The sequence below is a fragment of the Bufo gargarizans genome, chromosome 2 (genome assembly GCF_014858855.1).
Source record: "Bufo gargarizans isolate SCDJY-AF-19 chromosome 2, ASM1485885v1, whole genome shotgun sequence".
Classification (NCBI taxonomy): domain Eukaryota; kingdom Metazoa; phylum Chordata; class Amphibia; order Anura; family Bufonidae; genus Bufo; species Bufo gargarizans.
In genome coordinates, this window is record NC_058081.1 from 644,693,256 (window position 1) to 644,837,434 (window position 144,179).

A 144,179-nucleotide genomic window follows, 5' to 3' on the forward strand; every position below is an offset into this window, starting at 1 on the left:
GCCCTGTATGCCTTGGAGGTGCTGGCCTGCCCTGCAGCCAGTGTACTCTCTGAACGTGTATTTAGCACGGCAGGAGGCGTCATTACAGACAGACGCAGCCGCCTGTCCACAGCCAACGTGGACAAGCTCACGTTCATTAAAATGAACCAGGCTTGGATCCCACAAGACTTGTCTGTACCTTGTGCAGAATAGACATTTATACCACCATCAAACATACATTCTTGTACTCAAGTCAAGTGCCATGATTCTTTGTTTTCTTTTTTTTTCTTTTTCCCAATATTTTGGGGGCTACCTACCCCAATAAAAAATAAAAAAAAACATTGTTGGCTACCTCCTCCTCCTCCATTGCTGCCTCCACCTACAACACCACATTCACCGCCTCCTCAACCTCTGACTCCATATCCACCTCCTTCTCTGAGTTGCAGGTTAATAATTTTAAATTTTTAGTTATTTTATTTCATTTTAAGTTATTTCCCTATCCACATTTGTTTGCAGAGCAGTTGCCATGCTCTTAAGCACATTTTACTGCCTTTTACATCCCTCTAGCCTTTTTAAGGACTATTTTAGAGCCATTTTAATGCTGGGTGACATGGGCCTACATCTCTCAAAATCCTCTGTTCTATTGCTGGGTGACATGAACCCCCTTTTGCCGTGAATAAACCCCTGCTGTGCCTGGGTGACAGGGGCCTACATCTCTCAAAATCCTCTGTTCTATTGCTGGGTGACATGAACCCCCTTTTGCCGTGAATAAACCCCTGCTGTGCCTGGGTGACAGGGTCCTAAATCTCTCAAAATCCTCTGTTCTATTGCTGGGTGACATGAACCCCCTTATGCCGTGAATGAACCCCTGCTGTGCCTGGGTGACATGGGCCTACATCTCTCAAAATCCTCTGTTCTATTGCTGGGTGACATGAACCCGCTTTTGTCGTGAATGAACCCCTGCTGTGCCTGGGTGACATGGGCCTACATCTCTCAAAATCCTCTGTTCTATTGCTGGGTGACATGAACCCACTTTTGCCGTGAATGAACCCCTGCTGTGCCTGGGTGACAGGGGCCTAAATCTCTCAAAATCCTCTGTTCTATTGCTGGGTGACATGCACCCCCTTTTGCCGTAAATGAACCCCTACTGTGCCTGGGTGACAGGGGCCTAAATCTCTCAAAATCCTCTGTTCTATTGCTGGGTGACATGAACCCCCTTTTGCCGTGAATGAACCCCTGCTGTGCCTGGGTGACAGGGGCCTAAATCTCTCAAAATCCTCTGTTCTATTGCTGGGTGACATGAACACCCTTTTGCCGTAAATGAACCCCTGCTCTGCATTGCTGACAGGGAACTAAATTTAGTGAAATCATCTGTTACTGATCGGAAGATACGCGACTACAAGCGCATGCTGATGATGGCATTCCCACCTGACAGCGGGGGCACAGTGGAAGCACAAGGCGAAGGCAGAGGAGGAGGAAGAGGTCGCCAACGCAGCTGGGGCACTGCCAGCACCTGAGAAGGCAGTGTTAGCATGGCCCAAATGTGGAAAAGCTTTGTCAGCCTTGGAGGTGCTGACCTGCCCTGCAGCCAGTGTATAGTGTGAACTTGTGTTTAGCACGGCAGAGAGCATTGCCACAGGCCGCAGCCAATGTGGACAAGCTTACGTTTATTAAAATGAACCAGGCATGGATCCCACAGGACTTATCCGTACCTTGTGCAGAATAGACATTTATACCAGCCTCAACCATCCATTCTTGTACTCAAGTGCACTTATTCTTTGTTTTATTTTGTTATATGTCCCAATATTTTGGGGGATACCCCAATTTAAAAACAAAAAATAACACAAATCAGAGTTGGCTACCTATTCCTCCTTCACCGCCGCTTCCACCTACACCGCCACATCAACCTGCACTGCCACATCCACCCATCCACCGCCTCCTCAACCTCCTACTCCTAGATCCAGATTGTTATTTTAAATTCTTCTGTATTTTATGTTATTTTAAGTCATTTCCCTATCCACATTTGTTTGCAGAACAGTTGCCATGCTCTTAACCACATTTTGATGCATTTTGCAGCCCTCTAGCCCTTTCCAGGACTATTTTAGAGCCATTTTAGTGCCCAAAAGTTTTTGGGGCCTGTACTGGACGACAGTTAATTTTTTATCTCTAGCCACATAATCACACCCGTCTCACTCCTCTGCCTCTCATTATGGTGGCCTTTGAACCGCATTCACCATAAGGACCTTCTAATGTCACAGGGTCATGTGACTGTGCCCCCCCACCCCGTACTGTGCCCCTCACCCCGTACTATGCCCCCTTATACCCTGCATTGTGCCCTCTTACCACACCCTGTGCAGTGCCCCTAGTCATTCCCCTTACTGTGCCCTCTTATACCCTTTTATCCGGTCACGGTATGGCGGTGTTATCCCTTCACTGCACAGAGGTGTTATCCAGTCAATGTATGGCGGTGGTATCCAATAACTGAATGACCATAACTGTATCCCTTTCCCTGGCCACGCCATCTTTTTTTAGACCTGGCATGAGCGGGAAAAATATACTGATTGCGGTGCTAAGGACCTTTGCGGCACAATCTGTGTCAGAAATATGCCTAACATAGACGTATTTCTATATAATAAATGACCACCTAATTGTATTATTATTCAGGGGTAGGGCTATTATCTTTATATTATATCGATTCTAGTGTATTATACTGTGCCCCGTATTTCCCAGTAGAAAATGATCCTTGGGAAGCACAGTCCTAATCCCTGACCACCAGGACTTGGCAGCGCTCTGTCAGTACATTGTGGCCTCCCCTCTCCGCCATGCTGCTCCACTGTGTACTGCTGCTTATTCTGACACTAGGGCTGGGTTCACATCCCATTTGTGCCATCCATTTAATGCATACCAAAAATGTATGCGTTAACAGATACCTCAGACTGATGCCGTACAGTGGGGTCTGTTCACCATACAGTTCCATGGTAGAAAATTTTTTTACGTTAACGTATGCATTTTTTTGCTGGACTCTACAAAAGGATGGAGTGCTGCACATTTGTATACATCAAAGCGATAGGAAATAAACATTTTCTAGGCTCCAGCGGGGTACATTTTTGAGAGTTTCCCTTTAAAGCACACGGCCGTTGTTTTGGTCCGCATCCGAGCCGCCGTTTTGGCGGCTTGGATGCGGACTCATTCACTTCAATGCAATGGGGCCACCAAAGATGCGGACAGCACTCCGTGTGCTGTCCGCATCCGTTGCTCCGTTCCGTGGCCCCGCTAAAAAAATATAACATGTCCTATTCTTGTCCGCGCTTTGCGGACAAGAATAGGCATTTATATTGAAGGCTGTCCGTGCTGTTCCACAAATTGAAGAACGCGCATGGACGCCATCCGTGTTTAGCGGATCTGCGATTTGTGCATGAGGCCTAAGGCGCATAAAAATGGCCCCTGAGTAAAATAATTTTTTGGGGTGGGAATTTTTGCCAATGATCCCCCTCTGGTATATCACTGTCCATGTTGTGGGACTATTAGTGCACTTCTAGTAAGTGTTTGCTGGCTGCAAATATGACCTGAAGGTTTACAGGTTCGCCTGCCATTAAAGGGAATGGGGCCCGCCGCGAACGCGCGGTTCGCGAACATTTGAATCGCCCGGCCCATGTTCGTCCGTCACTAACCTGGATAACTTTGTAAATTTTGATCAGGTGACATTCTTTGTCAAGCAGTCATTGCATGGGCTAGATAAGCCTTCCTACATCACGCACCTGAAAACACGGGATTGTTTTACCCATTTATCTTCATAACTCAAACACATTCTGGAACATTTCCTTGTACAAATCCCCATCTCTGTTAATGATCTGGCAGCCTCATTCATTAGACAATTGAATGTTTGAAAATGGTATTACCTTCAGATTCCTGAATGTACACAGGCCTATCAATCACTGCACAGCTGCCCGTGTCCTGGCTTATTTTAGCCATCACAGAGGTTAATGACAACCACTTTTTATAGTTACATGCACCAGCATATTTCATGTTCGGCTTTAATGATCTGCTGGGATGTCATCGTTTTCCCGTTGAGTGGGGGTCTTCTACAAACGTATAAAATGCAACTTAAAATGATCACGTCTTTTTTATGTCATTATTGCATTTGCATTACACCTGGTCAGCAACAAGGTCAATATATGAGAATACTGTAGGTGACTACGTTCTCTGGAGACAACAGGGTTCTCCATCAATCTGATGTATCTATAAAGTCATAACTGCTTCCTGGGTGACAGCAGATATGACTTCACAGAAAACACATGTATGATCATCCTTCTTTTATTACAGTAGCATGAAAACAGAGTGCTGGGCTGGAGGACAAGTAGTTCAAGGAGAATCCTTCGCCGTGCCTCCTACATCTCCAGTGGTTGCCTGTGCAGTAAAAACACAGGGTTAAAGCAACCCTCAGGTTCACAATAAACATGCCACAATAAATTTACACAATATACAGTATGCTGTGGTTAAGATACTTGATGCCCTCCTTTTCAGTATTGCTGTGGTTCATGAAGGTCTCAGTCCCATCTTCATGTATGTAAAATGTCCACCATATTCTCAGAGTACCTTTTGCACACTAGGCTACTGTAGCCTGAGACAATGCGAACTAGCTCTGATGACACCAGCACTGTGTCCATCCTCTATCTTACCTGGTCCACCCGAGAGAAGGAGAAGTATCTCACAAAGGACATTAAAGTTATACACTACACTAAAGTGGTTGAGCGGAAAATTTTATACAGCACAACCTATTTCCCTATGGGAAACAAAGTTGCAGGCTGACACAAAAAAATACAACATGGTCAGATTTTTCCCAAAGTTTATGGAAAGTTGATTTTTCTACATGGAAACATTGCTGTTGGTTCACAGCCATTGTAATCACATGATTTTAATGGATTCTCACACAACCAAATGTTGAAGTAACATCACACGATTACCATAATGCAACCTCAATGTTTCCATAGGCAAAACAAAGTTGTAGGCTGACGCAAAAAGTACAATAAGAATGTTATGATGTTTACGTCCTCCCATAGAGGGGCTGCGTTGAAATTGCTGTAATCTCATGACCTTACTGTGACTCATATGACCAATCGGGGAGGACTGGCCATAGACCCTACAGGGAACTTCCTGGTGGGCTGATGTCCCATGGGCCACCTGAGCCTTCCTCACGGCCGGCCAGTGGCAGTTTTGGGGATATATTTTGTGATGCACTGTGGTATTTGGCTCTGTTGGGATGGTATAATGTGCCATAACATAGTATTGTTGGACCGTCTACTTGTTTTGGCCCTTGTTAGGGCCACTTTTATTCCAGGGCCACTTTAAGTTCCCACTCCACCCCTGTGACCAATATAAACCACAACATCTTTTCCTACTTGGGCCCCCTAGCCAGAACTGCCTACCCAGCTGTGCCTCACCAACAACTAGGGGGCGCCTCACCAATGAAGCCTGTATTTCTGTTCAAGAAGCAGTGATAGAGATACAAGGGTGCAGATATATCAATGTCACTGCAGCTGGAAAGGGTTTTATTCTTGTGCCAGAATTTCTGGTATGCCAATTATTTGAAGTGTATGGGCGAAATCTAGTTTTATTTATGACATGCTAGACAAGAATGTTTTTTTAGACAACTGATGCACCAAATATTTGTCCAGTCCAAGTTTAGAAAAACTATACAGCTCCAAGTTGGCATAAAAAGTGGTATTAAATTCTGATATTCTAAAGCTCTAGGGCGCATTGTGTATCTTGTGAATATTTGTGGTGCGTTGTGTCGCATCTTCCCTTCAGACTATGTTAAGACAAAAATCACAGATTTAGACACATTTAACAATATTAGTCATAACATTGACACCAAATAAAAATGGCACAGGCACAATATTCTTGTCAAAATCAACCAATCTTAATATATCTGCCCCAGGGATGCCTCTTAATTACCTTGATTTCCATTTGCAAACATGTCTATAATTCCATGGAGGCATTAACGTTACCTCCCCCTCCTTCATCCACCTCCTTTATTTAGAGCATGTGATTAATGGATTTTGGGGAAAGGGGGGCAGGGCTTCCGATGTTTTGTTTCTGGCTGTAATGGAGAACAAGCAGGAGACAACACTACAGACACATTTGCATAGACAGCAGGAACAGAATACTCCATGTTATTATGCCGTAGGGCTCATGCACATGACCGTGTGCCCCCGTGGCCAATTGCAGGACGCATACAGGGGGTCTGCAATACACAGGCACCAGCCGTGTGCATTCTGCATCACGGATTGTGGACCCATTCACTTGAATAGTTCTGCAATCATGGAGAAGAACAGAGGTGCGGATCGGAACCCCACAGAAGCACTACGGAGTGCGGAAAAATGAAAATACGGAAGAATGCATACAGGACTAAATTCTATTATTTATTTTTTTGCTGAACCATTGAAATGAATGATTCCGTATACGGACCGTATACGGAACACAAAAAACGTTTGTGTGAACGAGCCATTAATCTCAACGCTCTACAGGATTAAAGAGCTGCTGGACCCTTTATATACATGCTATCTGCACGTTGTGTGTGCAGATAAGATGTATATAGTCAGTGGGCAGTCGTCAAGGGGTTAAAGGGCTTCTGTCACACCACTAAACCGTTTTTTTTTTTTTTTTGTTTACTTATAATCCCTATACTGCGATTTATGGCTACATAATCTAATTAATCATTTCGGTTCAGTAGATTGTGTTAAAAACGTGCTTTTAAAATATGCAAATTATCTTGCTACCAGCAAGTAGGGCGGCTACTTGTTGGTAGCAGCCGCATCCTCCGATCCTAAAGACGCCCCCTCCGCATGTTGATTGACAGGGCCAGGGAACGGGATCGTTCTCTGCTGGCCCTGTTTGCATTCAAAATCTCGCACCTGAGCCGTACCTGTCTTCAATCGGCGCAGGTGCACTGAGAGGTGGACGCATCCTCAATGCGCCTGCGCCGGGTGTAGATGTGACGGCATCGGCGCAGGCGCATTGAGTATGAAGCGGCCGAGCGAGCGGCGCGAGATCTTGATAGCAGACAGGGCCAGCAGAGGACGATCCCGTTCACCGGCCCTGTCAATCAACATGCGGAGGGGGCGTCTTTAGGATCGGAGGATGTGGCTGCTACCAACAAGTAGCCGCCCTACTTGCTGGTAGCAAGATAATTTGCATATTTTAAAAGCACGTTTTTAACACAATCTACTGAACCGAAATGATTAATTAGATTATGTAGGCATAAATCGCAGTATAGGGATTATAAGTAAAAAAAAACAAAAAAACGGTTTAGTGGGGTGGCCCTTTAACATACTGAGATCCAGATGTGGAGGTAGCGATCCTCGTGTCATAGTTGTTCACAGTCCTGAATTTGCTGGCATTGTGCTGACTATTCAGAGACAATTGCTGCAAAATCGTTTTCTCAAGGCCCAAAAATAGACAGGACTTAAGTAAACCCCAACCAGAAGCAGGCGTTCCTGAGCGGGCCCTAAATGCCTCAAATTTTCCAACACAAATGTTGGTAAGTATGCCATTCAGTTCCCCATCGACTCGCTATTAATCAGCAATCGCTGTTAAGGGTTCATTCACACGAACGTGTGCTGCACGTTGCCGGATTGCGGTACGCATTTGCGGATCCGCAATACACGGACACCATTCCGTGTGCATTCTGCATCACGGATGCGGCCCCATTCACTTCAATGGATCCGCAAATCCGGAGATGAAGAACGGTGCGGAATGGAACACTAATGAAGCACTACGGAGAGCTTCCTGGGGTTCCGTTTCGTGCCTCCGCACCGCAAAAAAGATAGAACTTGCTCTATCTTTTTGCGGAACGGACGGATCCCCATGTGGCTGAGCCACAGTCGGTGCCTGTGCATTGCGGACCGCAATTTGCGGTCCACAGCACGGACACGGGCTTCACACGGCCGTGTGAACAAGCCCTAATACATATACTGCCCTACATTATGCTAAATTACGCTTTAATAAATCTACAGATGGAGTAGAGTTAACACTCCTGTTTTCTGAGATTTCTGAGTTGTGTTATCTAATCTAAGCAAACACCTTCAATGGCTTTTCAATGGCTTTTGTCTCAAGATAACACGATGAGTTAAGAAATTTGAGTTAACAGCTGCTGACCCTGCTACATCTGTAGTATCTCAAAATTTTAGAAAAACCATTAAGCATATATTTGCCCTCCAAAAAAACTAAAATCTACATGAACTGGTCCTGTTTTCTTAGGCCCCTTTCACACTGGCGAGTTTTCCGCGCGGGTGCAATGCGTTCACCTCACGCATTGCACCCGCACTGAATCCGGACCCACTCATTTCTATGGGGCTGTGCACATGAGCGGTGATTTTCACGCATCACTTGTGCGTTGCGTGAAAATCGCAGCATGTTGTATATTGTGCGTTTTTCACGCAACGCAGGCCCCATAGAAGTGAATGGGGCTGCGTGAAAATCGCAAGCATCCGCAAGCAAGTGTGGATGCTGTGCGATTTTCACGCACGGTTTCTAGGAGACGATCGGGTAGGGGACCCGATCATTATTATTTTCCCTTGCAACATAATAGCATTCCTAATAGAGAATGCATAGTACAATAGGGCTGGAGGGGTTAAATTTTTTTTAATAATAATTCAACTCACCTTAATCCACTTGCTCACGCAGCCCGTCTTCTCTTCTGTCTTTATCTTTGCTGTGCACAGGAAAAGGACCTGTGGCGACGTCACTACGCTCGTCACATGGTCTGTCACATGATCCATCACCATGGTAAAAGATCATGTGATGGACCATGTGATGAGCGCAGTGACGTCATCAAAGGTCCTAGTCCTCAAAGAAGAAGACAGAAGAGATGCCGGCTGCGCGAACAAGTGGATTAAGGTGAGTTAAAAAAATATATTTTTTTTTAACCCCTCCAGCCCTATTGTACTATGCATTCTGTATTCAGAAACATGTTATAAGGGGGAAATAATACAATATACACAACCTTGAACCCAAACCTGAACTTGACTGAAGAAGTTCGGGTCTGGGTACCACATTCAGTTTTTTATCACGCGTGTGCAAAACGCATTGCACCCGCGCGATAAAAACTGAACAACGGAACGCAATCACAGTCAAAACTAACTGCAATTGGGTACCTACTCGCGCGGGTTTGCCGCAATGCACCCGCAACGCATCCGGACCCTATCCGGACACGCTCGTCTGCAAGGGGCCTTAGGCCTCTTTTACACGAACGATAGAGGTTAGGTCCAGATGCGTTCAGGGTGCGTTCAGTGAAACTCGCACCATTTTGCAAGCAAGTTCAGTCACAAGCAACACAGAACTGATGCGTGAAAAAAACGCTCATGTACACAGAACCATTTAAATGAATGGGTCGGGATTCAGTGCGGGTGCTATGCGTACACGTCACGCATTGTACCCGTGCAGAAAACTGGTTTGTGTGAAAGGGTCCTTAGTCTGCACAGTATTTCCCTTGTTACAGCCACAGTTTGTGCTTCGGATCCTCTATTCCTACAGCCATTTTGGAGGGATTTGAGACTGTACTTAGTCATCTAGTCACATAACCTGCATAGACATACAGTCTATAAAGCACTTTCTTTACATACATAAAGAAAGTGCTCAACAACCGACACCTAGGCAAGAAGCTGGGTTCTCTCTTTCTATTGAACACCTAGGCTAGAAATGCTAACTCCTCCTCGTGTTTCCTTTCAATGAAAATTGAGACAGCTGTCGACTCTACTAGCTGTAGGTTCGCAAGAAAAGAATGAAGAGGGAGCGGAGTAACACATGCCCACAGGAAGAGTGTGGTCATTTATCAAACTGGTGTAAAGTAGAACTGGCTTAGTTGCCCATAGCAACCAATCAGATTTCACCTTTCATTTTTGACAGCTCCTTTGGAAAATGTAAGGTGGAATCTGATTGGTTGCTATGGGCAACTAAGTCACTTCTACTTTGCACCAGTTTGATAAAACTCCCGCATAGAGCTTCTTTGATGTCTGTACCCATGGGGACGCGCGAACCTGAACAAGAGCTGTACACATATGGAGGTTTTAAATCAAGACAATTTGCTATGTTGAGTTGCTAAATTTGCAAAGTTGAGTAGTAGGCTGAACTTTTTTTAGTAGATGCTGAAAACATTATTATGGTAGAACTAGTAGAACCACTAGCACTGCAAATGCGGTCAGTGTATTCGGCTGTCCGCTCGTGAGCTCCGTTTGAAGGGGCTCACGAGCGGACCCGAACGCTTCCGTCCAGCCCTGATGCAGTCTGAATGGAGCGGATCCGCTCAGACTGCATCAGTCTGGCGGCGTTCAGCCTCCGCTCCGCTCGCCTCCGCACGGACAGGCGGACAGCTGAACGCTGCTTGCAGCGTTCGGGTGTCCGCCTGGCCGTGCGGAGGCGTGCGGATCCGTCCAGACTTACAATGTAAGGCTACTTTCACACTAGCGTTCGGGCGGATCCGTTCTGAACGGATCCGCTCATAATAATGCAGACGGAGGCTCCGTTCAGAACGGATCCGTCTGCATTATATTAGCAAAAAAAAGCTAAGTGTGAAAATAGCCTGGGACGGATCCGTCCAGACTTTCAATGTAAAGTCAATGGGGGACGGATCCGCTTGAAGATTGAGCCACATTGTGGCATCTTCAAACGGATCCGTCCCCATTGACTTACATTGAAAGTCTGGACGGATCCGCACGGATCCGCACGCCTCCGAACGGCCAGGCGGACACCCGAACGCTGCAAGCAGCGTTCAGCTGTCCGCCTGTCCGTGCGGAGGCGAGCGGAGCGGAGGCTGAACGCCGCCAGACTGATGCAGTCTGAGCGGATCCGCCTCCATTCAGACTGCATCAGGGCTGGACGGCTGCGTTCGGGTCCGCTCGTGAGCTCCTTCAAACGGAGCTCACGAACGGAAACCCGAACGCTAGTGTGAAAGTAGCCTAAGTCAATGGGGACGGATCCGTTTGAAGATGCCACAATATGGCTCAATCTTCAGGCGGATCCGTCCCCCATTGACTTTACATTGAAAGTCTGGACGGATCCGTACGAGGCTATTTTCACACTTAGCTGTTATATGCTAAAATAATGCAGACGGATCCGTCCTGAACGGAGCCTCCGTCTGCATTATTATGATCGGATCCGTTCAGAACGGATCCGATCGAACGCTAGTGTGAAAGTAGCCTAACAGCAAGTTATGTTTGTGTCCTACTGGTGACAGGACTTCAAAACTGCACATCAAAAAGAGCGCTAGGCCTGTGGATCCCAACCCTGCCGCTGTGCCTGGGGCACTACTGTCCTCAAAAAACGAGCAAAGACAAAATGGCTTAAAATGCCATGATAGTGATGATCATAATCACATCTAATTAATTTTCCATACCCATCATAAATGATCACTTTGTAAACCTTGAGGGCAGCAGGTTTGTTATCAGTCGCATGTAATGAATTTTTACGTCATCTCAATGTGATTATTTTTTTTTATTCTACTTATCTACTTTAAATGCTTTGTACAAAACACACTGTCACCATGGATGTCACCACAGGTGATCAAATGATGCGAGCAAATGTGGATTTGTAACGAGAAGAAAAGGATCCTTGGAACCTGAGGAGAAGCTAGTGAGGAGGAGCTGGTCAGCAGCGAAGCACAGACTCAGGCTGCTTTTCACAATAGTGGAGATACATTTTCCATGCATAGAACATTCCCACTGTTTGTTTCCCCTCCCCCAAGTCTGCTGCTATCTGATCTATGATGATATGTGATCTCTAGGATACCCTCACACACAAGTACCAGGCATTGCTGCTCAGCTATGCACCATGTCTCTGTCTTAGTACCACTCTCTGCTTTAAATCCTTTACAATGCTGCCATGCTTCCATTTCTGTATTTCACCTCTTTTTTGCTTCTGCTGTTTGCTCATTTTACCTCTAGGTCTCCTTTGCCCTTCCGTTTGTATATGTTTGGACTATCACACAATAGATTGCAGGGACCAAGGACTTCCAAGACTCCCCAACCTCTTCCCCTTGGATATAAGGAAACTGCTTGCAGCCAACAACCACATACAATCGATCCCGGCGGATCTGTTTTTATTTTGCGTGGATCTGGTCTATCTGGATCTCAGGAACAACTCCTTGACCTCTCTGGAAGAGGGCACCTTCAGCAGTTCTACCAGGTTGGTGTTTCTGGATTTAAGTTACAATAATCTGACGCAGCTCGATGCTGGGATTTTTAAATCGGCAGGGAAGCTGATAAAGTTAAGCCTGGGGAACAACAATCTTTCGGAGGTGCATGAAGATGCCTTTGAGAACTTGGAATCTCTTCAGGTCTTGGAACTGAATGACAATAACTTCCAAAGTTTAAGTGTCAGTGTACTAGAATCCTTGCCATCGCTTCGGACTATCCGCTTAGAGGGTAATCCCTGGGTATGTGACTGTGAATTTGCCAACCTCTTTTTTTGGATTGATGAAAATTCTAATAAACTGCAAAAAGGTGGGTGAAAAAAATATCTGCATCATTTGCAAAAACCATCATCATGAAAGGCACTGCTGCTCAGTGGTTAGCACTGTTGTTTTGTAGCACTGGGGTCCTGGGTTCAAATCCAACCAAGGAGAACATTTACAAAGAGTTTGTATGTTCTCCTTGTGTTTTGGGGGATTATCTCTCACGCACCAACACATACTGACTTAGATTTCAATGAAATTCATCCTAATGTGAGTCTGAATTAGAGGAAATAGATTGTGAGCTTCTTTGGAGACAGGGACCTATGTGAATGATGACGACCTCTCTACAGCACTGCAGGATGTACTGGCATTATATAAGCAATGAAATATACAGTAATAATAGTTGTAGCTAGTTGAGTATTAGATCATCTACTAGTATTACTAAAATGACATGGCCCTGTTTTCACAGGAAAGTCCCTTCTACAGAACTGCTTGAGGCCTCCACTGAATTAACCTTTGATAATAATTTGTAAATCTCAAATGTTGGGAAAAACTCAGAAATTTGTCTCATAAATCACAAATCTGGGAAGTATGGGGAAAGTACTTCGTAATCCTGGGGGTTACAGAGGTCAGCCCCCACCTATAATACTTTATGATCTAATCAACCATGATTATAAGCATAATGAGACAAAGCCCACTTTAAAGGTAAATATAAAATCACTGATCCTAAAAATACTGCAAAATAATCTCTCCTGTTCTGCTGGTCAAAATAGTTCGTGCCATAGGAGCTGGACTACAGGAACCATCTCTCTAGGTAATGCCATATTTGTAAGAGGGTAACTACCCTTTGGACCTACAAAGCCGGATTTTTTTGTCTGGACAAACCCCCATCTCCCCCGCCTGCACCTTGAGCGGGACAAAAGAGGTCTATTTCTTCCTCTTGGGGACCGGCAAAAAACGTATCGTGGTTTTGATATCTGGTCGCAAAGCTAAGTACCACAAATTGTATCACACAGTATCCATCTATTATGTTACCCCCTGATGAACCTGATAAATATTAGGCGAAACGCGTCGGGGATTATTAGTGATTATCTGTTTTGGTTTAAGAGAATAAGAGTGACATTTATCCATAAAGGGCACCATTTATTCTTTACCATATCATCCTGGAGCATTTATTATGTAGGGATTTTTAGGGACCGGATAGCACTAGGTTCGGGGACAGGGAACCTCCACCATCAGGGGGCCGCCCTGGGCACAGCAGACCTCTAGGGCTTCTAGGGGTAGCTGGTTCCTGTTTCTAACCCTGTAATTTATCGGGTTAGAATTATCTCCCCGTACCCATCTAATTAAGTGTTTACCCGGTCACTATGTGTGTCTTTCGTTTTGGGGGTCACTACTTCCCCACTGAGTAACCTCAGTAAGTGTAGTCTTTTCACTGTCGGTATATACATAACTATACCCACTTAAATATTTAATAAAGGTAATTTTAAAAGTCACTCTTTTTTCATATATGCCCTTTACCTTAAAAACTATTGTGACAAAACATCTCCTTAGAAAACTTTCAATACGGATAGTAACTTCCCTTTGAGCCTTGCCACTTATCTGTAGTATAAGTGTTGCAGGGTAGAATCCAACAGAGGAGGCGTGATGGTTGTTTTTTTCATTACACATAGATGGGTGAATTAAAATTCTAATCACTGCTGTTTTATTCCATTGTTAGAATCCTAAAACATCTCTGGGTGCTTCATTTACATTATAAAGACACGTAGCACACAAATTGCTTGTCACATGGGTTCTGTAGATGTCCTTGTACTTTGAAAGTAGCTTGAAAAAAGGACTATGTGTTGCTATGATAGATGAAGTACTAAGGTCGATCAGTATGTACACTATCTTCCTGTTGTCAATTTAAAATAGATTTACACATTGCTGTGCCATAACTTTTACCTAAGGTCACCATCTTTGGCCACCTTTTGCTTGAACATACAAATTATATACAATATTATATACAATAGTCATGGTACACTTTCTCTAGAGTCTTACCTTATCCATTCACTGTAGACTCCTGGTTCTGGAGGACTTTGGCTACTCAACAGCTAGCTGGATTATTGATAGAGTCAATTATTTAATGTGATTATCTTCAAATATGATGACCTTGTGGTTAACAAATATTTGTATCCCATAAATAAAAGAACTACTGAGCTAGCTCAGTGAAAATTTTGTAATGGAGATATGATGCTAAGTACAGTGTGATTAGATGTTTCTACTCATCAGCAAAGTTTCTTGGAAACCCATATTATCTCAGGGACACTGAGCTGTATCTATAACCTTCACTAGCATATGTGTCATATCTTTATTACAAACTTTCTATTGAATATACTATTATAAAACTTGAGCCCACATTAGCTACTCTACCCCGGGTGTAAGAAGAAGACCACTGAGAACTTCAGCAAATCTTTTTTATTATGTGTTCAACTGATCTTAGGAGGATCACTAATAAAAGACCAAGGGAGCTTTAAGCAGCTCCATTAGTTGATTTAAATGGAATTTATGCTGCACATCTTAACAATGGGGAATCCCAAGCAGGGGCCATTCCTATAAGATAGGAATAGCCCAAAATGGCCTTTAAAAGAGGTTCTCCATCAGGAGAGGGCATCAATCTTTGATTGTTTCGGCACTTTCAAAGGCCATAGCAAGCCCTGTAGAAATAGATTTTCTGACCCAAGACATTTCCTCTCATTCTGACATTAAAAACAAATTTACAATTAAAGGAGGACTCCTCAAATAGTGGACCCTTATAGGAGTGTTGAGATCAATATGCGTAACCCTCTTATTTTGCAAGGCCTGTTAAAGGTTCAAACATTGACTATACGGTAGCCAACTTCACTACAGAGTTAGCTTCTTTCTCTTGGAAGAGAGCTAATCTGCATACTATTTTTCCCAGGTAGCACTGCCTGGCCTGTTTGACTTTGTATGCCTGTCCTGGCTGTCTCCACGAGGGGTAACAGGTCACTCTCAGACCTACTGTACATTAAAGGCCTCTCACCTAGCCAACCAAGAACCTAGAAATATCTGTCTGCATATGGGTCTCTTTATATGGGTACTTTTTAGAGAAGGCTCTTGGTAAGGCTAATATTCTCAGTCCTGTTCCAAGGCCTCTTAAAGGGGTTGTCGGAAATAATTAAAAATTGCATGTCTTTAAAAAAAAAAATCATCTTATACACAACCTTTTCTCCAGGGTACGGTCAATGCAATGAGAAATGGTTGCATATAAGATGTATTCTATTATGTTACTATCAATTATTACCCTCAATCAGCTGACTCTCCAGACTCTCCAGCGGAAAACTACAACTCCCATGGCCTGAGTCGTAGTTGCATTACAGCTGGAGAGCCCCTGGTTGAAGACAAATGCAAAAGACAGTGATAGATATTATAGGTAGCAACAGTACTCACATACTATGGTATGTGCAATGATATGATTTCAGACTGTGGCTCACACTATAGCCTACGCTAGACAAAGACACATATACATGCTAGGAACATCTTTATAGGAATGTCAGCTGGTCTGTGGCTCGCACATTATTGTGAATGGAGGTTTATATCAACATGAATTCCCTATGAAAAAATTGACTTGCTGAAACTAAGAAAAGACTAAAGCACATTACGTTTCATGCACACAACCATATTTATAATCTACGCGCAATCTGTATTTTTTTGCAGATAGCACAATGGCTCATTCACTTCTACGAGGTCATGCACACATCCGTATTGGGGTCGGATCCGTGTAGCCACTCCACAAAGTAAAGAACATTTCCTATTCTGGTCCGATTCGCGGATAAGAATAGTCCCCTCTATTAATGAGAGTCAGAAAAATGTGGAATGCGCATAGATCCGTTTTTCTGATCCATTGTTTGAGGACCAACATATGTACATGGCTATGTGCATGAAATCCTAGATTAATGGCAGTTGGTGGTATTGGATGACCATCTAATGTTTATGAGAGCCTACTTTTTCGGATTACAACCTGCCTGATCCTTTTGTTCTTGAGGAGATAAGCCGCCAGCGGGAGAGATAGCTTTTGGCCAACAGCTATCTTAAATGTATGACCAGCTTAATTCTATTTTAGACCTCACCTTCTTCAGACCAGAGAGGGAGTACACATTAGGAGGGAGTACACATGTGGTGCATACAACATCAATATGCCACCTGGATACTTAGATGGCTTAGCTTAGCGGTTAACATCAATTATTTCCTAGTTAGTACTGACTATTGCTGCTAATAATATATAGATATAGGGCGGTGATAAATTATTTTGTCTGGTTCAGGGCATTGAAAGAGTTTATGCCAACATCCCTGGTGGTCTAGGTAGTAAAGGCATTAATAACAGCATCCCTGGTAATCAAGGGTAGTGAAGGCATTACTGATAACTCCATAGGATGAGTACGTCATAAATAGTGATGAGCGGCAGGGGCAATATTCTAATTCACAATATTTTGCGAATATTTGGTAGAATATTCGTCATATATTCGCAAATTCACAAATTCGAGATTATTTTCTTGATCGCGAAAAATCTGCAATATTTGCGTAATGCGCACGAAATACGCGCGTGGGTCACTATAGCTACATTTTTCAAGCTGCTAGAAGTTTCCTGAGACTGGGGAAAATGGTTGGCACGAGAATTACAATAGCTTTATATGCAGATAGAGTGCTCCAATATATACGCAATTGCGAAATCGGCACTAATGATGCGAATATTTTGGAGCACTACGTGCAACTTCACATTTTTACAGGTATGACTACTTATTAGTGATTGGTGTACTAAGTATTGTTGTGAACTTGTCACATCACAGCATTATGTATGTATGTATGTATGTATGTATGTAGCATGTATGTATGGACAGCAGAACCTATCAGCTACACTATATCAGGATATAACCTACACTGACTATCTCCCACTAACTATCTGTATTATATATATAAACTAACTAACTATAAAAATTAAGAATATTCAAAATTACGAATATATATCACTATATTCTAAATATTTAAGAAGTCTGCAATATTCGCACTTTATATTTGCTATTCGAGTATTGGCGCCCAACACTAGTCATAAACTACCCAGAGTACTTAACTCTTTGTGCTGTCTGTGGATACAGAAGAGCTAAGTTTATCACTTGACAAAACTTGTGATATTGCAATGTGTTATCATTAGTTTTCTAAAGGGCTGCTTGTAAACCTTAAAGGGGTTGTCCAGCAGTATTCATTGTTTTTTAATATATTGCTCACAGTGGATTAAAACTGAAACATACTGGCCCTCACCGATCCTCCCACCGCTGCTTTGCTTTGGGCTTGACACACAGGAAAGCCAGTAGATTCCTGCTCAGTCAAGCAATGATTGGCTGAGAAGGCCTTCCTTAGCATTTCCTGCGTGCCAAGCCAGGATGAGGAAACGGAGATCTGTCGGAACCAAAACAACATGGTAATGGCAAAGGCCAGGGATTGGTGAGGGTATGCATGGCAGCTTTTATTTTTAACCCACTGTCAGTCCTATATACAAAAAAATAATAACGTTGGACAACCTCTTTAGTGCGATATCACAGTGCAGACAGAAAACAGCTCAATTACAAATTCGGCTTTGCTACCTATATACCGTAAGTGCAGATTTTCCACTTTTGCAGCTGGCTGTCTAAAATCTGCTAACAACTGTCTGATAATTACTTTTGTGCTTGTAGCCATCTGTCCAAGCCATAGATATATAAATCAGAAAATCCAAGGGCTGTGAGACAGAAAATCATTATTTTCACAACGCTCTATTTCGCCTTTAAATAACTGCCGGCTTTGTATATGGATCCCAATTATATTATCCAATTACTATATTTGCAAGAAGCTCCTAAGATTCAATGCCCAATAGTAACAGGCTGTATAAATCCCAAATCCCGATGTCAGCTCACCAACCCTCACACAGCCCCGGTGATTGATGGCTATTCACTGACACACTGGACATAGTCATTAAAGCTGTGCTAATTGCTTCCTTTAATTGCCTGCATTCACAGGATTTAGTATTTTTACTGTTCTGTTACTTAAAGGGAATGTGTTATCAGAAAATGGCCTATTTGTTTAAATCATATTATTCTGTTAAACATATCATTTTAGAATTTTTGGCAATTTGTGTTTTAGTTTTCCATGTCACTAACAATATATTAGGCCACTAGGCCTAATAATATTATGTGATTTTCTGTTCTGTATAGGTAACGTTTCAGCAGTCATCACATCATCATCACAGGCAGGATTACAATAACAGATAACACCTGTGTATAGATAACACAGGATCCAACATTCACAATAGCTCTACTTCCTCCTGACCTCTGTACAGGTCACAGAGTGTGCCTAGAAAAATCTCCCACAGACCTTAATGAGGTCCCCTCCTGTCTACTGTGTCAATGGCGCATGTAGCTGCTCTCAAAGAACAGGAAGTCGTAACATATTTTAGGCCTAGTGGTCAGTGTGAAAATTTGCATGATTTTAGTATCACTTTTTAAAATATAGATAGTGACAAAAAAGATAAATGCAAATTGCCACATTCCCTTTAAAGAAAATACCTGTCGACCTTTATTTAGTTTTTTTTCTAAATAGGTCCAATATTCTGTGGCGATTCCTATGCCAATATAATATATATCTTTATAGTGGTCAGCGCTCAAGTGTGCTTGGCCATTATTAGAACTCCCATAGAAGTTAATGGAAAGAGCTGTACATGCACAACCTCTTCTCCATTCAGAGTGGTTGTGGCCCCTGGAAGGATGGGGGAATCAGGGAGCCCTGTTTTGGAGATAAGTACAGGGTCCAGAGATGAGACTATCCTGTGTATATGCTATAAATATCTAAAATGAGAATATCCCTTCAACCATACCTGCCAACTTAAAGGGCTTGTGTTTGATGACCTATCCTCAGGATAGGTCATCAATTTCACCGAGCACCTGTCATTATGATCAACCCTATTAAACCAGGCATTCCACCTGGAAGTGGAGGCACTGGTGGCTTCAGAGAAAGAACGCTTCTGGGTGGAATGATATCACCGGTACCTGCACACTGTGAATCTGTGCTACTTGGCAAGCAGCTGCAGATCTAGAGGACAAGTGCCAAGTTTGTAAGATACGGCGTAGGCACCAAAAGACTGGGTAAGGTTAGATGTCTTGCCCTGTCAATCAACCAGGAGGGGGTAGGGTACTAAGCGCCGGGGTATAGCTGTAATCGTGCTCCTAGCGCTACAGCCAGCCCCTTGGTTCTCCAACTAACTAATTTGCATAAATGTAATAGTAATGATATCAAGCTACAAGCTAAAAATTAGATATCGTTTTAATCAGCATGATCAACCTTACCAGGCAGTAGGCCTGGTTTAATAGGGTTGATCATGTTAACAGGTGCTATTTAACTGCATGCTGTCTAGCTTGTGGCTGTGGTCCAATGTAACAACTGCTTGCCCCCTTCACGTGAATCAAACAGCTGACCGGCTGGGAATGCCGAGAGTAAGACCCCCGCCCATCTGATATTGTTGACCTATCCTGAAGAACCCCTCTAGATTGTTCTCCGGGAGGTCCCAGCTTGCAGTGCCTAGCCATGCCTCTTTATAACTGACCACACCCCCATTTACAGCCCTTTATAACTGGCTATGCACCCCTTTCATGCTGAAGAGCTGACCTCTCAATGCACGTTTGGAGTCAGATTTGCAGGCAGAACACATCCAAAATACTGTACAGCCACAAGGTCCACACAAGGAACTCCATCCTCCAGCTGGTGATGGAAATTGAGCCCAACATCTTCTTGGCCTCCTCCCCCACCATGCAGTGCTTCGGGGGACTCTTGCCCCTTACTCATGCGTTGCGTGACAGGGGAGATGAGCTTGAGCTTGTGCTTTACAAATTGGAATTAAGTCATTTCACTAGAGATTTTGTATGAAATAGATGAAACATCTGCATGTCTTTTTATGAGTCGTGAGTATGACATAATGACTCACTCAACACCAGTATCAATTTTATTGATCAGATTTTGGGGCGTGAAATCTGACAACAATCCATATCCCATACATGATTGGGTTTTCCATAATCCTCTTATGCCACAGAAATTTTCTGGGCAAATTTTTTGTGCCCTCACAAAAAAAAAAAATCCCCCATGACAATGAAGTAGCACACTGCCTGTTTCAGATGGAAACCCTAAGGATTATCCCCATTAGATGAGGATAATCCTTGCGCAGAGCTCCTCTGCAAGCCTCACATTTCTGCCATAGATCTTGTAGCAAAATATGTGTTGGATTTGCATTAGTTAAGCTTGACACATGTGAATGTAGCCTTAATGTTCACCATTCCATTATTATGTTCAAAATTCTGTACTAATTATTTCTTCAAAAAGTTCTGCAAACCATACATATTGATGTCATCAATATCTGATCGGCAGATATCCGACACCTGGCACCCCCGCTGATCAGTTGTCTGATATTGTTGTCAGATATTGTTGACCTATCCTTATGATAGGTCATCATTATGTATGGCCTGCACAACCCCTTTAATACATCTGCATAGAGGAGCTCTGTTTATCTGACTTTTAGTGTTGATCGAGCACAAAAGTGCTCTGGTGCTCGAGTAGAACACTTTGGGATGCTCGGGTGCTCTACCGAGCACCAGAGCACAATGGAAGTCAATGGGAGAACCAGAGCATTAAACCAGGCACCCCCTGCTCTGAAGAGAGGAGGGTGTCTGGTTCACAGGTCAGAAATTGATGGAAACACCACTGAAATATTTCAGGAACAGCATGGGGTGGATGTCTGGATGCATCTTGGACTCCCAGGTCACTGCTGGGAAAGATGTTGTCCGAGTATTACGCCACTTTTACAGACTGACAATAATACGCACAAAACCGAAGATAAAATCAATTTTAGAGGAAAAGTTGTTAGGAAACATTCTTTGCTGTATATTTACTTGTATATAAAGTGCAAGTGCTGCCAAAATTACAAGGAAGAGGCACTCCGATACAACCTGTATATCACATAAAGGAGGGCCTCATTCATATTGTGGTACAATTGTTCAGGTAGTAGGACTCCTACACTCATAAAGCCTATGCACTAAGTGAAAGTTTTGCCAAAAATTACAAGGAACCGCACTCTAATACACCCTTTATTACACATAAAGGAGGGCATCCTACACACCCTTGAAAAATTATGATTGATGGCCTGCTGGTGACCCTCAAAAACATTAGGGGCGAGGGTCTGCTGCTGATCTGACCATCTAAAACATTAGGGGTGAGTGTCTGCTTGCTGATCTGACCCTCTAAAACATTAGGGCGAGTGCCTGCTGCTTATCTGACCATATAAAACATTAGGGGCGAGGGCCTGCTGCTGATCTGACCATCTAAAACATTAGGAACGAGGGCAGCCTAATAAGCATGTTGATATGATGGAAGAGGAGGAGGACGAGAAAAGGAAGATTGAACCATATACCGTTTTTTGTGGTGGAAGGGGTGCATGGGAATACAGTCTATTCAATACACCATAAAAGCCACATTTAAAGTGCCTTTATGTTGAGCCGCTTTCCTCTGGCGGAGTAGAGAAGTCAGGAGCAATCCAGACCTTGTTCATTTTGTTAAGAGTCAACCTGTCAGCATTTTCAGTTGACAAGCAGATGCGCTTATCAGTTGTTATGCCCCCAGCAGCACTAAATACCCGTTCTGACAAAACGCTGGTGGCAGGGCAGGCCAGCAACTCAAAGGCGTAGCGCGCCAGTTTGTGCCACGTGTCCAGCTTGGACACCCAATAGTTGTAAGGCACAGATGCTATATACTGGTTCACCATCTTCCAAATCTATTCCCTCCTTGTGACAGTAGGCCGCGCATCAGGGTGAGTGTGCTGGCGGTGTCATGAATCTGTCCCAGGCCTTGGAGAGTGTTGCTTTGCCTCTGTTGGAACTGATGTGTATTCCCTTTTGTCTCCCCTCCTCGGTTGCCCAAGGAACTACGTACTCTCCAGCGTTGTCAGCTGGAAATTTATGGAGCAATTTTTCCACAAGGACCTTCTGATAATGCACCATTTTGCTTGTCCTCTCCACCACAGGAATGAGAGATGAGAAGTTCTTTTTATAGCGGGGTCGAGAAGGGTGAACAACCAGTAATCAGTGTTGGCCATAATGTGTATAACGCAAGGGTCATGGGAAAGGCAGCATAACATAAAGTCAGCCATGTGTGCCAGAGTCCCAACAGACAAGACTTTGCTATCCTCATCAGGAGGATGACTCTCAAAGTTGCGTAAAACCTCACAGAGGTGAGGCATCCATGCCCACTCGTCGCTTGTGAAGAGCGAAAGCTGACTGGAAAGGCAACGACCATGTTGCAGCTGGTATGCCGCTGCTGCAGCGTTGCCAGACCGGCAGCATCTGTAGATGACTTTTGGAAATGGGCACACAAGCGGCGCACCTTCACCAGTAGCTCAGGCAAATTGGGGTAGGTTTTGAGAAACCGCTAAACCACTAAGTTGAACACGTGGGCTAGGTATGATGTGTGTGAGCTTGCCGAGCTCCAAAGCCGCCACCAAGTTACGGCTATTATAAGACACAGCTCTGCGGCAGTGTTCTGTTTGTCACCTAAACATATTAGTTTCAGCTCGGCCTGTTGCTTCTTCCCCACTGCAGTGCTACACTGCTTCCAGCTACTGACTGATGCCTGACTGGTGCTGCAAGATGAGAATTCAGAGGTGGAAGTTGAGGAGGAGGTGGAGGAAGAGAAGGGGGGGTTGCAGCCACTAATGTAGGTGTTGGCAGAAATCCTGATGGAAGTAGGGCCCTCAATCCTTGGCGTCGGTAGCACCTGTGCCATCCCAGGTTACGACTAGCTCCCGGCCTCCACAACTTTCACTCAGTGTGCAGTCAGGGAAATGTAGCGTTCCTAGCCAAAAGCACTTCCCAATAACTGTGTTGGTCAGGGCACGGGTGATGTTATGGGATACATGCTGGTGTAAGTCGGGGAAGGCACACCGGGAAAAATAGTGGCGGTTGGGGACTGAGAAATGAGGGATGGCTGCCGCCATCAGGCTGCCGCCATCAGGCTGCCGCCATCAGGCTGCCGCCATCAGGCTGTGGAAAGTCTTAGTGTCCACAAGCCTAAATGGAAACATTTCCAGGGCCAGAAATTTGGAAAGGTGCGCATTTAGTACTATAGCCTGTGGGTGGGTGGCTGGGTATTTGTGCTTTCGTTCAAAGGCCTAGGGTATGGACATCTGTACGCTGTGCTGGAACAAAGAAGTGGATGTGTTAGCTGAGGGTGCTTGCAAAGGTCCAGGTGCAGGGCGGGTGGCATCTGGGCCTGCGTCTTGGACAGGGGATTGGCCAGCATGTAACACAGGGAAAAAGGAGGCAGTGGTGTGACCCGCAGACACTGATTGTGGACCCAGGTGTTCGGCCTACCTATTAGGGTGCTTTGATGCTATGCTGGCGGATCATGCTGGTGGTGTTGAAGTTGCTAGTGTTCACGCCCCTGCTTATTTTGGTACGGCACAGGTTGCAAATGACAATTCTTTTATTGTCCGCACTTTCCTCAAAAAAGCGCCAGACTGCGGAACACCTACCCCTTGGCAAGGGAGATTGCCGCAAGGGGGGTGCCCTGGGGAACAGTTGTGGGCCTGTTTGGTGTGGGCCGCCTTCTCCCTTTTGCCACCCCACTGCCCCTTCCAGCCTGTTGCGGTGCTGCAGATCCCTACCCCTTTGTATTGCTGTCCTCACTCAGCTTTCCACCTTCCCAGTTTGGGTTAGTGATTTCATCATCCACCACCTCCTCCTCCACTTTCTCACTCTGGGCATCCTCCTGACTTGTTGACCTAACAAGAACCTCACACAACTGTGTCTCATCCTCATCATCAACCTCTTGAGACACTAATTGCCATTGACTTTTTGGCAACTGTGTCTCATCATCACCATCCACCGCTTAAAACACTAATCGCCGTTCCCCACAGTCATCTTCTTCTGACTGTGGATGCTCAAGAGTTTGGGAATCAGTGCACAAGATCTCCTCATATCCCTCTTCAAGCGGGCTTGCGAGAGGCCCAAATCAAGTAATGGCGATGAAAAGAGTTCCTCGGAATATCTGAGTGTGGGATCACTTGTTTGCCAAGATTCTCCATGGTGGGAGGAAGGAGGATCAGGGTGAGGATCCTGATGACCAGACTCTTGGCTACTGAGACTGGACTTTGTGGAAGACAGGGTGGTGCTTAACCGACTGGAAGCATTATCTGCTGCAATCCAACCTACCACCTGGTCGCACTGGTGTGACTTTGATAGTGGTGTCCTGCGCCGCCCTGCAAACTGGGACATGAAGCTTGGTATCGTGGATGATTGTTTTTTTTGTGCTCTGGCAGCAGACACAGTTTCACCGCACCCAGGGCCATGGCAACTACTCTCCTGCACGTTTATTGGCTGCGTAGCAGCCAACAAACGTGCGGGGAGGAGACTCGAGCAACGCGAGTCAAAATGGTGTTCGGCCGAGCATGCTCGCCCAACACTACTGACTTCACAAATGATAAAATTCTGACTGCATAAAGTCACCACTAGAGGGAGCACACAGCACTTGGATTTTAACAGCTAGTGGAGCCACAAAAGTGTTACAGTAAGCAAAAAAGCCAGTTCAGTGTCAGGCCCGATCCCCCCATCATGTGCCTCATTGTAGTAGTAATTTTACCTTGCTTCTATGGTAGGTACCATAGACCTTTATCTGTAGTTCCTTAGGCATCCAGTCATTCTCTGAGCTAGAATGCTAAGCAGTGCATTGACCAGAAGACTCCGATGATGCTGATACTAAATATTTCGGAATCTTCTTTCCTGGTAACTATCCTTGATTCCAAAAGACCATTTATAGTAAAATGCTAGCGTTAAGCCGTCATTTAACTACACAAAAACATTCTGCACATTGCCTTGGGTATGGCGAGCGCTCTGTGCTTCATATTCAGCTAGTGCAGACTTAAGACCCCTGTGAGAGATCAATTGCATGCAAAGTTCGACTGAACTGCAGTTGCCGTGGAAACTGTCAAGGAGATGTGACAAGTTTTATGTTGCTAAATCTTTTGATACATTGTTATTGCATGGGCCGTGATCAAGAGCAGACTACAGAGGGAAAACAGATCATCCAATCCCAGGAACCATTTTAGCTTATGAAATATTTAATTATATTTTTTTCCTATAAAATATTTATCGGAGATACATGTAGCCATCTGGAAAGCTGCGTAGAACTGGCAGCGGCTTAAAGGACTTGTTCATTTTACATGCTGTAATCTTTACTATGAGGATGATATATACATTTTCCCATCACGTTATACACTGCTCGTTTCCATGGTTACGGCCACCCTGCAATCCGGCAGTCGTGGACTATGGAACAAAGCATCGGCCTCTCTGGTGGCCGGGACCAAAGGAGTGCATATAGGTTGGCGCTTTTCCTAATTTCCTAATGTGATGGAAAAATGAATCCAGCCAGTAAAAGAAGCAATATGGACAATCACAATACATTAGGAAGTGCCTTGTATTAACTTTCTCTACATGATAAATGCCATTTGCTGAAGTGAGACAACCCCTTTAATTACTGTCTCTTGTGATATAATATTTCAAAGTGTTAACTATTTATATTGCAATGATAATGTTCCCTCCACACGTAAATGATGGCGTCCAGTCTGGAATGATAGTTTATACGTCAATTATTTGAACTGACCAATTAGTCCAATTTCTATTGCCCATCAATAATTTTTTACCTCTGATGACGACTTACGCATCCACAATTTTACATTTTTGGATAGACCATGATATAAATGATGTGTATACCAAATCTTGTACTCTTTTTATGATATGATGGGGCACTATCTCAGAAGGTTTAGTCACCTTTGATGTATTTGATTTGAAGAATATTATATCACAGAGGTCACCTGTCATTGTATTGTGAGGACTCCATCAAGCACTAATACTGTATCTCAGCTTCCTTCAACCATATGAAGGAGATTGGTGGGGAAGAAGAATAGTAGAGTGAATTGCAGTCAACCATTAAAGGAGTTTTCCAGCAAGATTCAATATTTTAGAAAAGTTGCAGGATGGGTTAGAAAAGTAAAAGAATCTTCACTCACCTCACCAACCCTACTTCCAACTGGTAGATTTGGTCAACCCTGCTTGTGTTAAACTTCAGTATTAATCTTGTATCAGGAATGGCCATATACTGAATTATACTGATGGGGACATAAGACCAAAGAGCCTCCTAAACAGCCTCTTCTTATATGACATCTAGTATTAGAATCATAGGCCCACCAGAGAACATTATTCTGGGAGCCACCCTCCAACCATCCAGAACATGTCCACATCCATCTTCACTATTATCATTATACACAATGTACATTCTGATTGCCTGATTGGAGTCGGGAAGGAATTTTTTTATTACCCTAAAGTGGGGAAAATTGGCTTCTACCTCAGTTTTTTGTTTTTTTGCCTTCCTCCGGATCAACTTGCAGGATGACAGGCCGAACTGGATGGACAAATGTCTTTTTTCGGCCTTATGTACTATGTTACATATAATAACTCCTTAGTAACAAGCTTGTTTTGGGCCTTACTGACCAAGCGTTTTTCTTCCTTTTTTCATCGTCGCGTTCCAAGAGCTATAACTTTTTTATTTTTCCGTCTATATAGCTTTATGAGGGCTTATGTTTTGCGGGACAAGTTGTAGTTTTTAATGGCGCCATTTTGGGGTACACAACTTTTTTATTAACTTTTATTAACTCTTTCTGGGAGGGATATGTGAAAAACAGCAATACTGCCACTGCTTTTTTACGTTATAAATTTTACGGCGTTCATTTTTCAGCATAAATAACATAATATCTTTATTCTTTGGGTCAGTATGATTACAGTGATACCAAATACATAGTTTTTTGGGGGGTTTTAATACTTTTTTGCAATAAAACCCTTTTTAAAAAAAAATTTTTTTTGCATTGCCGCTTCCCAAGACCAATAACTTTTTTATTTTTCTTTCTATGGAGTTGTGTGAGGGCTTGATTTTTGTGGGATGACTTGTATTTTTCATTGGAATCATTTTGGAGTAAATGGTGCTTTTTGATCGCTTGTTATTAAGTTTTTTCAGTGGTAACTAAGAATTAGCAATTCTGTTTTATTTAATTTTTTACGGCGTTCACCGTAGGGTATAATTTATGTGATATTTATGTAGTCTGAGTTGTTACGGACGCGGCAATACCAAACATATGGAGGAGTTTTTTTGCAATTTTTTTCGTTGAAAAGCTTAATTATTTTATGGAATTTTTTATATTTAATAAATGTGTTTTTTTTTTTACATTTTTTTACCACTTAATAGTCCCACAAGGGGACTATAACAGACAGTATTTTGATTGCTTTTAAAATAAAATTTCGAGATTAGCCAACATATCCTACTGTAGAGGACATGTCTGAGCCCGAGCACCGCGCCAAGGTTTCTCAAGTAACTCGGGACCTAATGCTAAACTTACCTGTGCCATATGGGCAATACCAGGAGCCAGTTAGCAAATTACAGGTGCGCAAGGTCCGACTCACAGCAAACTCCCAGTTACCTCCAGCATGCAGCCATTCTTACAATAGGAGGAGGGAGAAAGCTCTGAGTCCCACCCAAGACTGGCTGATATAGCCTAGGACTCACATGTGCACCAGAATGCTGCTTGTAGATGGAAATAAAGGCACATTCAGACTAGGAGTTTTTACACCTCCAAACAATTCTATATATAAACTACAAATTGGTGTGGTAATGAAAAGCAGGAAGTGCTCAACCCCATATGTAGTGGCGCATCTATACCGGGGGGGCAGATACTGCACTTGTGGTCCGCTGCTAAAGGTAATCCCCAGCAAAAATGCATAGAATGGAGGATGCCCACAGCGGACCACAAGTACCACAATAGACATCCTACACAGGATAGCAAATGTGTGGATGTGATAAACAATCAAAGAAAATAACAATAACTTTTACAAAGACAGGTGCACTCTGTGGTCTTACTAAACCCTTAAAGAAATAAAGACCCATAACTTTTTTATTTTTATTTCTATAGAGTTGTGTAAGGGGTTGATTTTTGCGGGATGACTTGTATTTTTTAGTGGTATAATTTTGGAGTAAATGGTGCTTTTTTATCGGTTGTTATTAAGTTGTTTTTTTTTGCGGCAACTAAGAATTAGCAATTCTGTCTTTACAGACGCGGCAATACCAAACATATGGGGAGATTTTTTTTTTGCTATTTTTTCATTGAAAAGCATATTTTCAATAGAAAAAAAGCAAAAAAAATTTAATGGAATTTTCTTTATTTAATAAATGTTTTTTTTTACCATTTCATAGTCCCACAAGGGGACTATAACAAACAGTTTTTTGATTATTTTTAAAATGCAATGCACTATCCCTATAGTGCATTGAATTTTAATGGCAATGCTATTCTAACAATGACCAGCAGGCTGTGCCAGAGAGGCGCAGCCTGCTGGAAATTACTGAACGCTGGTCTGGGGCCTACATCAGACCCCTGCCAGCCTTCACACACATCGAAATGTGATCGTGGGGTGCCGATGTGAGACAGAGGGAGTCCACTCCCTCTGTCAGCACTTTACATGCGGCGGGTGCCATTGCCCACGGCATGTAAAATGTTAAACAGCCCAGATCGGCACTCCTGCCGGTCCGGGCTCTTAGAGCAGGTCAGATTTAGACCCTGTAGAGTCAGGATCAGGGACTGGTGGATCCTCTTGTATTCAGTTGGACCAGTCAGCTCTGATGACGTGATCATAGAAAGTTGTACTAAATCCCACAAGGGCTGTATTTCAAGTTCCACATCCTAAAACACATTATAAGGGACAGTAATCGGCTTTCAAACTTGAAAACAAATCCAGGAAAAGATTCAGAACCAATATTGAAGCCATTATCGCATATCCTCATGTACATCCAGATTTCTAAATTATCTCTTATAATCTGATGTCTCTAATAGGATTGTAGCTCACAATTAAATTACATCTACTTTATGACATTGACAAATTTAGAAGCTATAAAAGAGAAATTTAGGGAAATATTTTTTTAGGAATATAATTTTCAGGAAATTATTTTTTATTATAATATTTACTGGCAAATTTAAAAAAGGATGACTATGCTTATTAGGACAATGCAAAACTGTAATAGAGATACAGTGTGACAACTCAGGGGTCACTTAGCTCTCTGGGATCTTCACACATCAAGAAGCCACTCCAACACAATGGATTTAGGTGTAAACTGGCTGTAACCTTTGTCCACGTGGCATAACGGTGTACAGTTCACACACAGGAAACAACGTAAATTCTAGGTAAATTCTAGGCTACTGACTACGCAGTAGTTACCCCTCACAAGTTAACCAGGACCTGTGTCTACCACCCAGAGTTCATGTCAAAACACATGGTCCTCCAGCTCCCACACATCTCAGCACTGCATGTCTCTTCTCCAGACTAGAAGCCCTGTTGGAAGATATCAGCATCTATAAATGACCTCTTGAGCCTCAATAACAGGCCATTTATCTGAAGATTGGAGGGAAAAAGACTCAACTTTCCTAGACTTTTCTTCACCTATATATAACGGGTAGCTCATACACCTTCAACAGAAAGGTTGATTAGCCAACAGATCTCTCCCTACTCCCCATACACGTTTGGCTCGGGTGAGCGCATATGTGTTCTCTGTGGGCAGAGGACAAAGCTGCTGCCAAACACTTTTGGTGGCAGCTTATCTGCAGGGAAAACAAAAGGATCAGACATTGAAACTGAAAGCGGCCAATCCTTTTCATCATCTGTTGGGGGAGAATTGGGAGTTCCCCGTACTCATTAAATTGTTGGCTGGTCTGAAAATTGTGGGTTCAGCTGGAAACCACCTAATGTGTATGAATCGATGTCCGACACATTAAAGTGATGATACCATCAAACATGTTTTATCACATATTAACAACCTGTATGTGAATATTGTAGGGATCTGCTCTGGTAGGCAGGGTAAGCAGACGCAGTACAGAGGCAAGACCACGGTTGAAAAGCAAAAGTTCAGTGTTTATTCACACAAAAAGGCAAAAAAGAAAAACAATACTTTGCAGGGTCCTGGTGTTAGTTGACACAGCAAGAGTACACAGAACAAAACATGTCACCTGACAATTCACAGCAGGCTTTAGGGTCGCCTGACTCCTAGCAGGCGGCTCTCATGCGGCTCTCAGCCTTGCAGCATGGCGGAACTCCCCAGCTTCCAGACACAGAGCTTCCACAGCTCCACTGTCACATGGAGGATCATTCCACACCCAGCTGAGCTGCTGGCTGGATTTTTAAATCCCAGCCCAAAACCTGGCCTTGACCGTGGGGAACAGCCACCCACCCTGCTCTTTGGCTGCTCCCAATAAGAAACGGCCCGGATCGGCTTTACAGACACACTAAGTTCCACAGTGGGAGAAAAATAAAAAGCATCTGTAATGACCTGCTCTATAAAATATCACATAATCTACTCTCTAAGGTGAATGCAGTTAAAAAAAAAAAAAAAAACCTGTGCCAAAATAGCCATTTTTGGTCACCTTGTCACAAAAAAGTGCAATATTTAATGATCAAAAAATCACATATACCCAAAAATGATACCAATAAAAACGTCAGCTCTTCCTTGAAAAAAATTAGTCCCTGCACAGACGATCAGCGAAAAGTAAGAGAATATGTTTTGTTTTGAAATATGCTTTATTACAGTATGTAAAACTGTAACAAAAAAATGTAAATACACATATTTGCTCTATAAAAACAACACATGATCTATCCTGTCAGGAGATGTCTGTAAAAAACTAAAAAATAAAAATGGCGCCACAACAGCTATTTTGTGGTTACCTTGCCTCACAAAAAAGTGTAATATCGAGAGATCAAAAATCATATGTACCCAAAAATAGTACCAATAAAACTGTCACCTTATCCCGCAGTTTCCAAAATAGGGTCACTTAAAATTATCCCAGTGAAATCTGCCATCCAAAATCCATATGGCGCTCATTCCCTTCTGCGCCCCGCTGTGTGCCAATGCAGCAGTTTGTGATCACATATGGGATGTTTTTGTAAACTGCAGAACCAGTGTAATAAATATAGAGTTTGTTTGGCTGTTAACCCTTGCTGTGTTACCTTTAATCAGTTTTGAAGAATTTCAGGGGAGTAGGTTCCTAAATGGAGTCATTTATGGGTGATTTCTACTATGTAAGCCCCACAAAGTGACTTCATAACTGAATTAGTACTTAAAAAAGTGGGTTTGGAAATTGCTTCTAAAATTCAAAGGGTAATTGTGCCGCAATCTGCTACTTTCCCTCACTCACGCCAGGTTTAAAAAAAGGGATAGTGGCACGGGCAGGAAAGGGGCCGGCTGGCAGGCTTGTCTCATTTTTTATTTTATAGGCGTAGAAAATGGTCTAAATCTATGACAGCAAGGGAGCTGGCATACATTTAGAAGCAGCGGTGGACATAGTAACATAGTAACATAGTACATAAGGCCGAAAAAAGACATTTGTCCATCCAGTTTGGCCTGTCATCCTGCAAGTTGATCCAGAGGAAGGCAAAAAAAAAAAAGGTAGAAGCCAATTTTCCTCACTTTAGGGGAATAAAAAATTCCTTCCCGACTCCAATCAGGCAATCAGAATAACTCCCTGGATCAACGATCTCTCTCTAGTAGCTATAGCCTATAATATTATTACGCTCCAGAAATACATCCAGGCCCCTCTTGAATTCCTTTATTGTACTCACCATCACCACCTCCTCAGGCAGAGAGTTCCATAGTCTCACTTACCGTAAAGAATCCTCTTCTATGTTTGTCTACAAACCTTCTTTCCTCCAGACGCAGAGGATGTCCCCTCGTCACCATCACAGTCCTGGGGATAAATAGATGATGGGATAGATTTCTGTACTGACCCCTGATATATTTATACATAGTAATTAGATCTCCCCTCAGTCGTCTTTTTTCTAAAGTGAATAACACTAATTTTGATAATCTTTCAGGGTACTGTAGTTGCCCCATTCCAGTTATTACTTTAGTTGCCCTCCTCTGGACTGTTTCCAGTTCTGCTATGTCTGCCTTGTTCACAAGAGCCCAGAACTGTACACAGTACTCCATGTGTGGTCTGACTAATGATTTGTAAAGTGGTAGGACTATGTTCTCATCACGGGCATCTATGCCCCTTTTGATGCAACCCATTATCTTATTGGCCTTGGCAGCAGCTGACTGACACTGGTTTTTGCTGTTTATTTAAATTCCTAGATCCTTTTCTATGTCAGTGTTACCGAGTGTTTTACCATTTAGTATGTACAGGTGACTTGCATTATTCCTTCCCATGTGCATAACTTTACATTTTTCAGTGTTAAACCTCATCTGCCACTTATCTGCCCAAGCCTGCAATCTATCCAGATCCCTCTGTAGTAGTATACTGTCCTCTTCAGTGTTAATTACTTTACACAGTTTAGTGTCATCTGGGAAAAAATGATATTTTACTATGCAAGCCTTCTACAAGATCATTAATAAATATATTGAACAGAATAGGGCACAATACTGACCCCTGAGGTACTCCACTAGTGACAGTGACCCAATCTGAGTGTGTACCACTAATAACCACCCACTGTTTTCTATCATTGAGCCAGTTACTTACCCACGTACAGATGTTTTCTCCCAGTCCGAGCATTCTCATTTTATATACTAACCTTTTATGTGGTACAATGTCAAATGCTTTGGAGAAGTCCAGATATACGACATCCATTGATTCGCCGCTGTCAAGTCTAGAACTTACCTCCTTATAGAAACTGATTAAATTAGTTTGGCATGACCGATCCCTCATGAAGCCATGCTGATATGGCGTTATTTGCTTATTTCCGTTGAGATGCTGTAACATAGCATCTCTCAGAAAACCTTCAGTTTACCCACAACAGATGTTAAACTTACCGGCCAATAGTTACCAGGCTCTGTTTTTGGACCCTTTTTGAATATTGGCACCACATTTGCTATGCGCCAATCCTGTGGGACATTCCCTGTCAGTATAGAGTCTGCAAATATCAGAAATAAGGGTCTGGCTATGACATTACTTAATTCCCTTAGGATACGGGGGTGTATGCCATGCGGTCCTGGCGATTTGTCTATTTTATTCTTTTTAAGTCGCTGCTGTACTTCTTCCTGGGACAGGACACTTTTAATGGGATATTTATTTTTACATTCAGCATTTCATCTGACAGTTTATTTTCCTCAGTGAATACATTGGAGAAAAAAATATTTAACAGCTTTGCTTTCTCCTCGTCGCTCTCTGCGACTTCCCCCTCATTACTCTTTAAAGGGCCGACACCTTCAGATACTTTTTAATATTGATATAATTGAAGAACATTTTAGGTTTACTTTTACTCTCTTTGGCAATTAATCTCTCGGTCTCTAGTTTGGCCGCTTTTATTTGTTTTTTACATGTTCAATTTTTTTTCCTTATAGTTTTTCAGTGCTTCCGTGCTACCCTCCTGTTTCAGTGAATTATATGCTTTCTTTTTGTCATTTATTGCTTTCTTTACAGTTCTGTTTATCCACATTGGTTTATTTTTGTTCCTTAACCTTTTATTCCCATACGGTATGTACCTCTCACAATGAGATTTTAGGATGCTTTTAAGGATATCACATTTTGTGGCTGTATTTTTATTTTTGAGGACTTTGTCCCAGTTAGTTAGGCTTATCGCCTCTTTTAGTTGGCTATATTTAGCTTTTTTGAAGTTTTGGTATTTTTGTTCCTCCCTGTAGAAACGCGCTTTTGAATGATAATTGGAAGGTTATTACTTTATGGTCACTATTTCCCAGATGTCCCCCAACCTGCACGTCTGTTGTTCTGTCAGGCCCATTTGTTAATACTCCCTGAACCAGTTGGGAGAGGTAATTGTCTTTGGTTATTGCCAAGAACCTGTTTCCTTTATGAGATGTACAAGTTCAGTTTCCCAGTCTATATCTGGGTAGTTGAAGTTCCCATAATAACCACCTCAGGCTCATTATGATTTGCCGTGCCGACATACCAAACTTATGTAAAGGCCGGCACCTATACATAACTTAGTTGCAGCCATCGCCAGCACAACAGTTTATATGTGAGTGTGTGTGTATATATATATATACACCACTGTGTATAGGGTAGGAAAAATGTGATGAGTAGGACGGTGGAATATTTATTTCAGTACTATATGACAATATTTTGAGCACTGCTTGGTGGTATTATTTGGGTTAAAGTGACATATTAGTATTATAGTGTTATATATACAGGGTTATTTTGGCATTGCATCACTATTCTAGATCAGCATCTTTTATTACTGCTATTTGAGCAGGAGCACTATATATTAATATTATTTGAGCACTACATGGTGCTATCCTTTCAACCCTTTATGATGCTATGAGTGCACAGTATAGCAGTATTTTTAGAGCGTTATTTCATCAATCATGGCGATGGTTGTTGAAGTGCCTATAACCTTAGATGCTGAGCTGTAAGATCTGTTAGTTTATGGACTGTGGGCAGCTCCTATATACAGGCATTTAATGTCACATCGAAACATTGTGCGTTTTTTTAAGTTCTGCTTCAAGGTTAAACCTTGAAGAAATTGTGTCTGTGCATGATATAGAGCGGAACACAATCTGGTCATCAGTTAGTGTGACCCTTCCTGGCATTAGATGTGATCCTGCTGACATTGCAAGACCTTTAAAAAAGGACATAAGACCATGCAAACTGCTTAAAGGTGAAGATAAGTGCTATATCTATCTATCTATCTATCTATCTATCTATCTATCTATCTATCGTAGACCCCTAGAGCCCCGGAATTACACCCTGTATTTGTAGTGACTGTGCTGCTGTTTCTTCTTATCTATCATCTCTCCTATCTGTCTCCTATCATCTATCTGCCTATTGTTGAATAATTATTTGGAAATTATATTTTTATTACTATTTTTGCAATTTTTTTGCAGAACACTACATCATAGTCTTCTATACTTATTTTCTTTTATGATTTTTAAATATCTGAATTGTTTCAGACTCGTATATGAATATGAATTTATGAATATTTTATAGCAAATCTCCCTTTATTTTTTATGTGCTGTTTTTAGGACTATGCCACATAAACTTGTTGGATTAACTTTTTTTTACATTTGTGTTCCTTGAATAAACAAATACTTAAAGGGGAAGTTGTTGACTTAACACAATTGTTTGTCCCCACACAGTTACAGTAAAGTGTAAAGCTGAACAGTGCGGCTGTCCACATGCGCGAGGTCACGCCCATCCACTTCCGGGTGTAATGACGTCAACAGTGTGTGCACTTGGCAAGCAGAACAAGACTTGCTGCGCATGCGCCATGTTGGCGAACGAGTGCACAGGAGAAAGAACTCAGTGCCTGATGTATAGTCTAGCACTGGCAATCTAAGGGGAGGTGGGGGGGCATGTTTGGAGCACCAAGAGTGTTGCTGGAGCGGTGCTCAAACCACATAAGCTCGCCTCTTGGTGCTCTAATGGCTCATTTGTATCAAAATAAAAGTCTAAATTTCTCCACAACGTCGGGACCTAGAATGACAATACAGGTATCGTTTATTCAGGTAGATCAACCCTACAAGGCTATATGCCTGGTTTAATAGGGTTAATCCTGGTGACAGACCCTCTATAGGGGTCAAATAAGCTGTCAACCAGCTTTCTAAAAAATGATAGACCCTGCACTAGGCATAACACAGTGTATCAGATGTTCCTGGAGTAAATAGGATTTAAAGTAACCTGACAGGAAATGACAAGTTAAATGGGTTGCCCAGGATTAGCTAAATTGCTGTTTTCCTCCCAAAATTGCGCCATACTTGTCCACAGGTTGTGTGAGGTATTGCAGCTCAGCCCCATTCACTTCAATAAAGCCAGGGTTCAACACCAGACACAGATTTGGTGCTATTTCTGGAATAAAGCAGTCATGTTTTTTAACCTATACCCTCCTTACAATGACTTTTTAAATAAAATGTGATATTCCCATACCCAGGCCCAGGGAGAGCAGATTTAGGCCCCATTCACACTACTGTATTTTTGGTCCGTATCTGATCCGCATTTTTTGCAGGTTGGATGAGGACTCATTCATTTCAATGGGGATCTAAAAAATGCCAACAGCGCACCAAGTGCTGTCCGCATCTGTATGTCAGTTCCGCAGTCCTGCAAAAAGACTGAACATGTCCTATTCTTTTCCGTTTTGCAGACAAGAACAGACATTGTTAGAAACGGTCTGAAAAAAAACAAAAAAGGATGCAACACGGACGTCACACGGATGTCATCCGTATTTTTTGTGGATCCGCATTTTGCAGACCACAAAATACATACAGTCGTGTGGACCCTCTACCGCCATATAGTAGTGCGGACACATGGGCTCTGCCAGAAAACAGCAGTCAGCCGTGGTCAGATCTGCAGGTCTGGAAATTGCTGCTGGGAATAGAGGCCAGGCTGGTGAATTATTAATGCTGAACATGGCAGCTCTATCACATCTCAGGGACCTTTGACTTCTTTCATGTAATTACATGGCTGCTCTCACAGCATCAGGGAGCGCAATATATATAGAAATTACTCCTCGACTCTACGTCCTACATCATAGTGTTGAAATATGTGATACTATAGTATGTCTAGCATCAGGGGCGTAACTAATGGCTCATGGGCCCTGGTGCAAGAGTTCAGATTGGGGCCCCCCTTCCCTCAGTGCTTTGTGGCCAGGGGCAGGAAGCACAAGGCCTCCGTGCTGCCCGATGCAAAAATTTAAACGGCACCCCCATGAGCCAGAGGTGTAACTTTTTTTTTTTTTTTTTTATTCTTTATTTATATGTTTCAAAAGTATTACAAAGCTTGCGACATGTTACATCACATATCACAAATATGCATAGCCGAAACCCGTCCAGCATACTAATACAGGTGACACACAGGTATCCTGACAATATAGTCTTAATATACATTGCCGACGGCTATCATGAAAGCAACCAAACAAAATAATAAAGGACCTGGCGGACAAATAGAGACTATACTCCAAAAGTAGCTAATCTTGAAGAACCCCTATCAAGACCTGAGAACAGTAATCAGACCGACAAAAAGGAAAAGACACACCACATACGGAAAAAAGGGGGGGGGAGGGGAACACACCAACGAAGGGAGACTGCATAGACCAAACAAGCATAAAGGACAGCTCAGGTAAGTAACGACTTGTACTCCGCTGAATCCTGGAAGGTGAACCAAGGGGTCCAAGACGTAACAAAGGTCTTATTGTTGCACCTCAAGGATGCCGTGAGTTCCTCCATTCTCCGGATCTCCTCCACTTTTTGAATCCACATTCCAACGGAAGGTGGAACAGGGGATTTCCACTTCACCGGGACGCAAGACCTAGCCGCAATGACCGTATGTCGCAAACAGGAGCGTCTGAGTAAGCTCATGGGCAAATCCGAATGGAGCAGTAAGAAAAAAACAGGCGAATTCGGAATGTTGAAAGGGAAAATGGAGGATAAAGCCCTATGAATTGAGTCCCAGAAGGGCCTAATTTTGTCACATTGCCAGAAAATATGTAGAAGCGAACCCTGAGACGATGCACAATGCCAGCACAGAGGGGACGCTGTCGGAAACATCCTTTGGAGACGTGTCGGAACATAGTACCACCGTGACAGAATTTTGTAACTAGCCTCTTGATATTTACTGGCAATGGAAGACTTATGAGCTAATTGGAAGATTCTAAGCCATTGATCAGAGGAGATATCCAGCTGCAGATCCTGAGTCCACTTGTGTACGTAAGAAGGGCAGAAATCCTTGTCAGGCAGTACCAGTGTCTTGTATACCTCAGCGAGAGAGTGGCGATAGACACCTGAACCTATGCATATTTTTTCAAAGGGAGTGAGGGCTCTATCAAAATCCGGAGAAGATGGAATAGAAGAAAGGAAATGATGCAGTTGCATAGCTCTCCATGGACCGAAAGAACATGGCTCGGATTGCTCCAGCAGTTCGGTGTGAGTAAGCCACCGTCCCGTTTTCCTAAAGAAAGGCGCCCGACACCTCCCACTCCGTCTCCACTGCACAAAAGGGCCTCCCGAAATACTTGCCGGAAAGTCCGGGTGCCCCAAAATTGGGAACAATGGGGATGGCGTAGGCGATATCGCAGGAATGCTTCGGTATTTACTAAATTGGAGTAGAGTAGGGCCTATGATAGGGTGTGAGGAAATTTCAGTCGGGGTCTTCCTGTCCACCCATGGTAGTAAAGCCAACGGGGTACGGGAAGAGAGTTGCTCAATAGAGATCCATTGTTTAAAAGGGACGTGTCGGCACCAGTCTAATACACGCTGAAACATGGAGGCAGCATAATATTTCCTTAAGTCCGGTATCCCCAAACCCCCCCTGTCCTTCGGGACATGCAGCAAGGATCTAGACATCCTTGGACGTCTTCCCGCCCAAATAAATTTGAAGAGGTCACGGTGAACAGAATTGAAAAAACTAGCTGGTAACTGGATAGGAAGGGTTTGGAATAAGTATAACAGGCGTGGGAGGATATTCATTTTGAATATAGCGCACCTACCAAACCAGGTATACAGGCCTTTGGACCATCTCTTTAGGTCCACCCTAATCCGACTCAGTAGGGGAATATAGTTCCTAGAAAACACTTCCTTCAGATCCTTGGGGATCATCGTGCCCAGGTACTTGATGGCATCTTTCGTCCACCTGAAAGGTAAGGAGCCCGCCAGATCCGCCTCAAGGGAATTTGGGATGGAAACATTAAGGGCCTCAGATTTTTGTAAGTTAATTTTCAAATTTGACAAGTTATGGAACTTCTGAAATTCCGTTATAAGGTTGGGGAGGGTGATCCTGGGGTTTGTAATCATAAACAACAAATCATCAGCGTAGGCTGCTATCTTAAACTCCTGATTCCCCACCACCAGACCCGAAATGTCAGGGTTTTTCCTTATCGATCTCAGAAGGGGCTCCAAAGTCAGGATGAAAATTAAGGGTGATAAAGGGCAACCCTGACGGGTGCCATTCCTAATTTCAAAGGGAGGCGAGAGCACTCCATTCACTTTCGTGGACGCTGAGGGGAAGGAGTAGAGAGAACTTATCCATGATAACAGAGGACCTTCGATACCCACATGGCTAAGTACTGCAAATAACCAAGGCCAACCCACCCTGTCAAACGCCTTTTCGGCGTCAGTAGATAAAAGACACAGGGGGGAGCGTTGTAGTTTGGCACAATGAATCAAGTTCAGCACTTTCGTGGTATTGTCTCTCGCCTCCCTTGAAGGGACAAATCCAACTTGATCAGTATGTATGAGATCAGATAGGAAGGGGGATAAACGTGTGGCCAAAATTTTTGCAAACAACTTAATGTCCACGTTAAGCAGAGATATGGGACGGTAACTAGCACAGGCGGTCGGGTCCTTACCTTCCTTGTGGATCACAGTAATGTGAGCGTGTAACATATCCCTAGGGAGGGGAGTACCAGAACTCACACAGTTCAGGGCGTTAGCAAGAGGTGTTTGAAGAAGGGAGAGATATCTCTTATAGTATGAGGCCGGAAGCCCGTCAGGACCCGGCGCCTTACTAGGTTGCATCGACTTTAGGGCTACACCTATCTCCTCAGTAGTAATTTGGCCATTCAGACCCTCAAGGGCCTCACTCGGTAGTTTAGGTAAACCTGAAGCTGACAGGTATGTACTCATGACTGAGTCCAATGACAAACCAGCTTGGGTAGACTGCGGTAAGTTATAAAGGTCTCGATAGAAGTGGGCAAAAGCCTCCGTTATGGAATCGGGGTTACCCAGAGCGTGACCTCTAGGAGGAGTGATACGGGGAATGTAATTCCTAGCTCTCTGTTCCCTCAATGATCTGGCCAGTAGCCTGCCACATTTATTACCATACTCGAAGAAATGCCTCCTACCCTTGGATAAAAGAAAATTTGTACGGGTGTCTAACTTATCCTTGAGTTTACACCTAGCTAGTACAAGAGCTGAACGAGCCGATTGCGCATGAGAGCGTTTATGCAACTGCTCCAAATCTGAAATCTCCTTCAGGATTTGAGAGATTTCCAGTGCCCTTTCCTTCTTACGCCGAGCTCCATGTCTGATGAACTCCCCTCTAATCACACACTTATGGGCAGCCCACACCGTCAAAGGAGAGGTATCATTAACCTGGTTTTCCTCAAAATAGCGTGAGAGAGCTAGGTCAATGTCTTGCGAGATTACCAGATCCTGCATTAACGACTCATTAAGACGCCACTGCCAAGATCTAGCCGTAGGAAGAGGAGATTTCAAGGAGACATGCAGCATGGCGTGGTCAGAGAAAGTAATAGGGTCAATGGAGGAGGAAGCTACTAGTGGAACAGCCGAGTGTCTAATTAGAAAGTAATCCAATCTAGAATACACATCTCTAGGGGCTGAGTAGAACGTATAATTCTAGTTAGGGCTCTCAGTTGTTTTGTGTTAGGAAGGTAGATGTTAGCCAAAGTGTACACCTGGCCACCTAGTTTACCTTTGACAAACAGAAACCTACCGGTATCATCCGAGCTCGAATCTAGAAATTCCCAAGGAGTAGATCTGGCAATAAGGATACTCACACCCCTAGATTTGGATAAGTCGTAGCAGCTGTGGTAGGCATCCGGGTATCTGGGGGAACCAAATTTCGGCATAGAGTCCTTGCGAAAGTGGGTCTCCTGAATGAAGGCAATCTGCACCTTTTTACACCATAAGAGCCGGAGAATGGAGGAACGCTTCTCAGGCGTATTCAGCCCATTGGCATTGATGGATGCGAAGGTGAGTTCAGACATGACCAAAGACTGTGGAAAAAAAAAAAAAATAAATAAGGGAGAAAACAATCGGGAGGGGGGGGGGGGGGGGAGAAAAAGACGAGACAGGAAACAAAAGGCCAGACAAACCACACTAACAGACCAGTTCAACAGATATCAATACGCCCAAAAAAAAAAAAAAAAGGAAGGCGAGCAATCAGAACTGGCTAGCCCAGTTCAGACCAAACTAATAAGAACCAATACAGTGGAAAGTGGTATCCACTATGCGACTCTTGGAAAGCCCAAAAACAAATGAGCGAGCCAAGACTCACGGACCTAGTGGGGGTTAAGCAGAGCAGACTATGAGGCTACCCTTTCCCCAGGCCCAGAATCTGTTTTTAAACATTCTGATGCAAAGAACAGCAATTATAAAGGAATCGGGAGGAGACACAGGAAGACAGTGAGAGCAAAGATAAAACACGCTGTCCTCTGTGTCTGCTCCCCAACTAGAACAGTTCCAGGTACAGTAGAACTTATAAGAGGGGTAAGGCTCCATCCCCTATCAACAGGAACAACTCGTCAAGAAGAACAATCCCCTATCCTGGGGAGTGCGGGACCTGAGGTCGGATTCTTTGGGAGCCATTATTCAGGCGTGGCAGGGAGCTAGTTGTTGGGGTCAGGAAAATCGGCACATCAAGCCAGTCCGGTAGAGCGATAGGCGGACTGTCCAGGAACTGGCTAAGCTCACCCGCCTGATCTGGAGAATGTAGAGCAAAAGTGGCACCATTTCTGCGAATTATCATGTGAAACGGGTGACCCCATCGGTAGGTGGCTCCAGAGGTGGTGACGACTTGCAGAAGAGGTTTCAAAGTGCGCCTCATGAACAGGGTCCTTCTGGACACGTCCGGTAAGATTTGAATCTGTGCGCCGTAGAAGGAGACTGGACCCCGTCTCCAAGCTCTCTGAATGAGTTCCTCCTTTTCCCTGAAGAAGTGAACTCTGCATAAGACATCACGTGGAGCAGAATTTTCTGAACGTCTGGGTCCCTGGACCCTGTGCACTCTGTCCAGCTCAATTTCAGACTCCTCAGGTCTGTCTAAGAGAGAGTTGAAGATAGCGGTCACCGCGTTCCGTAAATCCATGGCTTTGATATCCTCAGGGATCCCGCGGATCTTGACATTATTTCGTCGACCCCTGTTCTCCTGGTCATCTAACTGTAACAGCAGGTGCCTGTTTAATGCCTGTTGGGAGGCGACAGACGATTCCACGGCAGTGAGGCGGGCATCCAGCTCGGCCGAGAATTGATTCTGCGAAGTCACTTTAGTGGAAACAGCCAATAGGTCAGTTTTGACTTCAGCTATAGCCTGGTCATGTTTGGCTTCTACCCTCTGTAAGATCACCTCCAAATCCGACTTAGTTGGGAGCATACTGAGGAGAGACCAAATGTCCTTCAGCCTAGGCCGCTTTGCCCTCATACCTTGAGATGAGGAGGAGGATGATGAAGCGTCAGACAAATCTGAGGCGTCTGGAGGGTGGAAAATGGCAGGAGTAGAGGAGAGGTCCACAGAGAGAGCCTGTGAAGGCTGTACATCCCTCGTTGCGGCCTGCGCGCCATTTTGGGCCTCCTGATTAGGTACACGAGAGTCCCGTATGGAATTGCGTCCCCCTAGCTGCATGGAAGAGGGTTCGGGGAGTATAGGGCGACTAGGCATCGGAGACTGTGCCTGCAGTTCGACGGCAGCTGGTGTAGGTGTAGCGTCACCACACGTCTCACTCACCGGAGTAAGCTTGGGGGATGCGCCGGAGTTCATGGGCCCGGTGTCAGGCGCTGAGGGTTGCAGGAGCGGATCACCGCCAGTAAGAGGCACCGGGGCCTGCTGCAGTGAGGCCTGCGTAGGAGAGTCCCGAGAACCATCTCGAACGGCCGTAGCGGGGGTAGCCCCCATCCCTGGCGTACCTTCCGCCGCCATCTTGGACCATGAGGCCGCCTGGACATAGGACCTCTTGCCCAGCAAGTATGAGGGATCCGATGTGGCCGCCGATATCACTGGCCAGTCCGAAGAAGAGGAGAGCGGCGTTGAGGGGATCACTCCCGTCTGGACGAAACAAACACCCGTTCGAGCAGCGGGAGGGGCCTGCAGCGTCTCGGCGCCCTCCACCGGCGCCATCTTTGAGGGTTCCAGAACGGGAGCTGGCGTGACGGAGAAGAACCTCGCGATATGGGGTTCTGAGGCAATGTAAGTGGACCCGCGACGACCCGATCGTCTGACCATCCTGTGCGAGTCAGTCAGAGTCCAATTGCTGCCCTTAATATCGTTTAGAAGGGCCTGGGATCCGGGAGCTCTGAAAGGTGCGTCTTCACGGCTGCATGCTCAGGCCACCCCAGAGGTGTAACTTGACCAGCATGCACTTTCTATAATAATGGTGTCTTCTTATGCACCACAAGAGTCTTTGGGACCCTCAGGCTCCTGGGCCTGGTAGCGACTGCTACCTCTGCACCCCCTATAGCTACGCCCCTGTCTAGCATAAAGGGGCTAAAGGGGCTATAAAGGATTAGAATAAGGGCCTGACATTGATTGAGCAGAGTGAATGGGCAGACATTCATTACTACACCAGCCCGTGAACAGACTCTTTTTGCACAACTGCTGTAAAGAGGACCCGTCACCACTCCTGACATGTCTACTTGTATCTCCCATGTAATAGCAATTCTCATGACTCTATGATGTGCCATTCCGTTATTATTTCTACTAGAAGTTCATGGATAAAGGTACGGATGGGAGTTATCTGTTGGGGTTGTGTCCCTACAGAGTCTGATACTGGCAGCACTGTCAGACTATGCAGGGACACACCCACAACTGGTAACACCCATCTGTACCTTTAGCTATAAACTTCTAGCAAGAATAATAAAAGAATGGCACAACATGCAGTCACGAGAATAGATGCTCGGGAATTGTCATTTCTTGTGGAATACAGTTATTTACTAAAACAGGCATGTCAGGCGGTGACAGGTCCTCGATAAAAGAATTAAAGGGGTTGATCGGGAGAATACATAATTTCTAACAGGTGCTGGCAGCCTGCCTCTAGTACTGAAAAGATTATACTTACTTGCTCCTTGCTGCTCCTGTCCTCCACGTCTCCATCTTCGGATCTTCCTCCCTGGTATGGGCATGCTCTCATGGTCCTCTTCAGCCAACTGCTGGTTTTAGCAGTAACGTGTTTCTTGTGGACACCACACCACTGAAGCCAGCGGCTGAATGAAAAGGATCAGATGGCCATGCCAGGGAGGAAGAAAATAAACCCCGAACCAGAAGATGGAGATGTGGGACCCAGTGCAGAGCACCAGAGTGGAAGAGTTCACATTTCAGTTATTGGTCAGTTATTTCCATCAGTTATTGTGAGACAAAACCAGGTGCGGGTAAAAATCACAGAACAGGAGGAAATCTTTCCATTATACTTTATCTCTGAGTAGGCACCACTAGTGTTTTGGCTCACAATAAAAGATGAACGAATTTCTCACAAATTCTATTTGGTCGGTTCGCCAAATTTCCCAAAAAGATTTGATGGCGAATCACATGGCTATTTGCTGTCTGCTGAGAGCCTGTATAGGGGTGTAGAAGACTGTGCCTTGCAGAAACACGCATAGGGAGTCTGCTGTGGTAGCAAAACAATACTGTGAGTCAGTATGACATGCAGATGACAGGCGTCACTCTTAAAATCACTGCAAACTTCACTTATTTGAAAACTCAAAGTGTGAACTCAGCCTCACAGGTCGATGTTACCATCAGGTATTAAGAACCGTGCATTGGCCCAAGATCCTACTATAGCGTGAAAGAGCGCACTTTTACACCATCGTCAGCTGATTCCACATAGATGCCTACAGAACCTGTTCTATTAAACGCTGATACAAGTAGAGCCCCCCGACAGAGTGGAGAGGGTGTCAGCAGGAAGTTTGTGTTGACGTTACTGTTTATTTTGCCCTTCTTCTCATCCAACATAAAAATAATCCAGAAAAAACGGATCCTGTCTTTTGAGCATCCGCCCTCAATCGGTCAGCATTTGGTCAGTAATCCATCAGTATTGCTAAAGACAAAAAAAACAGGAGTGGATCCAAAACAGAGATTACACATTCTGCTAACTGTCCTCTGGAATCCCGTCCTCGCTGAAAAAGTGGAGCCGAGCCGGCGGCATATAATACTTCTCGAGCTGAGGGAACAGAAAATTACAGGGGCAGGTTGAGGACAGGTGGGGGCACAGAGCTTGTTCCTGGACCATTCCAACCAAGCGTCATGTCAGAGGAATCCACTGACTCCTGGCTGGGGGTATCTGATGTCACTTGCGACAAAGTAGAACACTAAGTCAATCATTTAAGGACTGCTGGGTTGCTGGTCAAGACACGACCGCTAGATGATACCGGGAACTCAGGTCTCTCGCTGCGACTGCTGTTGCAACCCCCCCCCCCCTTCTTGTGCTGCTACTTTTGCCTGCTCCAGAAACATTTTGGCCACCGCCCGTTCCCTTACAAGGGCCTGTGACATGTATGTCCGAAATACTGTAAACTAAAAGAAACTGCAAAGGTCTAAGAGCAATACTATCAGACTGCAATTTCACCCCAGAAGCAAGGATGAATGGAAATACATTTTATATATATATATATATATATATATATATATATATATATATATATATACATACATACAGTACAGACCAAAAGTTTGGACACACCTTCTCATTCAAAGAGTTTTCTTTATTTTCATGACTATGAAAATTGTAGATTCACACTGAAGGCATCAAAACTATGAATTAACACATGTGGAATTATATACATAAAAAAAGTGTGAAACAACTGAAAATATGTCATATTCTAGGTTCTTCAAAGTAGCCACCTTTTGCTTTGATTACTGCTTTGCACACTCTTGGCATTCTCTTGATGAGCTTCAAGATGTAGTCACCTGAAATGGTCTTCCAACAGTCTTGAAGGAGTTCCCAGAGATGCTTAGCACTTGTTGGCCCTTTTGCCTTCACTCTGTGGTCCAGCTCACCCCAAACCATCTCGATTGGGTTCAGGTCCGGTGACTGTGGAAGCCAGGTCATCTGGTGCAGCACCCCATCACTCTCCTTCATGGTCAAATAGCCCTTACACAGCCTGGAGGTGTGTTTGGGGTCATTGTCCTGTTGAAAAATAAATGATGGTCCAACTAAACGCAAACCGGATGGAATAGCATGCCGCTGCAAGATGCTGTGGTAGCCATGCTGGTTCAGTATGCCTTCAATTTTGAATAAATCCCCAACAGTGTCACCAGCAAAGCACCCCCACACCATCACACCTCCTCCTCCATGCCTCACAGTGGTAACCAGGCATGTAGAGTCCATCCGTTCACCTTTTCTGCGTCGCACAAAGACACGGTGGTTGGAACCACAGATCTCAAATTTGGACTCATCAGACAAAAGCACAGATTTACACTGGTCTAATGTCCATTCCTTGTGTTCTTTAGCCCAAACAAGTCTCTTCTGCTTGTTGCCTGTCCTTATCAGTGGTTTCCTAGCAGATATTCTACCATGAAGGCCTGATTCACACAAACTCCTCTTAACAGTTGTTCTAGAGATGTGTCTGCTGCTAGAACTCTGTGTGGCATTGACCTGGTCTCGAATCTGAGCTGCTGTTAACCTGCGATTTGTGAGGCTGGTGACTCGGATGAACTTATCCTCCGCAGCAGAGGTGACTCTTGGTCTTCCTTTCCTGGGGCGGTCCGCATGTGAGCCAGTTTCTTTGTAGCGCTTGATGGTTTTTGTGACTGCACTTGGGGACACTTTCAAAGTTTTCCCAATTTTTCGGACTGACTGGCCTTCATTTCTTAAAGTAATGATGGCCACTCGTTTTTCTTTACTTAGCTGCTTTTTTCTTGCCATAATACAAATTCTAACAGTCTATTCAGTAGGACTATCAGCTGTGTATCCACCTGACTTCTCCACAACGCAACTGATGGTCCCAACCCCATTTATAAGGCAAGAAATCCCACTTATTAAACCTGACAGGGCACACCTGTGAAGTGAAAACCATTACAGGTGACTACATCTTGAAGCTCATCAAGAGAATGCCAAGAGTGTGCAAAGCAGTAATCAAAGCAAAAGGTGGCTACTTTGAAGAACCTAGAATATGACATATTTTCTGTTGTTTCACACTTGTTTGTTATGTATATAATTCCACATGTATTCATAGTTTTGATGCCTTCAATGTGAATCTACAATTTTCCTAGTCATGAAAATAAAGAAAACTCTTTGAATGAGAAGGTGTGTCCAAACTTTTCGTCTGTACTGTGTGTATATATATATATATATATATATATATTTATATATAGTAAATACATCCCAAAACTTTGTATCAGGCCGCAAATTCACCCCAAAAGCAAGGATAAATGGGCGTACTTTTATATTTAAAATAAATACACCCCAAAATTCGTTGTATCAGGCTGCAAATTCCCCCCAATAACAGATGCTAGGATTAAATCTGTAATATTAGATCACTTTTAGTAACCCCAATTAGTGCAGGAAGTTGTAATAGAACAGCTCCTATTACTGAGGCTTTACAGTCTCCTATTGTACCCTGCTCTCTCCCTACAGTGTGGATAATGTCTCTGTGGCAGGCACAGCACTATGAAGTGTTTTTTTGCGCTGTGGCATTAGAATAATTTTGATATCTCTGACTTTTAGTCTAACCAGACTGTCTATTACTCTGTAATTCCTCTAGTGCCGTTCTATGGAAACAGTAGGTTTAAAGAGCACACCAAATGCTTGAAATAACTTCATTATTAACTTCAACTTTTCTTCATATAACACTGCCGCCTCCGCAGCAGATAGTCCATGTACATAACATGTGTTGAAAATATGTCACAAAATGGTGGTATGAAAAATGGTGGATATATTTCACTCTTCAGTATCTGTACTCTCACTTTAAGTTATTTAAGCACTTTATGATCTCTCTGAGAGGTTATCTGAGGACTAACTAATTGTTCTACTTGCAGTATGCAGTTAGCAGTGACTATTTGCAGATTGGTTGAGTATGATCTGGTATGGTTGTATGCAATTTGGATTGCAATATGGAATCTGAATGCTTGCAATTTGTATTTGTAGTTTGCAATTGAATTTGCAATTTTTATTTGGTGGAACTGTAAGTAAACACATAAACTGGTTCAGTATACAGTTCTAATCACAATACTAACAATATGAACATTATATAACTGTTTTAAATGCCTATTTTTGGCTTCTAAAACTGGACTCTCAGTGGAGTGAATGTCAGCTCCTGTCTCTGGTGAATAATGATTCTAGCAGCTACTGCTAGGGGAATTCACAGACAGGCTGTGTGTAAGGCTGGCTGTTATTGGTGAAAACTCCTGCTGTGTGAGAAGCTGGCTGTGATTGGTCTAGACTTCTGCCCAGCAACAACAGATTAACACTATGCTTTCTGTTTCTGCTGTGTCACTGAGCTTACCTTACATTACAAAATGAATCTTAAAGGCATATTATCTTTTTCTGCTTCTGTGAACACAAAATATAACAGTTATATAACATCCAAAACATGATATCATAGTAAATAACTCTGCTTTTGTCTTTAACACATAAACATAGATACTGTATTAAGGTTATTAGCAGGCTTAGCTGTATAAACATATAAGCTATACTAGCAACCTAGGACTGGTCTTAGCTGGCCAGCTACAATTGGCAGTATGCAGTTAGCAGTAACTATTTGCAGATTGGTTGAGTATGATCTGGTATGGTTGTATGCAATTTGGATTGCAATATGGAATCTGAATTAGCAATTATGAACTTTGTAGTTTGAAATTTAATTTGTAGTTTGCAATTTAATTTGTAGTTTGCAATTGGTGGAACTGTAAGTAAACACACATATAACTGGTTCAGTATACAGTTCTAATCACTATATTAACAGTAGGAACATTATATAACTGTTTTAAATATCTATTTTGCCTCTCTGCTTCCATAAAACACAGCTCTTAGTGGAGTGAATATCTGTTCAGCTTCTCTCTCTGGTGAATAACTCTAGCAGCTCCTGCTAGGGGAATTTCCCAAACGGGCTGTGTGTGAGGCCATCTGTGATTGGTCAAAACTCTCGCTGTATATGAGACTGGCTGTGATTGGTCAAAACTCCTGCCCAGCAACATTACATTATATAATGAATCTCAAAGGCATATTATCTTTTCTGCTTCTGTGAACACAATATATAACAGTTATCTGACATCCAAACATGAAGTCACTGTAAATAACTCTGCTTTTGTCTTTAACACACAAACATAGGAACTGTATTAAGGTTATTGGCAGGTCTAGCTGTATGAACATATAAGTTATATTAGCAACCTAGGACAGGTCTTAGCTGGCCAGCTACAGTCTCCCTATCCTTTCCCTACACTATGTCTCCCTATCCAGATAAAATTCCAAAGGAAATGGAGCTTAATTGACCGAATGTATTAAAAAATGATCTGTCAAGATCTCCATCCAGCTCATGTCTCCAGTCAGTGTTACCTCCATCAGCACTCCTAACCACTTATCCGGTTTTCTAAGAAATGCAAAATAATTTGAGCACTAAACCACACGTTTAGGCCTCCTGCACACGACTGTAGGTGTCCCGTTCCGTATTGCGGACCGCATTTGCGGATCCGCAATACACGGGCACTGTTCTGTGTGCTTTCCGCATCACGGATGCACAACCATTCACTTCAATGGGTCCACAAATCCGGAGATGTGGAATGGTGCAGAATGGAAGCACAGAACAGAACCCTGCAGAAGCCCTACGGAGTGCTTCTGTGGGGTTTCGTCCCGTACTTCCAGTCCACAAAAAGATAGAACATGTCCTATCTTTTTACAGAACGGGCGGATCTCGGACCCATTAAAGTAAATGGGTACGCGATCTGGTGCGGTTGCCCCACGGTCGTTGTTCGTGCTTTGCACCCGCATTTTGCGGGACGCAACACGGCCACGGGGCGCACATGTTCGTGTGCAGCAGGCCTTATACCAATGACCTTTCCTGGATTTCTAAGAATCAAATCACCTGGGAGCAACTACAAAATACAATCCTTGGACAGGAGAAACCCACATTTTTCACATTCCCCTTTACAATTACAGGTAGACATTTGAGGAAGTAGAAAATCTTAGCACCTACCGTAGTCATGAGCGGTGTCTTGTTCTCTGCAATGTAAGTCCTTGAGTCATCCACTCCCCTGTCAAATTGTTAAAACGTCAGCCCTCTCTGTTAAAAGGAAAGCTGGGTGACAACCAATATGGCTGCCATTAGATGTCCTATTTGGATTCAGATTTTTTGTACTCCTACATTGTTATGCTTGAATTGCCACCCAGACTTCCTAGATCTGCCCCTGCAATAGAAGTGACAGCCAGCTGCCATGGTGTATAGATGCCTAATAGACTGCCTGTCAGTTTTAGGCCTCATGCACACGGCCGTTGTTTTGGTCTGCATCCGAGCCGCAGTTTTGGCGGCTCGGATGTGGACCCATTCACTTCAATGGAGCCGCAAAATATGCAGACAGCACTCCTTGTGCTGTCCGCATCCGTTGCTTCGTTCCGTGGCCCCACAAAAAAAAAATATAAACCATTCTATAATATAAACGCACACGGACGGCATCCGTGTTTTGCGGACCGCAAAACACACAACGGTCGTGTGCATGTAGCCTTATTCTGACAGGCATAATGCAGTGCAATACAACAGTATTGCAGTGTATAGTATTATGTAAGCAATCATTAGATCAGATGTTCAAGTTGGGCAAAGTAAAAAAGGGGATTTTAGAAAAAATTGGCAATTTACTTTACAAAGTCCTTTATTTTCAGAAAGATATTTTCTGAAAAAATTAAAAAGCATAATTGGCATTGCTATATTTTTAATGACCATAAACCATATGATAAAATGAACACATTAGGCCTCATGCACACGGCCGCGCCGTTTTTTGAATGCAGCGACACAGAAACAAGCTAGTTTCTAAAAAAAAATTTTTAATGGGCAAAGGTTGAACAACAATCTATATCATCTATATAGCTGGTATTGACGAGATCGTAACAACCCATGTTATCATGGAATTTATACCACACATTGGACACCGTAAAAACAAAACCTAAAAAACAGCAGCAGCTTTGCTGTGTTTTCTATCTAACCTCTCCCCCCTAAAAAATTATAATAATAAATAATAATAATAATAATAATTTAAAGGGGTTTTCCAATCTCAGTCTTTCACGGTCAAAATGGAAATGCATAAGTGCCAGTCTGGGGTGACAGCCAAGTGGCCAGTGCTCTGCTATGCTGTTTCCGTAAATCGGGGGATTGGACAGCCCCTTTAAACAGTTCAAGGGAAAATAATAGCATTCTTTAATACAAAATGCTTAGTAGGTGGTCAATTGAGGGTTAAAAAATAAAATAAATTAACTCACCTTCTCCTCTTGATCGCGTAGCTGCCGGTCTCTTCTTACTTCTTTAATCATGAGCTGCCGGCTAAAGGACCTGTGGTGACGTCATATCACATGGTCCAATCACATGATCCATCACTGTGGTGATGGACCATGTGATTGGAGCATGTGATCTGACGTCACTACAGGTCCTTTAGCCGGCAGCTCATGATTGAAGTAGTAAGAAGAGACCGGCAGCTACGCGATCAAGAGGAGAAGGTGAGTTAATTATTTTTTATTTGTTAACCCTCAATTGACCACCTACTAAGCATTCTGTATTAAAGAATGCTATTATTTTCCCTTATAACCATGTTATAAGGGAAAATAATAACATCTACACAACACCGAACCCAAACCTGAACTTCTGTGAAGAAGTTCGGGTCTGGGTACCACAGTCAGTTTTTTATCACGAGCGTGCAAAAACTGAACAACGGAACGCAGTCAAAACTGACTGCAATTGGGTACCTACTCCCGCGGGTTTGCCGCAACGCATCCGGACCTTATCCGGACACGCTCGTGTGAACTCAGCCTTAGGAAAATGAATGAGGTGCTCTTTGGATCCATGTGAGGTATAGGGCTGGTTCTGGCTTTGTTAAGCCTGTTTCACACTTTGTTGTTGTTGTTTTCCTGTATTGAGATCAGACAGAGGATCTCAGTAGTACTGGAAATAAAAAATTGTTCAGTTTAGACCTCATGCATTCTGAATGGAAAGAGATCTGTTCAGGATGCATCAGGATGTCTTCAGTCCCGGCAGCATTACTTTTTGTTACCGGACACAAAACCGCTGCAAGCTACGGTCATGAAAACTGAAAAAAACGGATCCGGCACTGAAAACAATATAAGTCAATGGTGACTAATTCGTTTCTTTTTAGGAGCCTAAAAAAACAGATCTATCACCCATTGACTTTCAATGTATTTAGTGACGGATCAGTTTTCTTCAATTTTGATTTCACACAACCGCATCCTAATGGAACGGGTGCATCCTGATGTACAAAATCAAAACGGATCCGTTTAATTCCGGTATTGAGATCCTCTGCCAGATCTTGATACCGGAATTAACAACGAAAATGTGAAAGTAGCCTTAGAAAGGTACTGTCATGTACAATAAGATGTCTGAATTTCAGTTTTTAACCCCTTTAAGGGGTTCATTGTTGCAATTTTTTTTTACGGAATATCACAAAAATCATTTAATCAAATTCCCTCAAGGCGAACATGCTATATGTGCAAACTGTGCTCTAAGTAAGTAGGTAGGGAGACTCATTGCCACCTTAGAAGCTACTTTGTACTACCTATTAGATTCCATGATCTAATGCATTTCACGGCGTGTAATTATTAATTGTCATTATTAAAGGGGATTGCTCTTTAACAAGCTTTCAGAAAGCAAAGGAGCCATATACTGCTCTTTCATGGGAGCCCTCTGCTGTCCGTGTCTGCACCTGAACCCCCTCATATATCCAAAAGGTGTCTAAACCAGAACTTTGAGGGGTTTGTACATGATTCTAAAAACATGGCTGCTTTCTTCTAGAAGCAGTGCCACATCTGTCCACGGGTTGTGTCTGGTGTTGCAGATTGAAGTAAATGAGCATGAGCTGCAATACCACATACAACCTGTACACAGGAGTGGCACTGTTTTTGGAAAAAAGCAGCTGTGCTTTTATAATACTGTTCAACCCCTTTCAGACTCTTGAGCTTCTTCAGGATTGAAAAATACACCTCTGACCTCTCATTGAATTCCAGAGGACATGTCACAGGAGAACAGCGGATGGTAACTTCGAGTCAGGCGTATTACACTTTCCTCACGTTTCTCTGCTTAAATTTATAAATAGCCATTAAATGATCATGAAGCGCCATCGAATGAATACCAAGTCATACAATCCCCTGCTCCTTTACCCTTGTTCATGGTGAGTATTAATCAGGAATGTAGTTTGTGTTCTCTCGGTCTGTATTATACATGACAGCAGGCATGTAAATCTTATAGAGAATTCGACATGTAGACTCCTCTTATGTCAGACCCTCAAAATCTTTCCTGCTACCAAAGCAATTCTGCTTGAAGGAACCCAGGTGATGCCTGACAATTAAAGGAACACTCCAGACAAAACTGATTGTGTTATGCAGTAGCGTAACTAGAAATGACTAGGCCCCACAGCAAATTATTGAATGGCCCCAGCCTACTCCAGAAACTTGGAAACCCCCTCCTCCCATGCAACCCCTACTCCTGTGGCTAGTCAAGATCAATCTCTCAGATGAGGCCCAGTATTCACTCCGTCCGTTTCATACAGTGTCACTGTATATAATGTCATTGTATAATACTGTTACCCCTTAGTGACCACCCATACGTGTTTTTACAGTCCCTAAGGGGCCTTAGGCCAGGCCGCCGCTTTTTTCCGGCAGCCCAGTTTAAGCGCTGCAGGGGTCCCCCATGCAGCGTGGAGCGGGGACCTGACTCTCACATGAGAGCTGTGGCCCTGCTCTAACAGCCCGGACCAGCAGGAGTGCAGTGGCGCCCGCCGCATGTAAAGTGCTGTCAGAGGGAGCTGACTCCCTCTGTCTCCTATCTGCACCCCGCAAATGCGATCACGGGGTGCCGATGTGTGTGAAGGCTGGCAGGGGTCTGATGTAGACCCCAAACCAGCCTTCAGTAATTTCCAGAAGGCTGCGCCTCTCTGGAGCAGCCTGCTGGTCAATGTCAGAATAGCATTGCCATTAAAATTCAATGCACTATAGAGTAATGTAAATTATCACCTACGGTGAACGCCGTAAAAAAATTTAAATTATAAAAAAAAGACAGAATTGCTAATTTATTCTTAGTTGCCACCAAAAAAACTTAATAACAAGCGAACAAAAAGCGCCATTCACTCCAAAATGAAAGCAATGAAAAATACAAGTTGTCCCGCAAAAATCAAGCCCATACACGACTCCATAGAAAGAAAAAGAAAAAAGTTATGGGTCTTGGGAAGCGGCAATGCAAAAACATTTTTTTCTTTAAAAAAAGGGGTTTATTGCAAAAAGTTGTAAAATGTAAAAAAAAACTACTGTAATCACTGTAATCGTACTGACCCAGAGAATAAAGATAGTTATTAATACCGAAAAATGAACTCCGTATAATTTATAAAGTAAAAATGCATCTCCTTCCTAGAAATAGTTAACAAAAGTTTAATCAGAAAGTTATGTGTACCCCAAAATGACGGCATTAAAAACAACAACTTGTCCCACAAAAAAACAAGCCCTCATAAAGCTATATAGACGGAAAAAAAATAAAGTTATAGCTCTTTGAACGCGACGATGAAAAAAGGAAGAAAAATGCTTGGTCAGTAAGGCCCAAAACAGGCGGGTCACTAAGGGGTTAAGGGGGCCCTGACAATAAAATCTTTCAATCCTCCTCCTGGGTGGGCCCCTTCTGAGTTCGGGCCCCAAAGCAGCCACTTCCCCTGCTTCCCCTATAGCTACACCCCTGATCCCATTGATCATGAGAATCGTTATCCCGTTCCCCCGTTCTGATAGAGCGGCAGATTGTGCCTGTGGAATACCCCAGACCTGGGGGTACTAACGTTTTGTAAATAGCTTTATATTATTTTAGATTGTAATGTTATGTGTTATTTTATATGCTTCAGGCCGCTTCTTTCAGAAATGTATGGTTGGCAGTGGTTGATAGGAACAGGGCTAATCACCCTGTTCCTCCCCTCTTGGTAGGAGTGGGCTGGTCCTGCTTCCTGCTATGAGGGAGAGTTCCTGAGTAAGCAGAATGGGGAGAGGAAGCAGAAGCCAGAGCTCCTGCTCTTAAATAGGATTCTACAGAGAGATCAACGTATTCCAGGCCTCAAGTGAATTCTTGGGATGCTAGACAGCAGAGTGAATCGCTACAAAGACATTGCTGAAAGGCGAGGGACTATGGCTAAGACATCCATCACCCAGAACATCGGTAGGCCAGTTTGACCTATCTGCTAAATTGCAGTCAACCAACCTACATTCATAATTAGTGTTGAGTGAACCCGAACTGCACCGAACCTTGCGAGTTCGGGTACCCAGACCTAAACCCGAACTTTTCAGCAAAAAGTTTGGGTTCGGTGTTCGGGCATTTAATAAAGCTTGTTGAAAGCCTGCAGGGCAGCCAATCAACAAGCCTTTAATCTGTGAGCACTTAAAAGCCATCACAGCCATGCCTACTAATGGCAAGGCTGCGATTGGCCGGTGCATCATGTGACCCAGCCTCTATACAAGCTGGATCATGTGTAGCACCACCCATCAGCTCTGAGTAGTGCAGGTGAAGTGAGGGAAAGTGTTAGGAATCTCATCTGGCGATTTATTTTCTGTTGGTGACCTATAGTGATTTTTTTGTGGGTGCAATACACCAGCTTTGCACACCTGACACAGAAATTTTATAATTAGTCTCGCAGTTAATTCTGTGGGTGACTTATAGCGATTTTTTTGTGGGTGCAATTCTCCATCCTTGTACCCCTGACACAAAAATATAATAGTTAATCTGTCTGTTAATTCAGTGGGTGACAGATACCCATTTTTTGTGTGAAGTGCACCTGCACTGCATCTGTGACAGGGAAAATAATATAGTTAATCCGGCTGTTACATCGGTGGGTGACATATACCCATTTCACCACGCAACAATGATTTTGCTACTGAGAGAAAAACATGTGATTTAGGCCTCATGCACACGGCCGTTGTTTTGGTCCGCATTCGAGCCGCAGTTTTGGCGCCTCGGATGCGGACCCATTCACTTCAATGGGGCCACAAAAGATGCGGACAGCACTCTGTGTGCTGTCCGCATCCGTTGCTCCGTTCTGTGGCCCCGCAAAAAAAAAATATAACATGCCCTATTCTGGGCCGTGCTTTGCGGCCAAGAATAGGCAGTTATATTAGAGGCTGTCCATGCCGTTCCGCCATTTTATATTTTTTAGGACGTTAGAAGGCTTAGAAGTTTAGAAGCAATTCTTACAATTTTTAAGAAAATTTCCAAAACCCACTTTGTGGGGCTTACATAGTGGAAACCCCCCCATAAATGACCCAATTGTAGAAACTAAACCCCTCAAGTTACTCAAAACTGATTTTACAAACTTTGTTAACCCTTTAGGTGTTCCACAAGAATTAAAAGAAAATGGAGATCAAATTTCTAAATTTCACTTTTTTGGCAGATTTTCTATTTTAATTAAAAAAAATCTTTAACACATTGAGGGTTAACAGCCAAACAAAACTCAATATTTATTACCCTGATTCTGCTGTTTACAGAAACACCCCACATGTGGTCATAAACTGATGTAAGGGCACACGGCAGGGCGCAGAAGTAAAGGAGCGCCATATGGTTTTTGGAAGGTAGATTTTGCTGAACTGGTTTTTAGATGCCATGTCCCATTTAAAGCCCCCCTGATACACCTTATAGTAGAAACTCACAAAAAGTGACCCCATTTTGGAAACTAGGCCCGTTTTATTAGTACTATTTTGGGGTACATATGATTTTTTATTGCTCTATATTAAGTTTTTTGTGAGGCAATGTAAACAAAAAATGGCTGTTTTGGCACCGTTTTTTTATTTTTTGCAAGATTCATCTTACAGGGTAGCTCATGTGCTATTTTTATAGAGCAGGTTGTTACGGATGCAATGATATCAAATATATCTACTTTCTTTGTTTCAGTTTTACATAATAAAGCATTTTTGACAAAAATAAATTATGTTTTTATGTGTCCATTTTCTGAACGTAATATTTTTTGGATTTCGATCGTCTTGTGCAGGGCCTCGTTTTTTGCAAAAAGAGTTGAGGTTTTTATTGGTACCATTTTCGGGTACATAGGATTTTTTGATCATTCATTATTACACTTTATGGGGCAAGGTGACAAAAAAATTGGTTGTTTTGGAACAGTTTTTATTTATTTATTTTTACAGCGTTCATCTGAAGGGTTAGGTCATGTGACAGTTTTATAGAGCAGATCGTTACGGATGTGGCAATACCTAATATGTATACTTTTTCTTATTTATTTAAGTTTTACACAATAATAGCATTTTTGAAACAAAAAAAATTTGTTTTAGTGTCTCCATAGTCTGAGAGCCATAGCTTTTATATTTTTTAGGTGATTGTCATAAGTAGGGTATCATTTTTTACGGGATGAGGTGACGGTTTAATTGGTACTGTTTTGGGGGTTATACGCCTGTTTGATCGCTTGGTGTTGCACTTTTTGTGATGTAAGGTGACAAAAATGGCATTTTTGGCACTGTTTAATTTTTTTTATTTTTTACGGTGTCCACCTGAGGGGTTAGATCATGTGATATTTTTATCAAGCATGTTGTTACGGACGCAGCGATACCTAATAGTACACTTTTTTAAATTTATTTCACTTTAACACATTAATAGCATATTTGAAATAAAAAAATTATGTTTTAGTGTCTCCATGTACTGAGAGCTATATTTTTTTTTTTTTAGCGATTTTCTTATGTAGGGGCTTATTTTTTGTGGCATGAGGTGATGGTTTTATTGGTGCCATTTTGTTTGATATATGACTTTTTGATCGCTCGCACTTTTTGTGATGTAAGTTGACAAAAATGTATTTTTTTGACACAGTTTTTATTTAAATTATTTTTTATGGTGTTTGTCGGACGGGGTGGATCATGTGATATATTTATAGAGCCGGTTGTTACGGACGCGGTGATACCTAATATGTCTAGTTTTTTTATTTCTTTTTTTATAGGAAAAGGCTATTTATTTTATTTTTAATTTACATTTTTATTTATTTATTTTTACTTTTATTATTTTCTCTTTTTTTTTTAATCAAGTCTAGCTTGGATCTTGAAGATCCAGTGGGGCTGATGGCTGTAATATACTTTGCAATGCTCTTGCATTGCAAAGTATAGTACTATCAGATTTCCTGTAGATGGCAACACCGGACGCCTGTGCAAAGCGTCCGGTTGCCATGGCAATCATCGGGCGCTGCCATCGCAGTGCGGCAACGCCGATGGTTAAGAGAGCCCCCTCCCTCTAATAACCCCATGGATGCCGCTGCCGCGACATCTAAAGGGTTACAGCAGAGTGTCAGCATACAGCCGACACTCGCTGCTGATGGCGGCGGCTCAGGAATGGAGCCGCCGCCATCAAATACAGCAGGTGGACCACATCAGGGGCTGGGGGCACAGATGAGACAGGATACATGGATGGGGGGACCGCATCAGGGGCACAGTTGGGGGCAGGATACATAGATGGGGGAAGGAACCGCATCAGGGGCAGGTGGGGACAGTTGGCGGAACAGGAGAGCGCTTGCCCGGCAAAGAGGCAGGGCTCACAGGGGGTGGCACAGATGGGGCCCACAGACAATTTCTGCTACATATGGGGCAAATACACTTCTTATGATCAGCGCAAGAATCTGACAAAGCGAGTGCGTCTTGCAGCTTACAGCATCTGAACCACTTGGCTGCCGAATGTCATTGAAAGTGCATTTCTTACATTACCATCGTGACTTTTTCCCACCCAATTTGGGACACGTAAGTGATGAACATAGAGAGCAGTTCCATAAAGATATTTCTACAATGGAGAACAGGTATCAAAGCCGCTGGAATCCTAATATGATGGGGGACTACTGCTGGTTTTTGCAACAGGAAAATATGACCGTTCACAAACACAAAAGCAGATGCCTGAAGCCCTTTTAATAGCACTGGGTCTTGCTCAAGTAAGACTTTTAAACTGAAAAACAAGACTTTTTGTAATTCTATAACATTTTCATACACTGTTTACTATGGAAACTTTGATGTAGATCAGGTAATTATTGGAGTAAAACTCGTTCTGTTCAAAATTATTCAATGCTTTCCAAGTGCTTAATTCATTTAGGCATACTTATGTATAGCAAAATTTCGTGACGTGTTACAACAATTCTGACTTTGGATTTGTAATCCGCACACTCAATTTAGTATAGGACAAATGGTTTTTGCCCAGTAACAGCCGAATTTATTTTTTTGTTGCTTGGTGTTTTGTCTGAGATACACCTGCACTGCATACGTGACAGGGAAATAAATCTAGTTAATCCATCTATTAGTTTGGTGGGTGACATATACCAATTGTTTGTGTGAGGTACATCTGCACTGCATATGTCACAGGGAAATAAATCTAGTTAATCCATATGTTAGTTTAGTGGGTGACCTCAAAGAATGAGGAGAACATCAAATAAGGGACGTGGCCCTGGTCGTGGTGCTGCTGGTGTTGGTGGAGCTCCTGTTGCAGGGAGAGGACATGGACGTAGTCAATCTGTGCCAGCTACACGCCCAAATGAAACACCTTTCTCAGGTGCACGTAGGCGACAACATTCAGCATTATTTTGTAGGCCCGAATAACGGTGTACGAATGGTGAGGCCAGAACAAATAGAGGCGGTAGTAGATCGGATGGCTGACAGTGCCTCCAGTTCCTTCACATGGTCTCCCACCCGCTCCTTTGCTAAAAGCGCAGAGTTGGCACTTGCAGCCCATGGGCATCTGTATTTTACCTCACCCCCTTGCAAATCAAGCAAGCTGTCTGAGCCCAAGTCATGCAGCAGTCTCTTATGCTTTTTGATGACTCTGCTGGCAGGGTTTCCGTCGGCCATCCACCTAACCCTGCCCCAGAAGTGGAAGAGATATAGTGAACCGATGCCCAACCACTTATGTTTCAGGATGAGGACATGGGAGGACCACCGCAGCATGTCTCTGATTATGACGAAACACAGGTACCAACTGCTGCAGCTTTTTGCAGTGTGCACACCAGCAAGGAGTTCAGGGGTGAAGATTGGGTGGAAGATGATGTAGAGGATGATGAGGTCCTAGACCCTACAGGGAATCAAGGTCATGCGAGTGACGTGTGCAGTTCAGAGGAAGAGGTGTTGGTCACACAGCACCAGCTGCACAGCAAAAGAGGGAGCAGGGTGCAAAAGCAGAGTTGCTCTCCCCTAGCCAGTATGCCTGCTACTGCCCCCCGTACCCAGGGACTGAGCACGCCAAAGCCAACTCAAAGGAGTTCCCTGGCATGGCAGTTCTTCAGACAATGTGCTGACGACAAGACGCAAGTGGTTTGCACACTGTGCAATCAGAGCCTGAAGCAAGGCATAAGTGTTCTAAACCTGAGCACCACCTGCATGACCAGGCATCTAAATTCAAAGCACAAGCTGCAGTGGAGTAGACACCTCAAAAACTACGAAAGATCTCAGGCTCCTCCTGCTCTCTTTTCTGCTGCAGTCTCTGCCTCTTCCTCCCCTTCTGGAGTGACAGTGGCACCTTCCACCCCGCAAACAGAGGATGTGGCAGCAACACCACCACCTCCACCACCGTCACCCAGCATGTCCACACTGTCCCATGGAAGCGTTCAGCTGTCCATCCCCCAAACACTGGAGAGAAAGAGTAAGTACCCCCCTACCCACCAGCGATCCCTGGCCCTGAATGCCAGCATTTCAAAATTCCTGGCCTTTGAAATTCTGTCATTCCATCTGGTGGAGACAGAGACTTTTAAAAACCCAGCCGCCACTACTTTTCTAGGCAAGCAATCCCTGCCCTGCACAACCAAGTGGCAGACAAAATCGGGTGTGCACTGCGCAACGCCATCTGTGGCAAGGTCCACATAACCACCGATAAATGGACCAGTAAGCACGGGCAGGAACGTTATATTTCCCTAACTGCACACTGGGTAAATGCAGTGGCGCCTGGGCCTGAGGCGGATAGCAGTTTGGCGCATGTCCTTCCGCCACTGAAGATTGCAGGGTGTTTATCGTTGCATCCTACTCCGCTTCCTCCTCTACCGTCTTCTCATCCTGTTAGTGCAACACCTGCACCACCAACTTCAGCACAGCAGGCTGCTTTGAAATTCATCTGTCTGGGGGAAAAAAACTGACACTGCGCAGGAGCTGTGGATGGGCATGTAACAACAGACCGATGAGTGGTTGGTGCCACTGAGCCTCAACCCCGACCTGGTGGTGTGCGATTACGGGCGAAATCTCCGCCTCATATGCGACGTACCCACAAGGTGGAACTCCACCTTGCACATGCTGGAGAGACTGTGCGAGCAGCAGCAGGCGATAGTGGAGTTTCAGCTGCAGCACGCACGGGTGAGTCGCTCTGCGGAACAGCACCACTTCACCACCAATGAGTGGGCCTCCATGTGGGACATGTATGCCGTGTTGCGCTGTTTCGAGTACTTCACCAACATGACCAGTGCCGATGACGGCATCCTCAGCGTTACTATCCCACTTCTATGTCTCCTTGAAAAAATGCTTCAGGCGATGATGGAAGAGGATGTGGCACAGGTGGAAGAGGAGGAGTAAGAGGGATCATTTCCACGGTTATCAGGACAGTCATTCACAAGTGGCTCGGAGGGTGGGTTCCTGCACCAACAGAAGCCAAGTACACAACTATCCATCCAGGACACAGTTCTGGAGGATGAGGAAGATGATGAGGAGGAACCGTGTTCACAGCAGGATGGCACCCAAAGCAGCTCCTGGGCATCACTGGAGCATGGCTGGGGAATACAGAGGACACAGACGATACACCTCGCACAGAGGACAGATTGTTGTTGCCTCTGGGCAGCCTGGCACACATGAGCGATTACATGCTGCAGTGTCTCCGCAACGACCGCCGACATGCCCACATTCTAACCAGTGCTGATTACTGGGTGGCCACCCTGCTGGATCCCCGCTACAAGGACAACGTGCTGTCCTTTATTCTGTCACTAGGAAGTGATCGGAAGATGCGCGAGTACAAGCGCATGCTGGTAGATGCACTGCTGATGGCATTCCCACCTGACAGCGGGGGCTCAGTGAAAGCACAAGGCAGAGGACGAGGAAGAGGTCGCCAACGCAGCTGGGGCACCACCAGCACCTCAGAAGGGAGGTTTAGCATGGCCGAAATGTGGAAAAGCTTTGTCAGCACGCCACAACAACCAGCACCACCAGCTGACATGGAACGTCTTAGCAGGAGGCAGCATTTCAGCAACATGGTGGAGCAGTATGTGTGCACACGCCTACACGTGCTGAATGACGGGTCTGCCCCCTTCAACTTCTGGGTCTCCAAATTGGGCACATGGCCTGAGCTTGCCCTTTACGCCTTGAAGGTGCTGGCCTGTCCTGCAGCCAGTGTATTATCTGAACGTGTGTTTAGCACGGCAGGGGGAGTGATCACAGACAAGCATATCCGCCTGTCCACAGCCAATGTGGACAAGCTCATGTTCATTAAAATGAACCAGGCAGGGATCCCACAGGACTTGTCCGTACCTTGTGTAGAATAGACAAGTATACCGGCCTTACCCAACCATTGTTAGCCTCCAGCGCACTTTCTCTTTACATTCTCTTTTATATTTCCCAATGTTTTGGGGGTCTTCCCAAATTTATTTATTAAAAAATATTTTTTTTATATTTAAGGAAAAAATTAATTAAAAAACGGTGTTGGCTACCTCCTCCTCCTCCTTCTCCAACGTCGCTTCCACTTACACTGCCACGTCCACCGCCTCCTCAACCTCCTTCTCTGACCTCCGCCATCTAGTTCAAGATTATTATTATTATTATTTTTTTATATTCTATAATATTTTAAGTCATTTCCCTATCCACATTTGTTTGCAGAGCAATTGTCCTGTTTTTACCCCCATTTTGCTTCTTTTTTGCAGCCCTCTAGCCCTCACTATGACTATTTTACAGCCATTTGTTCGGGTCCCGAATCCAAACTTTGACCCGAAGTTCGGCCGAACCCGGCGAACCCGACCATCCAAGGGTCCGCTTAACCCTAATCATAATCCTTCCTGGTGCCAGAGAAGTTTTGCACTTGAAATTGGCTGCCACTAAATGTATTTGAATGTTTACGTTGCACTTGGTAAAACAACTTTTATACATTTATTTCTGACCTCATTCTTCGATATTACATTTCCACCGCACCATTCCCCAGAGAGCAATGGCGTGAGGGAGTACACGGTGACACAACACTTTATCAGGCCCACTGCCACTCCCATCCTCAGCATCGGCTCCTCTGGCTCATTACACTGCCTCTCCATTCATTCACTATGGGAGCATCAGAGATAATCGAGTACAGCACTTGGCTATCTCTGGTGCTCCCATAGAAAATGAATAGAGCGGCATGGTGCATGCTCGACCTATAGCTTCTTTATAATGGGGGAAAGGGACACCAATTTTTGTGATCAGTGGGGGTCTCGCTGGTTGGACCACCAGCCATCAGATAGGTATCCCCTATCCTGTGGATTGGTGGACAACGTAAAGACTATGTACACCTTTGAGTAAAATGCAATCATAAAAAAATTGCCTCCGGTTTGGCTTAAAATCACCCAATTTACCCGACTTGTGTGTCAGAAAAAGAGGAACAGGTGCTTCATAAATATGGCCCTCATTCTGACCACCACATCAGACAACTGGCATAAATACATCGATAAATCTCCCCAATACAATGCTGTCTCGGGCTGTATATTATAATAATGACCACTTGGAGGAGCTCAGTGAAGAGGAATTTATTCACTTACCATTGATATTAATGGACATTGTAAAACTCTCTTTGTACTGTGCTCCCCTAATGGTGGCTTCTGGAAAATGATGTGGATTTACGGCAGGAACAGAAAGAGTTCAGTCGTGACCCCTTCCCCCCCATGCCCCTTAGCAGTTGCCTGGTTTGCCTCCATTGCACGATGTCCTGCTCACACAGCTGATGGGATTATTACAATGTACCATTGTCCAATAGGGAAGAGATTTTTGGTGACATAAATTATAGCTCACAGAGTTTCACAGGATTGATACATTGTAACAAATAAAGCAGCCTATGTAGAGCTAAGTCAAGAAAGGTTCTTATCCTTGGTTTTGGGGTTTGGAGCCTTGACCCTAACAACACAGGGACGCATCCCCTTTTAGTTATCTGTCTCTAGTTTCTCCCTATCTTAGGATATTCTTAAGATTACGACATCTTGTAAGGTGACTTTATCGCACGCTGGTTACCAACGGTTCCCCACAGACCCCAATGAATTACAATATAATGGGGTCAATCAGGTTCCACCAAGGTGTCCACCATATTGACAGGAAAGAATAGCGCTTCCATTTGTTCTGTAAAATATGACGGAATTACAGGCCTTTACAGAAGGAAGTTGCCAAGTAACAAAAACTTCTTTCCATAGGCCTTCCTGCCTAAAGCAGTCAAGTGACCTCTAGTGGGAAAAGGAGATATTGCAGACCTTTTTATTATATAAGGTTATGCTGCAACCCTGCAAAATGTCACACATGATGCACATTAACTGTAACCACTTACGAAGACTAACGATATAAAAGGGAGCTGTAAATGTAAGTATGGACAACTGAAGTTATAAGAGGTGGAAATCTACAAGTAATTGCTTATTATTGATTTCATGAAAGGTCAGGTACACATAGGAAGCAAAGCAATTAAAACAATACCCCATTGGGGAATAGCCATCATCCTATTACACACCAAACAATAACGCAATTGGGCTATCTACATCATATGTCTTTTAGAAAAAGATGTAGGTAGATGGATTGTTTGCAATATACACAGTATACACAGTAGTATTTATATTTGTAATCCAAGAGCTGGGTGCTGAGATTTAGTGATGCAATTGATCTGTGCCAGTCGCAGTGCACTATTATACAAAAAGACTATCTTCTGCAACTTTCTTCCCTGCTCTCTACTAGTGATGAGCGGGAGGTACCATATTCGATTTCGCGATATTTTGCGAATATTCGATTGAATATTCGTCTTATATTCGTCGAAATCGAATATTCGTCATTATTCTATTTATCGCAAATAATATGTGATTTTATTATATGCGTATTGCGATTTTTTTCTTCTTTTTTTAACTGTATAAGGCAACTTTCCTATTGGTTGGCTATGGCTATGTCTAATATGTGTATTTTACGAATATTCGCTATATTGCTATATATTCTTGTTTTAGAATAGGACGAATATTCTAAAAAACAAAGTTATAGCAATATAGCGAATATTCATAAAATACACATATAGACTGCAATTTAGCTAATATAGTGCTATAATATATTTTTTTAATAGTCAAATTTTTTTTGTCTCTTCTGAACTGCAGATTTGGAAAAATTTACACTATAAAAAAAAAATACTATAGCACTATATTAGCTAAATTGCAGTCTATATGTCTATTTTACGAATATTTGCTATATTGCTATAACTTCATTTTTTAGAATATTCGTCATATTCTAAAAAACAAAGTTATAGCAATATAGCAAATATATTCGTTATGTAGAATATTCATCTTTTTTCTTTTCAATCTGTACTGGTATTCCACTTTGGCATACTTTTCCCCGACAAGCGTCCCCATCTCCATGGGAAAGCCTGTGGATTAGAATATACCATCGGATCTGAGTTTTCACAATCTCAGGGAAAACTCAGATCCAATGGTATTTTCTAATCCACAGGCGTTCCCATGGTGACGGGGACGCTTGTCGGGGAGGAGTATGTGAACAACTGTACAGATTGGAAAAAAAAAGGCGAATATTCTAAATAACAAATATATTCACTATATTGCTATATATATTAGTTTTTTAGAATATTCGTCATTTTTTTTCCATATGAAAACATGATTCCTTCCTGCTTAAGTTGCTTGTGTGCCAATGACTCATTGACCCACAAGAAAGAAGCAGGTAGGAATTATGTTTTCAGATGTTAAAAAATTAAGAATATTCGATATAGCGAATATATAGCACTATATTCAAAATATTTGCAAATTAGCAAAGTTGCGATATTCGCGATTAATATTCACTATTCGAATATTCGCGCTCAACACTATTCTCTACATGGCACTCAGATGTGAGCAGCAACCTGTATGTGACCTTCTCCTCTTGTGCCAATATCGGCATTCTAGAGAACTCCAGAAACAATCTAGGTTTCTACCGGGACAGAAGTGTGCAGATAATGGCAGAAATCCAGGTAACAAGGGAGGGGGTCATAGGACATGGGGCTACACGTGGTGGTAATATGAAAGCCTATGATCAGCTAAACCCCAAAGGGGTTTCCAAGATTGGAAAAAATAGTTTTCCAAGGACAGCATCTTGGAAAGCTCTTTTATGCGTTGCATATTTTATTGTAGCTTAGCCTCACTCGCATGCATTGGGGTGAGCTGCATAATCAGGCACATCCAAAAGTAGTTCTGTTTCATGAAAACGAAATCTAGGCAAATCTAGGACAATCCCCGACAAGTAGAGCAGAGAGGAGGATGAGGCAGCTCTTTAGTTCAGTGTCCTGAAGTAACGTGTCCTCCTGTGTGATTAGGACAGATTTTGTGTGAACTAATAGGACGGTGGCCATCTCATTTCACCTAATGATTGCTCCATAGACATAACAAGCCATAATAACTAATTATAATAAAGTAATATTTAAGTATTTTAATTTTCTTAATTCCCGGAGAATCCCTTTAAGGCCTCATGCACACGACCATATGTATTTTGTGGTCTGCAAGAAACGGATCCGCAAAAAATACGGATGATATCTGTTTGCATTCCGTATTTTGCGGAATGGAACAGCTGGCCCCTAATAAAACAGTACTATCCTTGTCCGTAATGTGGACAATAATAGGACATGTTCTATTTTTTTGCGGAACGGAAAAATGGAATGTAAACGGAGTACACGCAGCAAAAAAACTGAAAATACGTTCGTAAGCATGAGGCCTAAGGATTATGTGTGTATAAATAGGATTCTAACAGTTTCCATTTCCACTCTTTATAGGTGTGGAAGAAATTCAGTGCACATTAGAGGACCGTAAAGTCTTCCTTCATGAGCTGTCCAATATCAGCTTCAGCGAATGCAAGTTCACCTTATCACTGACAGATTTTTTAATCATTATATTTTCTGGAGTTGCTGTATCCATTGCTGCCATTTTTTCCAGCTTCTTCCTGGCTACCACTGTGCATTGTTTTCAAAAATGTGCCCCAAACAAGGATGAAGATGAGGATGACGATGACTGAGAACCTTTCGCAATGACTTGGACATCACCTTTTGGACCACATACCCCTGCAATGGCCCGTTGGTTGTATAGAATGAATTGTCTTCCTTTCATTAAAGAATGATGAAATTATCCTCTAGGAGGTCTACTTAAAAGGTAACTCTTCCCAGAACACATACCATCATTATTATTTTCTTCCTGTAACCCTGATGGTGGCTTCCTGGGACAAAAATGTCCAACAAGGTCCATTGGTGTCCAAGCACTTTATGCAGAGTGCCACTGGCCTCTTCAACTTGGGGAGATGCCAATTTCCAATATGTCTTTACGACATGTAAAAAATATTTTAAGGTGGATTTCTTCTTTAATTCCTTAAGGAGAAACCATATTTTAAGTGGAAAATGCCAACTCACATGGCTAACCTGAAGAACCCTGATTTGTGCTGATGAGGTGGCAACACACCTGTCCAGAGATTGATGTCTACAGCTGGTCACGTCCTAGGAATTCATCTGGCAGGTCACGTGCAGGACAAGCCATAGACACATGGCACTAGAGATAGGTCATTTCCTCCTGGTGGAAAGCCCTGAGCCTATTCTTACCACAGCTAAACACTCTTCAGCAGACCTTAGTATACCCGGTGTAAAGTTATAAACCATAACAAGATCTGAAAGTGCTTCCTGGATCCGATTTACACATAAGGATTTTGTTATACTTAAAAGGAAATCCAGTCACCATAAAAATGCAATCCACTTTATTGTCATCATATTAAAGAGCAAGAGGAGCAGAGGAGACTGATAAATAGTTTTGTGGGAAAAGATTCAGTCACTTCTAACCTATTGATTGAAATCCTTGCTTTTTTGGGGCTATGGAATAGCATAGGCAGTCCTTTCTGAGTCTTGTTTGAGCATGTGTAGCTGTCAGTCACTGGTTAGGACCACCCACATGACTCCTATGTTTACCATGAGCAGGAACCTAAAGGGGTTGTGCAAGAATGTGGGAGGTTTTGGCAACTTGCCACCAGCCCCCTTACCCCCAACCACACACACTTGACTGGATCTGTAAAGGAAAGCTTACTTACCTGCTTCCAATGCTAGCTCCTCACTCCTTCTCCTGGCCTGCGATGCTCTGCTCGGGTTTCTCACTGAAACATCCGGTTTGACTTGGCTGCAGACGTTCACTGGTGGTTTTCAGCGAGAGTGCCGAGCGGAGCATCACATACCGAGAAGAGAAGGAACAGAAGCTAACATTTTCCCATTACAGATGTGGCCAAGTGGGGGGACCCCTTTAAAGGGGTTGTCCGAGATTTTAACATTGATGGTTTATCCTCAGGATAAGTCATTAATATCAGATCTGAAGGGGTCCAACTCCCAGGATCCCCGTAGATCAGGTGTTTGAAGAGGCCATGGCGCTCCAGTGAGCTCTGCGGCATCTTCCTTGGCCAGTGACGTCAAGTTCATTGGTCACATGGTCTAGACGCAGCTCAATCTCTTTCAAATAAATGGGGCTGAGCTGCAATACCAAGAACATCCGCTATCCAATGGACAACGCTGTGCTTTGTAAGCTGCAAGGATGCAACAGCGCTCACTGGAGTGCTGTAGCCTCCTAAAACAGCTGATCGTCGGGGTCCAGGGTGTCGGACCCCCGCAGTTCTGACATTGATGACCTATCCCGAGGATAGATCATCAATATCAAAATCTCGGAAAGACTCTTTGCTAGATATACTGAATCCTCTGACACAAAACTATGCATCAATCTGATCAGCGCCTCCTGATCTAGAACCTCCTGCCCACAGATTGGGTTGCATTTTCATGGTGACAGGCTCCCTTGAAAAAAACATATGAACATTATGACTGTTAATTCTTTTAGAATAAGGGGTTCGCCTCTGACTACTGTCTCTTAAATATGCAAATGAGGATTGAAGATGATTTTCCTAATGGCATATATAGGGCTTACCATAATTCTTCTGACATTTGCTGCCATCACATTTTTCTGAAGAGATCGAATCATCTTCTATATTCGTATATTAATCACAACTTTGACACGGACTAATATTCCTTATTACCATATCTTCACCTAATATGGAATTGGTGCTGTCATTTCAAATGCTTAAGCACTGAAGAACCCTCTCTACATTCTTCTCTAGTGCACGCCTGGTCAGTTCATGCAGGGAAACACTTCAAGACAGACAAAATATCATGTGATGTCTTCCATTACTTACTGCTAGCCTTGTGGGAATATTTAGTCTTAGGAAATGTGCTGCTCACCACATCTAGGATTATAACCTGCTATTTGCTAATATACAAATTTCACCTGAAGCTGTCATATTGCACATCTTCCAATATAAAAAAGCTCAAAATGTTGTTGTTTTTTCATGCATAAAACAAGGATGATCATCAATGCTTGATCATTGGATTCTGATCCCTGGAACCCTTGTTATATAGGTCATCAATATAAATTTCTTGATAACCTATGTACTGGATACGTCATCATTATCAGATCGGCTCCAGTGAGTGTAGCAGCTCCCTGAAACAGCTGATTGGCAGGAGTGCCGGGATTCAGAACCTCCCCCGATGTGATAATGATGACCTATGCTAAGTATAATGTCACAGAGCAGCAGGAAATGCTAGCAGAATGCTTGGGTGTATAGGGAGAGGCATTACCAGTAGAAAGAGGGAGGTGCTCATGCCACTCTACAGAGCACTAGTGAGACCTCATTTGGAGTATTGTGCTCAGTACTGGAGACCATATCTCCAGAAGGATATTGATACTTTGGAGAGAGTTCAGAGAAGAGCTACTAAACTGGTATATGGATTGCAGGATAAAACTTACCAGGAAAGATTAAAGGACCTTAACATGTATAGCTTGGAAGAAAGACGAGACAGAGGGGATATGATAGAAACTTTTAAATACATAAAGGGAATCAACAAGGTAAAGAGGAAAGAATATTTAAAAGAAGAAAAACTGCTACAAGAGGACATAGTTGTAAATTAGAGGGGCAAAGGTTTAAAAGTAATATCAGGAAGTATTACTTTACTGAGAGAGTAGTGGATGCATGGAATAGCCTTCCTGCAGAAGTGGTAGCTGCAAATACAGTGGAGGAGTTTAAGCATGCATGGGATAGGCATAAGGCCATCCTTCATATAAGATAGGGCCCGGGTCTATCCATAGTATTCAGTATATTGGGCAGACTAGATGGGCCAAATGGTTCTTATCTGCCGACACATTCTAGGTTTCTATGTTTCTATAATCAATTCCTGGATAATCCCTTTAAACATTGAGGTAGTAATGGGATGAGCTGCAGTACCAGATACAACCACACATGCTGATGTACTGCTGTGCCTGGATAAATACCGTTCTAATGATAAGCAGAGGTTCCAAGAGTCCATCTTAAAATGTGCTCTCTCATCTCTGTTCTTAGACTTACACGCTGACACTGAACTGAACTGCTCTCTCCCCTGCTCTCCTATATAGACAGGGTGGTGGACGTAAATATGGCCTATTAACTCGCATAAAAAAGTACGGGAAATACATTTACTACATACACAAGTGCATTTTTGAACCCCCTTTGCAGTGTCCATTGGGATACTGTATATGGATAGAGTTTGTCTTCATGAGGCACAAACTTTCAGCTCTTTTCACACTGACATAGTGACGTGAAGGGGTTGCCTGGCATAGGAACCATCAACCCCAATGGTCTAAACCTGTGCTCCTTCACAAAAAAAAACACTCACCTATCTATGCTCCTGCCATCCCCATGCTTCTTCGACCCCGTCCTGTTCTGGTACTCGCAGGATCAGAAAGTGGATTGATCCCAATGATTCTGCGGCCAATCATGCCATTGACATTCCATTATAGAAAATGTGACTGAGGCCTGTGATTGACTGCAGCAGTTAGGTGGGGACCAGAACTGGCCTGTAATGGGGCAGCAGTGCGGGCACAACAGGACCTTGGACAGTTGAGTGATTTATTTTTTTATTTTTTTATTTTTAGGGGCAGAAGTTAGGACCATACTAGGCCGACTCATAATAGTTCTGTCAAGATTCCATTTTGCTTTGCTGGATAGAACAGAGAATGACCATCACAAAGCAAGTGTGAACCCAGACTCATGCCTACACTATATTGTACCTAGCTAAAGGCAAAATTTCCACATCCACTATTAGTAAGTTTGATGACTGAGAATGGCTCTCACGCTGAGCCGGCCAACATCGCATCCCACTCTGTGACTGGCATAACCTAAACCAATGATGTAGCAGCCAGGCCCACACATAGCAGAGTGAACAGGGGACTGGCCATAGACCCTACAGGGAAATTTCCTGGTGGGCTGATGCCCAGGAGGCCACCCAAGGCCTCTTCATTGCTGCTAGCCAGGCATATAGTGATCTGATGCTCTCATTGGTAATGCTGGGAGCATCAGGTACTTATGTACATGGCTTGTGGCCACAGGTGCCTTCCTAAATTCATTTGTATTGCCTCTCTCAGGATGACGATACAGTTAAATACTACAGTGGGGTTATTGCTAGGGGGTGTCCAGGCAGCATGCTGAAGGTAAGGCTGCCTTGACGCTGTAGCCTGCATCTCACCTTCTCAGCCCCCTGCTCCATATCTTAATTAGAGACAGCTGGAGGACGAGGAGGACAGAACGTGGCAGTTATTGATAGCCACCAAAGAAAGGCAGCTTCTGGGGAGGTATTTTGTGCTACACTATGGTATTTGGTTCTGCAGAGGCAGTATTTTCTGCTGCACTGTGCTGACCCTTCTCCTTCTGTTGTCCTTTCATACTTGTGTTAGCCCTGCCTACTTGCTTTCTGTCAAAATGAACCTGCCTACCACATAAGGCCACTTAGTTTTTTTCCAGGGCCACTTTAAGTTCCAGGTCCACCCCTGACCAGAGGTCTCTGTGTCCTTATGTCTCTGTCCTGACCTAACGCAAACCTTTCCAACCACGAGGTGTGTTACTGACAGCAGGAGCCCCAGCCTGTCCTGAAATAATTCCTGGCAGTGCCCTGTAAATGCCCTGTTTGAGAGCCATGGAAGTAGAATTCCACATGGTACAAGCATTTGGTCACTTGGCTTTCTGCTTATGCTAGCAGCCACCGTAGATGTGGCTATAATGAGGAAGCGAGAGCGCACATGGGAAAGACCACAGGGCTAGAAGGAAAACTGCTGGCTTCTACGCTGCTCATCTGAGTGTGTTGTGCCTGATGAAGGGTCCATTCTGGATCCAAACCGTATTGCAATTTATCTAGTAAAGGTTTACTCTGCATCTGCACTGTATCCTGAATGTTCCTTGGAGGTAGTGCCTCAATCTGAAGTCCCTGTTGTTCCCTTTTGACCCTCTGCAATCACCCCAGATGTGATAGAGGAAGCTAAGGCCTTCAGTCAGGACATTTCTATCAGCCAAAGGGAATAACTCCTCGCAAAGACTGGCTCTTACTCCATCTATGTATTAAATGGTCAGCCTTTCATTCGAATAGCCATCCAGTTATACTTCTAATGTCTAGTCCAGCCACGGTTTACCACAGCAATAACAGTTACTAGAGACCCATCCACCCAGAAAGTGAAGGGCACTTCAATGTTTTTACTTTGTCAATAAAGATTCAAAAAGCTGTTATCTATAGTGAATCAATGCTGATACCCAGTAATAGGAGGGTCCAAGAGGGGGTAAATACTTTTTTGTTTTATAGACAATGAATGTCAATTTCATAGAGCAACTAGTGGTATCAGGTTATCTTTCAAGAATTTGTCTATTTGGCTGGGGCTACGTTACGACTTTGGCCTTGACACGCATAAATATTACTGTGTAGCGCTGCAGCATGACTACTAGTAAAAGACAATGGGTTGCGACCCACTAGTTCCCATGACCTGACATTCACAAGAAATCCAAACCCGCTGGATAACTTGTGACTGTCGAGTTGTGGCAACTTGTGGGTACAGTACAGTACCCACAGTATAGTAGCATGAAAATACTGTGATTTTTGGCCTCGCTACGTGTCTCTCTGCAAAAGTCGCCCTTGAGCCCTAGCCTTACTCTAGTGCCAACTGTGAGATATTTGAAGGAATATTTATACATGAGAAATGTTTTGTACTACAACCCCCAGTATTGCATTACCCTATTGTGTTATAAATGTGTTGTATATGTTTATATCGTTGTTCTTCGTATTTATTACCCCTGAGGTCACAAATATGTTGTACATATTTGTCCGACTTTATTTAATAAAATCATGGCCTGTTCTGTGTATGTTGTGAGGACTCTTTTCAATAACATTCATATTTCAAAGGTAATTTTTTACAATTTCTGTATTGTCCAAATAGGATATTAGAATTCGGATATTACTGATATCATCAGCACACTAACATACAGCAAAATAGTTAAAGTGGTCTAAGATTAGAAAAAGGTCTATTTACTTCAAGAAAAAGGATCACTTTTGTGCATGGACCATATGTGGTGTTGCAGTTTACTCCCACTTAAAGGAAATGTATAATTAAATTGTTTCAGTCAGATATTTATTATACACACATCATAATAATCTATAAACTGGAATAAAAATAGTTTTCATAATAAACTGATATTTACTGGTTTTTGCAGCGCATTTGACAGATTTTCTGTGTAGAATGGGGCCAGATCTGCAGGGTCATCTCATTATTTAGTTTATCCCTAGCAACCAGTTTATTTCAAAGTACTCAAAGCTGATGGTACTCATGCATTGATGGAGCCAGGATAGGCCATCAATATCAGATCGGTGTGGATCCAACACCTGCGCCCCTGTTGATCATCTGATACATTGTATCTACAGCTCCTAAAGTCGCACCAGAAGTTGGAACTACAGAGCTCTGTGCATCGTATTGTGGACAGAACTTTTAACTGCAGTACTGCTTCTATTGTGAACGGGCGCAGCACTACATTTACCAGCTTCATCCACTGCACAATGGACAAAGCTGTGAAGTTCCATCACCAGCTTCCAGACAGTAGAGCTACAAGGTAACAACTGACCAGAACAGAAATAGTTCCTAGTAGTGCCTTAAACCATATATCCTGAGTAAAGAGCAAAGTGTATGGAAGAGAGGGGGTCACATAGCAAAATCACAGTGGGTTCCTGCAATATAGTGATCTGTTTTGCCCCCAAGATGGACTGGCCTAGTGTTTGTTCTTCATAATGTAAATGCTCTGGAGTGGGGAGTCCTGCAAAGATGCTCATCGTCACCCAGTAGCAAAGAGGATGAGACCAACCAAGACTGGACTTCTCCTTTCAAAAGGGCCTGCGTGGCCTGCATCTATGGCAGCAATCCTAACCGGTGGTCCAGACTCTGCAGACCTTACAAAAGCCTTACCCACCTGCTGATTATTATGCTATTCACCATTGCTGAGACATTCCTGGTGGTCTTTGCATTTGTTTCTGGTGCTGCTGGGAAAGACGTCATCAATTATTCCACATGATTGCAAGCCATTGGCTGGAGGCATATTGTGGAGTATTAGGTCATTGCTACAACATTGAACACATCAGCCACTGGGACCACTAAAGCAGCAGGGCTGGAATGGCAGGGGATTGAGCAGGTGAGTAAGGCTTAATTTTTATTTTAGATCATTCCTTATAGCATCTAATGTAATTTAGTGACACCATCCTGGGTACAACAGCACATACAATATTCTGACACTGGATGGTGTCAGGAACCAGCACAGGGCACCCAGAACTAAAGGAGAAGGGTCATTTGGTTTTCAATCTAGTTTAGTGAAACAATGCTGATTGTCCACAAAACTACAGACCTGGGCTTCACCTATACCAGTCACCTTTCTCATGTTCTACCTGTGGCTCATGGATCTCAGATATATCTAGGACTTACATTAGGGCTAAAATACACAACAACCAAATGGCTGCAAAACCCACATAAATGAAGCAAAGATCTGGCAGAAAACAAGACACTTAAACTCACCTGAGAATGACAGGAAATGAATGCTGAGGGTCACAAAGAAAGATGATCCAGCAGTGGATTAAATGTGAAATGTGCAGCATACATGCAAATAGCAGATGAATGACAGTAAAACAGAAATGTAGCTAGGTAAATGTGGGCACTACACAAGGGTCAATATGGCCACGTTATTCTCCACCTCCTGTTGAACATGGTCATTGTATTTTATATGATGTTTGTATGTGTTTTCCCTGTTATCTCCTGTATCACGCCTGTTAGGGGTAGTTCCTCCTCCTAGACAGTAGAGGGGGCTAGGGAACCCCTAGTATATATAGTTAGGCCCAGACAGGAAAGAGGCAGTGCAGTATAGTCCAGGAGGCTAGTTAGTGCAGTCTAGCCTGCCTGAGGGTTCCTGAGCAAAGAAGCTCAGAAGTTTGCCACCAGGAGAAGAGGTTACCTCCTGAGAAAACCAAGTTCCCTTAAAGGTGCAGTGCAGAGCCAAGTGTATTTCCAGCCAAACAGAGAGCAGAAGGGCAGAAGGATATTTCTACAGCAAGGATATATATACCAGAGGAAGTTTTCCTTACCAAAGGATAAAGCCAGCTATAGGGCATACGGGCCTTGGAGAAAGACCGACAGGATTCTGAGGAAAAGTGCAGCCTGATCTGTAAGTGTTATTCCCTTTGAGTATCTTGCAAAGACATTGCCTGCCGTTTTTATATCAAGCCTTCCTGTTACAACCTATTTACATGTGGAACTGACCAAAGACTGTAAATAGTTGAACTGTTTTCAGTTCTGGTTCACTACAACATTGTGTTCCTCAATTATTCCTACAATAAATTGGTGTGCCACCATTACCGGCACTGGCGTCACGAACTTAAAGGGATCCTGCCACCGGCACATTAAAAACCTGCAACATCCAGGGCACCTCACCTACCATCAGGCCTGGTCCCTATACACAGAGAGTGCCCCAGAGGACCCCTGTGCCAGCCTCTCCATCACTGCTGTACGTCTGCCCAGGGTATATAAAAGACTGTGAGTACTATAACCACCCTTGGTTAGTAACTACCCCTGTGACCTCACCATTCGCCTCACCCTGCAGGGCTGCGTACTGCAACTCTATGTGAATTCACCCCAGCAATTCAGCCAACAGCCCAACCCCAATCACATACTGTAAGCAGATAAAACTCTGGAGCTACAGTACATATCCCAGAATATACAGAATAGGGTGACCCAGTCTGTCACTGCTTAAGGGATAAAATAAATAGTGACCATGGGGGTCATTTATTAAGGCTGGCATTTTAGATGCCGATCTTAAAAAACTCTTCGCTGATAGTGGATCCACCGAAGTTATGTAGAGGTGCTGGCCTCTACATATCTTTAGCACAACCACCGCCAGTCTAAATGTAAGCCAGCTTCCTTGCTGCTTAAAATAGGCATAGAAAATGATAACTGAGACACACCCCCTTTTTAGACCTGGCGTGAAACAGGAAAAGTCACAGATTGCGGCGCAAATCACCTTTAGGGTCCATTCACATGTAAATTGCGGATCTGCAAAACACAGGCACACTTTAATAGAAATGCCTTTTCTTTTCCGTGTCTGCGGACAAGACTAGGACATGTTCTATATTTTGCGGAACAGAAGTGCAAATGTGGACAGCACACTGTGAGCTGTCTGCATTTTTTCCGGCCCCATTGAAAATTACCGCACTTGGTCTGCACCCGTTCCACACAATCCGGAACGGATCCGGACCAAGCTTGCGGACGTGTGAATGGACACTTACAGTGTTAATTCTCATCCCTTAGGTCTCATGCATGCAGTGGCCGTATTGCGGCCCGCAAACAGCGGGTCCGCAATATGCGGGCACCGGCCAGGTGCTCCCCATTCACTTGAAGAGAACATGAATATTTTTTTTACGGTGCGGACAGATCACAGACCCATTCAAGTTGAATGGGTCTAGATCTGTCCCAGCCACCGCACGAATGTTGCCTGTGCATTGGGGACTGCCGTGTGCATGAGGCCTTAGAGATAGTATCAGGATGGGGTGAGTCCTAAACCTGGGCTTGGCTCTTTCCTGTGAGCTGTTAGTGAGTCTAGAGCTGGTAGATGAGGTTTGAGCATCAAAAGATAGTCAGTCCTGTGACAGCTATAGTTGTCATATGAAAATCCAGAGGGAAAACAAGGCAGCATCCCCCAGAGTAAGTGAAGGGACTCAGCATGCCCAAGAATTTTGAGCAGCAAAGAGAAGAAGGTTTGTGCATGTGTAACACCCCAGAGTTGTGTTGCTAAACTCTTTTACCCCACTACAATCTCCTAAGAGCATTAACCTTGTCATCTGATGTAATTTTACATTATATCCTCACAACTGTGCATTATAAACCATGTTAAGTGTATATTGCTGTAATTTCCATGTTCACCAGCAGGTGGCAGAAATGTTCTGGTAAGGACTTAAGTTCAGTTTAGTACATCTAGGCTGGAATAGTTCATTCCAGCATAGCTCCCCCTCTGTGAGCAGAGTGGGCTGTGCCCAGATCCTGCAGCATGGGGAGAGAAGGAAGTTAGAGTCAGTGTGCCAGCCACTCCTGTTGGGGAAGGCTGTGTGTTAGTCTTCAGGAGTCCCCCTGCATAGGGAACCAAGCCAGGATCTTGTCTTGGCTGAGACATTGATCATCATCCCCAGCCTGAGCCCTGCAGCCTCGGCTGGATGAAGCAAGCAGACAACTCCAGTTCCAGGAAGAAATCATACCCTGAGAAGACAACTGTGAGTAAAGTCCAGAGACCCAGGAGAAGCCATATTCCTCCTCAGCTAGTCACTCCCCATACAGCAGAAGATAGAAAGTACAGAAGCCAAATTCCTGCCACAGTATAGAGCTAACAAGCAGACGTCCTTTCCTGCAAGCTCCAGGTACATGAGAGAGCAGAAGATAAATTTATGCCAACCATTGCCAATAACTGCTGGGACCTAAGACTAAAGCTGTATTTTGCTTGGATGAAAGTTACAATTAATAAAGACAAGTTTGAACTTCACCCAAGGCCTGGATCTCAATTTATGCTGCAAAATCCCTCTATTACTCCTACTAGCACAACACAAAATTTATTGCAAGTGAGCCAGGATCGAGGAGTCCAGCCATAACCAGGTAGGATACACCGTTGACACCATTACCACTACCATACAGAGACATTACACCACAATGGCATTCCTAACCTGGGGCATAAGTTATAACACCTTAAAGGGCCCTGTGACAGTACCCTGCACAAGCTGCAATTGGCGTCACAAACAAAACTATAGACTATCACCTACACCTGACCCAGCCATTGCATAATTTGGCGTCAGAGTGCATACCCCGGTCCAGCTGTAGTGTCCCACTACTTAAAGGTGGGCACTACTCAAGGGTCAATTGTACTCAAGGGTCAATTGGGTCACGTTGTTCCCCACCTTTTTTGGAACATGGTCATGGTATTTTGTATTGCATTTTAATGTATGTTGTCATGTTATCTCCTGTGTACTGGGCCTGTTAGGGGTGTAGTTCCTCCTCCTAGGCAGTAGGGGGAGCTAGGGAACCCCCTAGTATATATAGTCAGGTCCAGTTCAGGGAGAGATAGTTAGAGTGTGTAGTTAAAATCCAGTGTGCACTTTAGCTAGAGAGCAGCTGAAGTTCAGCTTCTAACATGCAGCTAGATAGCCCAGGTTTCTAGCTTGCACCCAAGAGAAGAAGTTTCATCCTGAAGTTCCCTGTATCTTGCCAAGTACAGAGCAGAGCCAGTGTTAACCAGCCAAGTAGAAAGCTGAAGGGCAGAAGGATATTTACAGCAAGAGGATTTATACCAGAGGAAGTTTTCCCTACCCAAGGATAAAGCCATCTATAGGGCATACGGGCCTTGGAGAAAGCCAGACAGGATCTGAAGAAAGTACAGCCTGATCTGTGAGTGTTCATTCCCTCTGAGTATCTTGCAAAGACTTTGCCTGCCATTTATGTGAAGCCTGCCTGTTACCAAGACCCTTCATATGGAACTAACTGAAACCTGTATATAGTTGAACTGTTCAGTAAAAAGAAGTTCTGCTTCACTACAACTGAGTGTACCTCAATTATTCCTACAATAAATCTGTGTGCCACCATTACCGGCACTGGTGTCACAAACTGTAATAGATCTCGCCACCGGCACACTAAATCTACAACACCCAGGGCACCTCACCTACCACCAGGCCTGGTCCCTATACCCAGAGAGTGCCCCAGAGGATCCATGTGCCAGCCTCTCCATCACTGCTGTACGCCTGCCCAGGGTATATTAAAAACTGTGAGTACCAATAGCAACCCTCGGTCTGTTAACTGTCCCCTGTGACCTCACAATCGCTCACCCTACAGGACTGGCGTATTGCACAGCTCACTGCACATGGAAGCAGACTATGGACTTCACAGCCCTGGATTTAAATGGCCTCTGGCTCCCAGTCATATCAGGGGGACAGATTATGTCACTGTCTTAAGGTCTACACCCCACAGTGAGCATTGTAGATATATATATATATATATATAGAATTGTACCCCTCTGCTGAATTGGGACTTTAAGTGTTGCCATCTTTGAAAATGTCTTAGGGAGTTCCTGGAATCAACCCCATAAGGGTCTATTCACACGTCCGTAGAATGGATCAGCATCCGTTCCACAATTCTGTGGAACGAGTGCAGACCCATTCATTTTCAATGGGGACAGAAAGGATGCGCATTTCCAGTCCGCGGCTCCCGAAAAAAATAGAATATGTCCTATTATTTTCCGCAATAGCGGACAAGAATAGGCATTTCTATAGGGGTGCCGGCCCAGTGTATTGCGGATCAGCAATACTCTACGGACGTGTGAATGGACCCTAAGGGCTCATGCACATGACCGTATGCCCTCCGAGACATACGGTCCGTGAGCGGGCCTCATGTCCCGTAGCGGCATACATTGTGCGCACGGGAGTACACATCATCATAGGTTACTATGATGATGTGCGCATCGGGCCGCCCGCGGGACTATTGTCCTGCAATCATAATATCATATGAGTGCAGAACAATAGTCCGGTGGGCGGCTCGATGATGATGATGTGTACTCCCGTGCGCACGATGTATGCCGCTCCAGGACATATGGCCTGCTCACGGACCTTATGTCTCGAAGGGCTGGGCTCACACTTCAGTTATTTGATCAGTTATTCCTATCAGTTATTGTGAGCCAAAACCAGTAGTGAAGCCTATACAGAGATTAGGTACAATGGAAAAATATGTACCTGTTCTGGTTTTTTGACTTGCACCTAGTTTTGGCTCACAGTTACTGATGGAAATAACTGACCAAATAACTGAAGTGTGAACCCAGCCAAAGGGCTCATTCAGACAACCGTATGAATGGGTCTACATTAGTTCTGCAATTTTGCGGAACGGGTGCGGACCCGTTAATTTCAATAGGACTGCATCTGTAGTTCCGTTCCGCACCTTCACAAAAAAAGATAGAGCATGTCTTATTCTTGTCCGCAATTGTGGACAAGAATAGGCATTTCTATCATAGTTCCGTCCATGTGCGGTCCGCAAAATGTGGAACGCACATGGGGCAGTATATGTGTTTTGCGGATTTGCAATTTGCGGACTGCAAAACACTACAGCTGTCTGAATGAGCCCTAGGTCAATCTCAGGAATATTTGCAACTGTGTGTGAACAGTGCCTGCATTTCATGTGGATGATTGTTGATGACTGGCTCTTCATCCAAAACTTTGGCAATCTGTTGAACTCCATTGCATCCTCAAATCACCTGTTCTCCTGTTTTTGCACCCTGTCACTTTAACACCAACGGCACCTCACTTTCCAACAAGCAAGAGACCTCTATGAAGGAAACCACTGCTGCCTTCTTTACTGTGCATGAGTCAACGGAGCGCTGGAGCTGCACAGCTTCCACAGTGAATAACACCACCATCCTCACAACTCTACCACTCCCATTTTCTCCCTCACACCACCAACCGGGCCATTGCAGAAAACACATTAGTCTCTGTGGAACTACAGATCCCAGAATATATCGAAAACAGACTAGAGCTAGATCAGAATCTTGAAGGAAATGTGCCTAGTACACACTATACCTGACAATCAGACTGAACTTATACCTGGATATAAATAGGCTCAGCCAACAGCACTCTACCATAATCAACCATGCAAGGCTAGATGATAATAACCAAACCCAGATTCAGATGCAAAGCAGTTGTATAGCAACTGCCCACATATAGTAACTAGGTGACCTTGAAGAAACAGGCAGACCCCTGTTACTTGTAACATCTGGAGCCTACATTTTTTGGGTCTGGTCTGGAGACTGATAAATGGGTCTGATTGAGGGTGTGATAAATTTATTATAATGATCTGATGTCTGATTATGTTAAGGCTCTGGTCTGGTACCTGTTGATTATGGGGATTGTTCTGGGGTCTGATTAAGTGGTCTGGTCTTGGGTCTGAATAATTTTAAGATTCTAGTGTCGGGTTTGATAAATTTTAGGGGTAGGCTTTGAGATATGACTAGGGGTCTGATTAGTTTGAGGGTCTAGTTTGGGTCTGGGGTTGGATTTGAATTAAAGTGGTTGTCCGGACTTTTACTAATTATGTCCTATCTTCAGGACAGGTAATCAATATCAGATCGGTGGGGATCCGACTCCTGGCACCCCTGCTGATCAGCTGTATGAGGAGACGAGGCATGCTGTGCACGTGCCATCTCCCTTCTCTCTTCCTGCTCACCTCTGCTATGCCTATGGCAAAGATTATAGACAGCAACAGCCGACATGAAGACAGAAGGGAGACGGCATGTGTGCACTGCGTACACCATCTGCAGCGTCCCACTAGTGTACCTGGGCACTGCAAAAGCTTGTTTTGTCAAATGCTGTATCATGCTGTATTTTATTCTTATGTGAAATCCCTGTTATCAGGCTGTCAGGAGCACTACACACATTCCACCACTAGATGGGGTAGCACCACAGTATATATAACACAGTTCAGGCCTAGTTAGGGAGTTGGAGTTAGAGTTTGGAGAAAGAAGGAGATGGAGTGAGGAGCAAGGGGGAAGGAGGGGTCTCCTTTCCTCTCAGCTCTCTCTCTCTCTTCGGCTCCACGGCCCAGAGGAGCCATCGTGGGATCTCAGTATCAAGCTAGGAAGATAGGCAGAGGTGAAGTCTGTATTCTACCATTCACTCTTCCAGAGTATCAAGTGGATTTTTCCCAAGTTTATTGTGGAAAAGACAAAGGAAGGACAAAGGCATTATTCAAGGCTCTAGGCGCCTTTGTACAGTCCTGATCAAAAGTTTAAGAGCACTTGAAAAATGGCAATAAATCATATTTAGCATGGCTGGATTTTAACAACGTTCCAAGTAGAGCTTCAACATGCAACAAGAAGAAATGGGAGTGTGAAAGGCACAAGCCTGGTCATCAGGCAGCTCAATAGAGACAATGGACTTCTACCCAATCCCTCAAGAGAGATGACTGCGGACTTACTCCCATACTCGATCAGACCTCAGGGGGCACAGGTATCCCAGATATGGAGTAGACTAGGAAGCTATTCGACAGCCGACTTGATGAAAAGAATCATGGGGGACTTACCGCAACAACACCCCCTCTGCAGACTTGGGATACCCTTAATTTCTTAGATTTGATCTCGCTAAGATCAGTAGGAGAGGCAATAGTTGCACAAAACAAACTCACCGATACCCTGACATGGTTTGAAAAGATGATGACTCCCTCCACACCTCAGCACAGGCTAATATCTACAATATACCTAGCCTTAAATACTCCACAAACCCGAGTAACACCACAATATATCCATATATAAATTTTATACCATTATAAAATTTGCAGATGACACGACCGTGATAGGCCTAATCTCCAACAATGATGAAACAGCCTATAGGAAAGAGGTTGAGAACCTAGAGAGATGGAGTAAGAACAACAACCTCATACTCAATACCAAGAAAACAACGGAGCTCATTCTGGATTTTAGGAAGAAGAAACAAAATGGACACCATTCCATTAGCATTAATGGTGGAAACGTGGAGATAGTTCAAAGTTTCAGATTCTTGGGAGTTCATATTAGTCAGGACCTGTCATGGATAAAAAACACAACAGAAATTACTAAAAAAGGCCTTCAGAGGCTTTATTTTCTGAGGAGTCTGAAGAAAGCACAACTCCCAAAACAGCTGCTTGTCAATTTTTACAGGTGCACCATAGAATCTGTTATCACATACTGCATCACAGTGTGGTACTCCGGCTGCTCTTCTGAGGACAAGAAGACCCTCAAGCGCATCATCAGAATGGCTGGCAGAATCACTGGTACTCAGTTACCATCACTGGATGACATCTTCACTGCTCGCTGCAGCAACAGGGCAAAAATTATCTGCGGGGATCCAACTCACCCTGGCCACAGCCTTTTCACTCCCCTACCCTCTGGTAGGCGTCTTAGAGCCCTACATGCCCGCACCACTAGGCTGAAGAACAGCTTTTACCCCAAAGCAATCAGTCTCCTAAATGCTCTGAGATTATTGCCCCTTCCTAGGATAGAAACTACCACAGACTGAAAGTGACTGCTGCATTCATGAACCTATGATGACCTCTTGTCTGCAGTGGTGTCTGAATCAGTGTATATATACTCACAAGCACTTACTATATATATGCTGTGAACTGTGAATAGTAATGCCTTCTAGTGCAATGTTTTGTTTTTTTCTAGTGTAATGCTTTAGTTTAAGGCCTCTTTCACACGGGCGTCATGTTTTTTGCCCGGATAAGAGGCGGGTGCGTTGCGGGAAAATGCGCGATTTTTCTGCACGAGTGCAAAACATTGTCATGCGTTTTGCACTCGCGTGAGAAAAATCGCACATGTTTGGTACCCAAACCCGAACTTCTTCACAGAAGTTCGGGCTTGGGATTGATGTTCTGAAGATTGTATTATTTTCCCTTATAACATGGTTATAAGGGAAAATAATAGCATTCTATATACAGAATGCTTAGTATAATAGTGCTGGAAGGGTTAAAAATAATAAAAAAGTTAACTCACCTTCTCCTCTTGTTCGGGTAGATGCCGGTCTGTTCTTTAGCTGTGGGCTGAATGACCTGAGGTGACGTCAGATCACATGCTCCAATCACATGGTCCATCACCATGGTGATGGAGCATGTGATCTGACATCACCACAGGTCCTTCAGCCCACAGCTAAAGAACAGACCGGCATCTACCCGAACAAGAGGAGAAGGTGAGTTAACTTTTTTATTATTTTTAACCCTTCCAGCACTATTATACCAAGCATTCTGTATTCAGAATGCTATTATTTTCCCTTATAACCATGTTATAAGGGAAAATAATACAGTGAATAGACTGTCACCTAGAACCCATGCGTGAAAATCGCACCGCATCCGCACTTGCTTGCGGATGCATGCGATTTTCACGCAACCCCATTCATTTCTATAGGGCCTGCGTCACGTGAAAAACGCACAAAGAGGAGCATGCTGCGATTTTCACGCAACGCACAAGTGATGCGTGAAAATCACCGCTCGTGTGCACAGTCCCATAGAAATGAATGGGTCAGGATTCAGTGCGGGTGCAGTGCGTTCACCGCACGCATTGCACCCGCACAGAAAACTCGCCCGTGTGAAAGGGGCCTAAATGTCAATTCTTGTTCCTCTGTCCATGGCATCTAGGATTGCTCCAAACATCATTTCATTGTATTACATTGTATTGTACAGTGACAATAAAGGCATCTTATCTTATCTATCTACATGGGCTGCAGAATTAAATGTGACTTTCTCAGACAGATATCCTCTGCATACACACACACTCACACGGCTTTTCCCGCTGTGTGAAAATACAGGAACACTCGTACAAAGTGCTCACACAATGGTACCGTACACCCAAACAACTGGTCCTTAGTGGCCTAAGCGACAATGATAAATGTTGGAGATGTAAAGAGGATAGGGGTACATTACTCCACATTTTCTGGTCCTGTCCTAGAATAAGACCATACTGGGAGAGTGTCTCATCGACTATTAACAAAATACTGAGCATCAACCTTTCTCTGTCTCCCGAACTGGTTCTCCTGTGGCTTCCCACAATGGCCATGTCACCCTCAAAGGGCAATCTGGCGACTCACTTGATACAAACAGCCTGCTTACTCATTCCACAAAAGTAGCTAAGCACAGACCCCCCAACTCTATCCCAATGGTTAGCTAAGGTAGACTGTGTGCGCCGCATGGAGGAACTAGTTAGTTAGGAATACTATAGTCACCCAAAAGGTAACGTAGGACACCAGCGCTGGAATAACAGAGCCCACCCGCTGCCACCTTCTATGTCTGGATTAGTTGGTAAGTATTGATATGAGGAGGAGGGGGAACGGGCAGTTGATGGGATCGGAACGAAAAGAAAATATATATATATATATGATAAAGAAAAAGGCTGCCTGATGCACTGGTCTAGTCTGTTATACTGAATACAGGAAAAAAAAGGGGCAGGTTCAAGCAGGAAGAATTCTCACAGTGTGCGGTGTATAATGCGATATATAATTTATACCTGATAGAGTCCTGCCTGATGACGGTCTGTATTATGTCCTCTCCGGTTGGTTTCTTTCTTTTGAAGTCCAATAGTTGTGCTGTGAAAAATCCGTCCTGTGTGCTCACCTTCTAGCACAGACGCTGCCCCGGCCGGAAGCAAGCGTGGTGCGAGGGAGCTGGTTGTTGCCGTCGTCCTGGAGACCGCTGCGGTGACATCACCTGTATAGGTACTGTAGCCGTCGTGGGACAAAAACCTCCAACGCGTTTCGGAGCCTATCGGCTGATGAAGGAGCCCGATAGGCTCCGAAACGCGTTGGAGGTTTTTGTCCCACGACGGCTACAGTACCTATACAGGTGACGTCACCGCAGCGGTCTCCAGGACGACGGCAACAACCAGCTCCCTCGCACCACGCTTGCTTCCGGCCGGGGCAGCGTCTGTGCTAGAAGGTGAGCACACAGGACGGATTTTTCACAGCACAACTATTGGACTTCAAAAGAAAGAAACCAACCGGAGAGGACATAATACAGACCGTCATCAGGCAGGACTCTATCAGGTATAAATTATATATCGCATTATACACCGCACACTGTGAGAATTCTTCCTGCTTGAACCTGCCCTTTTTTTTCCTGTATTCAGTATAACAGACTAGACCAGTGCATCAGGCAGCCTTTTTCTTTATCATATATATATATATATTTTCTTTTCGTTCCGATCCCATCAACTGCCCGTTCCCCCTCCTCCTCATATCAATACTTACCAACTAATCCAGACATAGAAGGTGGCAGCGGGTGGGCTCTGTTATTCCAGCGCTGGTGTCCTACGTTACCTTTTGGGTGACTATAGTATTGCTTTCATCTTGAAATTGAAGGAGGACAACAGCTCCTTCCGACACTTAGCAGCGGAGTCAGCTTCTGCTGATTATTCACAGATCCACCAGTAGGGAGCGCGAGGTGGACTCATCTCCTAGTTAGTTAGGAACTCCGGTCCCATGAAAAACATCGAAAACTGTGGGCCTCATGGACCTCTTACAGGCACCCGACCTGACCTCAACTTTCCTCAGCAAGGGATTTAGCTGACTAATCATCCTATTCTCTCCCCTCCCTGGGATTTATATAAGAGCACTATGGCATGACATACTAACCCTCGTCTCCTTGGGTGTCTCCCAAGGTAGCATTAGACTAGCTTATCGACCGATGTTGTCCAGTTTTAAGGGCATACTCCCCTTCTATTTACCTGTTAAATGTCACTCTATGGCTGATAAGAAGAGGCATATGCAAATAGATGTATGCATCATTTGAATATGTTAACCATACTACCTCATTGCTTTTGAGATAATGACAGAATCTACTATGCAATATACTACCTTAACCCATTTGATACTGTTTGTACCAGATTATATACACTCGTCACAACTAGGTGATACTTGAAAAGACAACAACTAAGGTGCCCTGGGCGCGCAGAACATGCTCCACAGAGTGGGGTATGAGTTGTGAGCCGGGAGGCTATATGGAATATATGCATATATTTGTTACAGTATGTTACCTCTGTATGCATTGTGTATACCCTATTCTGTGATGCACTATGAAAATCTGTGCAAAGATGTGGATTCATTGTCATTTTCTGTCAGGTAGTCACACGTTGTGATGGCAAAGGCAAAAAAACTCTCCCTTTTTTAACGTGGTCGGGTTGTTGAACTGCATAAGCAGGGTCTCTCACAGCGCGCCATCACTGCTGAGGTGGGACGCAGTAAGACAGTCATTTGGAATTTCTTAAATTCTTAAATGATCCTGAGGGTTATGGAACAAAAAAGTCAAATGGAAGACCCCAAAAAAATTCATCAGCACTGAGCCGGAGGATCCAATTGGCTGTCCATCAAGATACTGGACGATTCTCGACCCATAGGCCCCTTTAACACGAGCGAGTTTTCCGCGCGGGTGCAATGCGTGACGTGAACGTAATAGCACCCGCACTGAATCCTGACCCATTCATTTCAATGGGTCTGTGTACATGAGCGTTGTTTTTCACTCATCAGTTCTCCGTTGCGTGAAAATCGCACCCGCGCAGAAAAAACTGAACAACTGAACGCAATCGCAGACAAAACTGACTGAACTTGCTTGCAAAATAGTGCGAGTTTCACTGAACGCACCCTGAACGCATCCGGACCTAATCCGTCACGCTTGTGTGAAAGAGGCTAAATTAAGGCCCTTACTGGTGCTGACTGCAGCCCCATAACCATCAGACGGCATCTGAGACTGAAGGACTATAAAAACAAAAAACTTCTTCAAAGACCTCGTCTCCTTTACCCTGGGTTCACACCTGAGCGTTCTGAAACGAGCGCTCTGTATGCGCGATTGTACCGGCGTTTACAATCGCGCATACAGAGACAGGCGAACACACATTGTCGCGCGTTCCCAAATATCTATGTACGGGAACGCGCGACAAAACGCCCCAAAAAAGCTCAAGAACTTGTTTGAGCGTCGGGCGTTTTACAGCGCGATCGTACGCGCTGTAAAACGCCCAGGTGAGAACCATTCCCATAGGGAAGCATTGGTTTCTCCTTGTTGAGCGTTTTACAGCGCGTAGGAATGCGCTGTAAAACGCTTAGGTGTGAACTTAGGGTTAATGCCACATAACTGCTCATTTGGACTTTTCAAGAGAGCACCAAAAATGGGACATTCAAAGGTGGAAGAAAGTTTTATTCTCTGATGAGAAAAAATTTAACCTTGATGGTCCAGATGGTTTCCAACGTTACTGGCATGACAAGCGGATCCCACCTGAGATGTTTTCTTTGCGCCACAGTGGAGGGGGCGCCATAATGGTCTGGGGTGCTTTTTCCTTCAGTGGAACAATGGAACTTCAGGAAGTGCAGGGGCGTAAAACGGCCACTGGCTATGTCCAGATGTGGCAGAGAGCATTCCTCATGACTGAGGGCCCTCGTCTGTGTGGTAACGACTGGGTTTTTCAACAGGACAACTCTACAGTACACAATGCCCGCAGGACAAGGGACTTCTTCCAGGAGAATGACATCACTCTTTTGGCCCATCCTGCGTGTTCCCCTGATCACGCAGGATGATCCTTTTGAGAACCTTTAGGGATGGATGGCAAGGGAAGTTTACAAAAATGGACAACAGTTCCAGACAGTAGATGGCCTTCATGCGGCCGTCTTCACCACTTGGAGAAATGTTCCCACTCACCTCATGGAAACGCTTGCATCAAGCATGCCGAAACAAATTTTGGAAGTGATAAACAATAACAGCCATGTAAGGGGACGTAGGTAACTCATTACTGAGTCCATGTTTGGAAGTTGGATTTCTGTTTTGGGGGGGTTTCTTTTTTTTTGGAGGTGTGGTCCTAAACTTTTGATCAGCTGAAAAATAGCCTGTTTCAGTTTATTCATTGTTTTCATTAAATTGAATGCTCAAAAAATGTTTTGTCTCACTCCCATTACTTCTTGTTGCATGTTGAAGCTTTACTTGGAACCTTGTTAAGATCCAGCCATGCTAAATAAGATTTTTTGGCATTTTTCAAGTGGTCTTAAACTTTTGATCAGGACTGTATCTAGGTGAAGGATCTATTAGCTTCCATCAGCCTCACAGTTATTTTAAGGACAGATAAGATATCTGTTGCATCACTTGTGTGTAGAAGATAAAGACTTGAACTACCTCAACTGAGACTGAAGCCAGGCAAAGAGCTGAATATCAGTGAGTACACAATTACCTACTATAGCCTGAGACATTACTACGTATAAGTATTTATGACATAAGTACAGCCTGTTACTGGGATTCATCACATCCAACCTGCATGTTTATATGAGACTGTTTCATAACTGGATGTAAACTCTTATCAAAAACCTGGTTACAGTAAAGTTTTCAGTTGGATTCAAACCTGCCTCATTCATCTATCTCCATCCTACAACCACCCTCACCATTTTGCACCATCAAGGTGCTGGCGTCACGACATTACCTAAACTAGGGGCCCAGCCGCACAAGCACTCATAAACCCAATCACCATCAAGGGCACCTCGATCACCACCTGCCCAGTGTCCCCTGTAATAGAGTGTGCCCCGGAGAATCCAGTGCTGTTCTCCTTTTCACTGCACTGCTGGCAGTGGCAGATCCAAAGCCTGGTCTCAGGAGGGGCACTTCCATATTGTTTTGTAATGTGTTGCTTATAGAACAGACTATTTTATTTAACCTGTGTGAGCAGAAGAAATGCTCTGTCTATAACTAAGGAATATCAGGGTATATTATACAGGAGGTAATATAACTGAGGAGGCGTAGCAGGGTAAATTATACAAGGGGTAATATAACTGAGGAGGGCTATCAAGGGACATTATACAGGAGTAATATAACTGAGGGGTATCAGGGTAAATTATACAAGGGGTAATATAACTGAGGAGATGTATCAGGGAAATTGTACAGGGGTAATATGAGTTATATTACCCATGTATAATGTCCCCTGATAGCCCTCTTCAGTTATATTACCACTGCATACTGTCCCGTGCTACCCCTCAGTTATATTACCCCTGTATAATGTCCCCTGATATCCCTCAGTTATATTACCACTGTATAATGTACCCTGATACCCCTCAGTTATATTACCCCCCTGTATAATGTACCCTAATGCCCCTCAGTTATATAACTGAGGGTATCAGGGTACATTATACAGGGGGGTAATATAACTGAGCTGAGGAGGGGTGCAGTGTACATTATGCTTAGTGCGTACTGTATATAACATATAGGGTCTCAGCCAGGCCACGATGACGCCGCCACCCTCACCTCATTTAGCAGGCGCGCACGCCGGCACGCAGTAGCTTGAAGCAGGCTTTTCTTCCTTCCTCTGCCGCCCAGATGGGACCACCCCCTCTCATGTCCTGGCTGCGTGCGCCTACACGCACGTCGCACGGCTCTGCCTCAGCTCCAGCTCCACCCCCCTATGTACAGTGAATTTAGCCGGCACAGATATTGTAATTTACACTGAGTGACGGGCGCGGCCAGCGTTAGGGCAGGGGATTCAGAAAAACTATATTCTTGGATTCCCGGAGGGGGGGCAATTGCTCCCCCCCCCCCCGGATCCACCAATGACTGCTGGCCCAGGGAGGAATCTACTAACCGTGAGTACCCGATGAACTATTGTACTTTTCGGCCCACCGTCAACCTCACGTGTTCTCCCCTGTTGCATATCTCCTCATACAGCTGATCAGCGGGGGTGACGGGAGTCGGACCCCCACCAATCTGATATTGATTACCTGTCCTGAGTATAGGACCTCATTAGTAAAAGCCCACACAACCCCTTTAATTAAAGAGTTTGATATGGGATCTGACCAAGGCTCTGAACTAAGGTAGGTGTCTAGTCTGTTGTCTAATTATGTTAGGGTGTGGGTTTAAGGTCTGAATTTGCAATTTAAGAGTTCAGGGTCTGATTAATATAAGGGTCTTGTAGAGCAATATGTGCTTTAAATGCAGCCTGCATTGACTGCATCATATAAAGTAGCTTTTAATTTTACTGTACCATCAGAAAATAAAAACTTCCAAATGATCTCCAAAGTTTTTTCTATTTATGTAAGACACAAGAAATAAATTCTGATTACAGGTGAGCAAACTTGAATTCTGTTATGGATTCCGTTACCATGGACCATAAGTTATGGTAGCAGAATCCATAACGGAATTCTTAGATAACCCGAACCATGTACGCTGAATTTGATAACACAAGTTCGCTAAGGCTTCGTTCACATCACCGTTCAGCCTTTCCGTTCCCCTGTCCCGTATAGGGGCAGGAAAACGGAAAGGACAGATTCGGCACAAAACTGAGCTTAACGGAGCCCTCGGGCCCCATAGACTATAATAGGGTCCATTAGGTTTCCGCTCAGAAGAAGATTTTTAAAGCGGAGACAAAAGTCCTGCATGCACAACTTTTGTCTCTGCTCCAAAATCTTCTTCTGAGCGGAAAACTAACGGACCCCATTATAGTCTATGGGGCCCGTGAGCTCCGCTCGGCTCAGTTATGTGCCAAATCTGTCCTTTCCATTTGTCTGCCCCTTAACGGAGCAGGAGAACGGAAAGGCTGAACGGTGAGGTGAACGAAGCCTTATCCCTATTTCTGATGCATGGATATTGTAGAATTTTAAGTAAAATTACAGAAATTTCCTTTACAGATTCTACCGGGAAATGTAGAACTGAAATCATAGTTGAGGGTGAATCATGTGATGGTGACACTAATGCTCAACTCATAGTATTTGTAAGATTTTATGACATTTTTTTTTGTGAGAATCTACTTAGCATTACTGTGTTTCATGGTCATACAAACGGTGAAGATATGTATGGACCAAAATCAAAAATGCTGAAGGACATGTATTATGTTATGTCAGTGGTGCCCAACCATTTTTCATCTGAGGGCCGCACTAGACATGGTATAAATTTCTCGGGCCAGAACCACGAGTCTAACAAGACCAAACTTGACTCTGCTGGGGCTTATGGTTCTCCAGGACAGCTTAAAGCTGGGTTTTCAGCCTTCCAAGGTCACAAGAACATACTGTTTGACATCTTGATAGCACTGGTCCATGGAGGTTGAATCTGACCTTAGTGAGCACAGAATATGCCTACGACCAGAGATATGAAAAATGACTATGTTTCAGTCCCTCAAAGGTTCAATAGGTCGCTTTACCAGCTCTCTCTGGTTCCCTACGGGGACTGTTGTCGGAATGTCTGGCTAATGTTATCCCAGGATCCAGTATTTTACAATGAGCCTGGGCAGGGGTGCTTTTGAAGCTCCCATCCTTATCTTTATGACAGGGAAGTGTCATTTTTAATTAGTAGGACACAGCTCCAAGCAAGGGAATATTTCTCTTTTAAAGCAGAATAAAGGGGGCCTCTAGGCCTGTGAGTGTGTGTGTATTTAAAAAGGGTACTCTACTTTGGGTACCCTCGTCACAGTTTCTATTATGTAAGCCTCACAAAGTGACTTCAGACCTGAACTGGTCCTTAAAAAGTGGGTTTTGGATTTGCTTCCAAACTTCTAAGCCTTCTAACATCCCCAAAAAATAAAAAATGTAATTTTAAAAATGTTCCAAACATGAAGTTGACATATGGGGAATGTAAAGTAATTACTATTTTTGGTGGTATTACTATTATAAAAGTAGAGAAATTGAAATTTGGTAACGCAGCAAAACAGCAAACAAATAGGGATGAGCGAACTCGAACTGTATAGTTCGGGTTCGTACCGAATTTTGGGGTGTCCGTGACACGGACCCGAACCCGGACATTTTCGTAAAAGTCCGGGTTCGGGTTCGGTGTTCGTCGCTTTCTTCGCGCTTTTGTGACGCTTTCTTGGCGCTTTTTGAAAGGCTGCAAAGCAGCCAATCAACAAGCGTCATACTACTTGCCCCAAGAGGCCATCACAGCCATGCCTACTATTGGCATGGCTGTGATTGGCCAGAGCACCATGTGACCCAGCCTCTATTTAAGCTGGAGTCACATAGCGCCGCCCGTCACTCTGCTCTGATTAGCGTAGGGAGAGGTTGCGGCTGCGACAGTAGGGCGAGATTAGGCAGATTAACTCCTCCAAAGGACTTGATTAACTGATCGATCTGCAGCTGTGGATCATTGAGCTGCTGATCCTCAATTGCTCACTGTTTTTAGGCTGCACAGACCGTTTGTCAGTCTCATTTTTCTGGGGTGATCGGCGGCCATTTTGTGTCTTGTGGTGCGCCAGCACAAGCTGCGACCAAGTGCATTTAACCCTCAATGGTGTGGTTGTTTTTTGGCTAAAGCCTACATCAGGGTGAAGCTGTCACACCAAGTGCATTTAACCAGCAATAGTCTGTTCATTTTTTGGCCATATACAAAATCAGGGGCAAGCTGCGCCTGTCACCAAGTGCATTTAACCCTCAATGGTGTGGTTGTTTTTTGGCTAAAGCCTACATCAGGGTGAAGCTGTCACACCAAGTGCATTTAACCAGCAATAGTCTGTTCATTTTTTGGCCATATACAAAATCAGGGGCAAGCTGCGCCTGTCACCAAGTGCATTTAACCCTCAATGGTGTGGTTGTTTTTTGGCTAAAGCCTACATCAGGGTGAAGCTGTCACACCAAGTGCATTTAACCAGCAATAGTCTGTTCATTTTTTGGCCATATACAAAATCAGGGGCAAGCTGCGCCTGTCACCAAGTGCATTTAACCCTCAATGGTGTGGTTGTTTTTTGGCTAAAGCCTACATCAGGGTGAAGCTGTCACACCAAGTGCATTTAACCAGCAATAGTCTGTTCATTTTTTGGCCATATCCCAGTCTAATTCTGTCACTAAATCCATACCGGTCACCCAGCGCCTAAATACTAGGCCTCAAATTTATATCCAGCTAAATCTGTCCCTAGTGCTGTAGCTGGGCGAGTTATTTAGTGTCCGTTCAAGCACATTTCTTGTTCTGGGTTGAAATACAATTCCCAATTTAGCAATTTCATAATTTAGTGGTTCCTGCTATATCAGAGCTCTTTGAAATCTATCCCAAAAAGGGTATATAATATTGAAGGTGCACATAGGGTCATTCAGAGTAACTTCACACACACCCGCTACTGTGTATTTCCAAGTCTAATTCTGTCACTAAATCCATACCGGTGACCCAGCGCCTAAATACTAGGCCTCAAATTTAATTCCCTCTAAATCTCTCGTTACCCACCGCTGTACTGTTGTTGCTGGGCAAGATATTTAGTGTCCGTCAAAGCACATTTTTTGTTCTGGGTTGAAGTACAATTCCCAATTTAGCAATTTCATAATTTAGTGGTTTCTGCTATATCAGAGCTATTTGAAATCTATCCCAAAAAGGGTATATAATATTGAAGGTGCACATAGGGTCATTCAGAATAACTTCACACACACCCGCTACTGTGTATTTCCAAGTCTAATTCTGTCACTAAACCCATACCTGTCACCCAGCGCCTAAATACTAGGCCTCAAATTTAAATCCCTCTAAATCTCTCGTTACCGTTGTCCTGTTGTAGCTGGGAAAGTTATTTAGTGCCCGTCAAAGCACATTTTTTGTTCTGGGTTGAAGTACAATTCCCAATTTAGCAATTTCATAATTTAGTGGTTCCTGCTATATCAGAGCTATTTGAAATCTATCCCAAAAAGGGTATATAATATTGAAGGTGCACATAGGGTCATTCAGAATAACTTCACACACACCCGCTACTGTGTATTTCCAAGTCTAATTCTGTCACTAAATCCATACCGGTGACCCAGCGCCTAAATACTAGGCCTCAAATTTAATTCCCTCTAAATCTCTCGTTACCCACCGCTGTACTGTTGTTGCTGGGCAAGATATTTAGTGTCCGTCAAAGCACATTTTTTGTTCTGGGTTGAAGTACAATTCCCAATTTAGCAATTTCATAATTTAGTGGTTTCTGCTATATCAGAGCTATTTGAAATCTATCCCTAAAAGGGTATATAATATTGAAGGTGCACATAGGGTCATTCAGAATAACTTCACACACACCCGCTACTGTGTATTTCCAAGTCTAATTCTGTCACTAAACCCATACCTGTCACCCAGCGCCTAAATACTAGGCCTCAAATTTATATCCAGCTAAATCTGTCCCTAGTGCTGTAGCTGGGCGAGTTATTTAGTGTCCGTTCAAGCACATTTCTTGTTCTGGGTTGAAATACAATTCCCAATTTAGCAATTTCATAATTTAGTGGTTCCTGCTATATCAGAGCTCTTTGAAATCTATCCCAAAAAGGGTATATAATATTGAAGGTGCACATAGGGTCATTCAGAGTAACTTCACACACACCCGCTACTGTGTATTTCCAAGTCTAATTCTGTCACTAAATCCATACCGGTGACCCAGCGCCTAAATACTAGGCCTCAAATTTAATTCCCTCTAAATCTCTCGTTACCCACCGCTGTACTGTTGTTGCTGGGCAAGATATTTAGTGTCCGTCAAAGCACATTTTTTGTTCTGGGTTGAAGTACAATTCCCAATTTAGCAATTTCATAATTTAGTGGTTTCTGCTATATCAGAGCTATTTGAAATCTATCCCAAAAAGGGTATATAATATTGAAGGTGCACATAGGGTCATTCAGAATAACTTCACACACACCCGCTACTGTGTATTTCCAAGTCTAATTCTGTCACTAAACCCATACCTGTCACCCAGCGCCTAAATACTAGGCCTCAAATTTAAATCCCTCTAAATCTCTCGTTACCGTTGTCCTGTTGTAGCTGGGAAAGTTATTTAGTGCCCGTCAAAGCACATTTTTTGTTCTGGGTTGAAGTACAATTCCCAATTTAGCAATTTCATAATTTAGTGGTTCCTGCTATATCAGAGCTATTTGAAATCTATCCCAAAAAGGGTATATAATATTGAAGGTGCACATAGGGTCATTCAGAATAACTTCACACACACCCGCTACTGTGTATTTCCAAGTCTAATTCTGTCACTAAATCCATACCGGTGACCCAGCGCCTAAATACTAGGCCTCAAATTTAATTCCCTCTAAATCTCTCGTTACCCACCGCTGTACTGTTGTTGCTGGGCAAGATATTTAGTGTCCGTCAAAGCACATTTTTTGTTCTGGGTTGAAGTACAATTCCCAATTTAGCAATTTCATAATTTAGTGGTTTCTGCTATATCAGAGCTATTTGAAATCTATCCCTAAAAGGGTATATAATATTGAAGGTGCACATAGGGTCATTCAGAATAACTTCACACACACCCGCTACTGTGTATTTCCAAGTCTAATTCTGTCACTAAACCCATACCTGTCACCCAGCGCCTAAATACTAGGCCTCAAATTTATATCCAGCTAAATCTGTCCCTAGTGCTGTAGCTGGGCGAGTTATTTAGTGTCCGTTCAAGCACATTTCTTGTTCTGGGTTGAAATACAATTCCCAATTTAGCAATTTCATAATTTAGTGGTTCCTGCTATATCAGAGCTCTTTGAAATCTATCCCAAAAAGGGTATATAATATTGAAGGTGCACATAGGGTCATTCAGAGTAACTTCACACACACCCGCTACTGTGTATTTCCAAGTCTAATTCTGTCACTAAATCCATACCGGTGACCCAGCGCCTAAATACTAGGCCTCAAATTTAATTCCCTCTAAATCTCTCGTTACCCACCGCTGTACTGTTGTTGCTGGGCAAGATATTTAGTGTCCGTCAAAGCACATTTTTTGTTCTGGGTTGAAGTACAATTCCCAATTTAGCAATTTCATAATTTAGTGGTTTCTGCTATATCAGAGCTATTTGAAATCTATCCCAAAAAGGGTATATAATATTGAAGGTGCACATAGGGTCATTCAGAATAACTTCACACACACCCGCTACTGTGTATTTCCAAGTCTAATTCTGTCACTAAACCCATACCTGTCACCCAGCGCCTAAATACTAGGCCTCAAATTTAAATCCCTCTAAATCTCTCGTTACCGTTGTCCTGTTGTAGCTGGGAAAGTTATTTAGTGCCCGTCAAAGCACATTTTTTGTTCTGGGTTGAAGTACAATTCCCAATTTAGCAATTTCATAATTTAGTGGTTCCTGCTATATCAGAGCTATTTGAAATCTATCCCAAAAAGGGTATATAATATTGAAGGTGCACATAGGGTCATTCAGAATAACTTCACACACACCCGCTACTGTGTATTTCCAAGTCTAATTCTGTCACTAAATCCATACCGGTGACCCAGCGCCTAAATACTAGGCCTCAAATTTAATTCCCTCTAAATCTCTCGTTACCCACCGCTGTACTGTTGTTGCTGGGCAAGATATTTAGTGTCCGTCAAAGCACATTTTTTGTTCTGGGTTGAAGTACAATTCCCAATTTAGCAATTTCATAATTTAGTGGTTTCTGCTATATCAGAGCTATTTGAAATCTATCCCTAAAAGGGTATATAATATTGAAGGTGCACATAGGGTCATTCAGAATAACTTCACACACACCCGCTACTGTGTATTTCCAAGTCTAATTCTGTCACTAAATCCATACCGGTGACCCAGCGCCTAAATACTAGGCCTCAAATTTAATTCCCTCTAAATCTCTCGTTACCCACCGCTGTACTGTTGTTGCTGGGCAAGATATTTAGTGTCCGTCAAAGCACATTTTTTGTTCTGGGTTGAAGTACAATTCCCAATTTAGCAATTTCATAATTTAGTGGTTTCTGCTATATCAGAGCTATTTGAAATCTATCCCTAAAAGGGTATATAATATTCAAGGTGCACATTGGGTCATTCAGAATAACTTCACACACACACGCTTCTGTGCATTTCCAAGTCTAATTCTGTCACTAAATCCATACCGGTCACCCAGCGCCTAAATACTAGGCCTCAAATTTATATCCCGCTGAATTTGAATACAATACATTGGGCCAAATAATATATTTGTTGTTGTGGTGAACCATAACAATGAGAAAAACATCTAGTAAGGGACGCGGACGTGGACATGGTCGTGGTGGTGTTAGTGGACCCTCTGGTGCTGGGAGAGGACGTGGCCGTTCTGCCACATCCACACGTCCTAGTGTACCAACTACCTCAGGTCCCAGTAGCCGCCAGAATTTACAGCGATATATGGTGGGGCCCAATGCCGTTCTAAGGATGGTAAGGCCTGAGCAGGTACAGGCATTAGTCAATTGGGTGGCCGACAGTGGATCCAGCACGTTCACATTATCTCCCACCCAGTCTTCTGCAGAAAGCGCACAGATGGCGCCTGAAAACCAACCCCATCAGTCTGTCACATCACCCCCATGCATACCAGGGAAACTGTCTCAGCCTCAAGTTATGCAGCAGTCTCTTATGCTGTTTGAAGACTCCGCTGGCAGGGTTTCCCAAGGGCATCCACCTAGCCCTTCCCCAGCGGTGAAAGACATAGAATGCACTGACGCACAACCACTTATGTTTCCTGATGATGAGGACATGGGAATACCACCTCAGCATGTCTCTGATGATGACGAAACACAGGTGCCAACTGCTGCGTCTTTCTGCAGTGTGCAGACTGAACAGGAGGTCAGGGATCAAGACTGGGTGGAAGACGATGCAGGGGACGATGAGGTCCTAGACCCCACATGGAATGAAGGTCGTGCCACTGACTTTCACAGTTCGGAGGAAGAGGCAGTGGTGAGACCGAGCCAACAGCGTAGCAAAAGAGGGAGCAGTGGGCAAAAGCAGAACACCCGCCGCCAAGAGACTCCGCCTGCTACTGACCGCCGCCATCTGGGACCGAGCACCCCAAAGGCAGCTTCAAGGAGTTCCCTGGCATGGCACTTCTTCAAACAATGTGCTGACGACAAGACCCGAGTGGTTTGCACGCTGTGCCATCAGAGCCTGAAGCGAGGCATTAACGTTCTGAACCTGAGCACAACCTGCATGACCAGGCACCTGCATGCAAAGCATGAACTGCAGTGGAGTAAACACCTTAAAACCAAGGAAGTCACTCAGGCTCCCCCTGCTACCTCTTCTGCTGCTGCCGCCTCGGCCTATTCTGCTGCTGCCGCCTCGGCCTCTTCCTCCGCCTCTGGAGGAACGTTGGCACCTGCCGCCCAGCAAACAGGGGATGTACCACCAACACCACCACCACCACCACCTCCGTCACCAAGCGTCTCAACCATGTCACACGCCAGCGTTCAGCTCTCCATCTCACAAACATTTGATAGAAAGCGTAAATTCCCACCTAGCCACCCTCGATCCCTGGCCCTGAATGCCAGCATTTCTAAACTACTGGCCTATGAAATGCTGTCATTTAGGCTGGTGGACACAGACAGCTTCAAACAGCTCATGTCGCTTGCTGTCCCACAGTATGTTGTTCCCAGCCGGCACTACTTCTCCAAGAGAGCCGTGCCTTCCCTGCACAACCAAGTATCCCATAAAATCAAGTGTGCACTGCGCAACGCCATCTGTAGCAAGGTCCACCTAACCACAGATACGTGGACCAGTAAGCACGGCCAGGGACGCTATATCTCCCTAACTGCACACTGGGTAAATGTAGTGGCAGCTGGGCCCCAGGCGGAGAGCTGTTTGGCGCACGTCCTTCCGCCGCCAAGGATCGCAGGGCAACATTCTTTGCCTCCTGTTGCCACCTCCTCCTTCTCGGCTTCCTCCTCCTCTTCTTCCACCTGCTCATCCAGTCAGCCACACACCTTCACCACCAACTTCAGCACAGCCCGGGGTAAACGTCAGCAGGCCATTCTGAAACTCATATGTTTGGGGGACAGGCCCCACACCGCACAGGAGTTGTGGCGGGGTATAGAACAACAGACCGACGAGTGGTTGCTGCCGGTGAGCCTCAAGCCCGGCCTGGTGGTGTGTGATAATGGGCGAAATCTCGTTGCAGCTCTGGGACTAGCCAATTTGACGCACATCCCTTGCTTGGCGCATGTGCTGAATTTGGTGGTGCAGAAGTTCATTCACAACTACCCCGACATGTCAGAGCTGCTGCATAAAGTGCGGGCCGTCTGTTCGCGCTTCCGGCGTTCACATCCTGCTGCTGCTCGCCTGTCTGCGCTACAGCGTAACTTCGGCCTTCCCGCTCACCGCCTCATATGCGACGTGCCCACCAGGTGGAACTCCACCTTGCACATGCTGGACAGACTGTGCGAGCAGCAGCAGGCCATAGTGGAGTTTCAGCTGCAGCACGCACGGGTCAGTCGCACTACAGAACAGCACCACTTCACCACCAATGACTGGGCCTCCATGCGAGACCTGTGTGCCCTGTTGCGCTGTTTCGAGTACTCCACCAACATGGCCAGTGGCGATGACACCGTTATCAGCGTTACAATACCACTTCTATGTCTCCTTGAGAAAACACTTAGGGCGATGATGGAAGAGGAGGTGGCCCAGGAGGAGGAGGAGGAGGAGGAGGAAGAGGGGTCATTTTTAGCACTTTCAGGCCAGTCTCTTCGAAGTGACTCAGAGGGAGGTTTTTGGCAACAGCAGAGGCCAGGTACAAATGTGGCCAGCCAGGGCCCACTACTGGAGGACGAGGAGGACGAGGATGAGGAGGAGGTGGAGGAGGATGAGGATGAAGCATGGTCACAGCGGGGTGGCACCCAACGCAGCTCGGGTCCATCACTGGTGCGTGGCTGGGGGGAAAGGCAGGACGATGACGATACGCCTCCCACAGAGGACAGCTTGTCCTTATCCCTGGGCAGCCTGGCACACATGAGCGACTACATGCTGCAGTGCCTGCGCAACGACAGCAGAGTTGCCCACATTTTAACCTGTGCGGACTACTGGGTTGCCACCCTGCTGGATCCACGCTACAAAGACAATGTGCCCACCTTACTTCCTGCACTGGAGCGTGATAGGAAGATGCGCGAGTACAAGCGCACGTTGGTAGACACGCTACTGAGAGCATTCCCAAATGTCACAGGGGAACAAGTGGAAGCCCAAGGCCAAGGCAGAGGAGGAGCAAGAGGTCGCCAAGGCAGCTGTGTCACGGCCAGCTCCTCTGAGGGCAGGGTTAGCATGGCAGAGATGTGGAAAACTTTTGTCAACACGCCACAGCTAACTGCACCACCACCTGATACGCAACGTGTTAGCAGGAGGCAACATTTCACTAACATGGTGGAACAGTACGTGTGCACACCCCTCCACGTACTGACTGATGGTTCGGCCCCATTCAACTTCTGGGTCTCTAAATTGTCCACGTGGCCAGAGCTAGCCTTTTATGCCTTGGAGGTGCTGGCCTGCCCGGCAGCCAGCGTTTTGTCTGAACGTGTATTCAGCACGGCAGGGGGCGTCATTACAGACAAACGCAGCCGCCTGTCTACAGCCAATGTGGACAAGCTGACGTTCATAAAAATGAACCAGGCATGGATCCCACAGGACCTGTCCGTCCCTTGTCCAGATTAGACATTAACTACCTCCCCATAACCATATATTATTGGACTCCAGGGCACTTCCTCATTCAATCCTATTTTTATTTTCATTTTACCATTATATTGCGAGGCTACCCAAAGTTGAATGAACCTCTCCTCTGCCTGTGTGCTAGGCCTAAATATATGCCAATGGACTGTTGCAGTGGTGGGTGACGTGAAGCCTCATTCTCTGCTATGACATGCAGACTGATTCTCTGCTGACATGAAGCCAGATCCTCTGTTACGGGAGCTCTCTCCTCTGCCTGGGTGCTGGGCCTAAATTTATGACAATTGACTGTTGCAGTGGTGGGTGACGTGAAGCCTGATTCTCTGCTATGATATGAAGACTGATTCTCTGCTGACATGAAGCCAGATTGTCTGTTACGGGACCTTTCTCCTCTGCCTGGGTTCTGGGCCTAAATTTATGAAAATTGACTGTTGCAGTGGTGGGTGACGTGAAGCCTGATTCTCTGCTATGATATGAAGACTGATTCTCTGCTGACATGAAGCCAGATTGTCTGTTACGGGACCTTTCTCCTCTGCCTGGGTTCTGGGCCTAAATTTATGACAATGGACTGTTGCAGTGGTGGCTGACGTGAAGCCTGATTCTCTGCTATGACATGCAGACTGATTCTCTGCTGTCATGAAGCCAGATTGTCTGTTACGGGACCTCTCTGCTCTGCCTGTGTGCTAGGCCTAAATATATGCCAATGGACTGTTGCAGTGGTGGCTGACGTGAAGCCTCATTCTCTGCTATGACATGCAGACTAATTCTCTGCTGACATGAAGCCAGATTGTCTGTTACGGGACCTCTCTCCTCTGCCTGGGTGCTGGGCCTAAATTTATGACAATGGACTGTTGCAGTGGTGGCTGACGTGAAGCCTCATTCTCTGCTATGACATGCAGACTAATTCTCTGCTGTCATGAAGCCAGATTGTCTGTTACGGGACCTCTCTGCTCTGCCTGTGTGCTAGGCCTAAATATATGCCAATGGACTGTTGCAGTGGTGGGTGACGTGAAGCCTCATTCTCTGCTATGACATGCAGACTGATTCTCTGCTGACATGAAGCCAGATTGTCTGTTACGGGACCTCTCTGCTCTGCCTGTGTGCTAGGCCTAAATATATGCCAATGGACTGTTGCAGTGGTGGGTGACGTGAAGCCTCATTCTCTGCTATGACATGCAGACTGATTCTCTGCTGACATGAAGCCAGATTGTCTGTTACGGGACCTCTCTGCTCTGCCTGTGTGCTAGGCCTAAATATATGCCAATGGACTGTTGCAGTGGTGGGTGACGTGAAGCCTCATTCTCTGCTATGACATGCAGACTGATTCTCTGCTGACATGAAGCCAGATTGTCTGTTACGGGACCTCTCTGCTCTGCCTGTGTGCTAGGCCTAAATATATGCCAATGGACTGTTGCAGTGGTGGGTGACATGAAGCCTCATTCTCTGCTATGACATGCAGACTGATTCTCTGCTGACATGAAGCCAGATCCTCTGTTACGGGAGCTCTCTCCTCTGCCTGGGTGCTGGGCCTAAATTTATGACAATTGACTGTTGCAGTGGTGGGTGACGTGAAGCCTGATTCTCTGCTATGATATGAAGACTGATTCTCTGCTGACATGAAGCCAGATTGTCTGTTACGGGACCTTTCTCCTCTGCCTGGGTTCTGGGCCTAAATTTATGAAAATTGACTCTTACATTGGTGGGTGACGTGAAGCCTGATTCTCTGCTATGATATGAAGACTGATTCTCTGCTGACATGAAGCCAGATTCTCTGTTACGGGACCTCTCTCCTCTGCCTGGGTGCTGGGTAGTGTTGAGCGCGAATATTCGAAAAGCAAATTTTTTTCGCGAATATCGCAACTTCGCGATTTCGCGAATATTTCGAATATAGTGCTATATATTCGTAAAAACGAATATTCGTTTTTTGTTTCCCCCCCCCCCCCCACAAAATTACAGTACACATATAATTGATTGTTTCCCAAAGGTCCAACAGCTCAGATCTTACTCACATTGCCTAGAAAGTGATTGAGGCGCGAATCTTCGTAAGGCGATTTTATTAGCGCACATGCGAATATCGGCACGTCCCAGAACAGAGGCAAAGGGCTTTGCATTCATACATTAGTGAATTGAGTTGCGAATCTTCGTAAGGCGATTTTATTAGCGCACATGCGAATATCTACACTTGTCCCAGAACAGAGGCAAAGGGCTTTGCATTCATACATTAGTGATTGAATTGAGCTGCGAATCTTCGTAAGGCGATTTTATTAGCGCACATGCGAATATCGGCACGTCCCAGAACAGAGGCAAAGGGCTTTGCATTCATACATTAGTGAATTGAGTTGCGAATCTTCGTAAGGCGATTTTATTAGCGCACATGCGAATATCTACACTTGTCCCAGAACAGAGGCAAAGGGCTTTGCATTCATACATTAGTGATTGAATTGAGCTGCGAATCTTCGTAAGGCGATTTTATTAACGCAAATGCAAATATCTACACTTGTCCCCAGAACAGAGAGGCAAAGGCCTGTGCATTCATATAGTATAGCACCATATTCGCGAATACGTAGAACTTCGTAAAATTCGATTTACGAATATTCGTATTTTTTATTTTACTTTCCACCTTACAGATTACATTGATCTGTACTCTGTCAACTACTGTCATCACCCCCCACTGTATCTCGATTGATTCCCAAAAGTCTCACATTCCCTAGAAAGTGATTGAGGTGCGAATCTTCGTAAGGCGATTTTATTAGCGCACATGCGAATATCTACACTTGTCCCAGAACAGAGGCAAAGGGCATTGCATTCATACATTAGTGATTGAATTGAGTTGCGAATCTTCGTAAGGCGATTTCATTAGCGCACATGTGAATTTTGCATAGCATATGTATTATGCGATAATTCGAATTATCGCATATGCGAAATAATAACGAATTTGAATAATCGCGAATATTTTACGAATATTCTTTCGAATATTCACAAAATTTCGCGAATTCGAATATGGGACATGCCGCTCAACACTAGTGCTGGGCCTAAATTTATGACAATGGACTGTTGCAGTGGTGGGTGACGTGAAGCCTGATTCTCTGCTATGACATGCAGACTGATTCTCTGCTGACATGAAGCCAGATTGTCTGTTACGGGACCTCTCTCCTCTGCCTGGGTGCTGGGCCTAAATATATGCCAATGGACTGTTGCAGTGGTGGCTGACGTGAAGCCTCATTCTCTGCTATGACATGCAGACTAATTCTCTGCTGACATGAAGACAGATTCTCTGTTACGGGACCTCTCTCCTCTGCCTGGGTGCCGGGGCCTAAATATCTGAGAATGGACTGTTCCAGTGGTGGGTGACGGGAAGCCAGATTCTCTGCTATGGAACCTCTCTCCAATTGATTTTGGTTAATTTTTATTTATTTAATTTTTATTTTAATTCATTTCCCTATCCACATTTGTTTGCAGGGGATTTACCTACATGTTGCTGCCTTTTGCAGCCCTCTAGCTCTTTCCTGGGCTGTTTTACAGCCTTTTTAGTGCCGAAAAGTTCGGGTCCCCATTGACTTCAATGGGGTTCGGGTTCGGGACGAAGTTCGGATCGGGTTCGGATCCCGAACCCGAACATTTCCGGGATGTTCGGCCGAACTTCTCGAACCCGAACATCCAGGTGTTCGCTCAACTCTACAAACAAATCCTGCACTACCCAAATGCACTATATGGAAAGTATATTATTGGTATATAACACCCCTGCTTCAATCAGTTTTTTTGGGGGGCAACTGTTATATCACACCAGTAGAATTTATTTGTTCCAATAGCGTTTGTCACTTTGTGTAGCTGCAGTATCGCAGAAGAATCGCACACAACTGCTGCACAATACAAATGCACTATAATATACTTTCTATGATAGAAAGTATATTATAAGTATATTACACCCCTCAGGAAGTCACACCTATCGATAGACTTTTGTGCCCTATTAGCTAGCGCTTGGTGTCCCTAACAATCTGTCCCGTCTCCACACAGCAACTTCTCCCTACACTGGCAAAAGACTTAATGTAAAATGGGGGCCAGATTGGGTTTATTTATAAGGTAGGGGGTATGTCCAGGTGCTGAAAAGTCTTAATTGGCTGTCCTGTACCACCTGATGGATGTGTCATGGGTCAAATTTCTTCACAATGTAAAAGAATATGGCACCAGCGGACATCGCCATATGTTCACCCGTTCGGTGACCCGCGAACAAGCAAAGTTCGCCGCAAAACGACCACCGGGCGAACTGCAAGGCCATCTCTAGAAACAGGTATATCGAACCCCTTAATCAGTATTTTGTGTAAGCAGGTATATCGCCGGCCTCGATCAGTATTTTATGAAAGCATGTATTTCAAACCCCTTAATCAGTATTTTGTGGAAGCAGGTATATTGCAGGCCTCAATCAATATTTGGTGGAAGCAGGTATATTGCAGCCCTCAATCAGTATTTGGTGGAAGCAGGAATATTAAACTGTCACCACCAGACATCTGAGAAGCTCTGACAGACGTTCTTCAGAACCTCCTCCTTGAGGTTCCTTTTGTTTTGCTTTCGTTTTCTCATCTCGTTAGCCTCTCTCAGCTGTCATGTAGGTGCAATGATTGCATCCCTTTAAATCCCTTCCCATACTGCATCACTTTGCGGTTTATACAACTTCCTGGAGTGTGTGCATGCTGGATGCTACTACTGAGTCTTCTACAGATACGTTTTGTTCATTCATTTGTATTTTCCTGTTTGCTGGATCCCAGGTGACCCTGACTCTCTCCGTATCAAGTGTAGGGAGCCGGTGGTCGTGTCCCCTCACTATTATAGGGTGTTCAGGTGTTATACAGTCGAGGAACGAGGATATGCGATCATCTACCATTGAGATTTTTGCATAGGCTGAGCAGTTAGGGAGAGAGCCAGGTCTGTTGCAGGGCTATCCCTTTGGTTCCTTAGTTTTGGATCCAGTCAGTCGGATCTTCATTTTGTGTCTTCTAGTTTTCTGTACACCTTCCGTGACATAAACCCATTAATCAGTATTTTGTGGAAGCAGGTATATCGCAGGCCTCAATCAATATTTGGTGGAAACAAGTATATCAAACCCCTTAATCAGTATTTTGTGGAAGCAGGTATATCGTAGCCCTCAATCAATATTTGGTGGAAGTAGGTATATCGAACCTCTTAATCAGTATTTTGTGGAAGCAGGTATATCGCAGCCCTCAATCTGTATTTTGTGGAAGCAGGTATATCGCAGCCCTCAATCAGTATTTTGTGGAAGCAGGTATATTAAACCTCTTAATCAGTATTTTGTGGAAGCAGGTATATCGCAGGCCTCAATCAATATTTGGTGGAAACAGTTATATCGAACCCCTTAATCAGTATTTTGTGGAAGTAGGTATATTGCAGGCCTTGATCAATATTTGGTGGAAGCAGGTATATAAATCCCCTTAATCAGTATTTTGTAAAAGCATTTATATCGCAGGCCTCAATCCATATTTGGTGGAAATAGGTATATCAAACCCCTTAATCAATTTTTTGTGGAAGCAGGTATATCGCAGCCCTCAATCAATATTTGGTGGAAGTAGGTATATCAAACCCCTTAATCAGTATTTTGTGGAAGCAGGTATATCCAACCCCTTAATCAGTATTTTGTGGAAGCAGGTATATCCAACCCCTTAATCAGTATTTTGTGGAAGCAGGTATATCACACCCCTCAATCAGTTTTTTTGGGGGCAACAGATATATCATACCCGTTGCAAATAGTTGTTCCAATAGCACTTGTCCCTCTATATAGCTGCGGTATCGCGGCAGAACTGCACACAACTGCTGCACAATACAAATGCACTATAATATACTTTCTATGTTAGAAAGTATATTATAAGTATATCACACCCCTCAGTATATCACTCCTATCAATAGCACACCTATACCAGTCCTTAAAAGGACTTTTGTGGCCCTATTAGCGTTTGGTTTCCCTAACAGCCTGTCCCTGCTCCACAAAGCAACCTCTACCTACACTGGAAAAACACAGAATGTAAAATGGCTGCTAGATCGGGTTCTGTTATAGGGTGGGGGTGTGTCTATGTGCTGAAACGTCTCAATTGGCTGTCCTGTCCCACCTGATGGATGTGTCATGGGTCAAAGTTCGGCGAAATGCAAAAGAATATGGCGCCGGCGGACATCGCCATATGTTCGCATGTTCGGAGAACCGCGAACACGTAAAGTTTGCCGCAAAACAACCGCCAGGCGAACCGCAAGTCCATCTCTAATAATTATCACCTATCACAAGAATGGGGACCCAGTACCCTTTGGAGCCCCCCTGAAATGGATGGAGCAGCTAGTCGGAAATGCACTCCGTTGCTGCATTCATTTTTCTGGGAGTGCCAAATATTGATGAGCCCTGTACTTGCCTATCTTCGCCGCTCCCTTAGAAATAAATGAAGCAGCGGAGCGGTTTTCTGACCAGCCACTCCATTCATTTCAGAGGGGCTCCACAGGATCACAGCTTGTGATTGTTGAGGGTACCAGCGCTAGGACTGCCACCGATCTAACAGTTATACTTGGTATAACTGGAATACTCCTTTAAAGGGGTTGTCCCATTTTGGACTTTGGTGGCATATTGCTAGTATATGCTGCAAATGTTTGTTAGGTATAAGTGCCACCTCTTGAAAAATGAAAACACAAGGCACGTTACAAATATTTTAAGATTTAGTTACATGTCGAATGCCTCTCAGATTATGAATATATTTGAATACATCTGAAATCTACAAGGTAACCACTCAGGTTGGTTATGCACGATATGTGATGCAAGGGTCTACCATAAAGTTTATCCTTTGATCATGTGAGAGCAGTTAATACATGGATGACCTTGCACAGGCACCAAAAATTAGAGTGATTACTTCTACTATGCTTAAGATACCCTGGTATGTAAGCACTTACTGTATTAACTCCCACCCTACTTATATTTCTGGACTGCCTAGGCAGAGCACCAAGGTTGTATCTAGAGATGAGCGAATTTTTTTAAAGTTTGATTCGACTGCTTTGCCGAATTTTAAAAAATAATTTGCTTTGTGACGAATTACTTTGTCACGAAGCGCATTTTTTTTGTTAGTAGTGGGTGAAATGACAGGGAGCTGCGATAGCGCCACCTCCCATTATTGTACCCCCCAGATGCCGCGTTCATACATGATCGCGGCTTCTTTGTGTAAAAACGATGTGAAATTAACACACAAAAAAAAAAACTTACCTCATCCATTTGCTCGTGACGGGCCGGCCTCCGCCACCTTGCTTGAAGAGCTGGCTTGAAATCTCACACGGTGTGAGACTATGTCACCATGCATGGGATTTCGGCCGAGATCTTCAATCAAGATGGCAGCTGGCGGCCCATCACGAGCAAATGGAGGAGGTAAGAATGACTTTTTTAATACTATTTCAGGTTAAATCGATTTGCTTACACGAAGCACGAGGGAATTCGGCTTCAAGGCGAATCAAATTTATCCTGAAATTCGGATCTAATTCCACTTCGTGGGATTCGATTCGCTCATCTTTAGTTGTATAATTTCTTGGTTTATAGCAAACACAGAAATTTATCACAGCATCTTCCAGAGACCCCATCTGATTTCCAAGCCATCACTTTTCTTTTCCCCCTTGGGCAACGGTCGTTGCATAGTTTGAAGTTGCATGTGCATTCACTAGGAATAGTTGAACAACACTCTCCATAAGGCGTATGGGGCTTTGTCACCATAGAATCCCTTGGACATTGCAGTGGTTCTACTTCAGGACAAGTGACATTGGCACACAACCGCTCTCCTGTAAAATAAGAACAGAAATCATTATATCCAAGCTAACTCACCTCATCACCGCCTGGTATATATAGTACATACTTGACAACTTAGTTACACATGAGGACTAAGAGCACGGTGCAGAATTTTTCAGGGTGTCGACTCATTTTTAAGGCCTATCCCCTTTTCCATGTATGTTCACCCCTTACATGATGTGTTATGCCCATTTCTATGTGTGTCATGCCCCCTCAAAGCAAGTATAGGTGTTGGGGCTGTGTCTAATGATGTAGCATCCCGGTACATACCTGCACCAGTTGGCAAGTATGACTTAGTAGCAGATTAATGAGTGGATGTGCAGACTCCCTTGGAGACTTCCTACAAGGAATTCCCAGTTTCCATGATCAAGCAGGGTGGAATTTTGGAGTGAAAAATGTGTAGAAATGTAAAACTGGGAGAGGATGTTACTCTAGCTTGGTTGGGTAAACAGTGCCATGTAGTTGAGTGAGTGTGAATAAGAGTGGGTGTGGTTTGCATCATAAGAATTACTGCGGCCAACCTAAAGGCTATGTACACCTTTGGAGGCAATTTTATTGTTATTGCATTGTACTCATTTGAACTAAAAATCTTTTTTTAGTTGATCTGTATTAATTTTTTTTAGCCCCTTTCTCTGTACTGCCTTGAGATTCTCTAATAGCAGGTTCTGTATTTTTACTGTTTCCCATTAGTCAGCTCAGCTGACAGCTCCTTTTTTCTGATCTCTGACCTTATAAACACTCATTATTGGTGGGACCTGCACCTATCAGAAAACAGGGGCATATTCTAGCTATATCCCCCCCATTGTTTGAGATGAGACAACCCCTTTAACTAAGACTGTTTGAAAAGTAGTTTCATTTAAGAGGCATTGGAAAGATACAATAAAAAAAATTGCGAAGATGGACCTTGTCTTTAAATTAAAGTGGTAAATTGAAAGCCTGGTTCTTATGTTAAGGCTTTACAGTATGTATAGTCTGTAGATATTACTTGTAGTGACCAATTAGATTTCATTTCTTATTTTTCAAATGCAGTTTTGGAAAAGAAAACATTGACCTGATTGATACTATTGGCACTTGCTCCATTGAGCTGAATAATTTTAAGGCGTTAGGATTGTACTTCATCTCTGGACTATATTCCATCATGAACAAGGTAAAAAGTGTCTTCATTTAACCTACTATGGAATTGCGTTATAAATACTGTATATAGAACGGAAGTCATACTTAGCACTCTGTGGCAACTTTTTTTATCCGGGAATTCAAAAGTACGGTCACAACCGCTCTGTTGACAAATACACTGGTTGTCCACAAGGTTGCAGCCATAGCGGGTACAGGGATATTGATACAAATGGTCATAAGAAGCTTAAAAAGAAGAGAGAAAAGTAAATTGGTGTGTAAAATAGGTTTCTGTCTCCTCTTAAAGTGAACCTGTAACCACAAAGTGCAATACAATCTGCAGTCAGCATGTTATACAGCAGGTGGAGCTCAATGGTGGATTATTATATACTGTAAGCATTTTGGGTGGCTGCCCAGGGTCCGAGGATCCTTGGGGGCCCATAGATGTCCAAAGTGCTCATATTACAAACCACTGCTGGATTAGTCCAAAGCTTGTAACAATGTAATGCATGACTGTCTGCCATCGGCAGTATGGCCACTACTGTTCTCAAGGGCTAACTGCCTCACTTAGTTCAGTCAATTAGAAGTTCAGACCCACCCCAACAGTTTTGTGAAGTACTGTCTGTGAGGAGGAGATGGAGACTGAGGCAACAGGACGCTGGAGGAGAAGAAGTGAGCAGTAGCAGCAATGAGAAGTGATGAGGTCAGACAGTGAATCTGCACTGTCTCTTCACTGTCGGAGGAGGGAGGTCAGGGTGCTCAGAAATCTTCTCTGTATTCTTTATGCAGTGACCGGGTGTTGTGGTGTCCACAACACTTCACTGGATCCCCTGGTCACAATCAAGGTGTCACCGTGTGTTGCTGCTCTCTGAAGGGGATGGTAAGGAGTGGTGCACACCAATGGGAAATAAGCCCAGAGAGTCAGGGTTTGCAGTGAACCAGTGTGCTTCTTTACTGAAGGAACTGCAAAACAATACAGGGCTAGTGCCGCAAGGTGTGTGACACAGTTGTCAGGGCAAAGTATCCCTGTCTCAGCATCTTCTGATCACTCATGCAGTCTGGCAGAGTCTCTCCTGCTAAACACTAGTCCCTATCTGCAGAACACTAGGGGCTCTGACTACTTTTTTTTATACAATATACTAACTATTCCAAAGCCTCTTAGTGGGCTGGGTGAAGGTGGAGGAGCACAGCCTAACAAAAACAATGTTGCAGTTCATGGCTACCATAAACTTGTATTGTGTCTCAATGCAAGCCAATGGGAATGACTATGCAGTTTCCAGATATAAATAACCGTCTGACAGAGCTAAAACAGTCAAAAGTTCACTGTGTCTGTTGTTTCCCCTCCAAAACCTACCTCTATATAGTCACTTATGAAGACTGGGGAAAATTACTGGCTTATAAGTGCATAGGCTGGAAAGTTCTGAAGTCTCTCAGTATTAGCTGGCTGCGCATAAACCCTTTCCTTTCCACAGTGCAGTGCAAATACAGTACAAATGAACAGGACATATTATAATAAACATACAAAATGCAGTTCAACAATATAATAGTATGTGTAAACAACAACATAAACCATAGTGCAAGTTAACCCAGCGCAACATATCAGGAACATACAGGCATTTTTACGAATGGCATGCAGGAAAACTAGCGATGTCCTGGATAAGTGGCATTGAAAAGGTTAAATTATCTACCGGAGTATGTGATCTAAAGCAACACCTATTGGAGCGTGAGGTATTTTGGATGTTAACCATAACCACTTAGGGGGTCATTTACTATGCTCAAATATGCCTCAATTAGGCATATTTCAGGCGCAGATAGCAGCGCAACAGTCAGTGTCCCAGGGTCTGATAGGCCTAGGCTGTTAGTGTTCCACTTCCAGCCTCTCCTCCTTTTTAGGGAGTGCATGAGTGCTGCTGAAAGGGCCAGTGTGCACATTCCCTCAACTATGGCTGAGGGAGGCTGGAAGTGGAGGAGGGTGGCCGAGCAATACGTTTTAGCTAGCTAGTTTTCTGAAAAGTTTCACCATTTGTCTTGTTTGCTTTCCCGCGTACCAATCTCTGACACAATGAGATTTGACTGAAATGGCCTGACTTCTGCCTGTTCCTCATTTTGACCTTGTGCTGCCTCCCCTGATCCTCAGACTCACTTTGGATTGTGGAAACTCTACCTGCCATGACCTAAGCTTGTTTCATGACTACGGTCTTAACGGTTCCTTGGTGCTCTTTCAACATATGTCTTGACCCCTGTGAGTCAGCAGCCACTAAACAGTGACTACTCCTAGAGTTAATGGCCTAGTGGTTTTCCTGCAGTCCAGATCCCTGTATGGGAGTTAAAGGGGGACTACCACCAGGAGGGTCACTTAGATAATGCTCTTAGCAGCAGCCCCCAAGTCAGATTTCTTCAGTGGGACAGCAAATCAACTCCCCCCCCCCCCCCCAAAAAAATAAAATTAAATTAAAAATATAATTCAGCAAAACATTGTCAGTCACTGATAATTCCTCCTCTGTATACAACTGAAGTCAGAAAGAGCAGAGATATTAATGTATAAATTGCAAGGTTTGCTGAATCTTTTCCCACAAAACTATATATCAACCTGCTCATTTCCTCCTGCTCTGTAACCTGCTATTTGCAGACTGTACTGCATTTCATAGTAACAGGTCCTCCTTAAATAGTTACTAATTTCTCACACAGCTTTGCATAACTCAATAGTGCAATGTGACCATAAGAAACTTTGTAATATCAGCTGTTTTATCCACCCTCTTTCTTTTTCTAAAAGGCCTTTGTCTTTAAAAATCAGGAAAAATCCATCTTGGATGGCTTCTGCTCCCTGAAAGATCAGATGACATCATCCCATTGAAGTCTTTGGAGAGGGGAGGAATGAGTAGGAACCGAGGAAGACATAAGAAACACACACAGCAAGAGAGACTGCATAGCATTGTCAGACTGGCCCACCAGAGTACCAGAGAATCCTCTAGTGGGCTCAAGCTCAGATATAATGAAGGGTCCATTATAAAACAGAGATTTTTATAAAATAGGACTCCTAAGATATAACAGAGGATAATTAGGAGCTGACCTAGGAACCAATAGCCATCAGATATTAAACCACTGTATATTATCGATAAGTTGTAGATTGTAAGCCCTCACGATTTAGCTCCAGTTTGTTGAGGGTTCCAGGTGGCAGAAAGTTAGCCCATTTACCCACTGAATTCTCTAAACAATGTGGGCCCCTTCCCATTCTGTTTAACCACACTCTGCCTGATCCAGATAACTATATCTGCAAGTGAACATTGTAGCAATGGCTCTTTCTGTATAGGCCCACATATATTTTACAGAAAGCTCTATAAAGTACCTTTCCACAGGGCCGAATAAAGGTCTGCAGAGGCACATGGGCTATCCTTTCTGTGGTGTTCCTCTGATTTTATTGGAAGGGTGAAAAGGGACACTGCAGCAAAAGAGGGCCATGCCCAAATAATAACTGTTATCAAGATGGCAGTAAAGAGCCTTAGATAAAGGCCCTGGGGAATTTGCCCTCCATAATAACTGACCCTACTTTTGTACAGAAGTATATTTCTGGCCCTGTCATGGTCCTGAGCCCATGGGGTAGATGCATTGACACTGAGCTGCTTTCACTGTTTTCTGACATAAGAAAGTGCAGCCACCCCTAGGGGGAGCTCACTGCACAGAGATTTATACAAGTCATATTTAGTTCATTTGTACCTGTAAAAAGTCATGTATTGAGCTCCCTCTTGTGGTGACTGCAGACAGCCAGTTACAATGGGATATGGAACTTACTGTAGGATATTAATCAGTGTATTTATGGCAGTTTTAAAGCATAAATACACTGAACAATATGATGTTTGGAATGAGCACCATAATTGATATACTGATATGTGAAATTATGTCACATAGATTTTTTACAGTATCCCTCACTAAACAGTGGTTCAAAACATAACATAAATTTGGGGGGAAAAAGCCAACTTTTTGCAGCATTTTAGTTTTTCCAAAAACAATGGCAACCAAATGTTTGCTTAAAGTCAAACTTAAAGTTGACAAATATAAAATGCACTGAACACTGCAGCGTTTAGGTGTTTTTCTTTTTTTGGCCAGTGGTGTTTTTCCCCCCAAAAAGCAGTGTGCTGTAGGTGTTTCCAAAAAAAGGGCTCAAGGAAAAAAAAACATGCATGAAGAAAGTCTTTAAAAAGTGACAGAGAACAATGCCAAGTCCAACCACGCAGCCTTAACAGACATTAATTTAGGAAGGGGGAGGGGGGGTGAGGCATTCTAAATTTTGTTATGGGGCTTTATGATTTCTTTGTATGCCCCTGCAATGTTTACTTATGGTCAGCATGGGTGGTGTCAGACGGACAAAAAAATGAAGGAATATTTTTTGTAAAGGTGCCAATTTTAGATAAAATGCCTGTTTCTGTGCTCAGGTAAAGCAATAATACCAAAATAAAAGGTGGTCACCAACTAAACCACAAATCAAACATGGATGCAATGAGACATAGATCTCTCTTCCTAGGCCAGTGATGTCATATTCATTGGTTACATGCCCTAGGCACAGCTCGATCCCTTTCAAGTGAAAGTGGCTGATCTGTGAAACCTGGGCCCATAAGAGGATCCTCTACCTTTCTAACCAGATAGGAGTGGATGGCGCTGTGCTTGGTAAACTTTAAGGAGGCCGCGGCTTTCAACGAAGCACAACAGCCTCTTCAAATAGCTGATCGGTGGGGGTGTCGAGTGTTGGAACCCCCCACTTGCATACTGATGACCTAACCTGAGGATGGGTTATGTGAGGGATGAGACTCAATCTTTGTGTCTACAGCGGCCATTTTACATTGTATGACCTTTTTACGAAGTTGATAGATCAGTGACTTTTTGCATGCCAGTTTCTGCACATTCTGGAAGGAGTAACTTCGCCCCCACCTTTGCTATTCTCGAGAAATGAAAACTGCTTGGTGTGCTATATATCTACTTCCTGTAGTCTGATAAATGTATGTCTCTGCGGTTAACTGACATTTAAATCTTCTGTTACATAAGCATTTATATGTATATATGTCCAGATGTTTTGTGATAAGTGTGTGGGTGTATAACCGGAAATGGCCCTAATGTGGTATAAGTATTTGCCTTTCATAAAAAAAATAAACAGAGACTTGTTTGAATACAACCTTGATGATTGTATTATTCAATTCCTCCAAGTACTCGATACCTATTTACCATACTAATTTGGAACTCAGCATAAATCAGAGTAGGGGTCTTTGCCCTGACAGTTATCAGTACAAAACACTCGACAAAATCGCTTCAATGTTAATACTGTGTTTACTAAATGGCCCGAATGTTAGTGCTCACATCAGACTGTCTCCTCAGTAGGGCCACATAGTACTTACATAGCAGTGCTGGTTTGCAGATATTCCACACTTCAGTATGATCTCAGAGTTAGTGTTAACATAGTAAAAACTACTACGTTCATGGTCAATGTGTAATATTCTGGGAGAGTACTGGGACTTTGTTACTCCACAGACCTAGCAGAATCATATCACCTGATGGGCCGAAGCAACCGTAATCGCATACTGATGTCTTCAGTATGTCATGGCGACACTCCATGCCAGCCGTCATTATACTATGCGGGGCAAGCCCAGGCACCGCATAATTCACCTAGCTTCTGCCTGGTGCTGGCAGCCAAACTCCTGTGTTCCACTCTGCAGGCCTTAGTCTGTTAGGTCTCTTCCTGTGTGTGAACTGTCATGGAACCTCACACTGCAATACTGCAAGGGTTAATTCCCATTTTGCTTTGTGTGCATCTGATTGTCTAATGAGCTAATCAGCTTGTTTTATTCCTTGCCTGAATAACCCCTAGGTTTCTCTAGCTTTCTAGACCTTGCTAAAACACTATATTCAGTTTGTCTGCCTGTGTACTGACTTCTGCCTGATTCCTAGATTCTGACTACCTGTCGTCTGACCTGACCTGTGCCTGCTCTCCATTCTGACCCTGTGCTACCTGCCCTCACCTCTTAACTGTTTCATGGATTTGCACATACTTTGACCTCTACCCTGTCCTCTCTCTGTTTCATGATCATGAGTGTTGCCTGATCCTTTGGTCCTTGACATCGGTGTCTCTGACCCTGCATGTCAGCAGTCAACCACACGGGGACTATTCCAAGAGATAATACCAATTAACACAGTAGGGGACAATATATCTTTTACTATATTCATTTAGGGACTGGATAAGCAAAATTGGCAAGTAATTATTGGGAACCAGACACCAGACTACTAATGGTGAGTAATGGACATTATGTACATACTCTACACTGGTGACAAGGGTTTAGCATAAAAATTACATTATAAGTCAGCAATATGAATAAAACTTAAACAAACTTACGATCATCAAACTGTGGATCACAATACAGAGGGTCATACCGTTCAAATGAGAAGTTTGGTATGCATGTACGCTTAGTTACACAGTCACACGTTCCCATGACTTTATAACAGCCAGAATGCTCAGGACAGTCCTCATCATCATCTTCAGCATAGTGCGATGGGGTTCTGTAACCAGGCATATCTGTAGTAGCAAGAAAAAGAGTAAAATGATTAAACATTTATTAAACAAGACATTTTTTAAAGTGGGACCCAACAATTAATGTAGTAGATTAACACAATCAAGTAAGTATGGTCACAATAGATAAGTAATAGTGGTCACCCAATAAATCAAAGACAATTAACTAACTAGTGTGGGGAACCTTGTTAAAACTTAAAATGTGTTAAATAAGCATTAAAAATAGGCCCATATCATTAATAGAAATTCAAAAAGAAAACTCACTAATCAAATATTAAACAAAATTAACAAAACATGGTGCCCGTTTCACAGCACCCTTGCAGTGTATATCACAGCGTAACTCAACAGGACCAGGACAGAAGGTAATGTATAGACTTAAAAAGGGGTTAAAGGGACACAATGCTGGGTCTCTTACCCTAGAAGTCCCTACAGCTCCCTCCAAAGTGTATCTTCCTATATGGCCCTGGTAGTCCCTTTGGAGTACGGCGATAACTGCCCAGCTTCGTCAAAGGGATGAAACAAAAAATATATAAACTCTCACACCAACTTCACAGAATGTTCCAACGCTTTTTAATGGTACTTGCCAAATCATCAGGGGACAAAGTGACTGTCGTGGCGATGTAGTGCCAAAATAGTACTAGTGCCCAGATTGCCCTAGTATGGGCTACACATACAATTACAATCAACAGCTTTACAATAACATTGTCGCAAGCAGGTGTGTAGTGACAAAGGGGTGATCAATCGCTCCGATATACTCATCTGTCCATGTACGGTAAAGATAAAGCATGGGTCAGAAATATGGCATCGCGTCCAGCCACCATACGCTGGACGCAATGCCATATTTCTAACCTGTGTATTTTTATGCACTGCATAGAGAATACTAATGAGCGCTTCCATTATGAAAACGCTCACTAGTATGCAGGAGGCGCAGGAAGCAGTGAGTGAAGCACTGTACTCACCCCTCCTCCCTGGTGTTCTGCGGGCGTGCAGCACTGTCCTGATTGCATCCTGGAGAATGGCGGCGGAGCAAGAAAAGTAAGTTAATTTATTTATTTAAATTTAAGTAGTGTTGAGCAAAGCAGGCTTCCGATGCTTCATCAGAAGTCGTTTCATTCAAAAATTCAGAATAATACTGTACGGAGATCCGTCACCGTACAGTATTAGAATGTATGAGCTCTGATGAGCCGAAGTTAGTTATTCGCGAAGTCGCGCGTGACTTCGTTGAATAACTTCGGTAGTTGATTTTTAAAGTGGAAAAGCACTTTAAAACTTGATACAGAACTTGGCTTCGGTTCCAACTAGTACCTCGGTTCTGATTTAAGGTCTGATTGGGGGGTCTGATCTGAGGTGTATATGGGGGTCTGATCTGAGGATCTGATATGTGGGTGTGATCTGAAAGGTAAGGGGGTATTTTTGAACTATATAAGGGGGTATTTTTTTGTACTGGTGCACAATATTAGGGGTATTTTTTGTACTGGCACACATTATAAGGAGGTATTTTTTGTACTGGCACACATTATAAGGGGTGTTTTATGTACTGGTGCACATTATAAAGTGGTATTTTGTGTGCTTGCAAACATTATAAGGAGGTATTTTTGTACTGGCACACATTGTAAGAAGAATTATTACTACTGAGGGACTACGGGGAACATGATTACTAGTATGGACATAGTAGAGGCATTATTCCTATTGGGGGCACTGTTAAGGGTCCATTCACACATCCGTAGTATATTGCGGATCCGCAATGCACCTGGCCGGCACCTCCATAGAACTGCCTATTCTTGTACGCAATTGCAGACAAGAATAGAACATGAAAGAAAGAGTAAGCAGGCACACTCTAATTTGGGTCAATAAATTAATTTATTTATATAAAAATGGTTGTAAGGTGTATTTAAAATATTAAATAAAATATTGAGATGGGTGGGTTATCCTTAAATGGTTGCCAGCTGGTAGGGAAGAAGGTATGGGAATTTTTAGGTATGGATATGAAATATGCGCTATGAGGTGATGCGCTGAGAGATGTGATTATATGGATAACATTTTTATGAATAAAAATGTGTGCGCTAGAAAAAATGATGCGCTAGGCAAACAAAATAATATAACAAAATAATGATGGTAGTAGCAATGTCCTTATGGGTAGAGATGACTATCCATAAAAAAAAAAAATAGATAAAAGGAATAGTCCGTAGTTTTGGAATGGTCTGTATAGCTCCTTGATCTAAGGTAGTCTTGTTGTTTTATAATATTATTCTCTAGATGAATAAAAGATTGAATAATACGCCTTAGGATCCGTGTTGTTCCATAGAGGGTACGTGGTGTGACTCAATTTTATCACTTTATAAGTCAATTGTGATTTATACAGCCGCGGACATGTGCATATATATATTGTATCTTAGGATACTATAATAGTTATTATGCGGTACTGTGGGATTAAGGGGTGCTCTGTGCCTGGGTGCGGCGTCCCGCACTTTCTTTGGCTGCAGAGTTCACTTACCCTTCACCCAACGTAGTGTTCGGTCCTTTAGCGGTCCTCTAGCGGTGATTTGTTCTCCCTCGGCGGTTGTCCTGGATCGGCGGTGTCGGCGGTGTAGCTCGTGTTGCTAGGGACGCCGGGAGGCATGGTTCGCGCGTCTGTGTAGTGACGTAGGTTGTCACGTGGTCGCGGCTTTGTGTTGAGTAGTCCCGGCTTGTTCTGGGTAATCCTCTAGCTCCGTTACGAGTGATAGGTATTCCAACAATCCTCTGCTCCTTAAACGCGTTTCGGGAGACTCTCCCTTCATCAGTAAGTGGAGGATTGTGGTGAATGCTGAGGTATTTGTAGGGTAGACATAATTGGCTCATTTATGAGCTGATTTTCCAATCATTGAATGTGTTTGGTTCTGATTGTCTTGTTTGGGTCTATTGTGGTAGATTCCAGTTTGGCACATATTGTTTATTGCTCAGGGATATGAAGAGTAATAGATGGATAAAGGTATGAATAAACATATGAATCATAGTACAAATAAAAATAAAAAATAAAAATAAAAATACATAGGTTTTTTGCACAGATAAAAATGGAAAAATATAAAATAGAGAAATAGAGAATATAGGTAAATAAATGAGTTGAAAAAAAAGTGTCTAATTTGGACAGATTATTTCTTTGGTGGGGGTGTCTTTTGGTGTGGTGATTTTTTGTGCTTAAGGACTTGTTTGATTAGGTAGGTGTTGTGATTGTGTGCTTCAGGACTTACTTAGTTAGTGTATTTGGGTAGGTGATTATGATATTTTTGGGTCTGCTTATAGATAGTGGATTGGATAGGGGTGAATTGCTCTGTTAGTGTGGGCTGTTATGGTGTACATTATTCTGTGAGTGTGGGCTGTGGGCTGGGGAGGGTGTCTATTAACCACTTCAGCCCCGCTAGCTGAAACCCCCTTCATGACCAGAGCACTTTTTACACTTCGGCACTACACTACTTTCACCGTTTATCGCTCGGTCATGCAACTTACCACCCAAATGAATTTTACCTCCTTTTCTTCTCACTAATAGAGATTTCATTGGGTGGTATTTTATTGCTGCTGACATTTTTACTTTTTTTGTTATTAATCGAAATGTAACGATTTTTTTGCAAAAAAATGACATTTTTCACTTTCAGCTGTAAAATTTTGCAAAAAAAAAACGACATCCATATATAAATTTTTCGCTAAATTTATAGTTCTACATGTCTTTGATAAAAAAAAAATGTTTGGGCAAAAAAAAAATGGTTTGGGTAAAAGTTATAGCGTTTACAAACTATGGTACAAAAATGTGAATTTCAGCTTTTTGAAGCAGCTCTGACTTTCTGAGCACCTGTCATGATTCCTGAGGTTCTACAATGCCCAGACAGTAGAAAACCCCCACAAATGACCCCATTTCGGAAAGTAGACACCCTAAGGTATTCGCTGATAGGCATAGTGAGTTCATAGAACTTTTTATTTTTTGTCACAAGTAAGGCTACTTTCACACTAGCGTTCGGGTTTCCGTTCGTGAGCTCCGTTTGAAGGAGCTCACGAGCGGACCCGAACGCAGCCGTCCAGCCCTGATGCAGTCTGAATGGAGGCGGATCCGCTCAGACTGCATCAGTCTGGCGGCGTTCAGCCTCCGCTCCGCTCGCCTCCGCACGGACAGGCGGACAGCTGAACGCTGCTTGCAGCGTTCGGGTGTCCGCCTGGCCGTTCGGAGGCGTGCGGATCCGTGCGGATCCGTCCAGACTTTCAATGTAAGTCAATGGGGACGGATCCGTTTGAAGATGCCACAATGTGGCTCAATCTTCAAGCGGATCCGTCCCCCATTGACTTTACATTGAAAGTCTGGACGGATCCGTCCCAGGCTATTTTCACACTTAGCTTTTTTTTGCTAATATAATGCAGACGGATCCGTTCTGAACGGAGCCTCCGTCTGCATTATTATGAGCGGATCCGTTCAGAACGGATCCGCCCGAACGCTAGTGTGAAAGTAGCCTTAGCGGAAAATTATGATGATTTTTTATTTTTATTTTTTTCTTACAAAGTCTCATATTCCACTAACTTGCGACAAAAAATAAAAAATTCTAGGAACTCGCCATGCCGCTCACGGAATACCTTGGGGTGTCTTCTTTCCAAAATGGGGTCACTTGTGGGGTAGTTATACTGCCCTGGCAATTTAGGGGCCCAAATGTGTGAGAAGAACTTTGCAATCAAAATGTGTAAAAAATGACCGGTGAAATCCGAAAGGTGCACTTTGGAATATGTGCCCCTTTGCCCACCTAGGCTGCAAAAAAGTGTGACACATCTGGTATCGCCGTACTCAGGAGAAGTTGGGGAATGTGTTTTGGGGTGTCATTTTACATATACCCATGCTGGGTGAGAGAAATATCTTGGCAAAAGACAACTTTTCCAATTTTTTTATACAAAGTTGGCATTTGACCAAGATATTTTTCTCACCCAGCATGGGTATATGTAAAATGACACCCCAAAACACATTCCCCAACTTCTCCTGAGTACGGCGATACCAGATGTGTCACACTTTTTTGCAGCCAAGGTGGGCAAAGGGGCACATATTCCAAAGTGCACCTTTCGGATTTCGCAGGCCATTTTTTACACATTTTGATTGCAAAGTACTTCTCACACATTTGGGCCCCTAAATTGCCAGGGCAGTATAACTACCCCACAAGTGACCCCATTTTGGAAAGAAGACACCCCAAGGTATTCCGTAAGGGGCATGGCGAGTTTCATAGAATTTTTTATTTTTTGTCGCAAGTTAGTGGAATATGAGACTTTGTAAGGAAAAAAGAAAAAAAAAGAAAAATCATCATTTTCCGCTAACTTGTGACAAAAAATAAAAAATTCTAGGAACTCGCCGTGCCCCTCACGGAATACCTTGGGGTGTCTTCTTTCCAAAATGGGGTCACTTGTGGCGTAGTTATACTGCCCTGGCAATTTAGGGGCCCAAATGTGTGAGAAGAACTTTGCAATCAAAATGTGTAAAAAATGGCCTGCGGAATCCGAAAGGTGCACTTTGGAATGTGTGCCCCTTTGCCCACCTAGGCTGCAAAAAAGTGTCACACATCTGGTATCGCCGTACTCAGGAGAAGTTGGGGAATGTGTTTTGGGGTGTCATTTTACATATACCCATGCTGGGTGAGAGAAATATCTTGGCAAAAGACAACTTTTCCAATTTTTTTATACAAAGTTGGCATTTGACCAAGATATTTTTCTCACCCAGCATGGGTATATGTAAAATGACACCCCAAAACACATTCCCCAGCTTCTCCTGAGTACGGCGATACCAGATGTCTCACACTTTTTTGCAGCCTAGATGCGCAAAGGTGCCCAAATTCCTTTTAGGAGGGCATTTTTAGACATTTGGATCCCAGACTTCTTCTCACACTTTCGGGCCCCTAAAAAGCCAGGGCAGTATAAATACCCCACATGTGACCCCACTTTGGAAAGAAGACACCCCAAGGTATTCAATGAGGGGCCTGGCGAGTTCATAGAAATTTTTTTTTTTTTGCATAAGTTAGCGGAAATTGATTTTTTTTGTTTTTTTCTCACAAAGTCTCCCTTTCCGCTAACTTAGGACAAAAATTTCAATCTTTCATGGACTCAATATGCCCCTCACGGAATACCTTGGGGTGTCTTCTTTCCGAAATGGGGTCACATGTGGGGTATTTATACTGCCCTGGCTTTTTAGGGGCCCTAAAGCGTGAGAAGAAGTCTGGAATATAAATGTCCAAAAATGTTTACGCATTTGGATTCCGTGAGGGGTATGGTGCGTCCATGTGAGATTTTATTTTTTGACACAAGTTAGTGGAATATGAGACTTTGTAAGGAAAAACAAAAACAAAAACAAACAAAAAATTTCCGCTAACTTGGGCCAAAAAAATGTCTGAATGGAGCCTTACAGGGGGGGGGTGATCAATGACAGGGGGGTGATCAATGACAGGGGGGTGATCACCCATATAGACTCCCTGATCACCCCCCTGTCATTGATCACCCCCTGTAAGGCTCCATTCAGACGTCCGCATGATTTTTACGGATCCATGGATACCAAAACACATGCGGACGTCTGAATGGAGCCTTACAGGGGGGTGATCAATGACAGGGGGTGATCAGGGAGTGTATATGGGTGATCACCCCTCTGTCATTGATCACCCCCTGTAGGGCTCCATTCTGACGTCCGCATGATTTTTACGGATCCATGGATACATGGATCGGATCCGCAAAACACATGCAGATGTCTGAATGGAGCCTTACAGGGGGGTGATCAATGACAGGGGGTGATCAGGGAGTGTATATGGGTGATCACCCCTCTGTCATTGATCACCCCCCTGTAAGGCTCCATTCAGACGTCCGCATGATTTTTACGGATCCATGGATACCAAAACACATGCGGACGTCTGAATGGAGCCCTACAGGGGGGTGATCAATGACAGGGGGTGATCAGGGAGTGTATATGGGTGATCACCCCTCTGTCATTGATCACCCCCTGTAAGGCTCCATTCAGACGTCCGCATGATTTTTACGGATCCATGGATACATGGATCGGATCCGCAAAACACATGCAGATGTCTGAATGGAGCCTTACACGGGGGTGATCAGGGAGTGTATATGGGTGATCACCCGCCTGTCATTGATCACCCCCCTGTAAGGCTCCATTCAGACGTCCGCATGTGTTTTGCGGATCCGATCCATGTATCCATAGATCCGTAAAAATCATGCAGACGTCTGAATGGAGCCTTACAGGGGGGTGATCAATGACAGAGTGGTGATCAATGCAGGGGGTGATCAGGGAATCTATATGGGTGATCACCCGCCTGTCATTGATCACCCCCCTGTAAGGCTCCATTCAGACGTCCGCATGATTTTTACGGATCCATGGATACATGGATCGGATCCGCAAAACACATGCAGATGTCTGAATGGAGCCTTACAGGGGGGTGATCAGGGAGTGTATATGGGTGATCACCCCTCTGTCATTGATCACCCCCCTGTAAGGCTCCATTCAGACGTCCGCATGATTTTTACGGATCCATGAATACCAAAACACATGCGGACGTCTGAATGGAGCCCTACAGGGGGGTGATCAATGACGGGGGGTGATCAGGGAGTGTATATGGGTGATCACCCCTCTGTCATTGATCACCCCCTGTAAGGCTCCATTCAGACGTCCGCATGATTTTTACGGATCCATGGATACATGGATCGGATCCGCAAAACACATGCAGATGTCTGAATGGAGCCTTACACGGGGGTGATCAGGGAGTGTATATGGGTGATCACCCGCCTGTCATTGATCACCCCCCTGTAAGGCTCCATTCAGACGTCCGCATGTGTTTTGCGGATCCGATCCATGTATCCATAGATCCGTAAAAATCATGCAGACGTCTGAATGGAGCCTTACAGGGGGGTGATCAATGACAGAGTGGTGATCAATGCAGGGGGTGATCAGGGAATCTATATGGGTGATCACCCGCCTGTCATTGATCACCCCCCTGTAAGGCTCCATTCAGACGTCCGTATGTGTTTTGCGGATCCGATCCATGTATCAGTGGATCCGTAAAAATCATGCGGATGTCTGAATGGAGCCTTACAGGGGGGTGATCAATGACAGAGGGGTGATCAATGACAGGGAAGTGATCAGGAAGTCTATATGCGTGATCACCCACTTGTCATTGATCACCCCCCTGTAAGGCTCCATTCAGACGTCCGTATGTGTTTTGCGGATCCGATCCATGTATCAGTGGATCCGTAAAAATCATGCGGATGTCTGAATGGAGCCTTACAGGGGGGTGATCAATGACAGAGGGGTGATCAATGACAGGGAAGTGATCAGGAAGTCTATATGCGTGATCACCCACTTGTCATTGATCACCCCCCTGTAAGGCTCCATTCAGATGTCCGTATGCGTTTTGCGGATCCGATCCATGTATCCGTGGATCCGTAAAAATCATACGGACGTCTGAACGGAGCCTGACAGGGGGGTGATCAATGACAGGGGGGTGATCAATGACAGGGGGGTGATCAGGGAGTTTATATGGGGTGATCAGGGGTTCATAAAGGGTTAATAAGTGACGGGGGGGGGTGTAGTGTAGTGTAGTGTTTGGTGCGACTTTACTGACCTACCTGTGACCTCTGGTGGTCGATCCTAACAAAAGGGACCACCAGAGGACCAGGTAGGAGGTATATTAGACGCTGTTATCAAAACAGCATCTAATATACCTGTTAGGGGTTAAAAAATTCGGATCTCCAGCCTGCCAGCGAGCGATCGCCGCTGGCATGCTGGAGATCCACTCGCTTACCTTCAGTTCCTGTGAGCGCGCGCGCCTGTGTGCGCGCGTTCACAGGAAATCTCGGCTCTCGCGGGAGGACGCGTATATGCGTCCACCCAGAAGAGCAGGGCCGCCGGCAGGACGCAATCCTGCGTACGGCGGTCCTGTAGTGGTTAAATCTTCACAGTTTTTAATATAATAGGGTAGTTTTTATTGTGATTCTAGGATAGATTCATCAAATTCTATGTTTAGTGGATTTTAATAATTGATTTTAATATATTGTCTATAGGGTACCCAATGAGTGTCAGGGTTTATTGTCCCTATATTTTATAATGGGGAAGGAAAACGCAAAGTTAGCCAAGGAATGATAGGTATAGTGTGGCAGGGGGGATGCTTATTGTGTAGAATCCAGTATGTGGAGTATAGAGGTGTTCTTGCTATATTGGTGTTAGTATTTGTTCTGTGTAGGTTTATTTGTGTATTTAATGTCGATGTGGGTATATATGTATTGCTATTTTTGTTTATTATTAATTTATTTTTATATTTGTTGGTTATCTTAATTATAATTTTCTTGTTGTACTGTTGGTGGATTTTGGTGTTCCCTAATTGTGAGTGCATGGTCAGATGTACCTAATATGTTGCTGGTCTGTGGTATGAAGACCCAGCGACTATTTGGGTTTGTTATCTCAGTGCTTCTCCTAGAGGGTGAATTTGTGCAATATTCTTATTATTTATTATTAATGTATTTTCTTGTGGTGGTAGATTTTTATGTTCCCTGGTTGTGAGTACAGAGTCGGATCTGCCTAATATGTCACTGGTCCGTAGTTTAAAGACCCAGTGACTATTTTGGTATGTCATCTCTGTGCTTCTATGTATTATTTATTTTATTTTTTATTTATTATTTTTATTTTTCAGTTTTCTTGTGGTATGAGTGGTAGATTTTGATGTTCCCTGGTTGTGAGTGCACAGTCCGATGTACCTAATATGTCTCTGGTCCGTAATACAAAGACCCAGCGACTATTTGGGTTTATCATCGCTGTGTATCTCCAAGGGGATAGTGGAATGGGGAGGGGCGGCCGTCTGCTAAGGGGCATCCGGAAGAAGTAGAAGAAGCCCCACCGGCAAGCGGCAACCCCCCATTAGAGGAAACTGAAAATTTCCATCTCTGCGTTCAAACCATTTGGAACCACAGAGTTGAATTCGAAAATCCTCCTGGACTCTATTCTTGACATTTTGTGTATGAAATTGCCTCCCCTCCAGTCTCTTTTTACCTTTTCTAGTGCCATGTATTTTAGTCCGCTAGGGTCCTTGTTATGGGTTGTATTGAAGTGATGTGATACCGTGTGTTTTTCGTAGCCTTTTCTTATGTTTGCAATATGTTCGGAAATTCGTTTTTGGAGTGTTCTTTTGGTACGGCCGATGTAAAGTTTTTGGCATGGGCATTCTAAAGCATAGATAACTTCTGTCGAGCTACATGTTAGAAATTCCTTAATTTCTTGTTTGTGGAGGTTTATTTTCGATATAACGCAAGTGTTTTTATTTTTGGGAAGGATGTGGTCCGACAGTTTTTACATTTTCCACATCTAAAGAAACCTGTGATGTCCGCCCATTCTTGAATTGTTGTGGATTGTTTTGTGGTTTGTTTAATGGTGGGGGCAATTTTTAGAGAAACTGTGAAGATTTAATAGACACCCTCCCCAGCCCACAACCCACACTCACAGAATAATGTACACCATAACAGCCCACACTAACAGAGCAATTCCCCCCTATCCAATCCACTATCTATAAGCAGACCCAAAAATATCATAATCACCTACCCAAATACACCTACCTAAATACACTAACTAAATAAGTCCTGAAGCACACAATCACAACACCTACCTAATCAAACAAGTCCTTAAGCACAAAAAATCACCACACCAAAAGACACCCCCACCAAAGAAATAATCTGTCCAAATTAGACACTTTTTTTTCAACTCATTTATTTACCTATATTCTCTATTTCTCTATTTTATATTTTTCCATTTTTATCTGTGCAAAAAACCTATGTATTTTTATTTTTATTTTTTATTTTTATTTTTATTTGTACTATGATTCATATGTTTATTCATACCTTTATCCATCTATTACTCTTCATATCCCTGAGCAATAAACAATATGTGCCAAACTGGAATCTACCACAATAGACCCAAACAAGACAATCAGAACCAAACACATTCAATGATTGGAAAATCAGCTCATAAATGAGCCAATTATGTCTACCCTACAAATACCTCAGCATTCACCACAATCCTCCACTTACTGATGAAGGGAGAGTCTCCCGAAACGCGTTTAAGGAGCAGAGGATTGTTGGAATACCTATCACTCGTAACGGAGCTAGAGGATTACCCAGAACAAGCCGGGACTACTCAACACAAAGCCGCGACCACGTGACAACCTACGTCACTACACAGACGCGCGAACCACGCCTCCCGGCGTCCCTAGCAGCACGAGCTACATCGCCGACACCGCCGATCCAGGACAACCACCGAGGGAGAACAAATCACCGCTAGAGGACCGCTAAAGGACCGAACACTACGTTGGGTGAAGGGTAAGTGAACTCTGCAGCCAAAGAAAGTGCGGGACGCCGCACCCAGGCACAGAGCACCCCTTAATCCCACAGTACCGCATAATAACTATTATAGTATCCTAAGATACAATATATATATGCACATGTCCGCGGCTGTATAAATCACAATTGACTTATAAAGTGATAAAATTGAGTCACACCACGTATATGAGTGATAAAATTGAGTCACACCACGTACCCTCTATGGAACAACACGGATCCTAAGGCGTATTATTCAATCTTTTATTCATCTAGAGAATAATATTATAAAACAACAAGACTACCTTAGATCAAGGAGCTATACAGACCATTCCAAAACTACGGACTATTCCTTTTATCTATCTATTTAATTTTTTTATGGATAGTCATCTCTACCCATAAGGACATTGCTACTACCATCATTATTTTGTTATATTATTTTGTTTTCCTAGCGCATCATTTTTTCTAGCGCACACATTTTTATTCATAAAAATTTTATCCATATAATCACATCTCTCAGCGCATCACCTCATAGCGCATATTTCATATCCATACCTAAAAATTCCCATACCTTCTTCCCTACCAGCTGGCAACCATTTAAGGATAACCCACCCATCTCCATATTTTATTTAATATTTTAAATACACCTTACAACCATTTTTATATAAATAAATTAATTTATTGACCCAAATTAGAGTGTGCCTAATTATCTACTCCTGACTGGGTGAGTCAGTTCTAGCAGCTCTGCACCTCGATCATTATCCTGAGCGGTAGAGCCGTCTATTCTATATATTCTCTAAGAACAGAACATATTCGATTTTTTTTTTCCGGAGCCGCGGACCGGAAGATCGGGGGAGCACTCCAGAAATGCGGATGCGGATAGCACACTGTGTGCTGTCCACATCCATTCCTGCCCCATAGAGAACAAATAGGTCCACACCTGTTCCGCAATTTGCGGAATGGATGCGGACCCATTCTGAGAACGTATGAATGGACCCTAGCACTAAGTGAACTCTGTCAGCTAACTACTTATTTTGGTGGGACTATTACTGTAGGTGCCACCCTGGCACAGTATCAGTTTAGCATATTTATTTTGGGGGGAGATATTAGGTTTACACTATTAGTGTCAGGGACACTATTTGCTGGGTGCAGTTATGTGTGTCAATAATTATTGAACGGGGCACCATCTGCATGGTACTAGTATTTTCAGGGGTCTTATCTGTTTCTCCAGTATATTTTTGTCGAGCACAGCAGGCAAAGTATTGGCCATCATGGCCATCTGGTCTGCATGGAGAAGACGAGGAAAAAGAATATCTACATCAGAGAAGACATCACTGGTTGTAAGAGGTATGTGGCACTGTATTACACTGTATGTTTTATAGCGATGTACGTAATGTTTTCCAAGTATGACTTTAGCAGTAGGGCTAGAGGGAAGGGGTTAGGTTGAGAATTTGGCATGGGGGGGGGTGCCGTTTCATTTTTTGCCTGAGGCAACAGAAAGGCTAGGTGCACCCCTGCCCCTCACCACAAATGAGGGAAGGAGGGCCCAAACTGAAATCTTGCACCAGGGCCCAAGGGCCTTTAGCGATGCCCCTGATACAAGATACTTAGTGATGTGTAGGAACATAGAAGAGGAGTCTTTAAGTAAGATTATGGAGCTCTCTGCCAGAGGAGGTTGTGACAATGAACTCGCGTTCATACGGGCAATGGATGCATTTCTTGAATATAACAGTATTATGAGTTATAGTTTGCTGGAGAAGGTTCGTTGATCCAGGGAGTTATTCGGATTGCTAGATTTGGAATTGGGAATGAAAGATGAGGAAAATTGGCCTTTGTCTCATGAGAGTTTGTTGTCTTCCTCTAAATCAACTTTGCAGTATAACAGGTTGATCTGGATAGACATGTCTTTTTTCAGCCTTAAAATTACTTTGCTATGTAAATGTCCTACCAACAAGTACCATAGAGTTTAAAATAAATCATGAGTGTAAAAATGTAGCTCATTGATTCATAAAAATTTTACCTTCTTTTGTACAGTATAAGCACAACTTTGGGGATCCAAATCTTCAATTTCTCTACAGCGCCATAACAGGGGCTATAAAAGCATTGCATCCATTAAAATGAGTGCACTCTCCATTTAAGGCCTCATGCACAAGACCGTGCTGTTTTTTGCAGTCCGTAACTGCAGATCTGCAAAAAATGGAATCCACCCGTGTGCCTTCCGCAATTTGCAGAACAGAATGGGCGGCCCATTGTAGAAATGCCTATTCTTGTCCGCAAAACAGACAAGAATAGGACATGCTATATTTTTTTTGCGGGGCCACAGAACGGTGCAACGGATGTGGACAGCACATGGAGTGCTGTCCGCATCTTTTGCGGCCCCATTGAAGTGAATGGGTCTGCATTCGAGACTCAAAAAATGCGGCCCAGATGCGGACCACAAAAACGGTTGTGTACATGTAGCCTAACACACCACCAAGCCTATTCCTTGAGACAAAGAGATGCACTTTGGAGCTGCTCTGTCTATCAGATGAGGTTCCTGAAAGTGGAATCTCATCTCTATTGACTGAAAATTCTGTATTAGGATGGCTTTTTGTGGCAATTGTTGAAGCACCCACATGCATCTGTCACTATAGTATTCCCTCCCTTGTCTACATATCCTTGCTTTTTTATAGCATTTCATTATAATAAACTTACCTTTGCATATTCCTGTATTTGGGATTTCTACCAGCCCTGTGCCGTTTTTAGCTGCACATTTATAGGAAGAATCACAATAGCCATATTCCCAGTCTGGGCCTCCACAGATCTCTAGAACTTGCTTTGCACAATGTTTACAGCACCCACATGGATCTATAGCTTCACTTCCAGGGCACGGAGTTATCATTGGGGGGCATTTTCTGTTTTCGCATGCTGTGCAGTTGTAGGCTGACTGTGCAGGCTGGAAAAAGCAAGGGACAATAAATAGCAAGAAGAAAACTGATGTCATTGTCACCCAGCTGATACAAACACACTGGAGCTTGGTGTATGCTGGTATGAGGCTTCTCTCTTTCCTACTAGTAAAACTGTTGAACCAAAAGAGTTTTTAAAGTTAAAGCATCATGGCACAATAGACTGCAGAGCAAACACCACAGGGGACACTGACCTGGCTCATGCAAACAAAAAAGAGCAAAGTGCAACCAACGAGGTACTTGTGTTTATAGATAATAATTTTACTAAATACACCAATACAATCAACATCTTGATTGTGTGTGTGTGTGTGTGTGTGTGTGTGTGTATATATATATATATATACACAGTATATACAGTACAGACCAAAAGTTTGGACACACCTTCTTATTCAAAGAGTTTTCTTTATTTTTATGACTATGAAAATTGTAGATTCACACTGAAGGCATCAAAACTATGAATTAACACATGTGGAATTATATACATAACAAAAAAAGTGTGAAACAACAGAAAATATGTCATATTCTAGGTTCTTCAAAGTAGCCACCTTTTGCTTTGATTACTGTTTTGCGCACTCTTGGCATTCTCTTGATGAGCTTGAGGTATCTGAAATGGTTGAGGTATCTTGATGATCTTGAGGTACCTGAAATGGTTTTCACTTCACAGGTGTGCCCTGTCAGGTTTAATAAGTGGGATTTCTTGCCTTATAAATGGGGTTGGGACCATCAGTTGCGTTGTGGAGAAGTCAGGTGGATACACAGTTGATAGTCTTACTGAATAGACTGTTAGAATTTGTATTATGGCAAGAAAAAAGCAGCTAAGTAAAGAAACCTGACAGGGCACACCTGTGAAGTGAAAACCATTTCAGGTGACTACCTCTTGAAGCTCATTAAGAGAATGCCAAGAGTGTGCAAAGCAGTAATCAAAGAAAAAGGTGGCTACTTTGAAGAACCTAGAATATGACATATTTTCAGTTGTTTCACACTTTTTTGTTATGTATATAATTCCACATGTGTTAATTCATAGTTTTGATGCCTTCAGTGTGAATCTACAATTTTCATAGTCATGAAAATAAAGAAAACTCTTTGAATGAGAAGGTGTGTCCAAACTTTTGGTCTGTACTGTACACATAGTATATTCACGCCTCAACATTGAAATGTTGAGAGAGACTGAGACTAGTACACAAATGGTACACCACATACGCCGTATTGTGGGCCAGACGATATACCTGGTATGCTGAGTATGTGTGTGCACTAGTATAGACCAGGCTTTTCCCCTCTGGGTTTCTGAGAAAGATATTTGAATTAGCTTTCCTAAACCTATCTGATGCCAGCAGATGCTAGACATGATAATTTGCAGAAATCTATATTTTACCCAGAAATCTACATGAACGTTGTCTAGGCTACAATAGTCATCATGTATATCAACTGGTTTCCATAACAGAAATAGCGCCCACCCAGAGGTTCCTCCTACTGCCGCACAACTAGAAATGTTTTTCTCATCTGCTTTTCTAGGGCTTTTATCCTGAAATAACTAGTTGAAGATGTGAGGAAGGCTTAGCTATTTTTCTAGCTATGCTACATAAGCTTGTTCAAAAGACCGGAAAGCATCTCTACCAACTGCTGTGTGGAAACAATGTACAGCTCATTGCTGCTGTGCTCTCCTTACTGTTTACCTACTTGCTATGCAGCATCAAGTATAATTATACAAACCGGATTCCAAAAAAGTTGGGACACTATACAAATCGTGAATAAAAACTGAATGCAATGATGTGGAGGTGCCAACTTCTAATATTTTATTCAGAATAGAACATAAATGACGGAACAAAAGTTTAAACTGAGAAAATGTACCATTTTAAGGGAAAAATATGTTGAATCAGAATTTCATGGTGTCAACAAATCCCCAAAAAGTTGGGACAAGGCCATTTTCACCACTGTGTGGCATCTCCCCTTCTTCTTACAACACTCAACAGACGTCTGGGGACCGAGGAGACCAGTTTCTCAAGTTTAGAAATAGGAATGCTCTCCCATTCTTGTCTAATACAGGCCTCTAACTGTTCAATCGTCTTGGGCCTTCTTTGTTGCGCCTTCCTCTTTATGATGCGCCAAATGTTCTCTATAGGTGAAAGATCTGGACTGCAGACTGGCCATTTCAGTCCCGGGATCCTTCTCCTACGCAGGCATGATGTTGTGATTGATGCAGAATGTGGTCTGGCATTATCTTGTTGAAAAATGCAGGGTCTTCCCTGAAAGAGATGACATCTGGATGGGAGCATATGTTGTTCTAGAACCTGAATATATTTTTCTGCATTGATGGTGCCTTTCCAGACATGCAAGCTGCCCATGCCACACACACTCATGCAACCCCATACCATCAGAGATGCAGGCTTCTGAACTGAGCGTTGACAACAACTTGGGTTGTCCTTGTCCTCTTTGGTCCAGATGACATGGCGTCCCAGATTTCCAAAAAGAACTTTGAATTGTGACTCGTCTGACCACAGAACAGTCTTCCATTTTGCCACACTCCATTTCAAATGATCCCTGGCCCAGTGAAAACGCCTGAGCTTGTGGATCTTGCTTAGAAATGGCTTCTTCTTTGCACTGTAGAGTTTCAGCTGGCAACGGCGGATGGCACAGTGGATTGTGTTCACTGACAATGGTTTCTGGAAGTATTCCTGAGCCCATTCTGTGATTTCCTTTACAGTAGCATTCCTGTTTGTGGTGCAGTGTCGTTTAAGGGCCCGGAGATCACGGGCATCCAGTATGGTTTTACGGCCTTGACCCTTACGCACAGAGATTGTTCCAGATTCTCTGAATCTTCGGATGATGTTATGCACAGTTGATGATGATAGATGCAAAGTCTTTGCAATTTTTCGCTGGGTAACACCTTTCTGATATTGCTCCACTATCTTTCTGCACAACATTGTGGGAATTGGGGATCCTCTACCCATCTTGGCTTCTGAGAGACACTGCCACTCTGAGAAGCTCTTTTTATACCCAATCATGTTGCCAATTGACCTAATTAGTGTTAATTGGTCTTCCAGCTCTTCGTTATGCTCAAATTTACTTTTTCCAGCCTCTTATTGCTACTTGTCCCAACTTTTTTGGGATTTGTTGACACTGTGAAAATTTGAATCAACGTATTTTTCCTTTAAAATTATACATTTACTTGGATTAAACGTTTGATCTGTCATCTACGTTCTATTACAAATAAAATATTGACATTTGCCATCTCCACATCATTGCATTCAGTTTTTATTCACAATTTGTTTAGTGTCCCAACTTTTTTGGAATCCGGTTTGTAGCTTCTGCTGTCTCTTCAATGGGACAGCACCTTTCTATTCACCTGAGGATACACCTTTAGCATTTTTATTTCACTATTTTGAATCAACTTCAGACACCTCCAAAGTAACCTTCAACTGAAAGTGAAACAAGAGAATTATAACATCCTACAAAGCTTACACCTGTCTCAATAAAACATGAAAGTTAGTTCTCTTTCTAGAATAACAAGAAAACCAGAACATCTCAAGAGAAACTTGTTTTACTTGGTTGACTTTCCTTGTGGGGTACTCTTTGGGGTGCTCTTTATCATTAGGGAGACAAAAAATAAGCATGAGTATTGTATGTCAGGTACAATCACATATCTTAATTCATCATTCTGTCTCCCTCTCTCTCTCTCTCTAAAAATTTGGGTTCAACTGAATCCAAACCTTTTGAGAATTCCAAATTGGTAGAAACAGTTTGCTCACCCTTATATTTGCATATAATTAGCAAGTCAATCCATTCTGAGATTTCCACAATTTTTACGACTTTTCCTTCTTGGTATTGCAATTTCAATGTTGAGGAGTGTATATACTGTACATATATGTAAAGACAAAACACGTCACAATACCTAATACATATAACACATAAGTATAGTAACATAAATAGGATGGTTGCTGTGTATGCCAAGATGTTGATTGTTTTGGTGTATCAAATTATCAAGATCTGCTGCTGGCAGTAACCTTTGCAATAGCTGACCAATAACATCCCATACGTGCTCAATGGGGAACAAGTCTGGAGAACCTGCAGGCCATGGTTGCATGTTTAGGCCACACAGGATGCTAAAAGTATCATTAGCAACATACTGTCTGGTGTTGTCCTGTTGAATAACGGCTCCTGTGACACTTGAAAAATGACCATACCATTGGTTCCACAATCAAATCAATGTAACACTGAGCTGTTAGTGTACCTGAAATGAAGACTCGAGGGCTATAGCAGCTGTACCTTAATCCTCCCCATACTATAATCCTGGAAAGTAGGACTGGTGTGATATTCTCTTGCGAATACCTCTTCATGGTGTTGCCCACAGGGTCTCCAGACCAATTATCATTGCATCTGAGACAAAAGCAGGAGGCATTGCTGAAGAGTATAGACATTCATTCCAGCCTCTACTGTCCTCTTGCTGTGCACCATAATAGTGGAAGCGGTGGCAGGAGGACAGTGAAACACCTGTAGCTGGACTTCTAGCTTGTAGCCAATGTCATGCAAATGCCTTCTGATGGTTTGTGTAGACACTGTTTGCCCTCTTAGGCTTGGGATAATACACCCAGTTTCACTTGCAGTACAGAATGGATCACTACACGCCATTCTTCTAATTAGATGATCCGTCTGTGCAAAGGTTCACCTCTGTGCACCTTTTGCTGTCATTCAATTTTGCCATTGTTCTCCCAACTACTGGGATGCTCAACATTGAACAGTGCTGACCACTAGGCCTAAGGGTTCATTCACACGACTGGGTGCGGACCCATTTATTTCAATGGGGCCGCAAAATATGTAGTTCTGTTCGGTGACCCCCAAAAATACAGTCATGTTCTATTCTTGTCTACAATTGAGTACAAGAATAGGCATTTTCTATATAGTAGACCGTAAAACACAGTCATGTGAATGTAGCGATCTGCCAGACCTATAAAGCAAGGTAATAGTACTATTATTAATAATAATTGTAATAATAATATTTCTAATAATTCTAATAATAATATATTACACTGCTCACAAATATTTGGGTTTTGGGTGATATTTACGGAAAACGTAAAAAGTTCATGCTACAGTGATATTATATCATGAAAGTAGGGCATTTAGGTAGAAGCAGCAGTGGTGATTTCTTGATCTCCAACAATTTATTGAAACAAAAGCCAACACCAGTGGTGGGTATACCCCCACAAAAACGTCAATGTCTCAATTTACTTGTCATGTGGCTTTGAGCATCAATTACAGCTTGACAACAACGTTTCATGCTGTTCACAAGTCGATTATTGTCTGCTGAGCTATGTCATCTCACTCTTCTTGAAGGCTGTCCCTCAGGTCATTGAGGTTCTGGGGTACAGAGTTACGAGCCTCTACACAGCGACTCAGTTGATCCCATAGGTTTTCAATGGGATTCTGGTCTGGATAAAGTGCAGGCCACTCCAATATCCAGCAGCCGTTCTCTAATTATGCAACCTCGATGAGCTGGCGAATTGTCGTCCATGAAGATTAAATTAGGCCTGTGTTGTTCATGCAGAGGCACAATGACTAGATTAATGATGTTATTCAAGTAGTATGGGCTTGTCACTGTACCATTCACAAAGTGTATGACAGTTCTGTATTGACTAGACACATCTGCCGATACTGTAACACCACCACCACCAAAGGCTCGTCTCGTGGCAACAGTGGCTTATGCAAAGCACTCTCCTTGATGTCTCCAACATCGTTGGCTGCCATCATTTTTGATCAGTGTGAATCGACTTCCATCAGTTAACAGCACTGAAGCCCACTGGTCCCTCGTCCAGGGTAGATGCTCTGTGGCCTATGCAAGACGATGACGCCTGTGTGTGTGGTAAGGTACCCTTGGAAGTTGTCTAGCACGCAGACCACACTGATGTAAATGGTTTTGAATGGTCTGATGTGACGCTTGGGTGCCTCTCACCTCCCTTAAATGTGCCTGGAGTTGTGTGGCATTCATCAATGAAGCGGTCATCAGTGTGGGATGTGGCCAAAGGTCATCCACTTCTATGCCTATCTATGAATCTTGCAGTCTCTGTGTATTTCTGTTGCAACCTGCTGATGACACTCTAAACTCAGTGGCCACTTCTGTCTGAGGACATCCTGCTTGAATATGTATAAACCTACAAAACCTCTGTCTAACGCCGATAGCACTACACTCCACCTTGGACAACACACAATGTCATAGCAAAAAAAAAGGTGGGACCAATTATCAAAAATAATACCAACTTTATTTAAATAATATATATAGAATATGGAGAAAAAGGCAGGATGGAAAAGGATATACAGAGAAGCGAGGGGCAAAACCTCATTGGACAGCCATATAACTCCACAGAACTGTGGTAACAGTCTCTGGATGCCAGGCTATACACTGTGCCTCACACAAAATGTGGTCATAGATCTCTAAATAGAAAAAATTATTAAATAACAACACCCACCCCTATAAGGGATTATGTTATGAAGCTCTTATTGCCAAATAAGCTATAGTCACCATTGAATATGAGGCACACAGTATAAGACCCAAATAACTATGTGAAAAAATACATACCAGGTGGATGAGAAATACCCAACCTCCAAACTCAGTATGTAACATAGGCCTAATATAGACAATGTGGCATAACGGTGTAACCATAGACACATTATACAAGGGACGTACATGAAGACATGGTCTGACCCAAAAGGAGGTGAAAAAGCCCCAAGCGCAGGACCTTTTCACATAGTTATTTGGGTCTTATACTGTGTACCTCATATTCAATGGTGACTATAGCTTATTTGGCAATAATAGCTTCACAACATAATCCCTTATAGGGGTGGGTGTTGTCATTTAATTATTTTTTCTATTTAGAGATCTATGACCATATTTTGTGTGAGGCACAGCGTATAGCCTGGCATTCGGAGACTGTTACCACAGTTCTGTGGAGTTATATGGCTGTCCAATGAGGTTTTGCCCTTCGCTTCTCTGTATATGCTTTTCCATCCTTCCTTTTTTCTCCATATTCTATATATATATATTATTTAAATAACGTTGGTATTATTTTTGACAATTGGTCCCACTAGTTTTTTTGCTATAACATTCTGCTTGAAGCCTTGCAATTTCTAGGTACTGTTGATCAATTGTTAGGTGTCTTCTTGGTCTCATGATGTCAAAATGTGAAAAGCATGGTGAGGAGGACTGTTTAAATACCAATTCTAATTGACCCAGGAAATGTATTGGGCGATTCATGGATCAAACACCTGTTGTGAATTTTGCCGTTAAGCTCCTTGTTAGAGAACAGCAAGTTGTGCAAAAAGTACTGAAACATTGGAACAGTTGGACATGTGTAATCAAAAGTTTAGAGAAGGTCACATTAAAAGAGATTATCCAACCCCTATAATGCCCCCCAAAATGCCCAGGCCCTCATACTGGTTATACGTACCCTGCTCCCAAGCACCCCCATCGCTTCTGATGCCCCCACGGCCACCGCTGCATTTCCACGTCGTGCGGATCAAAACATCCGGCGATGGTGGGGGCAGCCAATAGCAGGCAGTGATGGGAAAAAGCCTCCCTAGCATCACGGGTGACGTTAGAGAGACTCGTTCCCATTGCAGCCTGCTATTAGCTGCAAACCAGCCCCCCACTCAGCTCCCCCCCCCCCCCCCGTCGCCAGATGTTTTTATCCGCGAGATGGGGAGATGCAGCGTCAGCTGTGTGGGCTGTGCAAACCCCTTTAAGTTCACCTGTAAAGGCTAGTGCATTTTAGGTTCATCCTGAAATTTCACCCATAAGTCAAATATTCCTAACTTTTTGTGAGTAGTGTATCTCTCTCATATATAATATATATATATATATATATATATACATACATACCGTATATATACAAGATTTCTGTATTTTATTCCCTACATAATGTCACACCTGCGAAATGTAAGATTTTCAAAATGACTGTAATATGTTTTTTCATAAAACGACCTAAGGCTTATTAAAAATTCCATAGTGAGTTAAAAAAAATCACTATTGTCCTGAATGCTATAACACATCACTTCATTAATGCACAGTGAAGGGACTCTGTGCTTGCCATTCCAGAAATGCTTCAGGACTAAAGTCATTTTTCAGAAGTAAATGTTGACTATCTGTTACGATTTGACATCTTGATGTTGATACAAAATAGCACAAAAGGCCATAGAAAACACACAATATAAACCTGCAGTTTTTCCAAACTAGGCTTTTTTGGAATATCAAATAGATATGGCATAAAAAAGTAAACCTCTGGGACCCCCACCAATCCCAGGGATTGTTAAAGATTATTATTTGTTCCTATTGACGAGAGTCCCAGCAGTTGGTGATTATGATCAGACTTTGGTCCCTCGGGCCCACCAGAGGAAATTGTTTTTAGGATCTATCCTCCATCTGTATAGAAAGGCAAGTTTCATTTTAATTGCATCATAAACACGTTCTTACTTCCATCTAATATATAAAGCTGAGTGTATGTGTATGTCCACTAAAGGAATCCTTACCGTCGCATTTACAATCACGAAATTTGGCACACAGGTACATCAGGTGTCCGGTAAGGTTTTAGACGAGGTCTCAGCTCTCTAGGACGGTACGTTCCTGAGATATTCCCCAAAAATGCATTAGCCAATAGAAGCTTGGTCACATGACCCTTATCAGCCAATAGAAGCTCACAGGACCTCCAGTCTCCACATACACAGTTTCATTCCAGGTTTCCATAACAACCCAGCCATTTATCTTCACTGCTGTCAGAGAGCTTTAAAGGAAATCTGTCACAGGATAATTGCTATTGAAGTAAAGCCATGGCCTAATAGCACTTAGTACCATATTTCAAGATGTGTCTTTGTTCCAGCAATAGTTGTTTTTATCCTCTGAAAATCCAGTTTATTTGGTATGCCAATGAGCCAGTAAGGTGCCCAGAGGGGCGTCACTCTTGCAGGAAGGAGCCCAGACACGCCCACCCTCAAAAGACTCAAAAACTACGCCCCAGGTCCTGCTAAGCCATGCCCATATCTGACTAGGCCACGCCCCCTCCCACTCCTGAGCCAACGTGGATTGAAAAAATGAAGGTAAAACTCAACTTCTGTCAGCTGCAGGGGTGGGAGGGAGGGTGACTTTCTCCCTGCAGCTCACACTCAGACAGTACAGTGCTGCTGTCTTAGAGTGAGCTGTTCAAAAGGACATGCCCCCGATCCAGTAAAGGCCGCTGTTAAGGGGGCGGGCCCCTGTGGAGGTCACTGTCAAGGGGGTGGTATGCTGTGAAAGTCACTGTTAAAGGGGAAGGCTGCTGTAAAGGTCAAAGTTAAGGGGGTGGGCTGCTGTGGAGATGCAATTTTAATGGACGGGGCACTGTGGGGGGTCAGTGTTAAGGAGCGGGGTGCTGTAGATGTCACTGTTATAGTGGATAGTGTTGATATCTTTTAACGACACACACAAACATTAAATTAAATAGATTAAATATACCCGAGCGAAGTCGGGTCATTCAGCTAGTTAGTACATATATAGATGATATCAGGGATAAAATCTATTACATTTTATGTGAATAAACTAATAAATCATGCCCTTTGGCATGTGATTGGCTTCATAGTCAGATCCAAAAGTGGGACTGTCTTCTTTATTACTAAAAGTGAATAGACTTAAATAGACAATGGTTCAGAAAACTGGAAAATATTTAGAAATTATTGGGATCATTTATCGAACAGGTGCAAAGTAGAACTGGCTTAGTTTCCCATAGCAACCAATCTCATTCCACCTTTAATTTTCCAAAGGAGCTGTCAAAAATGAAAGGTGGACTCTGGTTGCTTTGGGCAACTAAGCCAGTTCTACTTTACACTAGTTTAAAAAATGACCCCATATATTTTGCAGACAGCCTGGGAGATCTATCAAAAGTGGTGTAAAGAAAAACTGGCTTAGTTGCCCATAGCATGCCGCAGAGGACAAAGGGCAGAGAGGATTGGATGGTGGCATCCCTCACTTTACCTGTGCACAGCACAGTGAATGGACGGCACACCCTTTCAGGGACACTCCCTGACTTTCTGGGGCTCCTGCCTGATGGTAGTTGAGGTGCCCTTGATGTTAGGTGGTTGGCAGGGTTCAAGGCAGGATTACGGCGGAAGAGTGATGGAGTCAATAATCAGGTCCATTGGTTGCGATAAAATCTTTCTTTGCAAAAATCAATGATAGGAGTAGTATAGTACATATAGCATCAAAAAGCACAGTTCCAAAGTTTATTATAGTGTAGTTTCCTCCTAATAGGCAGCAACATTGATGATGGCAGTAGTAGTCCTTGAGTCCCTCTCCAGCCTTTTTAGTCTCTCTCCACAGGTGTGCTATTCTGCATTTGATAACTCCCAGGCTTAGGAGTGCAGGATTTAGATCCAGATGGCCGGTCCCTCTCTAAGGGTCCATTCACACGTCCGCAAAATGGGTCCGCATCCGTTCCGCAATTATCAGGAACGGGTGCGGACCAATTAATTCTCTATGTGCGTCCACATTTCCGGAGCGTGGCCCCGATCTTCCGGTCCGCAGTTCTGCAAGAAAATAGATTGTGTCCTATTCTTGTCCGCAATTACAGACAAAAATAGGCATTTCTATGGGGGTGCTGGTAATTTCCAGATCCACAATGCACTACGAACGTCTGAATAGAGCCTTAGTGTGGTGGTTGCCGGAAGCAGTTAACCCTTTCTACAGCAGCAAAGTCTTTCTGCCATAAATGAGCTAATACCTTGCTGTCTTTATCAGCCCTGATGGCTCTGGACCTTTTGAGATGTGTAACATCCCAGAGTTATGTTACTAAACTCTTTTCCCCCGCTACTATTTGTTGGTAACATGTGCCTTGTCATCTAATGTGATTTATCTTATATCCTCACAAATGTGCATTGAAACCCTTGTTAAATGTATTTGCTGTAATTTCCATGTACACCAGCAGGTAGCAGCAATGTTTAGCAAGACCTTAGTTCAGTTTAGCATATATAGACTGGAATAGTACATTCCAGTTTAGCTCCCCCTCTATGAGCAGAAGTAGGCTGGCCCATGTCCTGCCTCATGGGGAGGAAAAGAAGTTAGAGTGAGTGTGTCAGCCACCCCGGCTAGGGGAAGGCTGTGCTGGTAGGAGCTCCCAGTTCTAGGGATCCAATCCAGGATCGTGTCTTGGCTGAGACCAAAGATCATCATTCCCAGTCTGAGCCTTCTGCCTCAACTGGTGACAAGCAAGCAGCCACCTCCAGAACTCCAGGAAGAACCATTCCCGGTGAGCTAACTGTGAGTAACCATCCAGAGACCAGGAGAAGCCAAATTCCTCCTCAGCTAGTCAGTCCCATACACAGCAGAAGATAGACAGAGCAGAAGATATAGATTCCTGCCATATTCTCCAGGCACATGATAGAAGCAGAAGAGATATTGATCCCTGCCATACATTGCCAATACCTGCTGGGACCCAAGACTATTGCTGTATCTCATGGATTAATGCTGCCTCCAGTAAAGACAAGTTGAATTATATTCCAAGTCTGGATCTCATTTACTGCTACCGAATTCCTCAATTACTCCTACTAGCAACACACTCATTTATAACAAGTGAGCCAGGATCCAGGAGTCCAGCCATACCCAGGTAGGAGACACCGTTGACACTATACCTACTACTACACAGAGACATTACCCCACTCTGGCATTCCTCACCTGTATGTGAGTTGCAACACCTTAAAGGGCCCTGAGATTGTATTCTACGCACGCTGCAATTGGCGTCACGAACAAAAACAATAGACTTCTATATCCATATCCGGACCCACTGTGACGGTCGCGTAAACTACACACAGGGGGGAGGATAGTGACCACTGCGCTCCACCCTCACCCCTGGCCCTGCCTACTTGCCTCGCAAGTCCTAATGACAGGGGACAACTAGATGGCAGTCCCTAACTTAGGATACGTGCTGGGAAGACAGACAAGACAAATAACGGAACGTGAACAGACCAGGGTCAATACCTAGAGAGCTACGCAGTACTAAGGAATGAGCAGAGAATAGTCAGGAAAAGCCTTCGGCAACCTGTTACAGTACCCCCCCTTTGACGAGGGGCCACCGGACCCAAGACTTCAGGCGATGGCCTTTCAGGGTGTTCTAAATGAAATTTTCGAACAAGTCTAGGAGCATGAACCTCCCTGGAGGGTACCCAAGATCTCTCTTCAGGTCCATACCCCTTCCAGTGAATCAGGTACTGTAAGGAATGACGCACTCTCCTGACATCCACTATCTTAGACACCACATACTCAGCAGCATCACTAACAAGAACCGGCGGAGGCGAGGCTTTTAACGGTACAACAGGTTCAAAATACTTTTTAAGTAGAGATTTATGAAATACATTATGAATGTGGAACGACTCGGGCAGCTCCAACTTAAACGATACCAGATTAATTACCTCCGTGATCTTATACGGTCCAATAAAACAAGGAGCAAATTTTCTATAAGCTACCTTGAGAGATAGATTCTTGGAGGACAACCATACTTTATCCCCAACCTGAAAGTTCACCCCCTTGGAACGTTTCCTATCGGCCTTGAGTT

General features: G+C 43.6%; 2 protein-coding genes across 2 annotated transcripts; one reads left to right on the forward strand and one right to left on the reverse strand.

The window, feature by feature from the left end:
* The first annotated feature begins 11,848 nt into the window (after positions 1-11,848).
* On the forward strand, positions 11,849-67,596 carry LOC122926885 (leucine-rich repeat-containing protein 38-like). Its single transcript, XM_044278401.1, has 2 exons — positions 11,849-12,476; positions 67,358-67,596. The coding sequence occupies exons 1-2, from the start codon at positions 11,849-11,851 to the stop codon at positions 67,594-67,596; spliced, it is 867 nt and encodes a 288-aa protein (XP_044134336.1).
* Positions 67,597-108,541: 40,945 nt separating this feature from the next.
* Positions 108,542-131,729, reverse strand: LOC122926886 (cysteine-rich motor neuron 1 protein-like). The gene is made up of 4 exons (XM_044278402.1): positions 131,369-131,729; positions 117,149-117,328; positions 110,881-111,018; positions 108,542-109,655 (listed from the first exon to the last, which is right to left on the reverse strand). The coding sequence occupies exons 1-4, from the start codon at positions 131,655-131,657 to the stop codon at positions 109,414-109,416; spliced, it is 849 nt and encodes a 282-aa protein (XP_044134337.1). The 5' UTR covers positions 131,658-131,729; the 3' UTR covers positions 108,542-109,413.
* Between the last annotated feature and the right edge of the window lie 12,450 nt (positions 131,730-144,179).

Coding starts and splice junctions, on each gene's coding strand:
- LOC122926886 (XM_044278402.1), bottom strand. CDS start 131,657: ATGACATCAGTTTTCTTCTTGCTATTTATTGTCCCTTGCTTTTTCCAG. Junction 117,329..131,368: donor AAATACAGGAATATGCAAAG/GTAAGTTTATTA, acceptor TTGCTACTACAG/ATATGCCTGGTTACAGAACC. Junction 109,656..110,880: donor AAGTTGCCACAGAGTGCTAA/GTATGACTTCCG, acceptor CTTATTTTACAG/GAGAGCGGTTGTGTGCCAAT.
- LOC122926885 (XM_044278401.1), top strand. CDS start 11,849: ATGCTGCCATGCTTCCATTTCTGTATTTCACCTCTTTTTTGCTTCTGC. Junction 12,477..67,357: donor TTCTAATAAACTGCAAAAAG/GTGGGTGAAAAA, acceptor CACTCTTTATAG/GTGTGGAAGAAATTCAGTGC.